Source organism: Myotis myotis, unplaced genomic scaffold (genome assembly GCF_014108235.1).
Source record: "Myotis myotis isolate mMyoMyo1 unplaced genomic scaffold, mMyoMyo1.p scaffold_m19_p_5, whole genome shotgun sequence".
Lineage (NCBI taxonomy): Eukaryota > Metazoa > Chordata > Mammalia > Chiroptera > Vespertilionidae > Myotis > Myotis myotis.
Window position 1 is genome coordinate 38,371,253 of NW_023416357.1, and position 121,896 is coordinate 38,493,148.

Consider the following 121,896-nt stretch of genomic DNA (forward strand, 5'->3'; position numbering starts at 1 on the left):
GTGCCCAAGCTGAAAACAGGCCACCTGCTGCAAATGCTCAAGTGTCACAATTTGTCAAGACACAGCTTGACTGGAGAGTCACAGATTAAGATCCAGAAGTTTGAGAAGAAGGAGGTATGAGAAACTTGTTCCCCTTACTAGTTCTTTGATATTTTTTTAATATATTTTTATTGATTTCAGAGAGGAAGGGAGAGGGAGAGAGGGACAGAAACATCTATGATGACAGAAAATCACTGGCCTCCTGCACACCCCCAACTGGGGATCAAACCCGCAACCTAGGCATATACCCTGACAGGAATTGAACCATGACCTCCACCACTGAGTCATGCCGACTTAGCCAGTGTCTTTAGCTACACTCTGCCTCACTTTCCTCATCTGCAAATGTCACTAGGTTTTATAAGAATTAATTTACATAATGTTTGTCAAATCAGGAACAGAACTTGATATATACAACAAAGTCATATATCATCATTTCTAAAATACACATTCATTTTCACTTTTAACATCTCTGAAATTAGAATGAATCTTATATTGTGTCACAGTTTAATCAATAGGGGCTTTTTTCCTTTCTTCATAGCACACAAAAAGTAACTGTACATCTTACAGTCTATGGCATCTTAAGTGCAATGAAATGCAGTAATATCTTTCTCCTACCAAAGTATCCAAGAACACATTTCATTCCCTTCCAAACCTGACAGGTCACACAGCAAAAGTAAAGGCAGAACTATGATGGATGGTGCCCTTTAGCCATTTAGATCAACTGAGAACCATTTTTCCCCATCTCACCCAACAGTTCCAATTTTAGGGCTATGAAAGAAGCAACTGAGATTTTTGCGAAATAACAGAATCTTTAAAGGGGGCTCTTTTTTTTTTTTTTTTTTTTTCCTTTTTCACAGACAGGACCTGTTTTTCCAAAAATAAATAATTGTTAGCAACTAGAGATACTGCAACTCTAGGAGGAAAAATACGTTCTCTTTGCTTCAAAATGTTCTACGTAGAACATACTGTTTGGTTCTGCCAAATCATTAAACATTTCTAAACATGTTAAGTTGTTTTGGTCCAAGTCGAAATCCTGGTTTTAAAACTGATTCACATGAGAAAAGCCATGAACAAACGAGTCCCACAGTCACACCTACACTCTCACTGGTCACCTGTCCCTTTCTTTCTGGGATTGCCCTTTTTCCTTGCCTCTCCATCTATTGAATTTTTACCCAAGAGCCATCTAATGAAACAAGAAACCATAGAGCTTTAGAGCTGGACTGAAACATTCATGATATCCCTAACTCAAAACCAACTTTTCTTCAACCCTTTTTCTTCTTCTTTTTTTTCAAGGTCTTAGGCATACAAAAGTATGATATCTACCTGGCCACAGCTGCTGGGCAAGGACCTAGGCCAGTTATGGCGAACCTATAACATTTTTTGGTTGATTTTTCTTTGTTAAATGGCATTCAAATATATAAAATAAATATCAAAAATATAAATCTTTGTTTTACTATGGTTGCAAATATCAAAAAATTTCTATATATGACACGGCACCAGAGTTAAGTTAGGGTTTTTCAAAATGCTGACACGCCGAGCTCAAAAGGTTCGCCATCACTGACCTAGGCCCACAATGGCAGCAGTGATGGCAACAGCAGTGCAAAAGCAGCAGCCACTGCAGCAGTGGCCACCACCGTAAGAGAAAGGAGGGCTTCTGTGGGTGGCACCACTGGGGCCCACGGTGGGGGCCCAATCAGAACTTGGAGCCTGACTGTGGCATCTGCATAAATACTAACTCTGGCCAGGCCGGCACAGAAAGTGCCAGGACACGGGGAGTAAAGGCTGTCAGTGAGTTATTACAAAGTAAAAGTGTACACATGGACACTGCAAAAAGCGTTTCAGGGAGTGCGCATAAACCCTTAAAGAGTTTAGAAACTCAGGTTTTGAAAACTGCTTCAACATTGCAAAGCAGCCAAACCGGTTTGGCTCAGTGGATAGAGCGTCTGCCTGCAGACTGAAGGGTCCCAGGTTCGATTCTGGTCAAGGGCACGTACCTTGGTTGCGGGCACATCCCCAGTAGGAGGTGTGCAGGAGGCGGCTGGTCGATGTTTCTCTCTCATCGATGTTTCTAACTCTCTATCCCTCTCCCTTCCTCTCTGTAAAAAAATCAATAAAATATATTAAACATTGCAAAGCACATATCCACAGACTTAGAAATAAAACATAAATTTAAAGATCATGAAATTTACAGAAAATTACACTATTTCCATATGACGCTTTCTTTTTTTTTTTCTCCTTAATCACAAAAACAATCTGTAATTATATATGTGTTTTCCGATGGTCTCAAGCGACCCCTGTGAAAGGGTCGTTCGACCCCCAAAGGGGTCGCGACCCACAGGTTGAGAACCGCTGCCCTATGGTCTGCCCAGTGCCCACCACGTCCTTTTGGGTCCACTGGACTCAGGGGAGAAGGGGGAGCTGGGGAGCAGGTGTCGCCTGCCTTCCACCACCTGCCTGCAGCCAGCAGCAGTCGCTCAGGAATGAGGCTGCCTCCTGCAGCACAGTCCTCAGGGGAGGAGCTCCACAGCCCGGGCAGGCTGCAGCCTGAGGTGCCCCTCTCAGCTTCTGGAGGCCATGGCGGTAAATCACCTTTCCAAAGGAAAGTAAACCTTATTCTCGTTACCTCTATAGCAACAGAACTCCCTAATTCCAAACTAACAGAATAAAACGGGAACAACAAAACAGGCAACCTAGAAACAACAGGAATCGAAAACTCACTCCAGCCCTAGGTGGTTTGGCTCAGTGGAAAGAGCGTCAGCCTGGGGACTGAAGGGCCCCGGGTTCAATTCTGGTCAAGGGCATGTACTTCGGTCACCCGCTCAATCCCCTGCCCAGGTTGGGGTGTGTGCGAAGGCAACCAATCGATGTGTCTCTCTCGCATTGATGATTCTCTCCGTCTCTCCCTCCCCCCTCTCTAAAAATCAATGGAAAAATATCCTCAGGTGAAGATTAACAAACAAACAGAAAAGGAAACTCACTCCAAACGTTCAGCTTGTATTTGGCTTTGGCACAAGTTACGTCATGCCTGGGTAGGAAACATTTTTGTAGCTGTGGTTCAGACCAGACCAGACCAGACCTGTCTCCAGCTCAAGCATCTCAGTGGCCCCGCAGCATGCACACGTCCTCGGCGAAAGGTCACCACGCTGCTGCGCGACAACAAGGGTCCACAAACCTGTTCTGTAAAAGGCCAGACAGTAAACATCTTAACCCACGGGTCCTCACCAGGGACAGCCTTTTCTCCCAGGAGACGTGCCAATGTCCGGACCCACTTCTGGTTGTCACAAATGAGAGATGCCACTGGCATCTAGAGAGTAAAGGCCGGGGATGCTGCTACATAGTCTACAGTGCTCAGCAGAGCCCTCCTGGAACAAAGAACGATCTTACCCACAAGACCGGCAGCGCCGACACGGAGACCCTGCACACGGCAGGCACGTTTGCTTTCTGTCAAATGTTCTTCTGTTTTCACGCCCCTTTAAGGATTAGTACAAAGACGGGCCTCAGGCCGTAACCTGCTGACCCTCTCTACAGTGTCAGCCAGGTCCACAAAGACCACACATTGGCAGGATGCCAAGGCTCTGATGCCACAAACTACTCACTAGGATCTCAACACGGGCCTACCCCATGTCTTCATGCGGCTCCCAAGGCAGGAAGTAGGAATTCTCTGAGGGAAACGCGCCCCCACCCCACCCCCCCATGAAGCTCCAGCAGGTCCCAGCCCTCCTACAACCTCAGCACACAGGAGGAGGCGTCTTGGCGCTCATTCGATTTCACTCCCAATGGGTCAGGCCACCACTGCGTTTCAGCAAAACATTCTATTTTATTTTTATCTCAGCAAAGGTCCTCATGTGGCACCTGACTGGTACCAAACCAAAGACCTCAGGCCAACAAATGGGAGCTGAGACCACTTGCAAGCTTCCCGCTGGCGGGTCTCAACGCCTCTGAGCCTCGGAGCACCTCTTCCCCTCGCAGGTGCGCTGACAGTGCTGGCCACCAGGAGGCCAGAAAAGTGGTGACACTGCAACCTACTGGGACAGGAGCCAAGCAGAGCCTTTACAGCAAAGTTCTTTTCTCAGGTGACAGACCTCCAGACCCGTCCCAATCATGCTTGTTTGACACCTTCCTGGGTGCCTTGGCTGGAAAGAAGACAGGGCCATCCTTTCCCCAGTGGCAAGGGGCGGAGATACAAGCTGCTTTACACTCGGAGCTCAAACGTCGAAGGAGGTCTTGTCTGGGTGAACGGGACAGTGAGCTCTGAGGTCAGTGATGCTGGCCGGCCTTGCAGCCTTGGCACACGGGCTACTTTCCCAGGATCCAGGACAACACTGAGCCCACGAGGACATTTTGCTTACATGCAGTTTCCAGCTGCCACAGGAGTGCAGGCCTGTCATGCTTGGGTCCTTCTCAAGGTCTCCGTTCAGATGCGCTATTCAACGCATGAAATAACAGGAAATAGATTTGAAGGACCACGGTTGCTCTTTTCCTCCCTGCTGAGCAGTTTCAGACATGACTGGCATAGAGAAAGCTGAGCACTCAGCGGGGTACAAGCTGGAGTTCCTTTCACACCCAGACTTCTCCGGGTGCGGCGGGAGACCGGGTCCTCACCCTTCCGGGGTGGCCCTCAGCTTTGGGCCCAGCCTTCTGGCTGCGGAGAGCCCCCTTCCCGGCCCCTCTGCGAGGCTAGTTGACCCGGCAGGCGCGGATCATGAGCAGCTGCAGGAGAATGAAGACGGGAGACGTGATCAGGCCGAACCAGAGCTCCCGAGTCTGCTCCACCAGCTTCTGGCACAGCAACATCTCGAACACGAACGAGGCTGAGAACCGTGAGGATCCAGAAGAGGCGGAGCACGGCCAGCCGCTTCTCCCCGTCCTGGAAGAGACGCACCGACACGATGGTGGTGAAGTAGGTGCTGAGCCCATCGGCGGCGAAGAAGGGCACGAACACGTTCCACCAGGAGAGGCCGGGGGCCAGGCCGTCCACACGCAGCGCCAGCAGCACGGAGAAGGCCAGCAGGGCCAGCAGGTGCACGAAGATCTCGAAGGTGGCGAAGCCCAGCCACTGCACCAGCTCCCGGAGCGAGAAGAGCATCGCGCCGGCGGGGCGCGGGCCCGGGCCCGGGCCCAGCTGAGCGTCTCACCCGCCGGGCCGCGCCTCCTCTCCCCGGGGGCCTCGCCAGAGCCCGCGGCTGCGAACCGGAGGCCACGAGCGGCCGCCTGCCCCGTTCCTCGGCCCCGGCGCGCCGCCGACACCCCCCCCCCCCCCAACCCACCCCAGTCCGGGACCCAGCACCGGCCGCCATGCCCCGCTGCCCATATGACGCTTTCAATAAACCAATTATTGAGGAAGATAATTTAAAATTATTAATTTTTAAATTATTATTTGTCTTTGTAGTTAAAGATGCATTGACAGAATGCATAAACCAGTTTTTTGAATTTTATACAAATCATGAAGCCACATTTGGTCTCTTGTACAACCTCCATAAGTAACAGGAAATGTCAGAGAAAGCATTAAAATGCCATTGTATAAATTTACATTTAAAATTAAATTTTGACTTACACAAAACTGATCTGTATGAAGAATGTTCCATGAGAACCATCAGCTCTATGTGTACTAAAATTTTTAGTTCAGAACAACTTATCAGAAATGTATCCCAAATGTTGTCACAGCCTATAAAGTACTTTTAACTGCTTCATAACAATTGCATCAGCAGAATGATTCTGGTCACAATTTAAAATTATAAAAAATTATGTGCAATCTTTCATTTTCCAAGAGCAACTATTGTCTCTCTCAATTGTATCAATTGAAAATATGATTGCTAAAATTATATATTCATTTTAATGGTCTAGTAAATAAATTTTCAGAAAAGCAAGCCATGAAATTATGATTAATCAAGATATCACATTAATAAGTACTGTATTATATAAAATGATAACCCCAAAATATTTTTTGCACTTTGTAAGTTATATTATTACTCACATCGCTATTACCTCAGTTATATTTTATAAGTGACAAAATATTTTAAAGGAAAAATTTTGTTTGCAATATTTTTAATGGCACTTTTTTCCTGCATTTTCAACAAGGGCCCTGCATTTGCATTTTGCACTGAGCCCCTCAAATTATGTAGCTTGCTCCGATGATAGAAAAGGGTGTTTTCCTGTTTCATCGGGTTAAGAGAACAGCTATATACAAGCCTTTATGTAATGTAATCAAGGATTTTAAAGCATTTTCTTAACACTGTTATATGGGAGAAGGGAAAACTGATACCTATTATAAATGTTCAACCAATTCTTCCAAGCCCAGTGTTATAGAAGGTTCTAGTTGGGGGGAGAGGGAAAACCTTAAAGGTCTTACAATCCCATTAAGTAGACAGGAAAACTGAGGCACCACACTGTGATTGTTTCCAGTTCACAAGTGATTTAGAAGCAGGCTTGGAACTACATCTCAAGTCCCTCAAGTCTGTCTGGTACAATTTCTACCACTGGTTCTTCATGAATGTATCAGTAAGGGTCCAGGAAATCAGAAAGTGCTCTAGGTATTTCAAACAGGATAATAAAAGTGATGACCACCAAGAAGGAAGGCATGTTCAAAGGGGCTGGAATAAGGGAAGGAAACGTAACTATGGCCAGAGCCATCCCCAGAAGCAGGAAGGGGAAAGATACCTGCCTTCTCCCTCCCTGCCTGCCTTTCATCTTTCACTACTAATTTGCACTAGCAGAAATGAGCTGGAAGCCAGCTGACCGTAGAGCCTACAGTTTGTAGGAGTCAGCCCCCCTGTGATACTGAGTGGATCAGGAAAAGGGTGAGACGTGGATTTGAAAGCAAACAAGCAAATAACTGGCACACTGTTAAGCCAGGGCTAATAACTTCTTCAGGTCTGAGTGCTACCTGAAAAATCTAAAAAGTCCTGGTAGCCATATATTACTGACAGTCCTCAATTATTGAGATAATGCATTTAAAGCCCTTAGCACAGTGCATAGTATGGTAAATGGAGATTAAAACTATCATTATCATAATTACAATCACTATTAACACTATTAAACAAGAAGAGGTGAAAAAATAATAAAATAATTAGAGGAGTTTGTCAAAGGATGATTAAACTACCACTCAGTGACATAGCTGAATTTTCTGCTTACTATAGTGGGAGAGTGTGGGCGTGCGGTGGGAAGACTATGCTAGTCAGACACAGCTCTCCAAGCAGAACAAACTGTTGAGCTAATATAGGGTCTTTGGGGGAAGCATGGAGTGCCAGGAGTTGACAAATTTTCAGGGGTGTAAATAGGTTGGCACATTTGTAGTCCATGGTTACTCAGGTGAAACTGTTGTTGGTTAGCTGGTACTCAGAGGTGTGTAAATTGGAGTGAGTCTGCCCCAGTTGGCTGACTTTCATGAGGGGCTTTCTGGGGCCAGTTATTCTTTATCAATTGAATGGGTTTAAAACTGGTTCTTGTGGTTACTTGTTAACTTTGCTAAGCAAAAATCAGTCTTTTCCTAAGATTCCATGGATGTAGGCAGGTTGATTAGAACAGAGCTCTTAAAAGTCTTCCTGAATTATATAAACTTTTCTTTTTGTGTGTGCAAACATGAGAAAGTTAGGCTATGTTGGAAAGGTCTTAATTCATCAACATGGCACACAGTTAAGACCTATAGCTTATTAAAGCTAATCCTTTTAGTCAGTAGCCAAAGCTTAGCTTTGTTGCCTCAGAACAATTATGTGCCTTTGGAGCTCCAGTGGCGCAATCGGTTAGCGCGCGGTACTTATAAGACAATTATGTGCCTTAACTAAATAAGTTGAAACATCTTCAGATCTTATACTATAAGATCTTTACACTAAATAATCACCTTTAAATCTGATCTTATCAAATACAGTAACTACTTATTGTTAATGAAAAATACTCAGCACATTTTTACTAGTCATTTAAGTAATCACAAAGTACTGATATTTTCTGCTCATATATATCATCATCCATTGGTGCAACACGTTTATTCCAGCAACTCTATTACCCTTAGCCAATAGAGGAGACTATCTTGAATTACAATTTTTTTGAGGCCTTAGCATATCAATTACATCAGGTGATAGATAGCTGAAATATCAATTAAAGAAGCTGTCAGGCTGGTGTGGTTCAGTGGTTGAGCATCAACCTATGAAAAAGGAGGTCAAGGTTCCATTCCTGGTCAGGGTGCATGCCCCAGGTTGTGGGCTCAATCTCCAGTGGGGTGAGGGGTGTGTGTGTGCAGGGGGCAGACGATCAATGATTCTCTCTCATCATTGATGTTTCTGTCTCTCTCTCCCTCTCCCTTCCTTTCTGAAATCAATAAAACATATATATATATATATATATATATATATATATATATATATATAAAAGCATAATATGCAAATCAACCGGACAGCAGAACGACCGGTCGCTATGATGCGCACTGACCACCAGGAGGCAGATGCTCAATGCAGGGGCTGCCCCCAGCCTGCAAGCCCCGATCACCCGATGGGGAATGGGGAACCGGGGGTGGGTGGTGGTAGGGGGTGGGGCCGGCTGCTGGCAGCCAGGGAAGATGGTCCTGATCTCAGGCCAGGCCTAGGGACTGTACCCATGCACGAATTTTGTGTGCCAGGCTGCTAGTATAAATATAATAAAAGAAGCTGACTGTTCATTATTTGGTATTTTGTCTCCTGATATTTTTAGAGTTCCTCTAATGATAGTATTAAAGATTTGGACATTTCAAACATGACATTATTATTTTAAGTGAAAAAAATTATTTTGCCATTGACCACAAAAAGTGCAAAAGTTAAAATGATGGTGCTACTAAAGGAAATGGAAGCTGTTCTAGGAGGAAGAGGAGACATAGACAAACCCATAACATACAAGAATGAGAGGCTACTACAGTCAGTCTGTATACGGGATTTTGAAGGCATCTCTGTGTTCCCCAACCAAGCAGAGACAAGAAAGGGGCCATACAGTCAACAACCTAGCAGTCCTTGACACCTGAGTATAGACAAAAAACAAAGTGAGTTTTGTTTCTTTTGTTTTTTCACAAGAAATTTTTTATTCTTAAGTTTAAAAATAATATTAGAAAGGACAAAAATATTAAGAGAAATAGTGGAAGCTACTCACGGTATCAAAAAATGTTAAATTTGCCATTCCAGAACGAGTGCCAGCCTTTGAGTTAATGGCAACGTCTTTAGTAGGACATCCTTCGAGGGGTCCCAGATGGAAAGGGTGCAGGCGGGGCTGAGGAACACCCCCCCTCCCCTGTGCATGAATTTCGTGCACTGGGCCACTACTATATTTATAAAACATATATAGATTTGTGGCGAGGGTTTTCCAAATTCCACTTTTACACTCCTTACTTGGTTTTTCTTCCTTATTTCATCAACAGAACAAGACTTTTTTTCAAAGAACTTCATAACTTGACCTTTTCTCTTAGCCAATAGTGTAAGCCCTTTCTAGTTTTAAGATACTCTCTTCATTTCCAAGACAATTAGTCATAATGTTATTTGTAACTGCAGAGTTAGAACTTCATCATAGAACTAAACATTAGAGAAAGTAACTCTAAATGTATTTTTGGAAAAGATAGTATCAGTATGATTAGTAGCTTGATCTCTGGATTCAGACAAATCTGAGTTTAAGTCCTGACTCCTCCATTTATGAATTGTGTGACCTGAGGCAATTTACTCAACTTCTCCAAGCTTCTGTACTCTCATCTGTGAAATGGTAATAATAAATAATACCTATTTTACATGGCTACTGAGATGATTAAAAGCAATAAATTATGCAGAGAGCTTAGCCTATGTTCCTGGCACATAGTAAACATCTAATAAATTGGAATATATTTTTGTAATTAATAAAAGAATATATAAAAAGAAAAATAATATCACTCACTCTTTGCAATCCAGTATGCTTTCTTGAGTGATAGAAAAGGAGGGAGTTATTGGTAGTTCATTGGAAATGGTTCATAATTCTGACTTAACCATGAAACTTTGACTTATAAGTGTATCCAACAGTCATGTGTGATACATAGGGGAGGATCTCTTTTTTAGACATTAAATTCAATAAATTTTCATAGACTGTGGAAAGAAGTAAAAAGTCTTCTTGTAAAAAAATAAAAATAAAAGAATATATGAAGAAACATGCTAAAATATATAATTTGTTTTTCTTATTTCAACTTGTTTATGCATAAATAAATATTTCTTTTTTAAAATATATTTTTTCATTGATTAGAGAAGGGAGAGGGAGAGAGAGATAGAAACATCAATGATGAGAGAGAATCACTGATTGGCTGCCTCCTGTGTGCCCCACACTGGGACCAAACCCACAACCTGGGCATGTGTCCTGACCAGGAATCAAACCTTGACCTCCTGGTTCATAGGTTGACGCAGCTCAACCACTGAGCCACGCCGGCCAGGCAATATTGCTTTTTAATATTTTGAAATTCTGTTCCTGACATTTACAACACAAAACTCTACTTAGATCTTAACAACTATTTAAAATAAGAAATATGTTGAAAACTATATTAACATACTTTTGATAAGAAACAGCTGTCCTTGGGTAAGATAATAACAGTGAGAATATGAGGTCAGAGAAATGCATGAGTTCATTAAATGTGGCTAAAGTATCCAGGAAAGGTAGTAATTTTACTAAAGAACTTTCACTCCAGCTCTACTCACTCCACTTAATGACAAAATATATGTATCTAGACTACCGCAGCAGAAAATAATGACGTGCCCAATTGGAACAGGGTGCTCTGATCCTTACAAGTGACTCAAAAGGAGAGAAGGCTTGCAAAAGGACAAGACTTTTGTGAAGTTAGTGGCCCATACCATTGCACCCTGGGAAGACAAAAGTTCTGAACAACTCTGGTTGAATAATTATTTATTGAATAAATGTACTATATTTAATCATTCCCTTTGTAGAACATGTAATTCCCTCCACCCCCCCTCCCCAGTTTTTTATGTTATGAGTGATGCTACTACAAGCCTAATTGTATAATTGTTTTTCTTCCCTTGAAGCAGCATGATGCAGTAATTATGAATCCAGACCCAGGAACTTCAAATCTCAGCTCTGCCATTAGCCAACTATGTGATCTTAAGCAATTTATTTAACCTTGGTGTCCCTCAGTTTCCTCATCTGTAAAATGGGGATAATAACAGTACCTACTTCATATAGCTGCTGTGAAGATTAAGTGAGGTAATTGTATGTAAAGTGCTTAGAAAAATGCCTGGCATGAGGTAGGTATTCTAGGTGGTAATTACTATTAATAGTGAAATATTGTCTTAGGATGAATCTTCAATTGTAAAAGGCATATATATACATATATATATAATATATATATATATTATATATATTATATAATACACTTATAAGTGTATTATATTAATACAATTAATACAAGTGTATTATATTAATACACTTATAAGTGTATTAAGTGATGGATACACTTATAAGTCAATATATATATATAATATATATAATTTATTTAACCTTGGTGTCCCTCAGTTTCCTCATCTGTAAAATGGGGATAATAACAGTACCTACTTCATATAGCTGCTGTGAAGATTAAGTGAGGTAATTGTATGTAAAGTGCTTAGAAAAATGCCTGGCATGAGGTAGGTATTCTAGGTGGTAATTACTATTAATAGTGAAATATTGTCTTAGGATGAATCTTCAATTGTAAAAGGCATATATATACATATATATATAATATATATATATGTATATGTATATATATTATATATATATACATATATAATATATATAATATATATGTATATATATTATATATATACATATATATTATATATATATATAGTTTAAAGTATTACATATATCTCCTTTTTCCCCAATTGACCCCCACTCCCCAGGACATACCCCCAACACCACAGTGTCCATGTCCATTGGTTATGCTAATATGCATGCATACAAGTCCTTTGGTTGATCTCTTATCCCCCTCTGCCTTCTCTCTCAGGTTGGATGGTCTGATCAGTGTTTCTTAGTCTCTGGATCTATTTTTGTTCATCAGTTTATGTTGTTCATTATATCCCACATATGAATGAGATCATGTGATATTTATCTTTCTGTGATTGGCTTATTTTGCTTAGCATAATGCTCTCCAGGTCCATCCATGCTGTTGCAAATGGTAAAAGTTCCTTCTTTTTTTATAGCAGTGTAGTATTCCATTGTGTAGATGTACCACAGTTTTTAATCACTCATCTGCTGATGGGCACTTAGGCTGTTTCCAAATCTTTGCTATTATAAATTGTGCTCCTATGAACATAGGGGTGCATATGTCCTTTCTGATTGGTGTTGCTGGTTTCCTGGGATATATTCCCAGAAGTGGGATTACTGGGGCGAATGGGAGTTCCATTTTTAATTTTTTGAGGAATCTCCATACTGTTTTCCACAGTGGTTGCACCAATCTGCATTCCCACCAGCAGTGCACGAGGGTTCCTTTTTCTCCACATCTTCTCCAGCACTTGTCATTTGTTGATTTGTTGATGATAGCCATTCTGACAGGTGTGAGATGGTACCTCATTGTTGTTTTGATTTGCATCTCTCGGATGATTAGTGACTTTCATATTCATATGTCTCTTTGGTCTTCTGTATGTCCTCTTTCAAAAAGTGTCTACTTACGTCCTTTACCCATTTTTTGATTGGATTATCTTCCTTTTGTTAACTTGTATGAGTTCCCTGTAAATCTGGACATTAAACCCTTATCTGAGATAGCATTGGCAAATATGTTCTCCCATGCAGTGGGCTTTCTTGTTGTTTTGTTGATGGTTTCTTTTGCTGTGCAGAAGCTTTTTATTTCGATGTAGTCCCATTTGCTTATTTTCTCCTTAGTTTCCATTGCCTTACAGCAGTTCTCAAACTGTGGGTCACGAACAATGAAAATACATCCTGCATATCAGATATTTACATTACGATTCATACCAGTAGCAAAATTACAGTTATGAAGTAGCAACGAAAATAATTTTATGTTTGGGGGTCACCACAACATGAGGAACTGTATTAAAGGTTCGCGGCATTAGGAAGGTTGAGAACCACTGCAGCTTAGGATGTGTATCGGTAAAGCTATTACTACAATATGTCTGATATTTTGCTGCCTATGGAGTATTCTAAGATTTTTATGGTTTCCCATCTTACGTTTAAGTCCTTTAACCATTTTGAGTTTATTTTTATGAATGGTGTAAGTTGGTGATCTAGTTTCATTTTTTTTTGCACGTATCTGACCAGTGTTCCCAGCACCATTTATTGAAGAGACTGTCTTGACTCCATTGTATGCTGTTGCCTCCTTTGTCAAATATTAATTGAGCATAATGGATTAGGTCAATATCTGGGTTCTCTGTTCTGTTCCATTGGTCTATATGTCTGTTCTTGTGCCAATACTAGACAGTTTTGAGAACAGTGGCTTTGTAATATAGCTTGATATCTGGTATTATGATCCCTCCAACTTTGTTCTTCTTTCTCAGGATTGCTGTAGCTATTTTCAGTCTTTTTTTAATTCCATATGAATTTTTGGAGAATTTGTTCTAGGTCTGTGAAATATGCCATTGGTATGTTAATGGGGATTGCATTGAATATATAAATTGCTTTGGGTAGTATGGACATTTTAATGATGTTGATTCTACCAATCCATGAACATGGTATGTTTATGTCTTCCTCTATCTCTTTTTTCAATGTCTTGTAATTTTCTGAGTGGCATTTATATTTTTATGTTCTCAATAGTAAATGCTAAGTCACTTTTTAAAAGAATTATTCTATTCCATCGATTTATACTAACAAGAGTAACACTTATTTTTCAACAGCCTTGTTTATAGTTTTATGATTTTTCTTATGCTTTTAAATTTATTAAGTGGAGAAGTTTACCTTATTGTTGTTTTTGTTTGTTTGTTTTTTCTTAAATATATATTTTTATTGATTTCAGAGAGGGAGAGGGAAAGAAACATCAATAATGAGAGAGAATCATTGATTGGCTGCCTCCTGCACGCCCCACACTGGGGATTGAGCCCACAACCCAGGCATGTGCCCGTGACCAGAATCAAACCTGGGACCCCTCAGTCCACAGGCCGATGCTCTATCCACTGAGCCAAACCAGCTAGGGCTACCTTATTGTTTTAATGCAAATTTATTTGCTATTGAAAGGATATATTTAAGTTTCTTCTTGTTTGAATGCTGTTAGTGTCCTTTTGTTCTTTGTGGGTTTGGTGTTAGGCTTTAACTTTGACTAAAGGCTGATGTTTTATAATTTCATTAGCTCATCTGTCATATATAGTACAGGTAAGTCCCTCAGTCTGTTTTCTTTTTTAGCTTTGTTTATTGATTTTCATTTTATAGACATATAAAATTTTATAGTCATATATATCCATCTTCTTTTTTTTCATTTCTGTTTCCTATTTTTCTTTTCTTACAATTTGATTTGTTGATATTTAACTTACCAGAATTCTCTCCTAAAAGGCAGAGACTCTGTTAGTCATCATTGTATCTACATGCCTAGCCCAGTCCCAGTACATAGTGGTCAACCAAAAATAGTTGTGGAATACATGAATAAATGAAGAAACAAGTGAATTGGCCTCAGTAGTATACAGACCACGCAAACATAGAATTACATAATAAGGTCCCATTTCCTTTAGTAGCCAAATTAAGAAAACCATGAACCTGCATCCCACAGGCTGTAAGAAACCCATTCTTCCTCAAAATTTCCCTCCAACAGACCTATTACACACTCCTCTAAATCATTCCTAATGATCATATACCACCACTGTCGGAGTCCAGCTGGTCACTCCCACTATCTGATAAACAGCTTCTCCAGAATACTACTCTACCCAACCAATTTCTTTCCAGCATAGACAATGATTTCTCCCTTAATTCTCCAAGGCACAGAGAAGACAAAAATAAAAGAGTTAACAAAAATGTACTGCAATTTTGAAGATGAAATAATACAGAGTAGGTTACAACTACTGCTAGAAGGATACCCAATCTGGCAGTGGCCAGCTTACCCCCACCAACAGAAAAATCTGCAGGCATCTCCACACTCTGGAATACTGGCCCTAAGAACACCTAGGAGCCCCCGTGGTAGGAGTGGGAGTGGAAATGCGTATGTGCTCGTGTGTGTGTGTGTGTGTGTGTGTGTGTGTGTGTGTGTTCAGAGAAAGATCTATCCTCTCCAAGTCCATGCCCTGTCTCATATGGCTGTTGTGAAGATTGAGTTAAACAAATTAAACAAACAACTGACAATGGGAATACCTACTTACACGGAATGTAACTAGCTCCCATGGCTCAATCAAGTCAATGATAAAGGTACATTTACCAGGTCTGAGTTATTCTGTGTTAAATAGCACCATGTGAAAGGCACCAACGGTTCCATCCAGGTATTACGATACCAAGTCCAGTCCTACCGATTCCTTTCATAATTTTTATCTCCAGCATAAAGACATCAGGCATATACAATCCTCTTGGCATGGTTCAGTATGACAATCTCCCGTAAGCAATTAATTGGATAAAAACACAGTCTCTCCCCCCGCCCCCACCAAAAAAAAATATATAAATAAGCATGACTTTGCAAGGACAGTTCAGCCTAACTCATATGTTCTGGCATGCCCTTGAAATTCCTATGTTGAAATCCTGATGCCCAATGTGATAGTATGAGGAAGTGGGGCCTTTGAGAAGGTGCTTAAACTATGAAGGTGAAGTCCTCATGAATGGGATTAGTGCCTTATAAAAGAGGCTCTAAAGATATCCCTAGCCCCTTCCACCTTGTGAAGATACAGTGAGAAGTCTGGCACCCAGAACAGGGTCTTCACTGGGTCATGTTGGCACCCTGATCTTGGACTTCCAGCTCTCAGAACTGTGAGGAATTTTTGTTTATAAGCTATGCAGTCTGGTTGTTGTTTGTTATAAGAACCTGAACAAACCAAGACACAAGGTATATTTTTCCTCTCTTATTCCAAAAGGACATATGCTAGACAATAAACCCAATTTATACATCTAGACCAAACTTGTCAGCTTTCTGGAGACTTCCATTTCCTCTAAAAGCAACAAGTGCAATTAAAGAGATCTATTCTGGTGATTTTCCCAAAACAAAAGGAAGTCTCCAAAGATGAATTGATGACTCCACCTCTATGAAAAAAAATAAACAGCTGGCAACTTTTAACTGATTTAATGCCAGCTTTCAAAAATAGTAAGTTTTGATGGGCAGCCTCTTGCAGAGGGATAACAATGTACTAGTGATGTGAGGTGAAATTCAAAGCTGATTTTTCTTCATATTAATATCTGGTTTTCTTATTAGTTCTTATATCATGACTCTTTTCTCCATCATTTGGGTGAATTGAGTTCATATATTAAACTTACATGTTAACTACGTTTTCTATTCCTTTATCTTCATTTTTGAACTAAGGCCAGGTCATTTCTATTCACTTTCTCTTTTTTATTATTCTTTATGATTAAGGTATTACATAGGTCTCCTTTGCCCCCATTGCCCCCCCCCAGCACATGCCCTCACCCCCCCCCTTGTATCTGTGTCCATTGGTTATGCTTATATGCATGCATATAAGTCCTTTGGTTGATCTCTACCCCCTCCCACCACCGTCCCTGCCTTCCCTCTGAGATTTGACAGTCTGTTCGAAGCTTCTCTGTCTCTAGATCTATTTTTGTTCATCAGTTTATGTTGTTCATTATATTCCATAAATGAGTGAGATCATGTGATATTTATCTTTCCCTGACAGGCTTATTTTGCTTAGCATAATGCTCTCCAAGTCCATCCATGCTGTTGCAAATGGTAGGCGTTCCTTCTTTTCTACAGCAGCGTAGTATTCCATTGTGTAGATGTACCACAGCTTTTAATCCACTCATCTGCTGATGGGCACTTAGGCTGTTTCCAAATCTTAGCTATTGTAAATTGTACTGCTATGAACATAGGGGTGTGATGTTCCTAGAAGTGGGATGATTGGGTCAAATGGGAGTTCCATTTTTAATTTTTTGAGGAATCTCCATACTGTTCTCCACAGTGGCTACACCAGTCTGCATTCCCACCAGCAGTGCACGAGGGTTCCTTTTTCTCCACATCCTAGTCAGCACTTGTCATTTCTTGATTTATTCACGATAGCCATTCTGACAGATGTGAGATGATACCTCAATGTTGCTTTGATTTGCATCTCTCAGACATTTAGTGACTTTGAGCATGTTTTCATATGTCTCTTAAAGGCCCTGAATAGCCACAGCAATCCTGAGAAAGAACAAAGTAGGAGGGATCTCAATACCAGATATCAAGCTGTATTACAAAGCCACTGTTCTCAAAACAGCCTAGTACTGGCACAAGAACAGACATATTGACCAATGGAACAGAACAGAGAACCCAGAAATCGACCAAAGCCACTATGCTCAATTAATATTTGACAAAGGAGGCAAGAGCATACAATAGAGTCAAGAGAGTCTCTTCAATAAGTGGTATTGGGAAAATTGGACAGATACATGCAAAAAAAAAAATGAAACTAGACCCCCAATTTACACATACACAAAAATAAACTCAAAATGGATAAAGGACTTAAATGTAAGACGGAAAACCATAAAAATCTTAGAGGAATCCACAGGCAGCAAAATATCAGACATATGTCGTAGCAATAGCTTTACCGATACAGCTCCTAGGGCAATGGAGACTAAGGAGAAAATAAACAAATGGGACTACATCGAAATAAAAAGCTCCTGCACAGCAAAAAAAACCATCAACAAAACAACAAGAAAGCCCACTGCATCGGAAAACATATTTGCCAATGTTATCTCTGGTAAAGGTATAATCTCCAAAATTTACAGGGAACTCATACAAGTTAACAAAAGGAAGATAAACAATCCAATAAAAAAATGGGCAACGGACCTAAACACTTTCAAAAGAGGACATACAGAAGGCCAAAAGACATATGAAAACATGCTCTATTCATTTCTTTAAAATTCTAGTATCTAGCAAAGATAGTTCCTCCTCACTGTTCTTTTTCTTTTCCATTGAATACAATTTTATAATTGTGCCAGAACAGTTTTTGAAACATTATTTTGAGCTCTATAAAGAATTCTCTGGTTTTCTATGGGAATATGCTAAAATTATATATTCATTTGGGAAATATCTTTACTATTCATAATCATGCTACATCTCTGCATTCATTTTACTAATTCTTTCATTACAATTTCTTATAGTTTACTTTATGTGCCTTGAACATTCCAAATTTCTATATATTTTATAATTTACTGACATTGTGAATAAGATCTTTTTAGCTAACTTTTCTAGCTGGTTTTTACTGATATTTAGGAAAGCTATGTATGTTCACAGATTTATCTTGTATTTGCTCATTTCACTGAATGCTTTTAACATCTCAAATATGTTTGTTAAGAGTAGAAATTACTTAATTTTGGTCTTCTATTTCTCCAAATGACTTCAGGTTTTCTCACTACGCAGAATATGCTCAAACATTGCTACAGTTAAATATTTTACCCTTTGTTCTCCCTGCATGATCTACAATAATAATCTGCTTTGTGTTGATATTTATTGCGGTGTTGCTAACAATTACCTGAAAGAGAAGTTGGGGTGCTTCACTGGGCTGGAAAAAGTTTAGCTAAATCAGAAAGCTGATGGAATCCAAAGTTGCATCCTAAATCCTGGCTTTTCCTGCAGATCTATTTGCAATTCATCTCTGTTGCAGAAAGGGCCTTTCACTAAGGAGAGTGCACTGTGTGGAACTGACATTTCTCAATTTCTGAGCTAAAGTTCTGGCCTGCTGTTAAGTCTTGCCACTGGACACAGTGAGATCAGGGATTAACATAGACTTGTATTAAGATACTGTACAAATAAAAACCCATCATCCTTAAACTGTTTTAGCAAAATATAAACTATTTCTAAGAAAATAATAAAATCAAGATATTAGCACTAGCTAAGAAGTAACACTTGGCTTCCAGCCCAGATGTGTTTCACTTATTTATACCATGTGACTTTGGTTAAAGTTATTTACCCTCTTATGTTCCTCCTCAGTAAAATGAGGAAACTGCATTAGATTTATCAATGCTTTCTAGCTGCAATTCAAAATGAATAATTTATTAGAAAAAAATTATAAAATTTATATTAATAAAGGACTCTTTTTATATCTAAGTAGTTAGAATAAACCTAGGTAAACATTCAGGTATGGCTATCATATGAGAATATAAGGGTAGCTTATGGGATTTTGCACTTGAACATCAAATCATCTCTTCTAATTAAATCCCAAGAATCAAATGAGTGGGAGATGAAGAGTGGGAATCTCTGAGGTAGTCACTCTAGCCTTCTGCTTATTCTAGAAATTGCTCCCCCCCCCCTTTCTTCCTCCCAATACCATGCAGCCAAAGCAGGGCAGTCCTATTCAAATGTGACCCTTCCTTCCTGCCACAGCTAGCCACTTGTGTTCCAAGTTGGGCACCTCACTCAAGCAGGGCCAGTAACATCCATTTGCAGGAATTGGGTCTTAGATAGGAAAGAAGATGGAGAGTTGGTCTTGAATGTTTGAAGGCATAAAATGTAAACCTTGGGTATACCAGATAGCCGTGTTCTCTATGGGAAAGATGGTCTATAGATACAAGAGGCAAGCAGATAATCTGACATTGCTGGTCTATAGATATATTGTTCTTTGAAAAATATGCCAGACTACCTTCAATAAATTATTATTATTTTTGCCTTAGCTGGTCAAGATCTGGTTTTCTTCCCTTCTCCTCCACCCCCCACCACCCCCCACCCCTGACTCTGTAACCCCTCGCCCCTGCTGCAAAATTTAAAGTAACACAACTTTTGCCCAACTGGTGTGGCTCAGTGGTTGAGCGCCAATCTATGAACTGGTAGGTCACAGTTCGATTCCCCATCAGGGCACATGCCCAGGTTACAGGCTTGATCCCCAGTGTGGGGCATGCAGGAGGCAGCTGATCAATGATTCTCTCTCAACATTGATGTTTCTGTCTCTCTAATCCTCTCCCTTCATCTCTGAAATCAATAAAAATATATATTAAAAATAAATAAAATAAAGTAACACAACTTTTATTCAAATAAATTTAAATCTCTCATTTCTCTAGCCCTGTCCATCTGTATGGTTTCAATAATACAGCCTTGAGTTATCTGCTCACTTACTCCTTTGTTTTAAATTGAAAATTTTCCATTAACTTAACTAGTAAAATATGTAGTTTCCTTAGCTAAAATTGACCTGTAAGACTTAGAGATAGTTTCACCTTGTTTCTTTCACCCTTATGCCTTTCTATTTTAAAGTCTGTTGCAAAGAGTATTATAGTTTCCTATAAAAGAAAATTGTATGGACACAGATCAGTAAACTATATATCTATATCTATATCTATATCTATATCTATATCTATATCTATTTCTGTTGCACTTGTAATATGGGCCTTTATTTCATCTACTCAAATCTTGAGGTGAGAGAAAAAATAAAAGATGTATGATACTTTATAAGAACTAATCCTTTGGAAGCGAAACTAAGATGGCGGCATAGATAAACACCGGGAAATTGCCGCTCCCACAACAATTGAAAAATACCGCAAAGGACAGAGTGGACATCACCCAGAACAACAGGAAGGCTGGCTGAGTGTAAATTCTACAACTAGAAGGAAAGAAAAGCACGCTGAGAGCCAGAGGCGCTGCGGAGGTGAAGTGCAGAGGTACGGCGGCTCGCGCGCGCAGGCGGAAAGGGGGTGGCACCTGAGGACGCGGCTGTTTTTTTGAATCACAAACTCCCGACTGCTCTGAACTCCGGTTCCGGGAAGTCTCTGGGGACCCAGGACTCATACAGGGACTGTCGGGCAGCGGGCGAACTTGAGTGCGGCTTTCCCTCAGAGGTGCTTGCAGCCGTTACCGGGACACTGAGACGCGCGACTCCGGATGGAGAATCGGCCATAGCTGCTTTCTCCGCCCTTTGACTCCCTGAGACCCCGCCCCACCCAGGCTGCGGCAGAGGCTTTTGCATGTGAATGTACCTAACTGCAGCCCAGGCAGACGCTCCTTGATCCGCCCTTTGATTCCCTGAGACCCCGCCCCACCCAGGCTGCGGCAGAGGCTTTTGCATGTGAATGTACCTAACTGCAGCCGAACCAGGCAGACCCGGAACTTCCAAGAGAAAGCCCAAGGCCCCGCAGCAGCTTGCATTGCTTCACAGCTGAGCCTCTTCGTGGCTCCTGCTGTGTGGCCTCAGGCAGAGGCTGAATTAGCACCTCCTTAGATCCAGGAGCCACTGTACCCAGTGGTCAGAGGGGGACCATCCAGATTGCAATTCCTCAGATCCATAAGGGACACACTCAGGGAGCAGACTCAGTGAGCACCAAAGCCCCACTGAAGCAAGTCTTGCCCCAGAAGGGTGTCTTCAGCACAGAAGCTCTCCCACTTCAGACACAGCTGATTCTCACAGCCAATTGGCCTGGAGGTCAATTCCTCCCAGTGATCCTACAACAACCAAGGCACCAAGAGTGCACCAAGAGTGTCCACCCCAGGTAACTGGGGAGGCTGAGCCACTGGGCCCTACAGGACACCTGGCGTGCAGGGCCACTCTATCAACACAGGGAAGCAGCCAAAATGCGGAGACAAAGAAACAGGTCACAAATGGCAGAAATGGAGGAAAGCAAACGACTGGATATAGAGTTCAAGGCCACGTTTATAAGGTTTTTCAAGAATTTTATGGAAACCGCCGATAAATTTAATGAATCCCTCAATAAGTATAGTGAGACCATGGAGGACATGAAAAAGGACCAACTAGAAATTAAGCATACACTGACTGAAATAAAGAATAATTTACAGAGATCCAACAGCAAACAAGAGGATCCCAAGAATCAAGTCAAAGATTTGAAATACAAAGAAACAAAAAATACCCAACCGAAAAAGAAAAAAGAAAAGAGATTCCAAAAATATGAAGATAGTGTAAGGAACCTCTGGGACAACTTCAAGCGTACCAACATCAGAATTATAGGGGTACCAGAAGGAGAGAGAGGGCAAGATATTGAAAACCTTTTTGAAGAAATAATGACAGAAAACTTCCCCTACCTGGTGAAAGAAATGGACTTACAAGTCCAGGAAGCGCAGAGAACCCCAAACAAAAGGAATCCAAAGAGGACCACACCAAGACACATCATAATTAAAATGCCAAGAGCAAAAGACAAAGAGAGAATCTTAAAAGCAGCAAGAGAAAGACAGTCAGTTACCTACAAGGGAGTACCCATACGACTGTCAGCTGATTTCTCAACAGAAACCATGCAGGCCAGAAGAGACTGGCAAGAAATATTCAAAGTGATGAATAGCAAGAACCTGCAACCAAGATTACTTTATCCAGCAAAGCTATCATTCAGAATAGAAGGTCAGATAAAGAGCTTCACGGATAAGAAAAAGCTAAAGGAGTTCATCACCACCAAACCAGCATTATATGAAATGCTGAAAGGTATTCTTTAAGAAGAGGAAGAAGAAAAAGGAACTCTTACCATTTGCCACAGCATGGATGGAACTGGAGAGCGGATAAATACCACAGGATCTCACTCATTTGTGGAATATAATGAACAACATAAACTGATGAACAAGGACTGATCCAGAGACGGAGAGGCATTGATTGGACTGTTGGGCCTTGGAGGGAAGGTAGGGGAGGGGAGGGGTAAGGGGGAAAGATCAACCAAAGGACTTATATGCAAGCATATAGGCCTAACCAATGGACACGGACAACGGGGGGGTGAGGGCATGAGCGGGGGGGGGGGGGGGGGGCGGGGAGAGGGTAACGTGAGGACAAGGACACATATGTAATATCTTAATCAATAAAAAAATATATTATAAAAATTAAAAAAAAAAAGAACTAATCCTTTGAACCAAAACAACTTAAGATATACTAAAATCAGGGTAAATTATCAGTATAGTAATGTGATGGCATCCTGTCCCTCAGCAATCCAAATTCCAGTATTATACCCATCTGTAATAATGTAATTATGCACTCCATATACTGCAACATATTTCTAAGGAGGAAACACAAATTATTTGAGCAAAAATATTAACAACCAGCAGAAGACAAATGGGTTAGTGATGAAATAGTAAAGGTGTTAAGGGATAAAAATTAATAGTTCATCTACAGCTATTGCTGAAATTTTCCTTTGTATTGATTTTTTAGCTGTTGTATCAACTTACATGTTCTTCATAATAAAATTACCTAATGTGTTTTTTTTCTAATTTATATGAATATGCATCCCCTCAGAAAAATCTGATTCCCAGATTAGAAAGCTTCCCTTCTGTTTAGTCCTTAGGGACCATGTGATGGTTTCCCCCACAAGCAACAAGTCCTGTGAAATGGACACAGAGCTTTCATGCCTTAAAGTTCATTTCTCTGACTGTACAAACATTACCAGTCTAGGAAAAGTAAACCCAAATTACCACTTCCACTTCAGCCCAACTAGAGGAGAGACAGCCCTCATTTTAGAATTCTTTCAATCTTCCCTGACAGGAGTGCTAGGAAAGACAACATACAAAATCACAAATTGGTCTTTTGACAAACTGCCAACCTAGTGGCCCTTAAAGGAAGAACAACAATGAACACAAAGGACAAAATAAAGTAACAGCTGAGAAACACAGCTGAAAATGGAACTAAAAATGCAAAGGAAGGGAGGGAAAAAAGGAGGCAGTCCAGCATACACGTAACTTCAGAGCCCCAAGGGAAAACTCCATAAGGAACTCTTTTATTGCTTTAAAATTTATGGGTAAATAGCTTTATAGCAGAAAGCCCTATTGATTAAGTGGGATGCATTGGATACTTAGATATTATAATCCGAGAATTTCTGGTGCAGATATTAAAAGTTAGAAAAACCTTTTGTACTTTCTGTCTCCAGGGATGATTTATATTAAAAGATACATGTATATATTTAATCTGTAAGTTTTGCTGTTACAGACTGTGTTTAAAATATAAATCTTTCTGAACACAATGTCTTTGTTCCATAAAAGCTGTGGATTCATTTGTAAATTAATTTTCTAAAGAATTTTTATGACATACAAAACATGAAAAATTATATGAAAGTTTACTTGAATCAATTTCATGTAATTCCCCATGGGTTACAATAATACCCGAACACTGACTCCTAAGAGGTAAGTGGAATGAAACTTAAATTTAATTTTTATTATTTTTCATTTTTATCAAAGGTATTGTGGTGACATTGGTTAGTAAAATTATATAGTTTTGAGGCATACAATTATATAAATCATCTGTATATTGTATTGTGTGTTCACCACCCCAAGTCAAATCTTCCATCACCATTTATCCCCTCTATACCTTCTTTTACCTCCCCTTCCCTTTCGTTAATCGCCAAACTGTTGTCTGTGTCTATGAATTGTTGTTTGCTTGTGTTGTTTTTTCTGCTTAATCCCTTCACCGTTTTTTCCCAGTCCAGCAAACCCCTCCCCTCTGACAGCTGCCTGCCTGCTCTCTTTTTTATGACTCTATTTTGTTTGTTAGTTTATTTTATTCAGTAAATTGAACATATCAATGAAATCATATGGTACTTGTCTTTCTCTGACTGGCTTATTTCACATAGCATAATGCTTTTTAGGTCCATACATGCTGTGTCAAAGGGTAAGATTTCCTTCCTTTTTATGGCTGAGTAGTATTCCATTGTGTAAATGCACAACTGCTTTTTTATCCACTCACCTATTGATGGACATATGGGCTGCTGCCAAATCTTGGCTATTGTAAATAACACTGCAATGAACACAGAGGTGCATATGTCCTTTCAAATTAGTGTTTCTAGTTTCTTCGGATATATTCCCAGAAGTGTAATCACTGGGTCATAAGGCAGTTCCATTTTTAATTTTTTAAGATAACTCCATACTGCTTTCCAACGTGGCTGCAACAGTCTGCATTTCCACTAGCAGTGCAAGAGGGTTCCCTTTTCTCCACCTCTTCATCAGTACTTATTGTTTGCTGTTTTATTGATGATAGCCATTCTGATAGGTGTGAAGTGACATCTCATTGTGGTTTTAATCTGCATTTCTCTGGTGATTAGTGATGTTGAGCATGCTTTCATACATCTATTGGCCATCTGTATGTCCTTTTTGAAGAAGTGTCTATTAAGGTCCTTTGCCCATTTTTTAATCTGATTTATTTTGGTGTTGAGTTTTATAAGTTCTTTATAAATTTGGGGTATTAACAACTTATCAGATGTATCATTTGAGAATATATTCTCCCATTCAGCATGTTGTCTTTTCACTTTGTTGATGGTTTCCTTTTATGTGCAAAGACTTTTTAGTTTGATATAGACCCATTAGTTTATTTTTTCTTTTGTTTCCCTTGCCCCAGAAAAAAAAGTTCTATGAGAAATGTGCAAGATTTTACTGCCTATGTTTTCTTCTAGGACTTTTAAGGTTTTAAGTCTAACATTTAAGTCTTTAATCCATTTTGAGTTTATTCTTGTGTATGGTGTCAAAAGATGTTCTAGTTTCACTATTTTCCATGTTATCTGTTCAATTTTCCCAAAAACCATTTATTAAATACACTATCTTTACCCCATTGTATATTTTTGCCTCCTTTGTCAAATACTAATTGACCAAATGTTTTTTTCCTTGATGCCAATCTGAAGATGTTTGATGGAAGGCTATTCCTTAAACTGTCTAATGTTAAAGAATATAACAAGAATTCCCACATTTTCCAGGAGCATAAATGGAAACACTTCTCAGAAATATTCTATTTGAGAAGTTTGCCTATACCTAAAAGATTGCTTCACTCCTCTTACTGAATTTCTATGTACTCATCAATTGCCTTGAAAGATATTTAACAATTTTTGGATTTCCAGACCTATTATTTTTTAAAATAATCATTCCTCCTCAAACATTTGTTCTTTTATTTATTAATATATAATAATACTTTCATTGCCCTCTAACTATCTGCCAGGTGCTCTCCTAATGAGCTTTTGATATACTTTATCATACTTAATCCTGTTTAAAATAAGGAAAATGTTCATAAGTAGGAAAGACAGCATCTGCATATAAGTCCTCTGTCCTCTAACTCCATACTTGTTTTGACAATGTTACATCTGACAGAGCAGGCATCTTTTCCTTCCAAGGTGAAAACTTATATGTATGTTTTCTCCCTTAATGGTATTTTGTAATTTCTACCTTTCTTTAATTTGTATATTGGTCAATTTTTTCACCTAAGAAAAAATATTTAATACAGAAACTCAAAATATAAGATATCCGTAATAAGTTTTGAGATGAAAATCAAAGTGTTTTTACTATTTTTAATTTCAGTATATGTCATTTAAAAATACCAGCAACTCTTCAAAGTTTTATCATATGAGCATTAGTGTATTATATGTGGGTATAAAGGGGAAACTTTCTTGGGTGGCTGCTATTTTATGTGCAAACTGTGCAAAGAGAAAACAAATAACAGGAAAAGTATAAGTAAAAAGCTGCTGTGTTAATAAATCCTTATTATTGGTAAGAAGATTTACTGTTTAAAATATGTATTTTTAATTTAACTGAGAGTATGAAGACAAACAGGCTACATGTCTACGCATCTCTTTATTTAATGCGTGACTATTTTATATTAAAATTTCAATTCACTTTTATTTAAGTTTTATAAAAGAATGGAATTTGATTTGACTAATATCAATTTCACATCTGATAATTAATATTCTTTTATTTCAAAAGATTTTGGCCAATAAATCTTCTTACATATTAAAAATAATACTTCTCTTGCTTTCAATTCGTTTCAATTATTTCCAAACTATTAATCAGGTAAATTCCTTATCAATATGCTTAGTCAATAGTCCCTTATATTTGTCATTATTTGATAATCCTTTACATTTGGAAAGTATTCCTATTATTTTTCTTTAGCAAAGTAGAATGCAGACACCATACATCCTCTGATTTATATAGATCAAGGCTCGATATTCCAAGATGGAACTTTTCAAATGTAGAAATAAGTACAGTTGCTATCTGGATAGATATAAATTCCCAGCAGTTATACTAACCTACAGTTTAGGAAGGTTTATATTGTTATTTTTCTTAGTAATCTATTCCTATTGGGGGGTGTGGAGGGCTCTTTTTGCCATACACTGCTGTATCTACCTGCTATCAAATTAAAATTAGAAAATGTTGAATTCATGAGTATTTTAGTTATTTGAAATACTTTTTCTTGCTATGTTCAGTTTCCTTATGATAAAAATGATCCTTTTATACTTAAATTTTACACTGAATAAGTTACCTTTTTTTAAATCTTTATATTCAAGGTACCATGACTCGGATGTGAGCCCTAAATTAATTGTATTTTAAAATAACTGCTGTTGCAAATGAAAATTAACAACTTTATTAACAAATAGGCTATCTCAGTATAAATTTTTTAAAAAAGTTTCTAGTATCGGTACTATAATTTTATCTAAAATTTGCTTGGAAGGCAACAACAGCTACACAGTTTCATAACACATATACAGCACTTGCAAGTAGGACAGTCAAAACTACTGGGAAGAAAATTATCACAGGCATCATCACCTTAGGAAATAATTATTATCTATGCAAATTAAAAATGTTCATATATAGTAAATTTATCTATGAGTAACGTGGGGGGGGGGGAGGAAACTGATATTTATTCATTTCCATTATCTCCTATCTAATAATAGACAAACATGGTAATTAACCGTACCTCCGACACACTTCCCATTGGCTAATCAGGGTGATATGCAAATTAACTGCCAACCAAGATGGCAGCCGGCAGCCAGGCAGCTGAAGCAAACAGGAGGCTTGCTTGCTCCAGTGATGGAGGAAGCCAAGGTTCCCCACCTGTCGCTGCTGGCCGCTGAGCTGCACTCTAAGAAACAATGTTACAATTATAGAAGCTAAACAAACCCAGAAACCTGCTTTCAGCCAGCCAGGCCTCAGAGCTGGAGCTGCAACAGTGTTTCAATTATAGAAGCCAAACAAACCTAGATACCTGCTTTCAGCAGCCAAGGTCTCAGAGCTGGAGCTGAGCCTCAGAGCTAAAGCCGGCTCTCAGTTCCAGTGACAGCCATAGAAGGTAAATAAATCCCAGAATAAAAAAAAAAGAAAGAAAGGAGAGGTTGGGAGCTTCAGTCACCCGCCAGCCTGAAAACAGTCCTCAGCCCCTCACCGAGACTGGCCAGGAACCCCAGTGGGGACCCCCACCCTGTGACCAGCTGCAAACAGCCATCATCCCCTCATCCAGGCTGGCCAGGCACCCCAGTGGGGATGCCCACCCTGAAGGGGGTGTGACCAGCTGCAAACAGCCCTCAGCCTCTCATCCAGGCTGGCCAGGCACCCAAGCGGGACCCCCACCCTGATCCGGGACACCCTTCAGGGCAAACCAGCCGGCCCCCACCCGTGCACCAGGCCTCTATCCTATATAGTAAAAGGGTAATATGCAAACTGACCCTAACAGCAGAAGGACTGGTAGTGACTGGTCACTATGACACACACTGACCACCAGGGGGCAGACACTCAATGCAGGAGCTGCCCCCTGGTGGTCAGGGGGCTCTCACATGGGAGGAGCTCTGCTCAGCCACAAGCCAGGCTGATGGCTGCCAGTACAGTGGTGGTGGTGGGAGCCTCTCCTGCCTCCTCATCAGCGTTAAGGATGTCCAACTGCAGTTTAGGCCTGCTCCCCGCTGGCAAGTGGACATCCCCGAGGGCTGCCGGGATGCCAGATTGCCATCTTAGGCCCAATCCCCCGGGGAGCCGGCCTAAGCCAGCAGGTGGTCATCCCCTGAGGGGGTCCCAGACTGCGAGAGGGCACAGGCCAGGCTGAGGGACTTCCTCTCCCCCCCCACCCCCCCCCACCCCCCCACCCCCCCCACCCACCCCGCACAAATTTTTGTACACCAGGCCTCTAGTTATGATTATAGAAAGTCTACCACTCCCTTTTTGAATTATTTTCTGGAGACATTTTCATTTCTCATGGTGATTGGTTACGGGAAAAGGGCTTGTTATTTCTAAGACCAAGAAACTACAGTTTTATATGACTACACACCTGGAGCCGTAAAACTTGCTTTTGGAAATCCTCCCGTGTCACTCACACAGCCGGGGGTGTACTGGCTACAGCGCACTGCAAAGCCCGCCATGCAGTGTTAGCGGGCAGGGCCGCCCACCCAGGAGGCCGGTTCTGCTCGTCACCCTGAGGCTGGGACTGTGGCTGCGGCCCGCGCGGCGTGTGCCGTGTGACTCGGCTCCGGGGCAGCCGTCACGCTGGAGGTTGTGCGGGGGGCACAAGTGAGGGAGGACGAGAGTCAGGGCGCGAAGAGGGCCCTGGGCAGCCCTCGTCCACCACGCTCACCGGGCCTTTAGGTCGCAGCCCCTCGGAGCACAGCAGGGTCCGCGGGGCCGAAGCCGGAGACGGCGGCGCGGGTTCAGAAACCGCAGCCGCGCACCACCGGGAGCACGTCGCCGGCCGCCAGGCCCGGGCCGCGGCTCCCGGCCCCGCCGCCGTTGCCTAGGCGACCGCCGCCGAAAGTTCCCGCGGCGGCCCCGCCCCTCGGCCAATCGGACGGCGCTCGCCGGAGCCAGGCTCCCTTTGTTCCGCAGCCATTTCAGGCCCCGGGCGGGAGCTGCGCCGCTGCGCTGAGGGCCCGAGCGCCGGAGGCCTCTGGGATGGTGTGGGACCGGGTAGGTGACGCGGTGCGCGGCGGACGGAGGGCGGGAGCGGAGGCTGCAGTTCCGAGGCTGGCGGACGGCCGCGGGGAGAGGGCCGGCTCGCCGCCCCCCGCCCCCGCCCGCCCGGGCCGTTTGGAGCCGGCAGCGGCGGCTGCGCGGTTCCACGCCCAACAGCTGCCGCCCGGGCGTCCTGCGGGACCAGGCGGGGCGGCGGCGGCGGCGGCTCCTCAGGTGTCCGAGGTCACGGCCGGGGCCCCTGGGGCTGGTGGGCTGGAGAGGGGCTGCACCGGGGAGCGTTGCCGCCGCCAGTGGAAGGGCGGCGTCGGAGGACCCCGAGCGCCGCAGGCGCTGCCCCGGGACCGCACCTCCCGCCGGTGCTGGACTCTGTCCAGCGCTGCCCTGCGGCCGGTCTTTGTCCCCGCCCGGCCCTCTGCCCGGGAGTGCGGCCCGCAGACACCGGCGCCTCCACACGCAGCCAGCTGGTGGCTTTCTGCAGGCGGGCCTCCCCCGGGGCCCCCTGGCTTCGCGACCTGTGCACGTCGTGTTACTGTTTGTAACCGTGGGTTTTGCGCCGGTTTGTTGTTTGCCCGTCTGCCCTTTCACTTCTCCCACGCGAACACGCCACAGCGCACAGCTGCCCGGGAGCAGACCGGCCACCGCCGCCAACCAGTTTGGGGCATCGCTTTTCTTGTTTTAAACTTGAGCGCCTGTTATTTGTTTTCAGATTTTAAAAATCGACTGGTTATTGCAAGGATTGCTTATATTTTGTCCGTTGTCTTAATTACTAATCATTTGCCCCATCAGCAGATATAAATGTAAAAATTTAAAGTGGGAGGCTACCCACAAATTGATGTTGACAGTTGTATTAAGAAGCTTAATACCAATCCTGCTTTGAAACAGTGATGACTTCAACGGTGAATGCATAAATGGTACTTTTTTTTTTTTCACCCTAGAGGAAAGATGTTTTTAACATGCAAGTTGTATCGTGTAATAGGTATTCCGAAATGTAAGGTTGCAAAATGGCTGGCCCGATGGGCTCATTTTTAGGATAAGCTCCTTTTGGATTTTAAGTTTGCCTATTATTATATCAAAGCTTTCATATCAGAATGGTAAATAAGTTATACTTAGTGAAGCAGGGGAGATACTTTGGGAATCGATTCTCTTTTCCACTTTTACTCTGCCCTGCACCCCATTCTTCTGAGAGAATGACTCCACCAAGTTGAAAACTTGCAAATGCAAAAGGGAAATAATAGTTTGAAGATGCAGATTTTCTTTTTAGCTCCTTGGCATATGTAATGCACAAATACCTAACAGTTTGGCAGTATGGTTTTTACTTCATCTCATTTGATGTGAGCCTAATGAACTATTAGTGCTCCATTTGCTTTTTCCTAAAAGTCGTCCCCCCCGCTCCCCCATTAGGCGGATCAGGCTTGATGTGTTTTCATCACATCTTCCTTCTAGGTATTCAGAGAATTACTAAATTCTGCCCACTGACATTTCAAACTATAAAAATCTTTTAAATTAATCAAACTTACTACCATTATATATTGTGAACAGAATAAGATTTTGGTAAAAACACATGACATTACAGTTGTAAATATTCCCATTGTAAGACTTGTTATTGTATTCATTGTTTTATGACATATATATACACACACACACACATATATATACATATATATAATGTTAAAGCCAATACATGAACTTAATTTTTCTAAATACTGTTAATGAACTGCATTGAAATTAAACATACTATATTTAGAAGAATTGCTTGTATTTAACCATGCTGGATTCTGCAAATACTACTTTTAAGAAAGGAAATGTGGTTGTAAAGGCAGCTGAACCAAATGACATATGTATTGAGAAAAAATTATCAAATGTAAACTGCAGAGGAGCACAGCCGTGAGAGTTATTTTTATTGCCCAGAATATAAATTATGAATATTTCTTCCTGGAATTGATATTTGAATATATATTGTTGCCAAAAAGATCTTGTACCCTCCCTCCCTCCAAATTTTGGTTTATCAGCAAAAGGGTAAGAAAGCTGAGAAAATCAAAGGTAATTTAATAATTGGCTTAAAATAATTTGAGGAGCACAGCATTTATTGTTCTTATTGCTTGAGATGGGAGGGAAGAGGGAGTGAATTAACATTTTTTCCATGTAATATACTGGGCATTATTTGTAGGCATTTAGCATACATGTATTATGCTTATATCATAGCCCTGTGTTACCCTATGGGAATTACTTCCATTTTACTGATGATGGAATAACTGAAGTATAGATAGGTAAGTACTCTGCCCAAGGTTTTAGAGTGTTCAAGGCTGGATCTGAATCTAGACATGCCTAATTACAAAGCTTATACTCTTTTATTTATAAAATTTTATGTAAATATGTAATTAAATATTCAGATTCTTATAATGAATACATATACATTGAATGAATACAGAATCTTACAATGAATATTATAATTCATTATAACAGTGATCTAACTGGAGATCATAGACCACATTACTAAAATAGTGAAAATGAGCTGAAGTAATGAATGAGTAAATTAGTTAAACCAGACAGGACTTAATTATCCATATACATTTTAGAAAAGGAAAGAAAAGATCTACCTGGATGAGATGTAATTGGTAACAAATATATAAAGCTGGTTTTTAAAATGCATGCAGCAAGCATTTGTGGATGAAACACTCAGTAATGACCTTAATACAAATAAGGGAGAAAAAAAATCCATCAAGTTTGGAAGTTAAGAGGAATGACAAAGATCCATTAAATAACTAAACTGAAAAATACACGTAGTAAGACCCCCGACAAGGTACACTAAAATCTTTATAATAGAGATAAGCAAACAAAAAAAAAATATAGAGAGATGTCCCAGATAAGGAGAATAAGACTACCAACAAGGTGTGGGAGATTAATTTTATACTGAAAACTAAAGCAAAAAACATGTGAGTTGCATTTTTATAATTGGCTTTGAAGTACTCTGAACCCTTTAGTAAAATAAGTATCAGTGGAGCCCCTTAAACCGCAGGTGCAGAAGTTACTGCCATAGATGAAAAGGTTGATCCCAGAAGGGCCAAGATTCCATTGCTTTTTGTCTTTACTAAAGAAAGAATTAGGGAGGAAAATATTTCAGCAAATCTTGAATGTATTAAATAGATGCATATAAATTATTAGGAATAGGTCATTTATGCTGCCATTAGTAATAATGTTTTTGAAAAATAATTAATTTAAAATATATAAAGCTGGAAAACAGAGTTTATTTAGGTAGGATAACAGGAAAATAATGAGAAAGCAAATTATGAAGGACTTTGTGTGCCATTTATTCATTCATTAACCATTTATTAGTGCTGGGATTGTCCCTTGTCCTCAAGAGAGTTCAATACTAGCGGAGAGAATGAAATGTAAACAAAAAAGTATAGTTACAGCTTTTATTATATAAATCTGTGGGGGCATCCAGGAGGGCTAGTGATAGATTTCATGCAAAGTAGGAGCAATGGTGCAGGCATTTCAGGGGCTAGGGTAGCACTTCAGAGTTTGTCAGTAAAGCTAAGGACCTATTGTGTTCTTGAACCTCAAAGCAGTTGAGAGGCCCTGAAAGGTATAGAGAAGTCTGCAAACTTCTTCTGTAAAGGACCAAACAGTGTTTTCTGTTTTGTGGACCCTACTGGCTCTGCCATTTTAGTGCAAAAGCAGTCCGGTCATAGACCTTATTGAAACTAATGGAATGACCAGATTTGTCTTGTGTTGCCCTAGTACAGTGATGGTGAACCTTTTGAGTTCGGCGTGTCAGCACTTTGAAAAACCCTAACTTAACTCTGGTGCCGTGTCACATATAGAAATTTTTTGATATTTGCAACCATAGTAAAACAAAGACTTATATTTTTGATATTTATTTTATATATTTAAATGCCATTTAACAAAGAAAAATCAACCAAAAAATGAGTTCACGTGTCACCTCTGACACGTGTGTCATAGGTTCGCCATCACTGCCTTAGTACAAGCCATTGAAAGATTTGAAAGGAATTTACGACATTGATTTGTGTGAATCAGTAAGAGCAGAATAAAAATAGAAAATAGATTATTTTTAAGCACTGTAAAGCAATAAGAAAATGCAATTCAGTTTTATAAATGGGCAAATTCACAGAAGAGGAAATAGCCAATAAACATGAAATATTGTTCTACACCATTAATAGGGAAATACAAAATTGTAGGGAAATTCATACATTGATCAGTACAGCCTTTTCAATTTTAAAGTAAAAACATTTTGACCCTGAAATTTCCATTTCTTAGAAAAACAAGGATATATCAGGAGTCAGCTGTGTTCAATATGTCTTTGTCAGTAGCAACAGAACTTCCAGACTTCCAGGTCACCTTTCATCTCCTGCACTCCAGTTCATGAATGGGTCTATATTTGTCTGCATTTTTTGTTGTTGTTGTTGTTGTCCCTTGTCCCTTCCCAACTCTTCATAATTCTTTTACTGGAATGTACAGTCCATCGTCTGCAAAATCCAGTCCCAACCTATGCTTAAACATTCCCTTCACTTTCTTGCTCTTATAGGAACCTGATGTTTTGCACTGTGCAGTTTGGCTGTTGTATTTATTTTTTCCATAGCTCTCCTTGTCAGTGTTCCTACAGATGGAAAAGGTGTCTGTCATGCTTCTCTGCTGCTTTCAGATTTTTTCCTCCCTTCTCCCTAAAAATCTTTTCCCCTAACAATCCTCAGTTTTGTGTTATGTCAGCAGATTACCGCTCAGGATTGCTACTATTAACCTCATTTCTCAAAATTGTTTTAGCTCCAGGCTCATTGCACCTCTTTCCAATACCACCTCAATCTTTAAATTACAATTGAAAGGAGTATACAGAATGTATTTCCAGTATCCTGATCTCTCATTTCCTAGACCTTTTCTTCAGTGTTCTTCCCATCTACCTCTCTCTTCCCATCACTCCCGTAGTGATACCATCTTGCATTGCCAATAACTACAGTCCCTCCATAGTTACCACTTCATGAGTTCTACTTTGTGACCCTACTTCCTATTTTTGTGGTTCACTCCTTCTAGTCAGTATCTCAGCCCCAACCATCTTTTTACCCCAATGGAATCTCCAGTCTATTCAGCCTATTACTATTTCCCTGGTACTCACCTCTTGATGTGTTCAGTCCCTTTCTTGCTCCTCTTAAATTCCACGATTAATCACATTTATCTCTTCTTTGGATCCACTCCTATGTTCTTTGCTTCTTTAATAAGATCCACAGCCCTGGTTAAACCAATTCTGCCTTCTTTGCACTTGCCCCTCTGTACCTCAATGTGGCAGGAAGCAAGCACACACCACACATGACCACATACCTCAAGTGGGTCCTTAATGCTGCTCTTGGTTGTACTTTATTTTCCTAGTCTGTTCACTCTCCTGACTATTTTATATCTTCTTCAAATATCCAGGATCGCTTTTCCCATCCTCACCTTCAGCTCATGACATTGGTTCCTACTTTGCTAAGAAAATTGAAGCAATCAGAAAATTTCCACAAACTCCCATTACCCTGTGCACTACCAGAATCTGGTCAATGCAGGCTATCTTCCTGCTTGTTACCTTAGATTAACTGTTCATATCCCTGAGTCTGCTTTTGTACTAGATCCCATCCTTTCTCATTTACTTAAGAACATTTTTTCAGCTTCTGCCCTTCCACATAATTTTTTTTTAATTTATTGGCTTTCTGGGAGCAACAGACATGCTATTATTTTTACCACCCTTTTAAAAAAAATCAAAAAATACTCGATTCACTTTTTACCATCAGTTTCCCAATATTTTGTTTGTTTCCTTTTCCAGCATTGTTCCTCAAAAGAGATGTCTATACTTCTTATTGCCAAATTTTCTCTTTCCATGTTTTATTGAATCCACTTCCAATCAGGCCTTTGCACCATTTCCACTGAAACAGGTCCTCAGGTTCTCCAGTAACTGCTATGTTGCCAAATACCATATACCATTGATTCTGTTCATCTTACTTGATCTATCCACAACATTTGACACCTATTTGTTCCCTTATCTTTGCAACACTTTCTTCTTTGCTTTCCAGGTTAACACATAACTGGTTATCTCCTACTTCACTGCTGGTTCCTTATAGTTCTCTTTTGCCTTCCTTCTCACAACCTCTTAATGTTGGAGAGCCCCAGGGTCAGTCCTTGTTTGTTTAATCCTTACCTGAGGTCCTGATTTTTAGAGAGAGGAAGGGGGAAAGAGAGAGAGAGAGAGCGAGAGAGAGAAAGAGAGAGAGAGAAACATAAATGTGAGAGTGAAACATTGATCGGTTGCTTCCCGCATGCGCTCCAATCAGGGATCAAACTGACAACCTAGATAGGTGCCCTGACCAGGAATCAAACCTGCCACCTTTCGGTGAACTGGACCACGCTCCAACCAACTGAGCCACATGGACCAGGACTGTTTGTATTTTATTTTCCTATCTATAATCACTCCATTGGTAATCTCACTTAGCCACATGGCTTTTAATTCCAGTTGGTTGGAGCATTGTCCAGTCCCTTACACTGAAAAGTGGTGGGTTCCATTCCTGGTCTGGACACATACCCTGGTTGTGGGTTCAGTCCCTTGTCGGGGTTTGTGTAGGTGGCAGCCAATCGATGTTTCTCTCTCACATTGATATTTCTTTCTTCCTCTATGTAAAATCAATAATAATTTTTTAAAAATTTAAATATCAGCAATGCCCAATTTCGATTTTTAGCCCCCTCTCCCTAACATCAGTCTCATATGTTTAACTGCCTATTCAACATCTCTACCATATATATATATATATAAAAGCCTAATATGCAAAGTGTCCCCTTAAGGAGTTCAACAGATCAGCAGTTTGATCGCTCACTATGATGAGCGCTGACCACCAGGGGGCAGTGTGGAATGAAGGAAGGCCCTGGCCGGCAGCCACTAGAGACCCTACCCATGCACAAATTTCAGGCCTCTAGGGTGTAATAATTGACATCAAACTCAGCATGTCCAAAACTCAACCCCTAAACTTCCTGCCCATAGATTTCCCCATTTCTGTATGTTAGTGGCAACTCTATCCTCCCAATAGCTCAGGCTAAAATCTTAGAGTTATTCTTGATTTTGCTTTTTCTTTGACTCTTCAAATCCATTCTTTCAGGACAACATGTGTTTTTTTATATATCATCATAATCCAGAATTTTACTATGTCCCACTTCACTACTGCCACCCAGGTTCAAACCACTACTGTTATCTCCTTGGATTACTTAAATAGGTTACTACTTGGTATCTCCATGCTACCCTAGCCCCTCCCGACAGTCTTTTCTCAATATAGTAGCCAGACCAAGTCTTTTGCAAGTAAGACAATCTCTGTCATAACAGACATGCTATTATTTTTAATAACAGACATGCTATTATTTTTCTCACCCTTTAAAAAAACAACAGTCTTTTCTCAATATTATTTGCCTTTCTCTATTCCAAGTCCTGCAATGACTCCCCCTTTCAGAGAAAATCTGGTCCTTACAGTGGCCTTACAAGGCTCTCCATAATGTGCCCAACACACTCCCCTTTCACCTTACCTCCCTGATCTCATTTTCTGCTATTACTTTCCCTCCTTGCCCACTGGCCTCCTTGTTAGATCATTAACATATCAGTCATGCTCCTACTTTAGGGCCTTTGCTTTAGGTGGTTCAACTGTCGGGAATATACTTCTCCCAAATATCTACTTGGCTCACTGGTTTTTGCTGAGATTTCACCTTCTCTAAATACCCAATCTAGCCGAAACCGGTTTGGCTCAGTGGATAGAGCGTCAGCCTGCGAACTGAAAGGTCCCAGGTTCGATTCCGGTCAGGGGCAAGTACCTGGGTTGCAGGCACACCCCCAGTAGGGGGTGTGCAGGAGGCAGCTGATTGATGTTTCTCTCTCATCGATGTTTCTAACTCTCTCTCTCCCTTCCTCTCTGTAAGAAATCAATAAAATATATATTATAAATAAATAAATAAATAAATAAATAAATACCCAATCTAATATTGCATCTTACCCTCTCCCATCCTCCTTATTCTGGATTCTTTATTTTGACATAGCACATACTGCCTTCTAACATACTTACATTCAAGTCATCAGTCTAGTGCTCCTTTGCCCTGTGACCTGTTTTGAGCTAAGAATGGTTTTTACATTTTTAAAGGGTTATAAAACAAAAACAGAATATATGCCACATCTGCAAAGCCTAGAATATTTATTGTCTGGCACTTTGCAGAACAGTCTGCCCTCTATGTTCTGTTTATTGTCTTTCTCCACGAATGTGTGCTCCCAAGAGGGCAAAGATCTTTGTTTCATTTATTGCTGTGTAGCTTCAGCAACTAGAACAGTGCCTAGAATATAGTGCTTGTAAATATTTGTTATATGAATGAATTACTTGCAATGTTGCAAAACTGTAAAAAGGGTAAGTGTTCATCAATAACCTGTACTGCAGTTAGTAATGAAATAGAGTTGTATATAATGAATAGGAAAGCTAAGACATATTTTGAATGAGTTTTTATAGAATAGAAAGAAAACGTTTTATTTCTACAGAAACATGTATTTAAATACACACACAAAAACAGCTCTATATGGCTATTCATCAAGTGGATATTGGAATACCTCCAGGGAGGAGTCTAGGATTAGGAGAGGCACTTGAAGGGAACTTGAATTTCACCTGCATGTATATATATTTAAAGCCATCATAACTTGGGTTTCTATCCAAAAGAAGTCATGACATTGTAACTTCATAGGGTTTTAGGACAAATAGGTTCTAACTAAAGCAATGAGAAGTAGAGAGTAATGGGGGCGGGGGCAGGGGCTGGGGAGCGAGAGAGAAGAGAACCATTGCCTTTCTGAAATATTATTATTTGGCCAGCAAACGGAAGAGGAGTGAACAGTATGAATATCTGAAGAGTATGCAAAAGTAAGGACTCTTAGGTGGGAACAAGCATAACATTACAAGAGAACTACCAGGGAAGGAGGGAGGGGGAAGGAAGGAAAGGAAGGGAGGGAGGGAGGGAGGGAGGGAAGGAGAGAGAGAGAGAGAGAGAGAGAGAGAGAGAGAGAGAGAGAGAGAGAGAGAGAGAGAGAAGGAGAGAGAGAAGGAGAGAAGTAAGGAGAACATAGTGAAAAGGAGGCCAGAGACTGCTAGGAGATTTGTTTGGAGATAGGCAGAAGCCCAGATTATGGGCAACTTTGTAGGCTGTGATTTAAGTGTAATGAGAAACCATTGGAAGGTTTTGATAGAAGATGTAATTTAATTGAAGCTTTAACAGGATTATCTCAGAAATTGGGCTGAAGGATTTAAAAAAAAAAAAAGGCGGGAAAACCTATTGTAGACCATGCTCTTGTAGAACATGGTGTCTGGACTAGGGTGGACAAGTGGAGGGAGGGAGAAGTGGTCAGAAGGTATATTTTGACAATACTGACTGATGGTTTTGATGTGGGATATGAGGAAAATCATGGATGATCCCTTGGTGTTTTGGCTTGAACAACTGAATGAACACTAGTAGCATTTAGTGATATTAGGCTACTAGAGGAGGAACAGGTTTGAATGGGGTTAGAGAAGAGAATCAAGAGTTCCTTTAGCCAGCAAAGATTGAGATGCCCATTTAACAAACAAGTGAATATGTCTTATAAGATGTTGGATACTTGAGTCTGGAATCCAGAGCGCTATTTAATGGCACAGACTGGATGAGATTATGTAGATAAAAGAAAGGGGTTTAGGATATTTAGAGGTGGGGAGCCAGCAAAAGAGACTGACCAAGAGCAGCCAGTGAAATGAAAGGAAAAACAGGGAGATGTGATGCCACAGGCAAAGGAGTGGAAGAGAGGTTGCCTGTGTTCAGCACTGCGGAGAAATTAAGATGAGACCAAGAAGAAATCATTGGGTTTATCAGCAAGAAAATCTCATCTCAGTGGAGTGGGGTAAAGAAAGGGAGATGGTGACTGTCCACAACTTTCAACATGTTTCTGTAAATGGAACTAAGTGGAGAAATTAAGTAGTAGTGGATGGTGAATGGAGTCAAAGCTGTTTTTTTTAAAGATATCTTAAATAATTTTTGTTTTTAGATCCTTATCAAAGTATATGTTTATTGATTGGGGGGGCGGGGGGGGGGAGACATCGATGTGAGAGAGTATTATCAATCAGCTGCCTCCCACACTAGCCCCAACTGGGAATCATACCCGCAACCTTTCAGGACGATGCTCGGCCAATTGAGCCACACCAACCAGGGCAATATATCCTAAATAATTTTAAACTTAGAAAAAAGTTCTGAGTAATTCAGAGAACTCTAATTTACAGTTTACATGGATTCACCAACTTTTAACATTTTGCCACATTCTCTTCCCTCCCCCCCCCCCACACACAATTTTTAAAATATATATATTTTATTGATTTTTTACAGAGAGGAAGGGAGAGGGATAGAGAGTTAGGAACATCAATGAGAGAGAAACATCGATCAGCTGCCTCCTGAACACTCCCTACTGGGGATGTGCCCGCAACCAAGGTACATGCCCTTGACCGGAATCGAACCTGGGACCTTTCAGTCTGCAGGCCGACGCTCTATCCACTGAGCCAAACCGGTTACGGCCACACACACACAATTTTTTGATCATTTGATAGTAGGTTGCATATATTTTGCCCCTTTTCTCCTTAATACTTTAATGTGTGTATCTTAAGAGCCAGGATATTCTTTTCTAAAATCATATGTAGTTGTCAAATTCAGGAAATACAGTTTTTCACAATTTATATTACAGTTTTGTCACTTGTCCCAGTTTCATTATTTTTAACATTTTTTCCTCCAGTGCAGGATTTTATATTAAATTTAGTTGTCTTTTTTGACAGAGAAAGTAGTTTTTTATTAGTGGAATCTTTGCCATTTTAGCCTCAGAACAACCCCATGAGATAGAGATACCATTTATCTCATTTTATAGATCATAGGTTATTCTTTCCATGACTAATAAATGGCAGAGCAAGAACTCAAAGTCAAGCACAGTAACTCCACAGTTTGCACTCTTAAGCTCTATACTATAGTGCCACCCATGTAATGCATGGGAAAATCAGAAATTCCTTGTTTGAAGACAAGTCAAATTTATAGATCAGAGACAATGATACTTATATCAAAAAGATGGCTTTAAATGTCTAGAGCTGGATTATAGCTTTTTGTAATGATGAATCAGGGTTTAATATGTCACCTGATGAGCATCAGGACAGAAGGAAGAGCAAAAAAGTGAAAATACTTAAACTTTATATGTAGAATTTACTAGACTTTGGCTTAAATGATACGTGTTCAGAGTTATTGGTGCTAATTATTTAGAAAGGTAAATACTTGGATTAATTCTCTTGTAGTAGAATTTAGTTGGCAGTATATAGATGGTAATCTAAAGAATCCTGTTCTGTTTCAAAAAGAGTTTGTTTCATAAAATGCTGCTTGTTAAACCTTTATCGTGAAATATCAGAAATAAACTTAATTTAGGAAAAGAATATTAAGCAGCGAATCATTGAAACCACAAGTGCTGCAGAGCAAGAATTAGAATTTTTAGTGCAATGATATTTTACAGTTTTCTGTTAAACACAGTTTTAAGGGGGTAATGGGTAAAGACTTCTTTGGGATAGAAACCCAAGGTATGATGAAAATGTTTCTATCATTTTCAATTAAAGATTGTTCTTAATATTGAATGTGACTTCTGTAAGAGGTGACCTAAGCCTGGCACAGTGCTATGCCTTTTAACAGGAGCCCAAGTATTTGCTGAAAGAGTCAAGTGACATGTAGCTTTCACTTAGGTAACTTAGTAGTCCCAGAACTACACTTGAACAATGGTATTGGATACAAGCTTCCCTGAGGCTTGGAGAATTTCAGTAGCAAGTGTGAAGGGGAAAAAAGTAAGGCTGGCTTTTATGGAATATGACCAGATTCATTATTTACAGTTAAGTAAATGTTTTATTTCTAGAAGCTGAAAGGACCATGGTCTTTAATTGCTGGGTAGATGAGGAAATGAACCAAATGAGTATAAGTGATTTGTACAGATTGCCCAGCTAGCTATTATTTCGTGCAGAGAACTAAGAAAAAAGAGTCCCAGATCTCTGACACTTCTTTTATACTGATTTTATTTTGGCTCTTCCTGGCACAGAAGACTTAAATATTTGTGGTCAGAGGCATTTTGTCCTAAAACCCTATGAAGTTACAATGCCATGTCTTCAAGAGTCTGCATTACCTCCCCAGATAACATCCTTCCCCTGGCCCTCCACCCCACCCCTCCCCAATTAATCAAAAATGAAACTGTAAAGGTAAGAGGTTTTTCTGGAGTCTTGTAAGCTCAGAATCGACAGTGGTATAATTGTTTAAGATTTAATGTAGGAATTTGATGGGGAAGCTTAAGTAAACAGTTGAAGCATATAAAGGAAAAGACTAAAAAACAGCTTTATTTTAATCTTCTATCTTAGTGGGTTAAAGGCTTTTGATGTTGGTACTTGCTGATCAGGTGCACAGAAAACAATTTTTATTTATAAAACAGAATCTACACAGTCACAAACCAGTTAGATTCTAGTAGAGCTTAAAAATTGCTCAGCAGCCCTGGCCGGTGTGACTCAGTGGCTAGAGTGTGGGCCCAGTCAGCGAGTTTGGGAGACAACCAATCAATGTGTCTCTCTCACATTGATGTTTCTCTCTCTCCTCTCTCTATCTCTCTCTTCCTCCCCCCTCCCTTCCACTCTCTCTGAAAATCAATGGAAAAAATATCCTCAGGTGAGGATTAACCAAAAAAAAAATTTGCTCAGCAGCTAGGGCAAAATTGCGATTTCAGGTAAAATTATCATTATACATCTCAAATGCTTTTGAGTCAGATTTATCAAATGCCTAACTGCATATTGAATTATTGAATTTAATACATAAAGAGAACTTAGAAATTTCCTAGTTCATCCCTCTCATTCCAGACTTTTATTGTATTTGTAGTTTTGCAGCTTTAAAATTCTGCATATACAAGTGCCTAAAAAATGTTTGCTTATTGATTTAATTTCTGGAGTTTCTTCCTTCTAGAATATGCATGCTACTCTTTTAAGAATGTATGATGACAAGTTGACTAGAAACTGTATTTTATTAACTGCCTATAATATGAATTAGTTACTGTATGAAAATTTTTAATTGAAATATCATTTCATGTGACTTTAGACAAAGATTTGCTTTCTGGGTCTCCAACTCTACTCCAGAAAAATGTTTAGAAAAATTTACTTTATAATGAATGAATTTATTTTTCTTTCTAAGAATCAATTCAGTGTCATGGAAATAGTGTGCACTTTTGAGGCGGTTCATTAGACTACGGTGGCGGGGGCCGAGGCAGAGGCAGTTAGGGGCAATCAGGCAGGCAGGGGAGCAGTCAGGGTGTGATCAGGCCGGAAGGAGAGCAGTTAGGGGGCGATCAGGCTGGTAAGGGAGCAGTTAGGGGCAATCAGGCCAGTGGGGGAGAGCCGTTAGGGAGATCAGGCCAGCGCGGCAGAGCAGTTAGGGATGATGAGGCCAGCGGGGCAGAGCAGTTAGGGGCAATCAGGCTGGCGGGAGAGAGCCGTTAGGGGGATCAGGCCAGCGGGGCAGAGCAGTTAGGGGTGATCAGGCCAGCGGGGCAGAGCAGTTAGGGGCAATCAGGCTGGCGGGAGAGAGCAGTCAGGGCGATCAGGCTGGCAGGGAAGCAGTTAGGGGCATCAGACAGACAGGCAAAGGCGGTTAGGGGCTACCAGGCAGGCAGGTGAGCGGTTAGGGGCTATCAGGAAGGCAGAGGGGTTAGAGGTGAACAGGCAGGCAGGCAGGCAGAGTGGTTAGGGGCAACCAGGAAAGCAGGCAGAGGGGTTAGGGGCGGTCAGGCAGGCAGGCAGAGGGTTAGGGGTGATTAGGCAAGCAGGCAGGTGAGCGGTTAGGTCAGCAGTCCTGGATTGCAAGTGGGAGTCCGACTGCTGGTTTCAGGCCTAAACTGACGGTCAGACATCCCCTAAGGGGTCCCGGATTGGAGAGGGTACAGGCTTGGCTGAGGGGGACACACACACACACACACACACACACACACACACACACTGTGCATAAAATCGTGCACCGGCTGTAGTAATTGTATAATCATAGATGGTATCTACCTCATAGACGGAATAGGCACACAAAGTATACCACTTGTTTCAAGTTAAGATAATTTGTAAGGATATATTGTCTTTCCACTCTTCTTAGTTATTATATTAGCTTCCTTAGTGAGAAAAATATATTTAGAAGAACCCAATGATAATGCTAACAGAATTTTTTTTATCTTACAAAGTTTTCATTTACTGTTTTATAAAAGTCTTAATGTTAAATTAAATGATTTATGAAGTATTTTCTTAAAATAAAAGGTAAAATAGTATATGATACAAATGATTGGTTAACAAAACAAAAAGTTCTAGAACTCTAACCTTTTTAGTTTAATATATGCTAAATAATAAATTATTTACAGTATGTGCATTTATTTTTACAGTCAGCATTTTCTTATACATTAATAATTTTTGCTTTAAATATTTATAGTTATGATTATTGAATCTATATAACTTCTTACTACAGAAGAACCATTGTAGAATTATTGTAGACCCTCTTTTCTAAGCTAAAATTTATTTTAATTTGCTGTTGGCTGTTACATTTTTCTGGGATTTTTTTTTCTAGTTCAACATATAATTTAACTGAGCTATTTAATGATTTTTTTCTTAAATGATATTTCTGGACTTAGGCATCCATGTTTTGAAAAATTAGGAAGTTAATAGGAGATGCTTGAAAAAATTTCAAGGTTATATGTTTAGTTATATAATAGATGTTTCCAAACAATTTTTCAAAATAGTTGTACTAATTTAGAAATCTTTTTTATATTAAAGAAAATTGTGATATTATTTTAAATTTTGTAGTGGTCTTACTGTGTCTGTATGTCTCTACTTGGTATTTTGTTTAAACATTTAAATGTCTTAGCAGTAATTTGTTATGATAACATTATTAAAAATTATTTTCAATGTGTGTCTTTGTCTCTCTCTCTCCCTCCCTCCCTCCCTCTCTCTCTCTTTCTCCTGCATGACCTCACCTTTCCCTACTCCTTCCCCTAGGCATGGTTTCCTTGCTTTTCTCTTTCTCAAGCTCCAAGGGCCCTTCTTTTGCTTCTGTAACTTGTTTCCTGAGCCCATTTCTTCTGTGGCTCACTTCTTCTACCTCTATGACTTTCTAAATAAACTTTCTTGTTTTTGAAAAAAAAATTATTTTCATACTTAACAGAGTATTAAAATCATAATGAAGAACATTAATCACAAGTGTAGAACCTAATAATTCCCATTATCTGAGCAAAAGTGAAACTTCTATTCTTTAATTTTTAGGACCGCCTTTCTCGTGACACTAGGTCTTTGGGATTATAAAATAACTTCTCTAATATAGTTCTGCTGCTTTGAGTCATTTTTTTTTCATTACTATAAAGATTTTTCTTTATTTTCAAAATTATCTTCATATCATTGTTCACTCATTTTAATAGTATAATCTGGGCAGAAGTTGCTACAAGTACATCAATTTTCTATAACTAAAACTTAAACCTTTAAGTATATAACCTGTAAGCACTTTGACCAAAAAAAACAACCCCAAAGTTAACTATATTTCATATCTTCTTATTGTCTGTAAAAGTACAGTAAAAAGGTGTAATTTAAACTATTTGATGATTCTGTCATTATTATGAATAGCAAGCATTGTACCATCCTATCTAATAATAGACAAACATGGTAATTGACCGTACCTTTGCTACACCTCCCATTGGCTAATCAGCATGATATGCAAATTAACCACCACCAAAGATGGTGGCTAATTTGCATACTGCAGGCAGGGCGGGACAGCACAAGCTGCCAGTGCGCCGCCATCCAGAGCAGGCCTGCTCCAGAAGCCCCAGAAGCCGGCCTGCCTTGCCGTCCCAGGAGCCCCAGAAGCCGCCTGATATGGTAGTAACTCTATCAGTAAGCACTCTGAAAGTCAGTGGCATAAATGCACCAATTAAAAGACAGATTATGAGGGTGAATCAAAAACAAAACCCACTTTAAATATAAAGACACATATAGATTAAAAGTACATGAATTAAGCTGCAGCCTGTTTTGCTCAGTGGATAGAGCATTAGCCCATGGACTGAAGGGTCCCAGGTTCGATTCCAGTCAAGGGCATGTACCTCAGTTGCTGGCTTGATCCCCAGTCCCTATCAAAGCATGTGCAGGTGGCAACCAATCAATGTGTCTCTCCCTTTCCCTTCACTCTCTCTAAAATTCAATGGAAAAATATCCTTGGATGAAGATTAACAAAAACAAAGTAAATGGATTAAGTAACATTAAAGAGATTATAAGAAAAATATATTCCAAATTTTGTTAGTTGTATAATGGTTATGTTTAAATTATTAACACCTAAGAAATTGGGTGAAGGGTACATATAATATGCTGTAGTATTTTATAGTTTTTTTTACATGTATGAGATTATTTCAAATTAAAATATTAAAAAATTAAAAATTAATAAAATATTAATTGAAATGTGTATGCATTACATGAAAAATCTCCTAATTGCTTCTAGCAGAATTTATTAAATTGTGCTAAAATTTACAAGGGTTCAATTAAAAAATATCTTAATTCTAAATGATATAATAGAAAATATATAATAGTGCAGTTATAAGCACTTATCTGAAAATAAAACTTTAAAGAAGTGAATTTAAAGAAGGGATTAGCCAAAGAAAATATATGCACATCCCATGGACACAGACAACAGTATGGTGATGGCCAGAGAGAAGTGGGGGGCAAGAGCTGGGTAGAGGGGCCAAAAGGGGGGAAATGGGGACATCCTATATAATAATAATAAAAGGCTAATATGCACATTGACTGAACGACAGAATGACCGGTTGCTATGATGAGCACTGGCCACCAGGGGGCAGACTCTCAATGCAGGAGCTGCCCCCTGGTGGTCAGTGCACTTCCATATGGGGAGTGCCACTCAGCCAGAAGCTGGCTCATGGCTGGCCAGCGCAGTGGTGGTGGCAGGAGCCTCTCCCACCTCCATGGCAGCACTAAGAATGTCCAACTAATGTTTTAGACCCGATCCCTTGGGGGCCTAAGCCTTTAGTTGGACATCCCCCAAGGGCTCCCTGGCTGCCAGAAGGATGTCTGACTGAAAGCTTAGGCCTGATCCCCCAGGGAGTGGGCCTAAGTTGACAGGTGGACATCCCCCAAGGGGTCCTGGACTGTGAATGAGCACAGGCCGGGCTGAGGGACCCCCCTACCCCCGAGTGCACAAATTTTTGTGCACCGGGCCTCTAGTCCTATATAATCAAAGTCTAATATGGTAAGTGACCAGTTGTCCATTCAGCCAATCAAAGCGTAATATGCTAATCATATGTTAAGGCCACTCAACCACTTGTTGTGATGTCCACTGACCACCAGGGGGCAGACACTCCGACTGGGTTGGTTAGCTTGCTGCTGGGGTCCAGCTGATCAGTACTGAGCAAGATGGACCGGACACACCCTGGAGCCCTCCTGCGGTCCCTCCCAGCTGAGAAACTTCCCATGTTCCTCCCTGGCCCTGATTGTGAGTGGTGGGTTCCCTCAGCCTGGCCTGTACCCTCTCGCAATCTGGGACCCCTTGGGAGATGTCAGAGAACCTGTTTTGGCCTAATCCCACAGGCCAGGCCAAGGGACCCCCCCCCCCACACACACACCGGTGCACGAATTCATGCACTGGGCCTCTAGTGATATAATAAATTCTCTACCCTACTTATGACTTCCCATGATTATACTATTGAAGATGTTTATCATTTCTTTTTCTTACAAAGGTAACATATCTACAATATTAAAGACAAAAGGACCCATAATCCCAACACTCTAATACACTGCTAGCTTTTTATTAATTTCAGTCTTTTTCATTTAATAATTCTGTCTTTATCTTATACGTAATTTTTACGTGTAGTTATCTTACATATAACTTTTTAAATAATTTTTTTCACTTTCTAATCATAAACATTTTCTAGTCATTATAAATTAATCGTTTTGTTTTTTTGAATGACTGCATGATAGCCCAACAGTTGAATGTTGTGTTATTTACACTTATGTTCATTGTTGTATTAGAAATAATCTTGGGATAAAATCTTTGAGATAATGCTTTTTTTTCTTAGGACTCTTAGGATACAGTTTAAGAAGTGTAATCATGAGAATAAAGGATATAGAAATGCATATGTCAATATAGATTGCTGAGTTGATTTCCAATAGGTTGTATTAGTTTATACTTCCATCAGTAATTTGTTAAAGTTGATTCATCATATCTTTAGCAGTGTAGTATATTATTGTTATAAAATTATCTTTGCTGATTGGTCTAACAACATTTCTTCGTTATTACATTTATTACTAGTAAGTTTCAGCATTTTTTTATGTTTGTTTACTGTTGTATTTCCTCTTGTGAATTTTTTTCATGTGTAATCTACTGGTTCTAAAATAGTTTTCCAGATAAAGTTATTAATGTATTATATTTTGTTATATTATCTAACTTTGTATTGTTATAATATGCTAGGAGCTCCCTTTTATATTTCTTCAAATAAAGAATATGTTTGTCCACCATACACATAAATAGTGGTGCCACCTGCATATGGATGATATGAGATGTTGTAGGTCTTTTGAGATGTGCTGTCTGAGTCTTGGGGAAACAATATTACCTGAAAGCTGGCACCATAGTGAAGATAAATTGCCACTGTTCCTACCTCTCCCACTGTTATAAAGGATTAATAAAATAATTATTGTATTTTCTCCCTTGGTGGCAGCAGGGGCAGTGATTGCAAATGCTTAGAACCAAAATAGTAAAGTTTGGAAAGGGGAAGGGAGAGGAGCAGTAAATGAGTAAAGAATTCTGTTGTCTATAAAGAGGGTGCCACTGAACTGGCAACTGGCTTTATTCTTGGTTTTCTCTATTCTTCCTACTCAGTTTATTCTCTACTCATCTGGGTATATTCATTATATACTCAGTATCTCTCAGAGACTTCTACATCAGCTCTCAAATTTACTCTGCTGTTCAATTTAAGGAAATTGATTTCCACGATATTCATCAGCACCCATTGTACCAACCCCATAGTTTCTAGAGAACTCCCTAAAATGTTCTGTTCCTTTCACTTAAAGTAAATACATTTTGGGAATTTTGTTATATATAATCACGTGATTATATATTTGAATAGTTTTAATATTTCTATTCCGATTTAGCTTTTTTGGTACCAAGGAACAGCAACTCATTCAGATTGTCTTAAAAGAAATAAGTAGGTTTATTGTAAGCCGTTTGTGGAAATAGCTATCAGGAAGCAAGGCAGCACCCAGGAGCAGTTACTCTAAATTCTGGTGGACCATGTAATCTTAGAGCTTCTTTGCTTTTCTCTGAGCTGATCCATTCTCCTCTCTGTTTGCTTACAATTTCTGCCTTTTTACTAATATACTTTTGTCTTGTACGTGGAATCTAATGATGGCCACCTACCTACTCCATCATGACTTTTTAGCTTCTGCTTTGAGGACTGGTAAGTGGTAAATGATCCTAGTACATCCTGTTCATATTTCCTAGAAAGGAAATCTAATTGGTTTAGCTAATCGTTTTGTGCCAGGATTCATCATATGGAGGGATTCATCATATCAGTGTATAATCCTGGTTTAATCAGTTGTGTTTAGGAAATGTGGTCCTGAGCACTACCTTGCCTTTAGACCCATCACTTAGACATGAGCTGTAGGCTACCCAGTTCCTTTTAGAAAAGGCATTTGTGTTTACTGCTAGATACCCATCAGAAAATCAGTGCACTATACAAAGAAAAGGGGGGGGGGGCCTCATAATATATAGTAGAACTGGATGTTCTATGTTTTTAAACAGGTAAATCAGATTCTTCTCCTTAGTTATTTTGTAATGTTGATTTCTAGGTCTTAATTTCCCCATTGATTTTACTTTTAATTTTTTTTTTTTTTTTTTTTTTTTTTTTTTTTTACTGAATTTATGGCATGGTACCTGGTATAAAAACAGATATATAGATCAATGGAACAGAATAGAGAGCTCAGAAATAAACCCACACCTTTATAGTCAATTAATATTTGACAAAGGAGGCAAAAACATACAATAGGATAAAGGTAGTCTGTTTAATAAATAGTGTTGGGAAAATTGGGTAGGTACACACACAAAATAAAATGACCACCCTCTTACACAACACACAAAAATAGACTCGAAATGGATTAAAGATTTAAATGTTAGAATCAAAACCATAAAAATCCTAGAAGAAAACATAGGAAGTAAAATCTTAGACATTTCTTGCAGTAATTTTTTTCCTGATATATCTTCTCGGGCAAGGAAAACAAAGGAAAAAATAAACAAATAGGACTACATCAAGCTAAAAAGCTTTTGTACAGCAAAGGAAACTATCAACAAAATGAAAAGATGACCCACTGAATGGGAGCACGTATTCACCAATACATCTGATAAGGGCTCAATATCCAAAATTTATAAGGAGCTTATAAAACTCAGCACTAAAAAAACAATCCAATTAAAAAATGGACAAAGGACCTGAATAGACACTTTTCCAAAGAAGACATACAGATAACCATAGACAGATGAAAGGATGCTCAACATCACTAATCATCAAAGAAATACAAATTAACACCACAATGAGCTATCACCTCATACCTGTTAGAATGGCTATCAATAAATCAACAAACAAGTGTTGGTGAGGTTGTGGAGAAAAGGAAACCTTCATGCACTGTTGTGGGCGTGCAGATTGGTACAGCCACTGTAGAAATCAGTATAGAGCTACCTTAAAAAATTAAACATAGAACTGCTTTATGACCCAGCAGCTCCACTTATGGGAATACTAGAAGCCCAGTGCACAAAATTACATGGCCCCGCCCACCCACTCTGGTCTTTGGCCATTACCACCTTAGGGCCACAGGCCTTTTATAATATAGATATCCAAAGAAACCCGAAACTAATTGGAAAGTATATATGCATTTGCAGTGTTATTTACAATAGCCACAATCTGGAAACAGTCCAAGTGCCCATCAGGTGACTGGATAAAAAAAGCTGTGGTACAGCTGGCCAGTGTGGCCCAGCGGTTGAGCATCGACCTGTGAACCAAGAGATCACCATTCAGTTTGATTCTTGATCAGGGAATCCCAGGCTGTGGGCTCAATCTCCAATGTGAGGCGTGCAGGAGGCAGCCAATCCATGATTCTCTCTCATCATTGATGTTTCTCTCCTTCTCCCTTCCCCTTCCTCTCTAAAATCAATAAAAATATACATTAAAAAAAATAGCTGTGGTACATTTACACAATGGAATGCTACTTAGCTGTAAAAAAAAGATGGAAATCCCCATTTACTTTAAGAGGATTGGATTGATGTTGTCCGATTCTATTTTCATTTTGAAGGTGGAGTATTATGATTGCTATTTTCTAAGTGCAGTTATAGTTTAAATTGATAAATTCCAACTTTATAGGATGGGGGGATGAATGGTGATTAGAACATGATATTCAGTTGGCTGGTAACTCAGTATCTTTGTGTTTTTAAAGGATATTTTATTGATTTTTAGAGAGAGAGGCAGGGAGAGAGAGAGAAACATTGATGTGAGAGCAGAACATTCATCAGCTGCCTCCTGCACTCCCCCACGGGGGATGGTGCCCGCAACCTGGGCATGTGCCCTGACCAGGAATCAAACCCTGACCTCCTGGTTCATAGATTGATGCTCAACCACTGAAACACACTTGCCGGTAAGGAGATGTTTTCTTATAAATTGAACACTTTCTTTGTATGCTAGATTAGTGTTATCCTTCAGGTCCAGCATAATCTCAGATTTCATTACCATCTCACATTTCATTTTAGGTTTTTGTTAATTTTTTTATGTCTCGATCTTGGTTGAGTCTCATTGTTTCTTTGTCATAGTAATAGAAAAACAGACTTGAACCTGGACAGAATATATGCTGTTTTTATACTAAACTGTTAGTTGTATAATATCTGTCAAAGAACATTATTTTCTGCTTTTTCCCATTTGTGGACTATAGAGAATTTACTTTATGGTATTCTTTTCCTATCTTTTTGTACATTATAAGGACTACACTTAGTCAAATACTTAGTTTTCACACTTGTAAAATGTTTACAGATTGTTACATTCATATCTGAATTAATATTTACCACTTGATTTCTGATTCTTTTCTTTGTTCCTCCTATTTGTTCCTCTTTTAATCTATTCCTTTAGAATAATCACCTTATTTAAATGACAGATCAAACAGCCCATTTTGTTGCATATTCTTTGATTATACAGCAACTAGAGGCTCAATAAACGGATTTGTGCACCAGTGGGTTCTCTCAGCCTAGCCTACGGGGATCAGGCTGAAACCAGCTTTCTGACATCCCCCAAGGGGTCCTGGATTGCAAGAGGGCACAGGCCAGGCCAAGGGACCCCACCGGTGCACGAATCTGTGCACTGGGCCTCTAGTATGCATATATAAGATCTTTGGTTAATCTTTTCTGCCCTCCCTCCTCCCCCCCTTCCCTCTGAGATTCATTAGTCTGTTCCTTGTTTCCATGCCTGTGGTTTCCACTCCTGCATTGAGCATCTGCCCCCTGGTAGTCATTGTGCATCATAGCTACCGGACAGTTGGCCAGTCACTTAGGCTTTTATATATATCTATATATCTATAGACATATCTATAGATATATATATATGTAGATATCTATAGATATGTCTATAGATATATAGATAGATAATTTATTCTTCATCTTAACTCTATCTGATTGTATAAACTGTTATCAGTAAATCTTGGTTTTAATGATAATTTCAGTTGTGGAGAGTGAAGTGTGAAGGGAATAAACATTAAGTACCTGATGAACAAAAATGGATCCAGAGACAAGGGGCAGGGGAGGAGGGGCAGTTAGAGATCAACCAAAGGACTTGTATGCATGCATATTAGCATAACCAATGGACACAGACACTGGGGTGGTGGAGGCATGCCCTCAGGGGTGGGAGTGGCTTGTGGGGGAGTCAATCGGGGGGAAAAGGAGACATATGTAATACTTTAAACAAGAAAAAAAGAGATAGGGGTCCAGTTTCATTCTTTTGCATGTGAAGATCCAGTTTTCCCAGCACCATTTATTGAAGAGACTGTTTTTTCCCCATTGAGTATTCTTGGCTCCTTTGTAAAATACTAGTTGACTGTATATGCAGAGGTTTATTTCTGGGCTTTCAATTCTGTTCCATTGTTTATGTGTCTTTTTTTTTAATGCCAGTACCATACTGTTTTTATTGCTATAGTTTAATAATATAGTTTGAAAACAGGAAGTGTTTTCTGCCTTTGTTCTTTTTCAGGATTGCTTATGTATTCATGGTCTTTTGCGTCCTATATGAATTGTAGAATTTTTTTTTCTATTTTTGTAAAAAAATGCGATTGGAATCTTCATAGGGGTTACATGGATGGCTTTGGGTAATATAGATATTTTAATATTCTTCGAATCCATTTTTCTATTTGTGTCTTCTTTAATTTCTTCCATCAATGTCTTATAGCTTTTAGTTTTCAGATCTTTCAACTCCATGGTTAAATTTATTCCTATGTATTGTATTCTTTTTTATGCTATTGTAAATATGATTGTGTTATTTATTTCTTTTTCAGGTAGTTTGTTGTTAGTGTATAGAAACACAACTGGTTTTTGTATCCTGCAACTTTACTAAATTCATTTATTAGTATTATAGAAGAGTATTTACGATTTTCTAAGTATGAGATCATGTCATCTGCAAATACAGACAATTTTACCTCTTCATTTCTGAGGTGGATGCCTTTTATTTATTTTTTCTTGTTTTAATGCTTTAGTTAGGAGTTGTAGTGCTTGAGTAGGAGTGGTGAGAATGGGCACCCTTATCTTGTTCTTGATTTAGAGAAAAAGGTTTCAATCTTTCTCTATTGAGTATGATACTACTTGGGGGTTTGTCATATATAGCCTTTATTGTGTTTCTTCTATACCAATTTGTTGAGAGGTTTTATCATGAATGAATAGAGTTTTGTCAAATACTTTTTCCGCATCTATTAAGATGATTTGTATCTTTCATTCTACTAATGTGATACGTCACATTGATTGATTTATAGATGAATCAATCTGGCATCCCAGAGATTAATCCCACTTGGTCATGGTGTGTGATCTTTATAATGTGCTGTTGAATTTGGTTTTCTAGTAATTTGTTGAGAAATTTTGCATCTATATCAAGGATACTAGTCTGTGGTGTTCTTCTAGCGTCCATTGTACCAGGGAAATGCTGGCCTCACAAATGAATTTGGAAGTGTTCCTTCCTCTTCAATTTTTTGTAAGAGTTTGAAAAAAATGATGTTTCCTGGCTGGTGTGGCTCAGTTGCTTGAACATCAGTCCGAGTGCAGAAGGGTTGCCTGTGTGATTCCTGGTCAGAGACATGCCCAGGTTCTCCCATATTTTTACTTTTTCCAAGTTTCCATTTGTAATAATTTAAGTGAAACTCCTTACTCAGCCTCTGTAAATTACAAAGTAAATGAACATTGCACTTAATAGCTCCTAATACATGCAGCCCTTACCGAGGTAGTACAAATTATGATGTGACTTTAAACAGTATGTCCTAATGTTTTGGTTTTCATCAAAGACATTTTTCTAGTGTTTTCATATAAATCAGTACAATCTGCATTGTATTCCTCTTTCTCCTATTTTCTGTCATTTCTAATGCAGCTAGAACACTGCTGCTCTTTAGAGTAAGGAACTAGTGAAAATTTCTTGGACCAGATTTATTAAGTCAATATAATGGATCTCGGGCTGGCTTTTAGAACTATGTGGAAGTTGTTTAAAGCTACCCATGCCTAGGTGCATAGGCCCCACTCCTATATTGAATCAGTGGGGGACATAGGGAACAGGCATCCTTTTTCTTCCCAGTAAGTATAATGTTCAGTCAGGGTTGAGAACCAGTGTTTCAAGTAGCTTGACATATGTGGAGAGTAAAATCAATTCTGATAGTTTAAAATGTCATAGAAATCAACAGAATTGATGTTTTGATGATTAAAATGATGTGATCAAAAGTTAAATATAGGAAGAATTGCTCTATGAGTCTTGTACTTTAGTTAAAAATGAAAAGCTTAGCCCGGCTGGCCTGGCTTATTGGTTGAGCATTGACCTGTGAACCAGGAGGTCACAGGTTTGATTCCTGGTCAGGGAACATGCCTGGGTTGCAGGCTTGATTCCCAGTAGGGGGTGTGCAGTAGGCAGCTAATCAGTGATTCTCTCTCATCAATGATGTTTCTCTCTCTCTCTCTCCCTCCCTCTCTCTTTCTCTCTGAAATCAATAAAAATATATATTTTAAAAAATGAAAAGCTTAAACTCTGAAAGGTACATTTTCATACTTGAACTTAAGATAACAGACACCAAGAGAGCTGTTGAATCTTGATGATGCATGGAATAGAAAGGAAAAGAAAAGTATACCCTGCACCAAAAATAGGAAAGTCTACCCAAGAAGTCTACCCAAGAGTTCTGTTACGGGCTAATCATGTGGAGATAACAGAATGAGAATAATGACAGCGCAGGTGCATCTGGAGTCAGGTGCATCATAACTTGAGTCCTGCCTTTGTCCATTACTATCTTGTGACCTTGGACACATTACTTAACTTTTTTTAAGCCTGTTCTTTTCTGTAAAATGGAGATAATAATAGTTTCTACTCATGGAATTAAATGATTTTGTGCATTTAGAGCAATTGGTATAATAATGCACATAGAAGCATTTCATAAATGATAACAGGGTTGCTGTTACTACCAGGCTCAGTCCAGACTTTGGAATCACACAGATTTGGTTTTGAATGCCCAATCTGCCATAAACTGGCTAAGCAAGCTACTTACCTCTCTGAACCTCAGTTAATATAAAATAGAGTTAATATCTACCCCCTAGTGCTGTTGTAAATATTAAATGAGCTGAAGTGTTTAGGAAGTACCTGGTTGTAGATTGGGTTGACCTTTGAGATTAACTTTTCCTTATCACCTGCTTTTCCTTATCACAAGTCTCTTTTTTTAATGTTTGTTTGTAAATTTTAGCATTTGAGTCACATGTTTAGTCATCATCATCTTCAACAGTCTTCCTGAAAGGGCATTCTGAGAATACATTTATTTAAATTTTCCTTAGTGCCGACATTCCTTTTTTTCTTTCTGTTAATCTCTCAGCTCTTAGATTACAATAAATTGTAATGCATAGAGGATTATAATTTTACCTCTTAGTGGTGATCTAGATAATCCGCCCTAATAAGTCAATCAAGGACAATTTAAAAACTCCTTTGTTCCCAGCATCTTATAACATCAGAGGGTCTGTATATTGTAGTCCCTGCCCCTTAATATAGTAAAGCTCATTTTCTCAAGTAGCCTGGGCTCAACAGTTGGTTTTGCTTTTTTCACTTTTCTTTTTGATTCTTTTCCTCTGATTACTTCATAGAATATCTTAAAGGACTTTCTAGTTCCACAGATAGCTATAATTTAACAAGCCTGTCAACATTTTGATTCTTTGACATTAAAAACCTCATATTTTAAAAGTAAGTAATCATCTGCCTTTAGACTGTCCCTTCTTTCCTAAACTTTGGTTTAAATTCTCATAAATCTTTTCTAAATAATTTTTAAATATATATATGTATATATGTATATATAATATATAAATATATATGTATGTTAATATATATACATATATATATATTTTATTGATTCCAGAGGGAGGATGGGAGAGGGAGAGATAGAAACAATCAGTGATGAGGATCATTGATTAGCTGCCTCCTGCACACCCCCTACTGGGGATTGAGCCCAAAACCGAGGCATGTGCCCTGACCAGGAATCAAACTGTTACCTGGTTCATGGGTCGATGCTCAACCATTGAACCACACCAGCTGGGCTACTAAATAATTTTAAATATATATCATATTCTTTTTAGCTCTTTGGATATCTCTAATTTTTTTTTCTTCCTTGTTTATTATAGCATCTTTTTGTACTTTGGAAGTCTACAGATCTGATTTATAGTCAACAAATGATTCAGCAAATCACTTAGGCTGTATTTTGATTTGTCTGCTTGTCAAATGAAGATAATACTTGCCTGTATTTACAACAAAGGGATGCTGTGAAGATTAGGTTTAGAATATTTGAACTCATTTACTCAGTGCTCTTGAAATATCTCATTATATTTTAACTTTATATACATACTGCTTTTAAGATCTATTATAATTTTTACAACAGTGAAATGTGATTTTTTTTTTTTTACTTTTCTCTTTTACCTCACTACAAAGGTGTCAAATATTTGTTATTTATTTAGCATACAAATGGTTTTATTTATTATTAGTTTCCCAGTTTACAGAAATTGAAAGGCAATATATATATCAGGAGCTTAGAGACTGGACTCTAGAGCCAGATTAGTTGGATTTTTGAATCATGACTGTCACTTACTATCTGCGTAACACTGAGCAAGTAATTTCTCTGTGCCTCAATTTACTTATCTGTAAAATGTAGTTAATATTAATTAGTTAACTTGTAACTAAATAAATTACTTAAATTACTAATTTAAGGAATAGTTAACATATCTAAGTACTTAGGATATTGCCTAGTACTCAAAAATATTAGCTATCATTATAATTGACAAAATAGTAGATCTATTTAAGTCCCTAATATTTAAATATCTAAACTTTTGGTTGTATTTTGGCTGTGGAACATGATAGCCTTTTCCCTCCCTAACAAACTAAAATTCTATTTTAAATGTATATTGGACAGTTAGATCTTCCTGTGGCTCTTCCTGCCCCTCCAGTGATTTCCTACATTGCAGCCTGATGGGTTTTTTTTAAACCATTTTTATTATTAAAAAATTTTGCTCATTATGAAAATTAATACACTATAGACGAGAATTAGATGAACCTCCTCTTTTTGGAAAACAATTTTTATCATAAAAATATTTTTCTCATTATGAAAATTAACATAACGCAGAACAAAATTAGATGAACCTCTTCTTCCCATGTCTACTTCCTAGGAGGAATAAGTATTTTCCTTATTTTTTTTAACCCTCGCCTTATTGATTTGAGACAAAGAGAAACATCGATGTAAGAGATAAACATTGATTGGTTGCCTCCCATATGTACCCCAACTGGGAATAGCACCTGAAACCTTTTTCATGTACAAATGTTGCTCCAACCAACTGAGCAGCTGGTTGGGGCTTCTTTTCCTTATTTTTATTTGATTATATATTTTATCAGTTTATAGTTATAACCCCCTTCACAACTTTTTTGTTAGCCTTAGGATAAAGCCTAATCCTCCTAGCATGGCCTATACAGCCGTGGGCAAACTACTGCCCGCGGGCCGGATATGGCCCGTTTGAAATGAATAAAACTCTTGAAAAAAAAGACTGTACCCTTTTATGTAATGATGTTTACTTTGAATTTATATTAGTTCACACAAACACTCCATCCATGCTTTTGTTCCGGCCCTCCGGTCCAGTTTAAGAACCCATTGTGGCCCTCAAGTCAAAAAGTTTGCCCACCCCTGGAGGTCTTCCTGGCCCCTGCCTTCCTCTCACTTTCACATTTTGGTAATTCCTGTTAGATCCCAGGTAAAAAGTCGCTTTCTTGAGAAATTCCTTCCTGACCTCCTCACTGGATTAGCATAATGTCCCCACAGCCTCTTGTGCTTTCCCTACCCTACTCCTTCTGCACTGAGGCAGTCTTTCTCTCTGGGTGTTGTCCTATTAATTAGAGGTGCTATTGTCATTTAGTGTGTGGGGCTGAAGGGTGTTAGATGTTCACCAGTAATAATTGTCTTAAGCACTGCATGACTTTTCAATGTCCCACTAGATCAGCGGTTCTCAACCTGTGGGTTGCCACCCCTTTGGGGGTCGAACGACCCTTTCACAGGGGTCGCCTAAGACCATTGGAAAACACATATATAATTACATATTGTTTTTGTGATTAATCACCATGTTTTAATTATGTTCAATTTGTAATAATGAAAATACGGTACATCCTGCATAGCAGATATTTACATTACAATTCATAACAGTAGCAAAATTACAGTTATGAGGTAGCAACAAAAATAATTTTATGGTTGGGGGTCACCACAACATGAGGAACTGTATTAAAGGGTCGCGACATTAGGAAGGTTGAGAGCCACTGCACTAGATGGTCACATGGATGAAAAAAAAACCCTATTTATAGCTATAGTCAGAACCTAGAGCCTAACACAATTTTACATTTGCACATGGAATGTTTTTTAGGATTTTTAATTAAATGCTGAGTTTTCCAGGCACAAAATTATTGAAGGAAGACTGTATCTTATTTTGTTTGGAACCCTACCAAGAGTTGTTCACCATTATGGAAAATCACATCACTGATGGCAACATTTATCACATTCATAGTGATTCACCATATAGGTGAAAACATCTGACTTCTCAGTAAATAGTTGTTTGAATTTGATTGAAATTAGGAAAAAAAAAAAAAAAAAAGCTCTGAACCAGATGAGGGAAAAGCACTTTTCTTTCCTGGCCAAATATATTTGCTTTCTTCTCTCTTCCTAGTGTACTTTATTCACATACTTCATTCATAGACAGCACATCTGTCTCTCTCACTAAAATGAGAACTTAGTGAGGGCAAAAATGGTATTTTACAGATCTTAGAATCTTCAGTGCTCACTAAGCAGATGGTAGTTGCTCAGCTTAATATTTACTTAGTTGAATTCATGGCAGTAACAATAGTATTTATTCAACAACTATTTATTGAGTCAGCCTGCCAGGCAAAGAAGGCAAAAGGACACTGTCGCTGCTTTCAAGGAACCCATTGCTAAAACTAAACCAATATGGCAGTTTCTAAGATGGAAAAAGCTATAAAGTATAGATCTGCAATGAAAAAAAACACTTTAGTCTTCTGGGGAGGTCCTGGAATAATGTCAGAGAAGATAAGTAGTATCTAGTATCAATCATAGTGCCAAGGAAGACTCCTAATAAATAGTTGGAAATTGAATAGATGAACATAACTATGAACAGCAAGAAGGAGTTTGCCAACTGGTCAAATTTAAAGAGGACATTCCAGATCAGCAATTCCTATTCAGATGCTCAGAGGTATAAAGGGTGCAGTTGATCTTGCTGCTGGAGCATAAAGTTGGAGGTTGACTGGTAAGAGACTAAAGTTGTCCCTGAAGGTGATGCACCAGATCATAAAAAGCCTCTTCCATGAATAGAAGTTAGATTTTATCTTGTAGGCATTAGAAACCATTGATGTAACAATTGAAACTGCTGTATTTGAAATCATACTGTATGCCAAGCAGGTACCTATAATCCTATTACAGAGTTGGTATGTTCTCATTTTATAGTTGGGGGACTGAGGCTCAGAGGGATTAACTGTCTAGGTTTTCACAGCTACTAAGTGGAAGAACTAGGATTTAAATTTTGTGGGTTGAATTCAGACCACCTGCCTGCTTTTTAAACTATATTTTACCACCCCTCAACAGGGAAGAAACTAGATGTTTTTACTTTTATAAACAAGTCTGGCATTGTTACCTCATATCATTCTCAACTCTAGATAATTTAGGGTTTTTTTATGTACATTTAAATTCTTCAATAGTTTGGGACTCTTAAGTTTTAGTCTTCTGAAAGCCCAAAATGATATCTTACAATAACTTACCTCTTCCAGGATACTTTTTATTCTGGTACCATCTTCTATCTAGATAGTTCAAAAACTGTCTTGGCTTATTGAATATATTTATTTGAGGGGGGGGGGGTGTCACCATTGAATGTTATGTACCTATCAGCATAATTTAAATACTCTAAAAGAGAAAAATTTGAAGTACTACTCCCCTGTTTTGAAACATTTAGACCTGTCTTCAACATGCAGAAAGAATAATTATTTTAAGAAAATCTAGTATTAATCTTGATATTCTATTAATTAATATATAGTTTACTATTTAAATTATTTCTGCCTCATAGTTCTGGTGTGCTTAGTTAGCTTAAAGTACTTCAGATATTATTTAAATAACCCTGTGATCTCCTAATTTTAAAGGTTATTAAAATGTGATAAGTTCCAGAGATAGAGGAGATAATAGTTGCACAACAATGAGAATGTACTGAATACCACTGAACTGTATAATTAAAATGGTTAAAATGCCAACTTTTATAATTAAGTATATTTTACCACAATAAAAAAAAGTATGGAAGTACAAAGTGGCCTGAGATCTCTTGTCAAGATATTACCAATCACATATTTTTGAGAGCCTTTATTCCAGATAACTTGGGTAAGGTGTGAGGGAACAGTTTATCTCAGTTCTCCTTATCCCATCATCATAGGCTGGTCATATTAAATGTTCTTAATACTAAGTTGTTTAAAAAGAAAAAGACTTCTATTTATTTGAGTGCAGGGATAAAGAAGGCAGGGTGGCAATGATATTGTGGGCAGTTATCCTCAGGATGGATATGGTGAAGATGCCTTTCGGGCTTGGTTGGTATTGACCCCTCGCTTTAGTTTATGGTTCAAACGGGAAACTAAGGAGTTAAGTAAGCTATCCAGATGTCACCTCCACAGGTTGATGTGCATACAGCAGCTCCAACTCATAACTGTGGCTCAGACTTTTAGGTTCCCCATCCACCCCCATTCCAGTATCAGGAGAAATTAAATTTTTAGCCATTAGATTCACACACAAAATTAGAAGAATGTGCTGGTGGATATATAGGAAACATTTATTATATTACTGATGAGTGTGAATTGCATAACTGTTTTTAGAAAGTAATCTGGTAATAACTTGGAAATTTTTAAGTACACATACTTTCGGCCTAATACTTCCACTGAGTTACCACTACTTTGTAGGGACATTAGTACAAGAATGTTTTTTGCTGTGTTCTTCATAGTGGCAAAAAAGTAGAAGCAACCCGGAAGCCAATCAACAAACGATTGAACAGATTATTTTCTATCAATTCCAAAGACCTATGTGATCTATTAAAATGTGAGTTAAATCTGTATGCATTGGCTTGTAATGATGGCCTTGCTATATTATTTGTTAAAAAAAAATTAGAGTTAATAGTGTAGTACAGCGATGGTGAACCTATGACACGCGTGTCAGAGGTGACACGCGAATCACTTTTTTGGTTGATTTTTCTTTGTTAAATGGCATTTAAATATAAAAAATAAATATCAAAAATATAAATCATTGTTTTACTATGGTTGCAAATATCAAAAAATTTCTATATGTGACACGGCACCAGAATTAAGTTAGGGTTTTTCAAAATGCTGATACGCCGAGCTCAAAAGGTTTGCCATCACCGGTGTAGTATGTAATATGATCTTTAAAAAAAACTACAACTATATGTATGTTTGAAATTAGAGAAAGGTGTGAAAATATTTTAAAAGTTTCTGAAGTAAAGAAAAGAGAAAGGGGAAAGCTCTATAATGATAGAAATTATAGAGATTACTTTGGGGTGAGTTGAGGACAGAATGAGTACAAAGAGAAACCTTGATACAGATAATATATATATATATATATATATATATATATATATATATATATCTTGATGTGGACATTGGTTACACGGGTGTGTTCACTTTATAAAAATCCACCTAGAATGCTTAAGATACAGGTTTATATACATATTATTCCAATCAAAAGTTTATTAAAAAATGGCAACAATACAATGGAATACTATTATTTTTTATAATACTTTAAATAATATATAAAGTTGGGCAAGAAACAGGACAATCTCATTCTAAAATATAACGAACATATAAACATACAAAATGAAGAATGGAATAAAAACACTACAATATTATTAATAGATATTATGTTCCGATGATCCCTTTTTGTTTTAGATACGGATAGTTTTGGGGGGTTGGGTTGTTTGGGAAGTCTGTAGAAGGTGTGAGCAAAGCTGGATTACAGGATATTAAACAGAAAATAAGGGTGAATAAGGAGAGAGGAAAAGGTTACTGGTAAAAGAAAAGAAAATAATGCTAGTGAGAGATGTAGTAATATCTTTTTTAACCCCTACTAGCAAGGTACTCCTAGGAAGGCACTAATTTCAGCTGTCAAACCATCACGGAGTAGTAGAGCCAAATAAAAAATCTTCTCCTTCAGCAGACTCAATTTGTTTTTTACAAATAATTTATGCTTTATACTTAAGTCTTGTTTTTGTTTAAGCATTTACTTTTAATGAAACTTTCATTGATATAGTAGTTTCAATTGATTATAACAGATGCAACTTGTATAAGAAACCTGTATTCTCCTCCTAATCTTTTGGTTAATTTGCTAAGATCTTCTTGTCCCATGGTTGCCACATGAGGCAAATAATACCTCCCCAATGAGAGAATCAAATAAGAATATATATGAAAATACTTTAATAAAATTAAACACTATCAATTGTAAATTTCAGTGTTTTTCTTGTTTTTCCTTCAGCCCAAAACCCTTAGTTGTGAAAAGTGGTTATTTCAGATGGAATTTATTTCACTTAATAAGACTTCAAAACTTGAACTTTATTTTAGGAAATAATGCATTTTGAAAATCAAGTTCTGCAGATGTAAATGCAACATTTAGTGTTTATTGAGGTGTGAGTTGTGATTGCAGTGCATTTTTAATATTTTAGACTATTAGTATTTGGTTTTGTATATCACATTGAAACGTAAACATTTTTATTTCTTCTCAGTACTGTTGAGCTGTCAGGGGAATTAGCCGTTTTTGTTTTTTTTCCTGTTTCAGTCAAACATTTTGCACCATGTTAACTTAAAGTGACTAATAACCAAATTTAGATCTCTTCAGGTGTTTCGCGGCGTGGGGGAGGGGGGGGAGGTTGATAAGGATTTGACTTCTAAATCAATAATCTGACGGAACTCGAGTTGGAGAGGGTTGAAGAAAACTGCGTGGCATTAGGACCCAGGGGCTCCCGCGAGCGGATCTGGGGCCAGATTGCAAATTCGCGGTGACTCAGTCTGGTCGGCTCCTTGCGCTCGGCGGCCGCGGCGGCTGGAGCAGCAGATATTGGCGGCCGAACTGCCAGGATCAGTTCCCCCGGGTTTCGCGGTCGGAGACTTCCTTCAGGCGCTCGGACAGGTCCGAGGCGTCTGGGGAGCGCAGGGGTCGTTCGGGCGGGGAGGAAGGGGTTGCTCGGCGCGGGAAGCCCTCGGGCCTGTGCATGGGGAGTAGTAACATTTGCTCCGTCTCTTCCTGTCTCTGGCTTTATTTGCAGCAAACCAAAATGGAGTATGAGTGGAAACCTGACGAGCAAGGACTTCAGCAAATCCTGCAGCTGCTGAAGGAGTCCCAGTCCCCAGACACCACCATCCAGAGAACCGTGCAACAAGTATCCTTTCCGAGGCCTCGCCGCCGCCCGCGCAGCTGGCCCCGCCGGGCCCGCTCCGGCGCGGGGTGGCTCTCGCCGCCCCTCCCCCTCCTCCCGCTCCCCAGATCCCTCCGCCCTCCGCCCGCCTGCGGGAGGCGGCCCGCCCGCCACCGCCGCTGCCCGGCCCGAGCCCCGCGCACGCGGCCCTTGTGCTTCGGTCCGGGCCGCCGACTTCCGGGCCGCTCGAGGCAGGGGCTCTGGGCCGCCGCCCACGATCGCGACCGGTGCGCCTGTCGAGCCGCCACGTCCCGGCCCGCCCACCGCTGGCTTGCGGGGGGGGGGGGGGGGGTTGGGGAGCTGCGCGGGCGGCGTGGCCCGGTGCGGACCCCGGCGGCCCGGCCCATACCACGCGCCTGGCCCGGTTGGGCCTGCGGGCTGAGCGAGAGGCCAGGTGGCGGGCGCTGCTTGAGCGGCGGGACTCCCGCCGAGCGACCGGCCAGCCCTGGGGTGGAGCTGGCGCGGGGTTTGAACTGCCGCCGTTCGGGGCCTGGGGTTACTTCCCGGCTCTCGGCCGAGAGGGCTGGAGGCGTAGACGTGGGGGCTTTCAGACCTGCCCCTGGGCTGTTCGTGCTAGCACCTGTTGCTGGCTCCCAAATGAGATTTTCTTTTTAAATCTTTGGCTCAAGGATGCCTGTTCAATTATCCAAGCCTTTATGGAGTTAGCTGGTGTAGCGGTCCTATTGCTAGAGGCGGAAAGGATTAGAGAAGAAGCAAAACCTGCCATGTGTGCTCAGTAGTGCCCTAAACTGTGGACCACGGTGAATTCTAATTGGAGCCAATAAAGGAAACAAATTCACTCACCTGATCATAAGTAAACTTTTTATCTGTTATTTTAAGACCAAAGAAGTTAATTTAAAAAAAAACAACTTGTCTATTTTTGCAAAAAAGCCTCTTGATGTTTATTGTTAAGCAGCAAAATTTACTAAATATGGAGTTTGGTAAGTAAGCTCCTTTAGTGTAGTTTGGGCTTAATTAAACTTAAAACAGTAAAGGAAATGTGTGTGTATACAATTACATCAAAAGAAAGCACAAGTTTCAAGGAAGTACTGCATTGCTGTAACTTCAAATCTTAGCTTCTTGGTTAATGTGCTGCTCATTTAAAAATGGAAGTCTGCTTGAGTTTTGTTTTTTTAGGCCATTTTATTTGAATACTGTTAATACCAAGGGAAGAATAGTAGTTTTGGGGTTTGTTGGAGCTTGTATCCTAAACCTTATTATGGCTTAAGTTAGCCAAGCCCTAAACCACATTGTAATTTCTAATACTGTATAGCACTGAATATCATACTTTAATACATATTTATTAAATACCTTTTATATGCCTGGTATTGTACTTGGGCTAACAATCAAATTTAAAGTTTATTCTGTGTACCTGGAGCATTGTTTGCCATCTATCCATCTACATAAGGAAAAAGGTAAATTTCAGTAGATAGAGGCGACCAGTTTTAAATACCCACACTATGTATTTTCAAAGTGCCTAGTGATGAACTTGTTCTTTTGTGTCTCTAGGAAAGACTGTATCAATGTGTTTGTTCTTTATTTTTTTTTTGTATAAGCTTGAGAGCTTTTTGAAAGGTCATTGTAATAATAGTATGTATAGATAGTGGCAGTTGTAAAAAAGTAAACCTTGTCAGGAAATATTTATGAAAAATTACTAGCCTATCAATATGCTCTTAGTCCTGGCCATTCACTAAGAAACGAAGTCAATAGGTTTTTCTAGGACAAATAAAGTAGTCAGTCACACCTTGGAATTTTTCTAGATAGTGATTTTCTAGTTTTACATTTTGACCACTAAATATTGAGGGTATTCCACTATGTAATAAATAGATAATACAGTGTACCTTGAGTTTGTATCATGCATTTAATTTTTTAATAAAGTTAGGTCCATTGAGTAAAAACACGAATATTTCTGTCTATTAAAACACAATTAAGGATGTTAGTAAAAAGTATAATAGAGATTAAAAGGGCTTGAAGACAAAACAGTATTATGCCATTGTTGACTGCCAACAGAATAAAATACCTGCATATTTGTACCACTGAAAATGTTAGATCCTGGAGGTGGTAAACAATTATAGCACTATTGCAGTGTAGTAATTTCATAACACTGACTTTATTTTATGTAATAAAATTGGACTGTAGGCTTGTGCATAAATGACATTTAATCTTAATGTTTGAACTCTGAAGAACAAATGAGTAATAAAAGCACTTTTCAAGTTAAAAATATTCTTAGTTGGGATTTTTAAAGTTCAAAGAAATTCTGTTATGAAAAAATAATTTTGCGATTTTGAGCATGCCGAAGATGGAACTTGGTTTATGTTGTATTGGGTATAATTGATATAAAATATTAAGTTTATTTCAGCCAAGGCTAGAAATACCACAAAAAAGGAATTCTTGATTTTACATTAAAAATATTTAATTTTTTTTCTTAGATTACATTGAGAAGTTTCCTTAACTACTGTTTGTTCTAGAAACTGGAACAACTCAATCAATATCCAGATTTTAACAACTACCTGATTTTTGTTCTGACAAAATTAAAATCTGAAGGTAAGTAGGGTCTATGTTAAAACTACAAAAAATGTCTGTAGGGCTTCTTAAAATATACTGGGAATTATTCATTTCAAAGGATTTCCTTTTGTAGCAACCACCTGCTTTAGAGATGTGAAATAATCAAAGAGATTTGAGTTAGTATACTACTCTAAGCATTTAGATGCTTATTAGTAAGCATTCACTTGTTAATTGAATGGTTTTATGACAATTCCCTCATTCTTTGCAAATGAAAGGAGTGTTGCAAAGTCCACTTTGGGATTTTGCTTCAGTCCTTGTACAATAATGGCATAAAGATTTATTCTTTATTCCTTTTAACACACAGAATGAATACAGAATTTACTAATTAATTTAATATATGTGTGTTTATAGAAAACAGTTGAAAGTACATATAACCAAAATGAAAAATCACTTATAATCCCATCACCCAGAGATAAGTAATTAATCTCTTGATTAATTCTGCCCTCCCTACCCTCTTTTATTTATTTAAATAAATTTTATTGATTTTTTACAGAGAGGAAGGGAGAGGGATAGAGAGTTAGAAACAGCTATGAGAGAGAAACATCGATCAGCCGCCTCCTGCACACCCCTGGGGATGTGCCCGCAACCAAGGTACATGCCCTTGGCCGGAATTGAACCTGGGACCTTTCAGTCCGCAGGCCGACGCTCTATCCATTGAGCCAAACCGGTTAGGGCTCTCTACCCTCTTTTAGATGGTTATACACTATTTTAAAAGTTTAATGAAAAAAAATGGGAACGTATTACTTATAGACACTTGTAACTTTTTAAAACCTTATAACATTATACATTAAATTAGTTTACTAACTATTCTATAAATCTTAAATTTAAATTACTTCTGTGACAATTTAAAGCCTGAAAACCTGTAAGATTTTTAAATGACAGTCATTTGATTTTTTTTTTTTTTTAATATACTTATTTGCCAGGTATCTTGTAGGCTCCGAGGCAATGAAGTAAGCAAAATAAACAAGAGTATCTGCCCTTACAGAGATTACCTTGTAGTGAGAGGTGTTCATAGAGTTCTTTGAATTGTGTATTCCCTTCTTGGAACATTGTCAGATACAAAAGCACTCAGATATGTATTAACCTGTAAATGAAAGTACTGTAATATCCTGTTCAGTGATTAGTGTTTCAGAAGCCATAGTGCAGTAAGATACTGCATTTGGAGTTAGGAAATAAGTCTCAGACTCGGAGACACATTTACCTCTTTTTTCACCTATAAAATGCATGTTAGACTACCAGACCATCTGCAAGGTTTGAGCTCCAAGCTCTAGTCGGTTAATGGCCTTAGTGCGTAGTAAAATCTAACTAATAAATTGTATTCAGATTTTAATAATCCACATACAGTAGAGTGAATTATTTTGAATTATTTTTGAATAATCTAAATCAGGGGTCCTCAAACTACGGCCCGCGGGCCACATGCAAATACAAATATTGTATTTGTTCCCGTTTTGTTTTTTTACTTCAAAATAAGATATGTGCAGTGTGCATAGGAATTTGTTCATAGTTTGTTTTTAAACTATAGTCCGGCCCTCCAACAGTCTGAGGGACAGTGAACTGACCCCCTGATTAAAAAGTTTGAGGACCCCTGCTCTAAATTGTAAGGGTTTTAATTTGTGATTGAGGAATATAATAGAAGCTTCAAAACTTTCTAAACCTACATTTTAAGAAACTAGAAATTCCATCAGTATATCTTTAACGTAAATTAATATTCCTAGCTTGATAAGTGTACTTATGATATTTGGTGGGTGGCGGGGGGGTGTTAATCCTTACCCGAGGATATTTTTACCCCCGTTGATGTTTAGAGAAGAGTGGATGGAAAGGGGGGTATGGGGAGAAGGAGAGGGAGAGACATAGATGTGAGATACATCAGGCCTGCAACCCAGGTACATGCCTTTGACTGGGAATCAAACCCTGTTTGGTCTGCAAGCTAACGCTCTAACCACTGAGCAAACTGGCCAGGGTGATACTTTGTTTTGGTTTTTTAAAATTTCTGTATTGTTTAAAGTATTATATATGTCTCTCCCCCCCCCACCCCATTGAATACATTGTTTCTTAATAAAGTATATTTTCTCTGTATACTATAGTAGTTGGTAATTAAATCAATGCTATTTCTTTTTGTTTTGTTTTATTTTTTCCTAAGCCTTTATATCGGGCATTTTCTTTTCTTTTTTATTGATTTCAGAGAAGAGAGGGAGAGATAGAAACATCAATAATGAGAGAGAATCATTGATCAGCTGCCTCCTGCATGCCCCCACTGGGGATCGAGCCAGCCGCAACCCAGGCATATGCCTTTACCGGAAGCTAACCCAGGACCCTTCGGTCCTCAGGCCAACACTCTTATCCATTGAGACAAACCAGCTAGGGCAATGCTATTTGTTTTTAAAAGAACTTAGTAAGTGAATATTTCTAAACTGTGATTCACTTGGAAATTTTTAAGCTTATTTCACCAAGCTTTCTACACTGTCATGTCCTCATCCTAAATTCCAAATATTTAAATGGTTAAAATATTATACTCTTTCTCAAAGCTTTCTTGGTGTATAAAGGTACATCAGAAGTATTTGAAAAAGCAGACAAACATTCAAGTAGCAGGAGAAGTTGGTGTAACTGCCTTCAAAAAGACCTATTAGTTACAAAACCACAAAATGTTGGAAAGGGATTTTATTCAGGTTTTCCAGACACTAACTAAAATGTATTTCTTGCCCTGGCCGTGTAGTTCAGTTGGTTAGAGCATCATCCCAATACGCCAAGGTTGCAGGTTTGATCCCCGGTCAGGGCACATACAAAGAATCAACCAATGAATGCATGGATAAGTGGAACAACAAATTGATATAGTTGATGTTTCTGTGTGTATGTATGTATTTGTTTACACGGAATTGTGGAGTAAAAGTTTAAATCTGGAAGAGACCTCAGAAATGAGCTCATCTAAATCCCTCATTTTACAGATGAGCAAAATGGGGCCCAGTGAAGTCAAGTCTTCTTTTTTTAATAAAAGGCAATGGTGGCTTTATTAAGTGGGTTTTGGACAGAGGATATTTTTCATTTTAATTAAAAATATTTTAAATCATTTCACTTTATATTTATTGAAACCCTTCATCTTGTAAACTTTATTGTAAAAAAATATAGTGGTCCTAGTCGGTTTGGCTCAGTGGGCAAAGCATCGGCCTATGGATTGAAGGGTCCCAGGTTCAATTGCGGTCAAGAGCACCTACCTCAGCTGCAGGCTTGAAGCCCCAGCCTTGGTTAGGGCGTGTCCAGGAGGCAACCAATCATTGTCTCTCTCACGCTGATGTTTCTCTCTCCCCCTCCCTTCCACCCTTTCTGAAAACCAATAGAAAAATATCCGTGGGTGAGGATTAACACACAAAAAACCAAAACAACATGGTGTATTTCTTGTAAATAAATACACATGCCATTTAAAATAAAATTATATTACTGAACTAATGGGCTAACTTAAGACAAAAAAGTTTGTTGCTTGAGGAAGTTAAATATTTGGCTATTACTTTATGACGGTTTTAAATTTTGAAAAGAAGTTAGAAGTGTTTTTCTTTTTAAAAAAATGTTTTTATCGATTTTTTTTGGCCTGGTGAGGGGTGGGGGGTAAGGGAAGGGAAAAGGCATGGGTGTGCTGGAGGGGGGGAGCCTATCAATTTTTTGTTGTTTTAAGGGAGAAAGGAAGGGGTGGGGGGGAGAGAGAGAGAGAGAGAGAGATAAATACATCGGTGAGAGAGAAACATCATCAGTTGGCTTCTTCTTCATGCCCCCTACTGGGGATAGAGCCTGCAACCCCGACAGTGTTCTGACCAAACCAGTGACCTCTTGGTTTATGGGTCAACGCTCAACCAATGAGCCACCCTGGATGGGCTTTTTCTTTCATTTTAATCTACTTATTGGAATGAGTTGTAATTGAAACTAGAAAGAAGATTTTATTTATTTTTCTCTCATTTTTTGAATTTATTTTTCACAAAGTAAAGTACAAGTTTAAAAATCAAATAGCACAGACTTTAACAGAAAAAGGAAAGTTTCCTGTCCAACTTCTGATTTTTGCTTCCCATAGTCAAAATTTTCAATTCATTTTTAAATCTTATAACTGTTTCTATCTGTATTGACCTCCACATTGACTTTATAAAAAATGTTTATTCTACTCTCAAGACTTTTTCATTTTAAACACTATACATTGACCACCTTACTATGGATGATGAGACTACAGCTCTTTTCTCATCCTACCTTCAACCCTATCCTCCCAGTATAATTACATCACAACTTTGGGTTAAATATTGGAAAGAAGATTTTAAATGGTGATATAAAATCTCTGGCTATATGGCTTGGTGGCCTGAGTGGGGTTTATGTGCAAAGAAACTTTGCCATCTTTTTGCCTCTCTATGTGTTTTACCCTTGACGATTTCAGTGCCAGTCAGATTTTAGGAGCGTACTACTAATTAAAACAAGCTCAGGTATTTATTTTTTAATAAGGTATGTGAAATAGTAGTGCTGTAAAAGCATATTCTGTTCAACATAGCAGCTCTTCATGTCTTCTAGCCCTTCGAGGAGAGTGAAAGTACACAGTGCATCAAGTGTAGGCTCTGGAGGCAGACCCCTGAGGTTGATATTTTGGCTTCCCCACCTAGCTCTGTGACTTTGGCAAAGGCCTCAGTTTCTTCAGTTGTGCAGTGGGAATAATTACCATCTCATGAGGTTGTGAGGATTAAATGCAAACTACTTGCAAAGCACTTAGTGGTGTTTAGTCCCTGATACACACTCAGAAGATGTTAACTATTGCTGATATTGTTGATGCTGGTGCCAATTGGTAACATCAGTTATAGTCTGCAGGTATTAAATTGCTTCTTGAACATTTAACACCACCTATGGATTAAATGTTTTTTTAAAAGTAAATTCTGCCCTAACCGGTTTGGCTCAGTGGATAGACGTCGGCCTGCGGACTAAAGGGTCCCAGGTTCGATTCCAGTCAAGGCCATGTACCTTGGTTGCAGGCACATCCTCAGTAGGGGGTGTGCAAGAGGCAGCTGATCGATGTTTCTCTCTCATCAATGTTCCTAACTCTCTATCCCTCTCCCTTCCTCTCTGTAAAAAATCAATAAAATATATTCTAAAAAAAATAAAGTATTAAAAGAAAAAGTAAATTCTGTTTTTAAGAAAACTTACAGAAATTTTAAACTTGTTTTACTCCCCCCTCCACCCCCCTTTTTTTTTTTAGCTCAGAGGCAAGTGAAAAACATGGTATAAATGAACGACAATTATTTGTATGTGAAGGTGACCCTATATATTCTTTGTCCACTTGATTTTTAATGAGATATTTTTAGTAACTAACACTTTCAGATCTGTAATTTGATGTTTATATCAGGTTTCAATAAAGCTTGAATACAGTGGTCATATATAAACTAAATTAACTCTTAAACTAAATTAATGGTTCTCAACCCAGTGCAATTCCTCTCCCTCAATTTCTCCCAGAATTTGACATTAACTGGAAACATTTTTGGTTGTCACAACTTGGAGAATTGATACTGGCATCTGTGGCCAGTGATACTGCTGACCATCTTATAGTGCACAGAACAGCACCCCACAACAAAGAATTATTTGGCTCAAAATGTCAATAGTGCCAAGGTTGAGAAACCCTGAACTATAAAATCATGGAGCTAATCTTTTGAAATCATTTATGATATTTTTTCCTGGTTATAGCAAAATTATTGAAATATAATCAGTTTTTGAATGTAAATATTTTTAAAGTTACTGTTCTTGATAACATTTTAAAATGAAAATGACTTTAAAACTCAGTACTGTTGTTATTTTACTACAGATGAACCCACACGATCATTGAGTGGTCTCATTTTGAAGAATAATGTGAAAGCTCATTTTCAGAACTTCCCAAATGGTGTAACAGACTTTATTAAAAGCGAATGTCTAAACAATATTGGTGACTCCTCTCCTCTGATTAGAGCCACCGTCGGTAAGTTATGTTGTTAAAATTTTGCTTATCTTGTTTGTAACGGTTGTTTTTTGATATGATACACCATTTTCATAGGCATTTCATCTGTTTCAAGTTAAATTATGATGGGGAAATTTTTCATTGCTACTCTTAAATGCTTTGGATATATTTATGGTTGCAATAAAAGCTCTCTTGTCCAGTGAGACCCAAGGGTCCCTGGTAGTTGATTAATCAAAGTTGGTGAAAATGGGGCATTAATAAGTGATAATTTAGGACCACTGTCTTTTCTTGGAGTTGGTTTGTGATTTTATTATTTCAGTCAACATCCTTTAATGTGTTTATACACTTGTGGGAAATTTTCTGTAGAATTAGTGCATAGAAGTGGCATTACTGGGTCAAAGTGTGCTGTTTAAACAGTTAAAATTTAATAGGTATTGCTGAGCACACCAAATTTTATTCCCATCTTTTTGTACACAGAAAATTAAAATGTTTCACTTTTTGCAACTGTGTTAGGCATTTGAAGACTCTTCAGTAGTGGATGAGATTATATGGAGCCAGATAAATTTGAATTTCAAATTTCAACATTCTTCAATCTCTCCTAGCAGAAGTAATGGATGTTAGCGGTCTATTAGTGCCAGGGTGTTACTTATGTTTATTTTTTATCATTGCTTTTTTTAAGGCAGCTTGGTTTCATTTAGGCAGATCTAGAGCTTTCTCTTTTTCTCAGTTCTTCTATATTTTTAACTTTGGGAAAGAATAATTGGCAGAAGGTACAGACCTACTATTAGTCTTGCTGCTTTTTTGTCTTACTACAAACTTATTTTATAGTAAGCCTGATATCTTTAAAATGCTATCCATGTATTAACCCTTACCACATACTTTCAAAATTTTAGCTAAGAATAAATATTGACTAACTTTACATTTTGTAGCTCTTTACCATTAGGAGCAGCCTTCTCAAGACTAATGGTAGAAAATTCAGAAAGAATTCAAACACACAAACAATGGGATTTGCTATTTCGTAGTAATCATTAAGCATTTACTGTATGCCAAGCATTTTGTGTGCATATCTCACTGAATTCTCAAAATAACTATTAAAAAGAACACTTCTAAAAAAATTTTATAAATTCGTATTTTGAAGCTTAGAGTACCTATAATTTGCCTATCAGAGTTTATGCTCATTAAATAAAAGGATCTATAATTGGCAAGTATATAACTTTGTTACTAATATAAGATTTACTAAGGCAGAGGAAAAGATTAACACAAACTTTTTGTTACATATATGTGTAACTATCACAACTAAGCTGCACTACACAGTTGAAATAATCCAGTCAGAGTGGCATTGTCAGTATGTGCCACTCAGTTCTCCCAGATCAGCTTCCCAGTGATTCATCCTTGATCCAGTAAGTGGGAAACTTTCTATTTTCTCTCTCCATATCTACGTCCCTCCATGGCTGTGATCCTAGGTTAAGCTAGGGAGTTATTAGCTTCTTGATGTATTTTTATTTGAATGTAACAGATTCATACTCCTCACCCAGTAATACATGATACTAACATTTTTGTACATATTTTATTCTTTTGTAAATTCTATAAAATAGGAGTAATTTTAATTAGTGGAACTATTCTTGGAGAAGAGCAAGTTGTAGTCTTCTGTACAGATGCTTGTTAAAAATAAAAAAGAGGGTAAAGTGTTAAAAAAAAAAACAGGTTAGAAACAGATCTGATTTATGCTGTGGTGATGTGGGGATTCTTGATGAATGTTATTTAGATGGTTTGGAAGTCTTAGGCTGATTTGGGGCATTTAGTAAGTGGAGGAGGGGGGATTGCACATGTTTGTGTGCTGTTGTTCACATGATAATATCTAACATAATGCAGTCAGATTTCCTAAAAGTGTGTGTTTTCTTTCAAGGTATTTTGATTACAACCATAGCCTCCAAGGGAGAATTGCAGAATTGGCCTGACCTCTTACCAAAACTCTGTAGTTTACTGGATTCTGAAGATTACAACACTTGTGAGGTAAAAATACTTGCTTCATCATATAATTTTTCTTGTGCTATTGTATACTAAGAAACCTTTGAAATTTTTTCTCTGGAAATATTTCAAAACTTAAAAACCTAAAATTACCTTTGTGTTTTACATTAGTGATCATTTCTTACTCTTTTCTATAAAGACTAAGTTTTAAAACATCTTTACTATATTTCCTACAAAGAAATATCTCCCATTTTTGTATTTAAAAACTTTCCTTGGATATATGTATATCTCTATAATAATAGCCATTGTCAAGCTTAATCAGTTCGGGTGGTATTTTTTGAAGATAGACTTAAAATTGACCAAATTCCCAGACCATGAGTATTTTTTCAGCTTCTCTAAATTGTTTTTGTGCCTCTTACTGTATGACATGTCTAATTTTAATCATGCATTGATTGTAGTATCTCATTGTTCGCCACTGATCAGATCAGTAGCAACCTTTTCATTTGGGAAGGTGAGGGAGTCTGGATTTCCTCTACAATTTCTCACTGTTAATGAGTACTTTAAGACTCTCTCATTAACTGGGCTCCAGTTTAGGTAGAAATCTGTTTTAAATGGAAACCATTATAGGTGTTTTGCGTAAGGCAGTGACCCATCTTCCTCTCAAACAAGAGCATGGCTTGGCAGGGCAGGCACAGGAATAACCTAACATTAAAAATCAGGAGGTCACCCTAACCGGTTTGGCTCAGGGGATAGAGCGTCGGCCTGTGGACTGAAGGGTCCCGGGTTCGATTCTGGTCAAGGGCATGTACCTTGGTTGTGGGCACATCCCCAGTGGGGGGTGTGGAGGAGGCAGCTAATCCATGTTTCTCTCTATCCCTCTCCCTTCCTCTCTGTAAAAAATCAATAAAATGTATTTAAAAAAAAAATTAGGAGGTCTTGTGATGGGGCACTTTGTTGTCAGATCTGACTTGGGGAAGGGAGAGAAGGATAGTTAGCAAAACAGTCTTTAGAAAAGACTATAAGAAAAAAAACTTGCATTCTCATATATATATGTATTTTCAAGTAATGCCTTAGAAAAACACTGATAACATTACAGGAAAACTGAATAATATTTAGCCATCAGGTAACGGTTTATTAAAAGTTAAATAGTACACCCGGCTGGTGGCTCAGTTGGTTGAGTGTTGTCCCATAAGCCAAAAGGTGGGTTAAATTCCGAGTCAGAGCATGTACAGAAGGCAACTGATCTCTCTCTCTCTCCCCCCCCCCCCCCCACCTCCCTCTCTCCCTCTCTCCCTTCCTCCCTTTCTCCCTTTCTCCCTTTCTCCCTTTTACCCTTTCTCTCTCCCCCTTCCCCTCTCTCTCTCAAATCATTAAAAAATATATCCTCAGGTGAGGATTAAAAAAAAGGCAATTATATTTTTAAACAAGTTTAATAGTGCTTTGGTATAACAGTAATATAAAAAGAGATCAAAATTTTAAGCACTTTCCAAGAATAAAAAAAAATTGTAGCTGCAATAGTCTTGAAATTGTGGAGTAGCTACTACATAAGTCATTCTTTAAAGAGACAGTATTCATAAATTAATTGTACTGTGGAGAATAAGTTCCTGGGAGTTGCTAATGGAATTAAAAGCAGTAAAGCATGTAAGTGGATGAACTAATAGGTTACATATTGTGTGCAAGAGCTCTAAGTTAGCCCATTTGGTGTAAAAATGACTGTAGAGAAATAGTTGCCAATTTGAATTGCCTGCCCTTTTAACAGATTTTGTCACCATTACCCAATAAATGGCTTACATGTATGTAACTTTTTAACAATTTTTTACCGATATTAAGACCTCCTTTATGCTTCAAAGAAGAGAAGTGGTACAATGGTTAGATATATGTAAGTATAGTTTTTTACAAACTGATAGTACTTAAAAGAGAAAAAGTATTGTTGACTTAAATTGGTAAGAATATTTCAGAAATTAGGGTTTTGAATTAGATATTACAGTCTCTGCCAACCAAAATAGCTTCTCATTCTAAGTTATTTAATGGTAAAATAAAAATGTATCATTATATATAAAACTGAGATTAATAATTTGTCATAAAATTGGTTAATCTTAGAGATTTTTTTGAGGAAGCATTTTATGTGAACTGAAAACAATTCATACAAATTAGGTAATATTCCTCAATTTACTTTTAAAATGACTTCAATTTTTAATTAATTCTAATTAAATGTCTTTTATAGGGAGCATTTGGTGCCCTTCAGAAGATATGTGAAGATTCTGCTGAGATTTTAGATAGTGATGTTTTAGATCGTCCTCTTAACATCATGATTCCAAAATTTTTACAGTTCTTCAAGCACAGTAGTCCAAAAATAAGGTATCTATATAACTAATATTAAATTTAATTTATAAACTCTGATATAATTCTTACCACTTTATTTTTACATTATTTATTATTTTTGTAACTAGCAAAATCTATTAGATATTCCACAAAGGTGAGTTTTGATAACTTACGTTTATTCCTTTAAAAACACAGCCGGTAAAATACTGACTTTTGCTGCTGAAATTGTCATTGAATATGTCAGTTCTACATGTTTAATTACATTTGTAATGGTTAACAGTATGCTTTTAAGGTTCCTTGTGAAAGGTTAAAACTCAGTGTGTTGGGGGGTGTTTGTTTGGTTTTTTGTATTTTTTAATTTATGAATCTTGGCAAGTACAGGTACTTTTATTGGCAGCTATGTAATAAAAGTTCCTCAAGTATGACATCTAAATTATTAAGTAACTAGAGGCCTAGTACACGAAATTCGTGCATGGGTAAGGTCCCTAGCAGCTGCCAGCTGCCAGCCAGGGCCTTCCTTCGTTCCACGCCACCCCCTGGTGGTCAGCGAGTGATCAAACTCCTGGTCAGTCGAACTCCCGAGGGGACACTTTGCATATTAGGCATATATACATATACGTACACATACACATATACCTATTTATTTATTTACTTACTTATTTTAGTTTAAGGGGCTTACAACCTACTTATTAAAAAAACACAGTACATTTTAATCCTGACGGTGGAAAGATTTTTTAGTGCACTCTGAAATCACATAGTGGACATGGTTGGCTGGTCCTGAAGTTAACGTAGTCTGTTTTGGTTTTTTCTCTATATCTGTAATTCCTTGAAACTGCCTAGCATCTAGTTTTGAAATATCATTATATTTAGAATATTAAATAAGCCTTTGATTAATTTTGTTATCAGTTGTCCTATCCTATATAATAAAAGGGTAATATGCAAATTGACCCTAACAGCAGAACGACTGGGAATGACTGGTCACACTGACACACACTGACCACCAGGGGGCAGACACTCAATGCAGGAGCTGCCCTCTGGTGGTCAGGGCGCTCCCATAGTGGGAGCTCTGCTCAGCCACAAGCCAGGCTGATGGCTGCTAGCACAGCAGTGGTGGCGGGAGCCTCTCCTGCCTCCTCAGCAGTGCTAAGGATGTCTAACTGCTCCCCACTGGCAAGTGGACATACCTGAGGGCTCCCGGGCTGCCAGAGGGATGTCTGACTGCCAGTTTAGGCCTGTCTCAGACTGCAAGAGGGCACAGGCCGTGCTGAGGGACCCCCCCGAGTGCACAAATTTTTGTACACTGGGCCTCTAGTCACGCTATAATTATCATGATGCCTTTATTACATTGAAGTGTGTAAGACTTTGTAATTTCACCAAAAGTTCTCCAGCCTGCTATACTTTTTTCCCCTTCAATTATGTATGCTTTTTGTAACTTGAACTTTGCTTATTGTTTCTGTGGAAAAGTCATTGCTCTTCTGGTTGTCATTTGATTTTTGTTTTTTTTATGATTGTCAGTACATCATGCTTTTATGTAGAATAATCAAATATATTACTATGTATAGTAGAAATTACGTAGTTTCTAGAGGATTCAGGGATATACAACTGAATGAACATTAGTGTATATGCTTTAACTTTTGGTTCAGATGTCCATTGGGGCTTACTTCAGGATTCCAAACTGTGTTTCGAAGGATTGTGGTTTCAACAGTGTAACCAGAGGGTAAATTGGGAATCTTTTAGTTCTTACGTTTTTACCTCGATTTAATTTTACTTGTCCTCTTATGCAGTACTTAATCTAGTGTTAAACTCACAGTAGGAACTTAATAGATGCTTATTTGTGGGTGATGTCATGCAAATAAATATTTTCAAAATAAAATTTTACTCCTCCTGGCAGAGGAAATTAGATAGAGGAGTTCATATTCCCTTGGAAAGTATTCCCCATTGAACATTTCCACTGAGGTGTGAAAGTGTGGTGATTTGCATACTTCTAAGAAATTTACTTTTTTGTGACCAGTTCTCAGCAATTAAAACAGAAAAACCAAAAAAATATTCCTGATAATAGGTACACCATTACTGGATATAAAAATTTATTTTGTAATTATAATACGTGTACTTAAAACTTAACAAGGTACACGTAGTTTAGCAATACAGAAATGTTTCCATTTAGTGAATGTTCATTACTGCCCATTTGAGATTCTGTTGAATATAGTGTTAAAATATTTTTATTTTAATGTATATTTGAGTAAATGATACCTGTTGTGTGTTTTATCTGTGCACTAAACGTATTTTACATCTTTATGTAGTTTTATTCCACAAAATTATTTAATAATTTATCAATACAGTTTAACTGGTATTTACTGTGAGTGTATTTCCCTCTCACAGTAACTATTAGACTTTGAGAATATAGAATGAGGCAAACAAATACAGTTTTATCCATCACATGACTAAGCAATTTAAAAATCGGAGGCATTTTATTTTTTTAATCACAGTAGAGGTGCACAAATTGGGTTATGTTTCGTAACATTCTCATCATTTCCCACTTCCATTCAATCCGTAGTTATTTATTATTTTTAATAATCGCTCAAACCCACCAAATATAATAAAAGCAAAGGCCTTGAAAATAACCTATATCTAATCCCAACTTGATCCTTTTCTTGGAATTTTTAGAAAATAATTTTATTGATCTTGGTTTTCAATTTTATAAAAGTTATATGAATTTAATCTTTGGCACCTTAAATTTAATATGTTGCTAAGATTCATCCATGTTGTGTCACTATAGGTCATTTGTTTTGACTACTGTATATTATTCCTTTGTGTGACAGTTAAATAGTTTATTCATGTATACGCACGCCCAGTGGCCTTTGGGTGCTTCCAGGTTCTTGCTTTTGTGGGTAGTGCTACTGAAACATCTATATGCTTGTCTCCTTTTGTCTATTTTCACGAGTTTCTCTTAGGGAAGTTATAAAATCTTGGGAAGGAATTTCTGAGACACAGGGATTTCCTGGGTATACATATTCAGCTTTTGGTGGTGTCACACATTTTAATTTTTGCCAATCAAACAGATATAAAATGGTTTTTCAAAATGGCTTACTTTTCTGTCACTAATCATGTTGAACATCTTAATGTTTTTTGGCTGTATGTGGTGATTTTTTCTTCTGTCTTCTTTTTTCTATTGGGTTATTAGAAGAGGAGGCCTACAGCAGGGGACCTCAAACTTTTTAAACAGGGGGCCAGTTCACTGTCCCTCAGACCGTTGGAGGGCCGGACTATAGTTTAAAAAAAAAACTATGAACAAATTCCTATGCACACTGCACATATCTTATTTTGAAGTAAAAAAACAAAACGGGAACAAATACAATATTTGTATTTGCATGTGGCCCGCGGGCCGTAGTTTGAGGACCCCTGGCCTACAGGATGGTAATAATTGATAAATAATACAATTTCTTGTTAAATACTATGAAAAGTGAGAAAAAGGGGTTAGACAGTGACTCAGAAGTATTTTGTATAGAAGGTTTTCTGAAAAGGTAACATTTGTATAGACCTTGCACCAAGTAAAGTAGTAAATTTTTGCAAGATCAAGGGAGAGATTGGGGGAATAGCAAGTACAAAGGCTCTGGAGTTACGAAGAGGCCTTTTAGAGTGACAGGAGAAAAAAAAATGTGTAGCATAGTAGGAAATGAAGTTAGGGGTAGGGAGTAGCCACATTATAGAGTAATATCTAGGCCAGCGAAATCCAACCATGACCATGACCTGTGAGCTAAGAATGATTTTAAGTAGTGCCATTAAGAATTGCTGTGGAATTGAATTGGTTATGTCAGAACAAATAGACTGTAGACTGTTGCAAGTTATTCGTTTCAAAGGAATGCTTATTTTTAAGTCTGTAGGTAAATAAAATAAATTACCGTTATGTACCCATCCAGCCTTCCATTTTTCAGTTATCTACTATTAAAAATGTGCACATGTTCTTTCAGACACTTCACTTTTATAGAAGCAATAATATATTGCTCTGCAACTTGCATTTTTCACTTAATATATTATTCCTATTCTTTCTGTGTTAATAACAGAGAAATTTTACTCATTTTTTTTAGAGTGTGTGTATGTGTATTGCTGTACATACATAGTAATATTTTTATAGAGGAATGTTTAAGATTTTTGCAAATAGAAAAACGATGCAATGAGCATATGCTAAATCTTAAATTTTGTTTCTAGGTCTCACGCTGTTGCATGTGTCAATCAGTTTATCATCAGTAGAACTCAAGCTCTGATGTTGCACATTGATTCTTTTATTGAGGTAAGATTTATCCTCTCCTTTGTTTTTGAGAAGGTTAGATAATGTTCATTGCATATAGTTTTTATAACTATAAACTTTTCCTCTGTCACTGATTTTTCCACTTGTATCATGATGTACATACTGATTATGGTAGGTTTAATATCTTCAGCATAAAAATTTCTGCTTCAATATACTGTTCAGTTGCATATGGAAATTAAATTTCCCAAGTCATTTGCAATATGGTGAGGTTGAATAAACTTAACTTGATAAAGAATCTGAAGGCACAAGCTAAAAGAACACTACACTAAGTCTTCACTTTACATCATCAGTATGTTCTGTAGCTTTAAGCCAAGCAAGTATTATGAAACCAATTTCACCATAGGACTGATTGATATAAACAAGAGTTAAATTCCTACCACATCTCATCAATCTATATATATAAAAGTCTAAGCAGCTGTTACAACCAGACAACCAGGTGACCAACTGGTAGCTATGACTCACACTGACCACCAGGGGGCAGATGCTCAGTGCAGGAGCTGGCCCCTGATGGTCAGTGTGCTCCCACAGCCAGTCTCCCATGGCCAGCCAACCTCTCGTGGTCTCCCCCGCCACCCCCGGCCGACTGGCCCTGATCAGCTCCTATCTGCCCCGATTGCCCGCCAGGCCGAGGTACCCCACCCATGCATGAATTCATGCACCGGGCCTCTAGTGTTATAGGACCTGCTGTACTTCCGTTTTCTATTGGTTTCCATTGTGAAAGGATTGTTTAAGTTCCCTACCCACTTAACTTTTATTTTCACCAAATAAATTAGTTTATTTTTTCTGAGCTTTTTATCTTAAAAAAAAATCCTTCAAAGGCCACATTTATGTTGGAAAATTATTGGAGGGGGGGGATCTTGTTTTGTTTTTCTCATTTGCTTAGTACTTACTATGAATCAGGCACTGTACTTGGTGCTAGGGATATATAAATAAATTTATGCCTCAAGGTATTTTCAGTCTAGTTTGATACAGAGGTTAGTGCATAATATTAGAAGTTTGGAGTAAGACTACCTGGGTTCAACTTCCAGCTCTACAGTTTAGTAGTGGTTAACCTTGGGCACCTTAATGAATTGGTGTTTTCCATTTCATCATCTGTAAAATGAGGCTAATAATAGACCTACCTTGTTGGGTTATTATATATATGCTGTAAATAGGAACAGTGCCTGCCACAGAGTAAGCCCTCTACTTGTTAACTACTGCTATTATTATTTTTAGAAATTGTAGTTATAATGGTATTTCCTCTTAGTACTCTTCAACAGTTCAAGGGAACTGTAATGGACATACCAGCATCTTATACAGAAATATAATTTATAATAAACGGAATTAAATTCTCTCTAAAAATAAAAATTTAAGAACATTTCCCAACATTTTAAATATTTTCCATTTGTGTTTATGCCATATTAACACTTCTCTGCTACTTGAAAGCTGTAGAAGAGTCAACCGGTTTTCCATCCTCCATGAGCAGTAACCCTCCAGTGGAGGTGCCTGACACACAGTAGAGTCCCTCAGTAACTATTTACTAAATGAATAAATGCATTGTTTTCTTCCATTACTAGTATTTTCATTAGGGGCTAAAGTCATGTCTGCTAAGTTTGACATTATTGATGGAAAGTGTATTGGTTACTGATATACGGCTATAACCTACCTTGGCAAAGCTGTGTATTCATATTAAGTAAGACAACATCAAATTTAATGAAGGATGTAATCTAACATACAAAGGAGCACCTGATGGAAAAACATTATTCTTCTCTGACCTTATAAAATATATTCGATTAAAAAAGGAACTAAAGAGTTTTGAAAGCATCAGGGTGTTGGGGAAATCAAAGTTTTTTAAATGCTAGAAACAGTACTTCACATACTGCCATATTTGATATTTGAACTTCTCCATTGTCTTACCCCTTTCTTGAAATGAGGTTTTAGGTTTATCTATTTGGAGACGTTTTTGTGATTTCATGGGAAAAGACAATGGGGCACATTGGATTTTTATTTATTTATTTTAATGATCTTTTTAGTGCTTTTAAAGTATATGTGTGTTTGTATATAAAGTAGAATTTCAGAAGTGAGATAGGAAAAGTTTATTATTTTTTCTTTTCACATCCCTGCTTGCAGCCTCACCAGGAGACAACTTGTTCTTCTAGTGGAGGCTGTTGGTGTAGTATAATGAATGTAGACTTAACCCATGATTTCATGAAAAACAAATTCATATCCCCCCACTGGCTAGCAAGTGACTTAACATCTAAACTTCTGTATCTTTATCTGTAAAGTTAAATAAACATCCTGGAGTTGCGATGACTGAACATTCTCTTCATTCAGACTCTTTGTTGTTGTTTTTTAACCTTGTAGAGAAACTTCTTAAGAACAGTATGAGATTGATTACTTTTATTATTTTTTCAGTAGTTGACCTGGTGAACAATGGCAGTTTAGGATTAATTTTCAGAAACTCAGTGTGTGTGTGTGTGTGTGTGTGTGTGTGTATTTATAATTTCCCAATTACTGATGCTTTTATAGAATCTGCACCTGTTACCACCTTAAGAATCAGAGTTGGTAGGACTAAATCTCTTGACAGACAGTAATTGTCAAGGGTAAATCAAATTCTATTTTAATGCTATTTCTGGATCAACTGGATGAGTGCCCCTGTGTCCCAATGACATGGTTTTATTCTCACAAACTAAAAGTTACCTCAAAACACAACCAATCATACTCTCTCAGAAAGAATGGTTTTAAGATTATTTACTAAAACTATGATTTTTGGCAATTATCATTCTACATTTGTCTTATTTTATAATCTAATAGAGGCTCGGTGCATGAAATTTGTGCACGGGTAGTGTCCCTATGCCTGGCCTGTGATCTGGGCCAGTCTTCCCCGGCTGCCAGGGAAAATCAGCCTCTGTGTATGGGGCAACCAGTGGGGCGATCGGGGCCCAACTTGCACCCACCTTGGCCTAGTGCAGGGGTGGGCAAACTTTTTGACTCGAGGGCCACGATGGGTTCTTAAACTGGACCGGAGGGCCAGAACAAAAGCATGGATGGAGTGTTTGTGTGAACTAATATAAATTCAAAGTAAACATTACATAAAAGGGTACGGTCTTTTTTTTTTTAAGTTTTATTCATTTCAAACGGGCCGGATCCGGCCTGCAGGCCATAGTTTGCCCACGGCTGGCCTAGTGCCACCCATGTTTGCTGCCACCCATCCCCAGTTCCCTGTTCCCCATTGGGCGATCAGAGCCTTCTGGCCAAGGGGAGGGACTGAGAGGTTGGCCAGCAGGCCCCAATCAGGCAATCGGGGGTAGCGGGCTGGGGGTAGCTTCTGCCTTGAGTGTCTGCCCCTCTGGTGGTCAGTGCACGTCATAGTGACCGGTCATTCTACAGTCCGGTCGATTTGCATATTACACTTATCTTACCTAATAATAGACAAACATGTAAATTAACCATACCTTTGCTACACTAACCAGCCAATCAGGAGAGTATGCAAATTAACCTAACAAAGATGGCGGTTAAATTGCATACATAGGCTCCAAGTGGTGGAGCGAAGCCTGATGGCCTGGGGGCCAGAGCAGCGAAGCCTCACGGCCCCGGGGCCGCAGAGCAGCAAAAGCCTCACGGCCCTGGGGCTGGTGGAGCAGGCTTTGACTTCGGGGCCGGCTCCGGCTGTAGCCCAGCCAGAGCGAAGGCCTGGGTGCCGGGTGCCAGGGCAAAGGAAGTCCTATTGCATGAATCTCTTCGTGCAGCAGGCCTCTAGTTATATAGAATATTATAGGCCTGTGGTCGGCAAACTGCGGCTCGCGAGCCACATGCATCTCTTTGGCCCCTTGAGTGTGGCTCTTCCTAAGCCTTAGGAGTACCCTAATTAAGTTAATAACAATATACCTACCTATATAGGTTAAGTTTAAAAAATTTGGCTCTCAAAAGAAATTTCAATCGTTGTACTGTTGATATTTGGCTCTGTTGACTAATGAGTTTGCCGACCACTGTTGTAGGCCAATTAATTCAGTCTTTATTAGTACTATATTTTCTTAGGGTTTTTAAATGTTACCAACTTGCAGATTACTGGTTATTATTATAAACTTTTCTAATGTATTGGAGTACTTAATTAGGAAAAAATATTTCTTGTGTAATAGAACCTCTTTGCATTGGCTGGGGATGAAGAACCAGAGGTACGAAAAAATGTGTGCCGGGCACTTGTGATGCTGCTTGAAGTTCGAATGGATCGCCTGCTTCCTCACATGCATAATATAGTTGAGGTAACACAGGCAATTTAAACGTTCTTTCATCATCTTTCTTTCACAAAAAATCTTGGGCACAAAATGTATAATATGCATCCACTGTTTTCTAATATATATTATTTAACACATTTTAGGGAGAGACTATAAAAATAGTAAATGATTTTCTTAAAATTATAAGTTATCTTTATGGTGATTTTTCTTTCATGAGACTTAAGATGTTTTAAGATTGATTGCTTTTACTGATTGCTTTTATTAAGATGTTTCAAAGAGGAAACATTATTTATAGTAGTAAATAGCTTTTAACCAGGATAACTAGGAAATATTTCGATTATTTGTGTTTACTAGGTATGAGTTAGGCTAAATGCTCAATAAGAGATTCTGTGGTATATTCTTGTGTCATTAAGAGTTTTCTACCCATTACTGGTAAAGTTGATCTGATCAACTTGTGATTTATGTTAACAAAGAGATTTCTGAGTAGAAAATACATCACCACTATAGTTCTGGCAAACTATTTAGATTTTAAAATGTGATTAAAATAATTTTACTAGGAAATTTATTGATCATAGTTGAGCCATATTTAAAGGAAGGAATAAATAATAAGATGTAATTATTTCTAGAACAAAATAATTTGCAAATGTATTAAATATTGTGCATCTAGTTCCTCCCTTTTCACTTTCAGAGGTGCATGTGGTACAGAGAGAGATCTCTTTTTAATGGATGGGGTCTAAGATTTGTTAAAAGGCTAGCACTCATGATGTGCAGCAACGCCTTTTGTAAAACATTAGGAAAGATAATTGTAGAGATAAGCATATGTAGCAGTATAACATGGGAATAAATGACAGTTTCTCTGAGGAGCCTGTTCCTCCATAAAGTGTTTAGAAGAATCAGGTGGAGTTAGTTGAAAACTTAAGGAGTTTGGAGTTAACCAGAAAGTTAAGAAAGACATTTTATCATTTGCTAGGACCATATCAGGGATGGGAGTCTAATTTATAATGCTACAATTGTTTCTTCAGCAACTAGAGGCCCGGTGCATGAAATTCATACACGGGCAGGGGGGTCCCTCAGCTCAGCCTGCACCCTCTCCAATCTGGGACCCCTTGAGGAATGTCCGACTGCCAGTTTAGGCCCGATCTTACAGGGACCACTGGCTCCTAACTGCTCACCTGCCTGCCTGATCACCCCTAACCCCTCTGCCTGCCTGTCTGCCTGATGCCCCTGCCTCTGCCTGCCTGCCTGATTGCTCCTAACCGCCTCTGCCTGACTGACTGCCCCTAACCGCCTCTGCCTGCCTGCCTGATCACCCCTAACCCCTCTGCCTGATGCCCCTAACTGCCTTTGCCTGCCCGCCTGATTGCCCCTAACCGCCTCTGCCTGCCTGCCTGATCACACCTAACCGCCTATGCCTCGGCCCCGCCCACCATTGTGCCTTTATCTGGAAGATGTCCGATCTAATTAATCAGCATTTACCCTTTTATTAGTATAGATACTCTGCATAGTAGTAGGATATGATATGGAATGTAATAGGGGTTGGCTTGCCACACACTGTTGTATTGCCATATTTTTCCATGTGAGATGTTTCAATCAGGCAGAGGATGTGTATGAAGAATTCATCACTTAACCCCAATTCCAAGTCCCAGGTACATTGGGAATAATGTGTGACTCTTATGTTTATTTTGATTTTGCATATAAGGATTTTTTAAAGAGATTTAGACAATATGCCTTTAGATTTGGGAGCAGTGTTCCTCCAACTAAGAGTGAATTTGGCCTGGTATATTCAAAGCACATGATAAACTTATTTTGTTGGAAACTACAAATTATAATTGCACTAAGAAATGTCACTTTCTAAATTTAAAAAGACTTTTGTAATTGTATTATATATACATATATATCTTTAAATACATGAAATATATACTTACAAGAGACACCTTGAATAGATCTATATAAATAAAGAGGTAATATGCAAATTAGGCTGGGATGCTGTAACCGTCATGACCAGCTCAGAAGGAGGGGCCTGGCGTGAGCCCAGAGCCTGAGAGAACAACAGACAGGGCAGCCTGTGCCCAGCCCTGGAGCTGGAGACACAAACCCTCAAGGGGGGCCAGCCCCCAGCCCCAGCCCCACAGCCATGGCACTGGGCTGCTAGGGCCGGAGTAGAGACACAAACCTGCAGGGGGGCCGGGTTCAATTCTGATCAAGGCCATGTACCTAGGTTGCAGGCTCCTCCCTGGCCGGGGCCCAGGTCATGGCTCATGCAGGAGGCAACCAATCGAAGTGTGCCTCTCACATTGATGTTTCTCTCTGGCTTTCCCACTCTCTTCCATGCTCTCTAAAAATCAATGGGAAAATATCCTGTGAAGATAAAAAAGGAAGGAGGGAGGAAGGAAGAAAGAAAGAAATGTCATATCCTATGAAAGAGACATCTTGAAAATGCCTAAAGAAAGTTCTTTTTTTCATGGTGAAGGGACTGGAGTCTGTGTTGATGAAAACACCTTGGCAGCTGTGGTGGCCGGCAGTGGCAGCAGCAGTGGGGTGATGGGGGTGGCACCTTCCCCTGATCAGCCAGTTGCCTCCTGCAGAGGGAGGCTAGACTGCATCCCCTGAGGGCTCCCGGACTATGAGGGGGGCAGGCTGGGTTGAGAGACAACCACACACCACCACCACCTCCCCCCCTCTCCCCCCAGTGCACGAATTTCATGCACCGGGCCTCTAGTATGTTATAAAAAGATTCTTCATTTTAAGAAAGATTTAATGGAGGGTTTTATTTTGCTGTTTCTACAAAGACTTAATGTTTTATTATTAATACTCATATTTTTAAAAATCTCAGTGGTTTCATAAAACAAAATACATCCATACGGAACAGCTAAATAATAATGCATTGAATACTTTTCATTAGGCAACATTCAAGAGCAGCAGTTCTTAAGTTTGGTTGCATTTTAAAATTAACTAGGAAGCTTTTTTTAAAGATTGAAACGGGCCATAGCAAAGAACTATTAACTTGCTGTAATAGAGGTTTATTTTAATTGCATGATTTTAACTGATTAATATTGAGGCTCCTTTTTTTTACAGTACATGCTACTGAGGACCCAAGATCAAGATGAAAATGTGGCTTTAGAAGCCTGTGAATTTTGGCTAACTTTGGCTGAGCAACCAATATGCAAAGATGTACTTGTAAGACACCTTCCTAAGTAAGTGTTCCTTCTTAATGAATTCTACCTTGTTCTTAAATTTAACAGTGATTCCTCACTTTTGTATTTTTGGTGGAATTCTTCTATCATCAGGGAGTTAAGTTCTAAACAAGTCAAAATTAATTTTTTTTTTTTTTTAGAAACATCAATTTTTTTTTTTAATATATTTTATTGATTTTTTACAGAGAGGAAGGGAGAGAGATAGAGAGTCAGAAACATCGATCAGCTGCCTCCTGCACATCTCCCACTGGGGATATGCGCGCAACCCAGGTACATGCCCTTGACCGGAATCGAACCCGGGACCCTTCAGTCTGCAGGCCGACGCTCCATCCACTGAGCCAAACCGGTTTCGGCCAAAATTAATTTTATTGTTGGTATTAGTAGAGATTTTTCAAGAAGCGACTAAATTTCTTTAAAATCGTGAGCATGGTTTATTCTAAGTCATACTTAATTTTGGATAATTTGTGGCACAGTTGTCATTTTTTTATATAATTCTTGTAATTTGACCATGGATTCTGGTGGGATTTTTACCAAAGAAAATGATTTCCCACTAGTTGTGATGTTATGAAATTTTTGGTTAACCTATTGTTAAGGCTGTTTTAACTCAATGAATGCTGTTGGATCAGGGTTTGTTTGTATGTTTTTTCCAGTTTTATTGAGATACTAGAAGCCCGTTGCAAGATTCGCGCAATAGGCTTTCCTTCCCCTGGCTGCCAGCACCTGGGCACCGGCCTTTGGTCCGGCTGCAACGAGACTTGGCTTCTCAGCTGTGGCCGCAGCGTAGAAGCCAGCCTCTTCAGTCTTCAGTCTTCATTCCAGCCGGAGCCTTCAGTCTTCGCTCCGTGCCTGTGTATGCAAATTAACCTCCATATTTGTTGGGTTAATTTGCATAGTTGCTCTGATTGGCTGGTGGGCGTAGCGGAGTGACACCAATTTGCATGTTTCTCTTTTATTAGTGTAGATAGTTAACAAAACGTATTGGTTATAGATGTACAATGCAATGACTTAATTTGCATTAAAATCAGATATTTAAAAGTAATGCTTGCTAACGTTTGAAAAGTAAGCAATACAGTCTCATGGAAGAAAATTAAAATGCAGAAAACTTAAAATGTTTTGGATTTTCACCACCCTGAGTAATCACTATTAGTATTTTTTATGTATTGTTGCCATATACCAAAAACCATATATTCAGGCTATTTCAGGACAAATTACATTTGATAATTTATAAAACACTTAATGTAGCATCTAGCTATAGTTAGTGCTTAAAATTCTGATAATACTGTTTTGTGGTTTGCTCTTTTCAGTTCTTGAATGTTGTATACTTTTCCTCCAGGTCATTAGTCTTTAAACTTTGAGAACTATTCCATCATAGTGTGCGTACCACATATATATGATTAACTTTTCTTCAGTTGTTGACTATTTAAGTTGTTTGCTCCTTTCTTTTTTTTAACCAAATAATCCTGTAGTAAGCATCTTTTTCTGTTCATAAGTGGTTATTTCTCTCACATAGAATTCCTAGAAATGATTTGTGCCAGGATCAAAGGACTGAACATTTTGGGATTCTTCATAAATATTCCAAATTGTTCTCTAGTGAAGTCATGCGGATTTACACCCCACTTAGAGTGTCCCATCGTGTCACAACTTTTATCAGCCATTAATTATAATTTCTCCAATCTTAACCATCTGGATGAGCAAAGAAAAAAATCATTTGTTTTAATTTGTGGTAGTATTATCAGAGTTATCTATTTTTAGTATTTACAGTATTTGTTCTCATTTTCATATAGTCAGTAAACTTCCTTTTCCAATAAATTCTTTCCCCACCAAAAAAGCAATAATTTCACCTATATTTTATTCTAGTGTCTGTCTGGAATTTATTTGGAAATAGAGTACACCACATGCTAAGCGGATTTTTTTTTTCTTTAGGAAATCCATTTATTACTTTTCTCCCTAATGTGTGGTACCACTTTTATGATTTGCTTGTTTCTTAACATAGGATCATCTAATTCTAAGAGTTATATAAATCAATATTACTTTTTACAAAAACTGAAGAGCTAGCGAAATTCTTCTGTCTGTAGGGAACGTTCTGTGTAGGTTCTGTGCCTAGGTTCTGTCTCTCCTGGTTCCGTATTCTAAGTTCTGTGTCTTGCTGTCTTACTACATCTGTATTTATACCAGTTGATTCAATCCTACCAATCTCTATTACAAAGGTTAGGGCGTTTCTTATCTCCATTCCAGGGGGTAAAGATTATGTAGCTTAAGCATGATTGTTCGTAGTTAAAGTGATTAATTACCCACCTGGCACTAGTTAAGAGGTTTTATTCCCTCCCTAACTTCAGGGGAAAATCCCTCCCTGGGGAAACAACCTTTCTCAGAGACCTTGGTTAAAACACATAGTGCCAAGAAGGTGAGCAAACATATTAAGAACAGTATGCCATATATGCCAGGTCCTTTGAAACAGCAAGGATGGACCGGCTCCCGGCAACTTAGGTGAAGTTTTTTTTTTTTTTTTAAGCAAATGTTTGTTGGTATATTTGGGATAAATTCTTAGAGAAGAAATTGCTGTTCTTTTTATTTTTATTTCTAAGCACTATTAATCTTATTTCCTCTAAGATTCTATCTAGCGCAGTGGTTCTCAACCTTCTGGCCCTTTAAATACAGTTCCTCATGTTGTGACCCAACCATAAAATTATTTTGGTTGCTACTTCATAACTGTAATGTTGCTACTGTTATGAATCGTAATGTAAATATCAGATATGCAGGATGGTCTTAGGCGACCCCAGTGAAAGGGTCATTCGACCGCCAAAGGGGTCGTGACCCACAGGTTGAGAACCTCTGAGGCGGATCTTGTACATGAGTTGTAAAAGGACTACAACATATATTACGAATACTCATCATTTGAGAAGGTCAGACAGCACAAAATATGCTCTAAGACATTGTTAGTGGTGGTTGTCTCCTTGGTTTGTTTTTATTATTTATTAATTTTAGGGGGAAAGAGGCATGGATTTATTGTTCCGCTTATGCATTCTTTGGTTGCTCCTTATATGTGCCCTGACCAGGGATTGAACTTGATACCTTGGCATATCGGGATGACACACTAACCAACTGGGCTATACCAGCCAGGGCTTATCATTGGTATTATTGGTATACAAAAATTTGTTAAGACTCCTTCATAATTTTATTCATCTTTAGTTCCTTGTTTCATGAATTTATTTTCTTATAGGTTGATTCCTGTGTTAGTGAATGGCATGAAGTACTCAGATATAGATATTATCCTACTTAAGGTAAGAAAACTTGTTTTCTGGTGAATGGGGAATATTATTTTTATTGACTTAGTAAATCTTTGAATTCAACTAATAAAACATTTAGAATAAATCCTATGTAAATAGGCTTCTGTTTTATATATATATTATGCTGCAGAGTTCAAAGGCAGAAGCATAAAAATGCCTTAAATATTATCTGCATGGGATTTAGGTACTCTAGGTTGTACCAGCTTGGTGGGAGGCAATACAATGTGGTTGAAAGTACCTGATACCTAACAAGTGTCATGTCATAGTCTATTCCTCCCTTCACAAGGAAGGGGTGCACTTCAGAATCCTATGCATGACCCATCTCTAGGTATTCTGGTTCTTTCACTCATGTGCATATTATTAACCTATAATGATTATCACCAAAATTTTCCCTTTAAAAAAACAACACAGGGTGATGTTGAAGAAGATGAAACGATTCCTGACAGTGAACAGGATATAAGGCCACGTTTTCATCGATCAAGGACCGTGGCCCAGCAGCATGATGAAGATGGCATTGAAGAGGAAGACGATGATGACGATGAAATTGATGACGACGATACAATTTCTGACTGGAATCTAAGTAAGTTGGAGAGGGAAAAGCACAGTTGCCTGCTTTGGTAACAACTTTATTGAGGAATAATTTACATACCATACAATTCACCCATTAAACAGTGCAATTCAGTAGTTTTTAATGTATTCATAGTTGTGCAACCATCACCACAGTAAATTTTGGGACATTTTCATCACCCCAGAAAGAAACTCCATTCTCATTAGCAGTCATTTCCATTTTCTCCGAGTCCCTCAGCTCTAAGTAACTACTAGTCTATATTCTGTATATATGAATTTGCCTGTTCTAGACTTTTCTATAAATGGAATCATACAATATGAGGTGTTGTATGATTCACCCATGTTGTAGCATGTGGAAAAATAGCTCATTGTATGGATTTATTACATCTTATTTATCCGTTTCTCAGCTGATGGACATTTGGTTGTTTCCCCCTTTTGGCTGTTGTGAGTAATGATGCTGTGAACGCTTCTGTAAAGTGTATGTGTAGATGTATGTTTTCAGTTCTCTTAAATATACGTATACTCAGGAGTGGGATTACTAGGTCATTTGTTAACTGCTTAACCTTTTGAGAAGCTACAAGGCTGTTTTCCAAAATGGCTCCACCACTAACTTTCCCACCATCAGTGTCTTAAGATTGCAGTTTCTTGCTTGCCAACAGTTGTTAACTTTTATCATAGCTGTCCTGGTATATGTGAAGTAGATATAGTTTTGGTTTGTGTTTTTCTGATGGACCTGTTCTTATATTTATTTATTCTTTTTTTTTTTTTAATATATTTTATTGATTTTTCATAGAGAGGAAGGGAGAGAGATAGAGAGAGCCAGAAACATCGATGAGAGAGAAACATCGATCAGCTGCCTCTTGCACATCCCCCACCGGGGATGTGCCCGCAACCCAGGTACATGCCCTTGACTGGAATCGAACCCAGGACCTCTCAGTCCGCAGGCTGACGCTCTATCCACTGAGCCAACCGGTTTCGGCTATTATTTATTTATTCTTTAAATATAATTCAAACTATCATTTCTCGATTTGTTTGATATTATAAAATAGGGCCCAGCCATTGTGGCTCAGTGGTTGAGCTTCGACCTATGAACCAGTAGTTCACAGTTCGATTCCCGGTCAGTGCACGTGCCTGGGATGCGGGTTTAATCCTCATTGTGGGTTGTGCAGGAGGCAGCCAATCAGTGATTCTCTCATCATTGATCTTTCTATTTCTCTCTTCCTCTCCCTTCTTCTAAATATATTTTTTAAAAAAATAGGAACCATAAACTTTGGCCATAAACTTTCTGTTTATCTTACATAAACTTATTTTTGTACTAATTTGCATGAGGATTGGCTGATTATCGTGGATAATTCTAAAATATAAATTGCTTTGTCATAGTCAGACTACAAAATATTTTTTTTAAATCTCTGTTCATTTTCATCCTTAGCTGCAAATCCACATCATTTGTGGGCATTCTAGACCACACTCTAATTAAAAACTGTTGGGAAGAACCTTGATACCTGTGGTTTGCTTGCTTACGTACTGGTTTTTAAAACTCCACTGCTTTAGTTCAGGATTACTCAACCTCAGCACTAATGACATTTTGGGTCACATGACTTTGTTGTAGGGGCTATCCTGCATGTTATAGGATGTTTACCAGCATCCCTGACCTCTACCCAGTAGATGCCAGCAGCCCGCACGCACGCATACACACACACACACACACACACACACAATTGTGATAACCAACAAATGTCTCCAGGCGTTGCCATGTTTCCTCTGGGAAATAAAACTACCCCCAGTGAGAACTACTGCTGTAATTCAGAGTGCTTGGATTTCTACTAACTATGAAGTGGTTAAGGACATGAATCATCAGCCTGGACTGTGTAATTCATTTGGTTAAATAACTACCAGTTAGAGTGCCTAACATACCTAGCACTAGGTCAAGGACTTAGCATGCATATCACATTTACTCTTTCTGGCAGCCTTCCGTAGGTAAGGAAACTGCAAAAAGAGAAACTTGCCCATGGGCAATATAGCTAGTAGTGCTGACACATCTAGTATTAGAACCCAAATCTCACTTTCACAAGTTACCTCCCACTGTATCCTTGCTTTCATGTTGAGGGTGGGGTGGATTAACATTATAATACAGATGACTCTTCAAAAGTAATAATGTACACTTGATTGGGGGATACTTCCTCTTTACATCTCACCCATCTCTATATCCTTACAGAAGTTTTTCTGTGCACATACAGAAAAACATGTATATCTCTTTTAGGAGAAAAGGCTGAAAAAATGAAATCAGATTATGTGTACTCTGCTCATTCTTTTCCATATCTATATATATATAAGCCTGATATGCTAAGTGTCCCTCCTACTGTCCAACCAGTCGCTGTGACGCACACTGACCACCAAGGGGCAGATGCTCAACGCAGTAGCTGCCGAGCTGCAGTGACTTGGCAGCAGCAGTTCTCGGGTGACGCACCCGAAACCAGAGAGGAGGGAGCCCAATTCCTCGCAGGGCTACTGATTCCATCTTCAGCCATGGGTTATGTTGTTGTTGGAGCACTGTGGGCCCTGGAAATGGCTTACTGCACACTTGCATTTGTGTTTCCACACCCTGTACGACAGCAACTTTGCAAAGTGCCCTCTCGCACTCCAGGATCCCTCGGGGGATGTCGGAAGGCCAATTGCAGCCCGATCTTCGCAGGCTAGGCCTAGGGACCCTACTTACCGGAGGGACCCCGCTCACTCCACAGATGCCTTTTGAGTTACGGCACCAACCCAGGTGCAGCCGGCCTGGGAGGGACCACAGGAGGTTGGCTCCAGGGCATGTCTGGCTCATCTCACCCAGTCCCACCCTGGCAGTCACCTTCTAATTAATTTCCTTTCCATGTGCATGAATCCATGCATCAGGTCACTAATATGCTAAGTGTCTGACCTGTTGCTATGACACACACTGACAACCAGGGTGCAGACACTCAACACAGGAGCTGCCCTCTGGTGGTCAGTGCCGCTGCTCAGCCAGAAGCTGGGCTCACAGCTGGTGAGCGCACCAGCGGTGGTTAGAGCCTCTCCCGCCTCCGCGGCAGGCAGCACAAGAGTATCCTACTGAGGGCTTAAGTCATCAGTCAGACATCCCCCAAGGGCTCCTGGACTGCAAAAGGGCGCAGGCCAGGCTAAGGGACCCCTGAGTGCACGAATGTCGTGTACTGGGCCTCTGGTATCGTATAACATTCTATATCTAGATTTCATCTGTTTCATGGCAGCATAATCATTTGCATGGATCTACCATACAGTATAACTTAAGACCCTTATTGATGAGTAAGTTATTACTTCTTGTCAATATAACAGCTTTTTTTAAAGAATGGATATTACCATTGTCTAATACTTTGTAATCATTTATTTTGCCTAGTTCACATTGGGGAAAATTTGGACACAATTATATTTTTGTTCTTTTCTAAATTATTGTGTTAAATGAAATCTGCGTTGTTATATCGTCTGATAGTCAATAGTTTCTTAGTCTATAAAGAATGTTTTCTAGCATATTTTATGCATCATGTACTGGCAACTTTTGTTCCAATTTATAGTTTGATTGCTGATTCTTGGTCATAAAAACATACTCTTGTTAATAGAACTTTTTTCATGTGACAGACAGCCTCCAATTTAACTGAATTCTTTGAAACTCTGTAAAGGTTAAGTGTATAGCAATACTCATTTTACATATGTATAACTAAACAATAATGGAGGTTAATGTAATATTTTTGAATTAAATATTTCCTTAGGAAAATGTTCTGCTGCTGCCTTAGATGTTCTTGCAAATGTGTATCGTGATGAGCTTTTGCCACATATTTTGCCCCTTTTGAAAGAATTACTTTTTCATCCTGAATGGGTTGTTAAAGAATCAGGCATCTTGGTTTTAGGAGCAATTGCTGAAGGTAAGTCTTAAGTCACATTTGAAATTTAGAATGCCAGTGCTACTAGGCTATTTTAAGAAATTGTTACTCTATAAGCAAAGACTATTTATTGACTCAAATTTATATGCTTTGCTCTTGTTTTCCTGATGTGGGGTAGAGAAAACTATGATCCACATTAACCTTGAATAGGATATTTGAATCCAAAAGCCATATTAGAAAGTGTTTGCTTTAGACTGGTTAACAATTATTAACTAAACAGCCATCGGCTTGCTTCTAACCCCAGCCAAATATTTTGCAAATGCTTTTGTTATGATAAAAGAAATAGAATGAGAGGACAAGGACTCCGTCAGAAGCATTACCATTGCTAGAAAAACAACTTTGTTCCATAAATAAGTATAAAAAATATTGTAAGTCAGTGATGGCGAACCTTTTGAGCTCGGCGTGTCAGCATTTTGAAAAACCCTAACTTAACTCTGGTGCCGTGTCACATATAGAAATTTTTTGATATTTGCAACCATAGTAAAACAAAGACTTATATATATATATTTTTTTTTAAGACTTATATTTTTGATATTTATTTTATATATTTAAATGCCATTTAACAAAGAAAAATCAACCAAAAAAATGAGTTCGCGTGTCACCTCTGACACGCGTGTCATAGGTTCGCCATCACTGATGTAAGTCAAGAGTGTCATTGTTCTCTGCTAGTATAAGGGTTAGTTATTATTCTGTCCTTAGTTGTAAACATCTATCTAGAAGAACTTGAAGCATTTTAAAGGCAGTTCTAAAAGTCATAATTTGTGTAGCAGAAGTAAAATGAGCTTTCTTTACCCTGTTGGAAGATACTTAAGAGCAGTTAGGTCTCGTTTCAGTTTTTAATAATTTTAGAACAGATTATTACAGTATATTTATTACAGTGGAGGTGATCTGAATATTTTTCATGGATGTGTGTGTCAGTTTAATATTTACTGAAAGGGCTTTTTAACCATATTTTAGCATTTTCTGAAAGTTTTTGGTGATTTTTTTCCCTAGGTTGTATGCAAGGCATGATTCCATACTTGCCTGAGCTCATTCCTCACCTTATTCAGTGCCTCTCTGATAAAAAGGCTCTTGTACGTTCCATAACGTGCTGGACTCTGAGCCGCTATGCACATTGGGTAGTCAGCCAGCCCCCAGACACGTACCTGAAGCCATTAATGACAGAATTGCTAAAGCGTATCCTGGATAGCAACAAGAGAGTACAAGAAGCTGCCTGCAGGTAGGACAGATTCATAACAAAATGTTCATTGTGTGGGAAAGGAGTGGGTATGTCGATGAGAAACTAATTTTCAGCCTTGTATGAAATGTTGGTATTAAACCATTAATGCGGTTTTTATTATTATCTGTAGCTTACACCTTATGATTTTGTAAATACAAATGTGATTAACTAGACATCAGCCTTTGTGTTTCTTAAACTTTTTTTCCCTCTCACTGGCTATGACAACAGTATAATTATCTTGCAGCCTAATTTCCATGGGTGTCTGGAGTTGTGCTGGCAAGGGCTGTACCAGCCGTGGGCAAACTACGGCCCGCGGGCCGGATCCGACCCTTTTGAAATGAATAAAACTAAAAAAAAAAAAAAGACCGTACCCTTTTATGTAATGATGTTTACTTTGAATTTATATTAGTTCACACATACACTCCCTCCATGCTTTTGTTCCGGCCCTCCAGCCCAGTTTAAGAACCTATTGTGGCCCTCGAGTCACAAAGTTTGCCCACCCCTGGGCTATACTCTTGAAGCAATAACAAAGAGCCGATTCACATTAGCCTGTAGGTCAACTACTGTAACTCCACAGAAAGTCCCTCAGTGACCTGTCATCTGTCACTTAGTGTACCTACTTGAGTAGCTGTTAAACTGTTCCTTTTCCCAACACTAATACTCTCTTTCTCTCTAATTACAGTGCCTTTGCTACCCTAGAAGAGGAGGCTTGCACAGAACTTGTTCCTTACCTTGCTTATATACTTGATACCTTGGTCTTTGCATTTAGCAAATACCAGCATAAGAACTTGCTTATTCTTTATGATGCCATAGGAACATTAGCAGATTCAGTAGGACATCATTTAAACAAACCAGTAAGTGTCTGTGATTAACTATTATGAAAATAAATATGTGCTTGGTTTGGAAATTAACAGCAGCATCTCTCATGAATGTAAAACACTTTGTAGACTGACTAAAGGAAAAGGAATAAAGTTTTTATACCCTGTAAAATTTAAAATATTGTATCTACCACTTTATAAATACTGTAGCTTTAGAGCAGGGGTCCTCAAACTACGGCCCGCGGGCCACATGCAAATACAAATATTGTATTTGTTCCCGTTTTGTTTTTTTACTTCAAAATAAGATATGTGCAGTGTGCACAGGAATTTGTTCATAGTTTTTTTTTAAACTATAGTCCGGCCCTCCAACAGTCTGAGGGACAGTGAACTAGCCCCCTGTTTAAAAAGTTTGAGGACCCCTGCTTTAGAGTATCACATCTAGACATTTTTGTTTTCTCACCAGAATTTTCAAGTATGGGGAATACACTAGATAAAACAAATAGAAATTGGGGTAATAGGTTAAAAATGCTAATAGTGATTGATACAGAAGAAATATGGCGAGGGAGCCAAACTGTCTCTAGTAGTGTTCAGAGTAGAAGAAGAGTACGGGATTGGATTTGTAGTATTAGAATTTTAATATAGCTCAAAATTTCCTGCTAAGGAATGGATTTTGTTTATGATTGCTACATGGCAATTCTTAAGAAATTGTCTGTGTTTATAAGTTATACTTAAAACTTGATGCAAGACACTTGGTTTGTGGGTTTACTTTGATATTGGTTGGTTGGTTGGTTGGTTTGGAGGGGTGTTCTTCTGAATGTCTTAAATCAGAACCTTTAGAATCGAGGCCCCTTGTTTATATTATTACTACATTTATTTACTTGGTTTTATGGATTCTTCAGTTTAAATAAAGATACTTAAATGATTACGAATCTTTTTCTACAAATGCCCCAATAAGGTAAACCTGTCCTTTCTAACATACTGTGCAACTAGAGCCATATTACATGTCACAAGTGCCAGAATTAAAAAATTCAGTCACTAAAGAGTAAAACTTACATGAATCATTCTTGATTGTGATCAAGTAATTTTTATGTATGGTATATTTGTATATATTTTGTTTCAAAAAGGATAAAAGATGACTTAAAACTAGAACAAAGTCATATAAATTAAAAAGATAGGCAAAATAAAAATTTTAAAGGTGCAAAGAGTCTTAAAATACATTCTGTAATTATTTTACACAATTACTCTAAATGGGTTTTAATTTTCATAGACTCAAAATGGACTTGTTAACGTATGACAGTGGAGCTTTATGTGTTTTTTATTATTGTAAATAGGAATATATTCAGATGCTAATGCCTCCACTGATCCAGAAATGGAACATGTTAAAGGATGAAGATAAAGATCTCTTCCCTTTACTTGAGGTATGCTAAACTGGTAACATTTATTTTATCTGTGTTTTATCAAAAAAACATGTCCAAATCTAAATGGTGTTTAAAAATTTTACAACCTGAGCTATTTCTGTTAAAATGCTGGATAAATACATAACCTCATTACTTTAATTATGGTGCACCTATACTAAGAAATATTGTTAAATTATATGTTTTCTAACCTGTTCTTTGGTTGTTGTTAATTCTCACCCACGGATATTTTTTCCATTGATTTTAAGAGAGTAGAAGGAAGGGAGAGGGAGAGAGAAATATCAATGTGACATTGATTGGTTGCCTCCTGCATGTGCCCCAACTGGGGCTAGGGATCGAACCTGCAACCCAGGTACGTGCCCTTGACTGGGAATCAAACCCGCAACCCTTTGGTTTCCAGGTGATGCTCTAACCACTGATCCAAGCTGGCCAGGGCTCTAATCTGCTCTTCCTAATTGATAATAAATTATCATGGAGATCTTCCCATATCATATACATCTATCTCTAATCATTTCTTGATATAGATACATAGCTATACTATAATTAATACACAGATGATACTTGGGTAGTGCCAGTTTGAACTGCAAAGGTCTGGTTATATGCATATTTTTCCCCATAAAAGCCTGTACTGTTTTTTATCCCCTTTTGGGAGTCCATGGATGTGGAGGGCTGACTAGATGCCTTTGACGTAGCATTAGGACTTGATGCTAATAAAGAGAGACTTCACTTTGTACCCTTTCTGTCTAGTTTGAAATTTTCTTCCATGTATACTAAATACTTTTTAATTAAAAAGAAATGTTATATATTTAAATAACTCAGCACACTATCAAATGTAGTAACTTAAACCTAAATGACTTGATATTGGTAGAGCCAATTCAGTCATTGTCATTCTTGTTCCCCCTATCATTTTACGGGTCACACTTCTGCCATGGATTGTCCCTAGCCAAGAAGTATAAACTTCTGGGACCAAGAGCAATAACTAATTCTGGGTCCAGCAACACAAGAAGAGTTGTTATGGCTAAATAAGCAGGGGCTCAGAATGTGCTCAGTAAAGTCTACCTACATCATTTACCAGAATGAGAGGATAAATAAATAGATCTCTAATATTTGAGAAAAAAATAGGAATATATAAACTTAATCTGTTCTTGACAGGTGACATTCATTATAGAAACTTTTATAATTGATTTTGAGAGAGAGAGCAAAGGGGAGAGAGAAACATTTATGTGAGATTGTAACATTGATCTGCTGCCACCTGCATGCCCACATGTGCCCTGACCAGAATCGAAGGTGCACAGGATAACACCCAACCAACTGAGCCACAAAAGCCAGGGCTAGAAACTACTTTTTTACATTTTTTTTTTTTCTGAGGAAACCTCCGGCTGGCAAACTTAACAGCAATGAGTGGCATCCAGGTGAGAGGTTTAAAAAGACTAGTAGAGCAAGCTCAGAAATAACCTGGATCTGAATTAGTGTACTTTCAAGCATTTATCATAATGTTAACAATACCCATAAATTTTACACTCATGCTTTATTCTTTCTAGTGCCTATCTTCAGTTGCCACAGCCCTGCAGTCTGGCTTCCTTCCATACTGTGAACCTGTGTATCAGCGTTGTGTAAACCTAGTACAGAAGACTCTTGCACAAGCCATGGTATTTAAAAAAAAATTGTATCTCTTTGTTGGCATCATCAGCATTTTTCTAAGGAGACGCATAATGTATACAAATGAAATTTTTCAACAATTGATTCAAAATAATTTTTCAAAAAATTGTGTCTAATTTCAGTTGAACAATGCTCAACCAGATCAATATGAGGCTCCAGATAAAGATTTTATGATAGTGGCTCTTGATTTACTCAGTGGCCTGGCTGAAGGACTTGGAGGCAACATTGAACAGCTAGTAGCCCGAAGTAACATTCTAACACTAATGTATCAGTGCATGCAGGTGAGATCTGTTAAAGTAAAGTGAATTGAAACCTGGTTCTCTGTATCACATTTGGGTTAATTTCTGCTTATTTCTTATAGGATAAAATGCCAGAAGTTCGACAGAGTTCCTTCGCCCTGTTAGGTGATCTGACAAAAGCTTGCTTTCAGCATGTTAAGCCTTGTATAGGTAGGAATATTTTCTACTGCTATGATGTGATTTTAATGTCAGCTATGTTTTTTATTATTAAAATGTAATTTCATGGAATCCCAACATTTATAAATGTACATTTGACTGGTTAAAGCTTCTTTGATTGAAGCAGGAAGGACAGGAACTCCTGTTCTTTGCCCCTTGAACTCACCATTACTCAGCAGCCTTTTGTTAGGTTTTCTCATGATAAAGCAGCATACTTTTTCAGATATCATAGGATACTTTTCAAGCAATTTACTTAAGAAGTAAATAATGATTTGCTTCTGTTTTAATACCATAGCATTTGTCTTAGTCTTCTGTGAAGATAACAAGGGATTTATTGAATAATGTAACCTGAATTGCTGTCAAATCCATGGGTTAAATGGAATTTTGGTTACTTTTTTTTCTTCTTCATTTCTTTTTTTTTTTTTTTAAATATATTTTATTGATTTTTTACAGAGAGGAAGGGAGAGAGATAGAGAGTTAGAAACATCGATGAGAGAGAAACATCGATCAGCTGCCTCCTGCACATCTCCCACTGGGGATATGCCTGCAACCCAGGTACATGCCCTTGACCGGAATCGAACCTGGGACCCTTCAGTCCACAGGCCGACGCTCTATCCATTGAGCCAAACCGGTTTCGGCTTCTTCTTCATTTCTATATCCCATCTTTTTTGGATGAGTTATTTATGCATTATTTAATAAACCTTGGTTTAAAACATTGACCTAAAAGGTTTTTTCATTTCATACAGTTGTGCTTTGGGGTATTTTTCTTTTCCAGTTTTTTTGCGATACAGTTGATACATAACATTCTATAGTTTACGGTATACAGCATGATTTGATATGTTGTACACCTTATGTATATATTATGAAGTGATTACCACAACAAGTTTAATTAAAATCCATCACCTCAAAAAGTTAAAAAGATTGTTTTTCCTTGTGGTAAGACTTTTAAGATCTGCTCTTTTAGCAACTTTAAAATATACACTACAGAATTGTTCACTATAGTTATCATGTCATACATTACATTCCCAGAACTTATTTCTTATAGACTGGAAGTTTCTTCACCCAATTCCCAGTTTACTTCTGTAAAAAATAATTGTATTCTGAACTTTGAGTAATAACATTAATTACGATATATTTTTAAAAATCATGAATTTCCAGCCTAACTACTCTAAATGAAAGTGTATTGAATTCTTGTCTTGTGTGAAGCTTGTTCTTACAAATATTAAGCATCTAACTGAGTTTTTATGAGTTTAAACTTGTATGAAAGGATTTCATTCCTTTGTAAGACTTTTATAGATCATGTGTCCCTTTTTTAGGGGGTGCACAATGTCTAGTTCTCTCTTTTTTTATGTTACCAATAATAATGATTATTTTCTAGATTACTGATTCTCAACCAGGGAAATTCTGTGTGCTGCCCCCCTCCTGCAGAACATTTTTTTTCTTGTAAAAATATTTTTTTATTGATCTCAAAAGAGGATGGTAAAGGGAGAGAGAAATAGAAACATCAATGATGAGAGAGAATCATTGATTGGCTGCCTCCTGCATGCCCCCTACTGGGAATTGAGCCTGCAACCCAGGCATGTGTCCTTGACCAGAATTGAACCTGGGATCCTTCATTCCTCAGGCTAGGGCTCCTGCAGAACATTTAGTTTAACCCTAGGGGTGTGTTGCTGGTATATAGGGCATTGAGACAAAAGAAGTTGGCCTAAGTCCTACAAGGCACGCAACAGCCCCACACACAACAGAATAATCTGGCCCAAATGATCAGTGTTGCTAAAATTGAGAAACCCTGGTTTTTACATCCACTGATTTTTAAAAATTATATTCTAATTCTTCATTTAATAGTGAGAATACATATGCAGAGACATTTTCCATATCAATAAATTATTTCCCTGAAGTACACATTCTATAGGAGAGGCAGGATCATTGCTTGATTCTCTTTATTTGCTAGTTTTCAAAATAATGAATTGATTCCCAGTATCTATATTATGTTTCAGAGTTTAGTTTGTGTTTGTTTTTTGAGTGTACCCAAATTGTCCTACCTGTAAGCATCGGTAGCTTAAGTTGGCTCCTCCGTTCTTTGTGGTATAATAAACTAGTACAGGTTTGTTGGGTACATTTCCTGCCCTTAACCTGCAGTGAAACATTTCTGAGACCTTCATTCCTTTTAAGTGCAAAATGATATTGAGAGACCACAATCTGAGCACTAGGGTAAAAGTTACTTTAAAAACCAAAATCACTGCTTTTTTTAAAAAATTGTGCATGTGATATACACTAGCTTTGAAAAAAAGTTGTAATGTATCATGCTTCCCTTACCTTTGAGTTTTCTCAGTCTGATGACAAGAGTACTATGCCAACTCTTTTTAGTGAAACCTGAAATATTCCAAATCTTACGTTTCCTGATCTACTTCATATGAAAGTTCTGATATTGCCTCTCTCAGTTTCTTAAGATAAATACTTACCAACACCTTTAAAATATTGCTATTTCTTTCCTGCTTTTCAGTTTCCACCTAGTAGGTTTTCTTTAAAGCATAATACACTGCTGTTGATAAGTATACATTTTAAAACATTTTTTTTCTAGCTGATTTCATGCCAATATTGGGAACCAACCTAAACCCAGAGTTCATATCAGTCTGTAATAATGCCACATGGGCAATTGGAGAAATCTCCATTCAAATGGGTAAGATTTTTTCTTCTTTAAAAGTGTAAGTTTTTAAATGCCTTAATATTTTTGTAATTGCCTTTTTCATGTTTTGTTTTTAAATTTAAATTAATTTTACATATTAATAATAGCATATATCGCAGTTAAAAAAGGAACCAAAGTTGGTATTTTAACATTGAAATTTTTTTTTTGTTTTTCTCTTTTGGGGATGATCTAGGTATAGAGATGCAGCCTTATATTCCTATGGTGTTGCACCAGCTTGTAGAAATCATTAACAGACCCAACACACCAAAGACGTTGTTAGAGAATACAGGTACCATATGACTGAACTGTTTTGGTGAAGAGAAAATTACTTGCCTTTTAATTTTAAATTAAGATGCATAGAGAAACCAAAGTTAGCTTTAGAAACCCAGCTTATTATTAACAGCTATTTTGGATTCTCGGTAAATGGAATGTACTGTTTTTAGCTGCATTCCATAACCAATCTTCAGAAACTTTTTTTTTTAAATCACCTTTTCCCCCTATTCTAGTGTCTTAATACTTCCTAAAATGGACCCCAGCTAAAATAAGGATGGAGAAATATAAATTTTACTTTTATATTAATTCAGAGAGCAACTGGGAGCTGAAAGTAATGATTTTTTTTTAATCTGTAAAAATATAGCCAAAGATAGATTGCAATGTAGTGGCTAATTGGTTTATAATGGTTTATATACGTATGTATTTTCTATTTTGTGTATACTTTTCCTTCAAATTGAAGACTTAGGCAGTACTTTGTGGGATTTTTATTCAGGAGGCTTGTTTCTCTTTTGCATTTAGAGAGCATGTTTATATTAAAGAGTACCTTCCATACCATACTATGGAACACATTTCAGGGTGATTTCCTTCCACCTTCTTAGATTTTTGCTGATAATGATACAAGATATAAATTTTGCTTTCAATCAGGCACTTCTCTTTATATACTAAGATAATTCCAGTAATATATTCATAGTCAATGAAGGTCTTACCAAAATATTGGACAAAGATTAAAATAAGGTTTTCTAAATAAAAATTGTTTTCAAGGGCATTTTAATTTTATGTTTCTTAATTATAGAAAGCTTATTTTGGCCTAATGTGATTAAAATTGTTACGTTTATTGTTATGTTTATTGGTATGGAAGGAAATCTTTTAATTATGAAACAGTTATATGGCTGTTTGGCTGTATGGGTACTGTTTATATCATAAAGCGAATCAGATTTTCTTGCTAAAAAGTAAAAAAGTCTTTGTGTAGGATGGTTATGAAATCCTGTCTGGTTTTTATCTCTTTAGAATGCAGTACCTATACATGACATTCAGATTTGGAACACTTGCCATTATAAAATTACTATTAAGTCTAAAGAAACTTTCTATTTATTTTTAAATGTGAATGCGTAACTGCAAATAAATGTTGAGTGTAATGTATGTTAAAGTTTCTTGTGGGATATCAGCTGGTGAATTCCTTTAACAAATTGGCTTTATCTATAAGATTATATTCTAAATATGATTCTACCCTAAGTAAATCAAAAGGTAGTTGGTAATACTTTGCAATTTGATATGATTAAGAAACACACTTGGCATTCACTGAATTACTCTTAATACAAGTGGCTACAGAAAATGTTTTATTTCCTCACCCAAAAAAGGAAGTAATTATTAAATAAAATCATTGTCAATGTCTAATGTCTATAGATTTTAGCAACTTAATTATCATTATCTTAATATTTTATAAAGCCAATTCCTTAGTGTATGCAGTTATTTGCTTTTTTTCCAAATCAGTATATCCTACACTGAACTTTCTCAATGGACCATCATCTGCTTTATCGCATGTTTCATTGGATTGTTCATACTTGCCTGTTTAATGAGAATGTTGCCTAGTTTGTGTCTTTTGAACATAGGTTTTCTTTCTCTTGCTTCATATGAATCTGCTGGATTTTAGTATTATCTGTGTAGTTTGCTTCAAGTAATCCTTAAACATTTTTCTTTACCCCTCACCCTTTTTTTATGAAAGGTTAACTTGTAAGTTTTTGAGAGAACACCATTAAAGCACTTCATGGTTTGTTTTCTGTTCGTGTTTTTCTTTTTTTTCACGTTGTGTATAAATGTATTTATATGTATGTATCTTTGAATTGCAGAATACAGTTCTGAGTTGCACTTGTTTTAGCCCTTTTAAGTATAAGGACTTCCTGATTTTGATGGTGAATATATGTTTGATTAATTCCCATTTTGCATAGAATCTTAGCATGTAATCAGTACAATGTTTATCTACTTTGTGCTATGCCTTTTATAGCAAAGACAGAATATTTGTTCCTTTGGTCCACATATCACATGTCATTACAGTGGACTGTCTGAATTTCCTTTATGTCAATGTGGTATGAAATTAGTGGACTATTACCTGAGTTGTTAATCACCATTAGAGAGTTTTCAGAATGGGATTTGACATAGCACAGCAATTTTTCAATCCATTCAGTGTGTACCATAATACCTAAAACTTGACAGTTGATTTTGACAGCAGGCAACCAATGGTCCACTGGTTTGTTTTGGAAATGTTAAAAAAACTTTACCAAAGTTTGGATTAAATTCCTAGATAATTTTCAAAAATGGAAATCACTAATAAAAAGAGATGTGGAAAAGTGAGAAGGAAATTTTAACTGCTTTAACTGAAAAGTGTGTTTGAGTAGACAATTCAGAAATGTAGTCATTTGCATTTACTAATTATTGGGGAAAAACATAGATTTCATTATTAAATTCTGAAATTTCAACTGGCTTTAACTGAAGAATTTCTAAATTTAATAATCGCTCATCTTTTTATTAACAGAAAGTATGATAAATTGACACTTCATTGAGCGAGAAAAGCAATTCATCATGGTTTTTGGTGTTCTCTCAATCTTTAAAGTTTTTTTAATTCCTTTTGTTTTTCCTTTTTCAAGAGTATGCCATATATGTTGCTGCCCCTTATTTTAGGGGGTGGTAGTAAACAGCACTGGTGAAATCTTATGTTTATTATCATACACAAATTCTGTTGGTTTCTGTTTCTGAGTTATTTGTTGTTTTTTCTTTATTTTTTCTCCTTCCCCCTCATTTGCTCATGTCTTGGTTGGCGTTTGGTGGTGTATAACCGTGATTGCGTTACCTTAGCAATAACAATTGGTCGTCTTGGTTACGTTTGTCCTCAAGAGGTGGCCCCCATGCTACAGCAGTTTATAAGACCCTGGTGTGTATTATTCAATCTTTTTTTTTTAATTCATTTTTCTTCACTCTTTCTTTCTCTTTCTATCTCACTTTAGATATATTTTCAGTTGGTTACAAAAATCACAGTCCTTAATCATTGCCAACCATGTGACTAATCTTGTCCTATCAGGTTTGTGAGGTTTTCAGCAGCATCGTCATGTATATTTATTTTATGTTGTGGCTAACGACTAATTGATGCATGGGATAAGATTGTCACATGCTTGCTGTGTTAAGAAGCTTGATTACACATAAAAAGCATTTAAATATCCACCAGTAAAATAAAGATGCATGCAAATTCTATAAATTTAGGTTTTTGCATTATGTTTCCTTTTTATAATTAATTTGAAAACTTGAATTGCATTAAGAAATACATGTTTAAATTTATGTATAAAAATCTTATTTGCTTATTAATGTAAAAGTTAAACATCTACACCATAAGATAATAGTTTATATTGTGGCAGTATATCCTATGTTCTGCTTCTTTTAATTGATAATCTTTCAATTCAGTCATTTTAGTGTTTAATGGAATACAAGTCATAATGCAGTCTTTTTTAAATTGGTAATTTACTCATGGCTCAAGCTCATTAATAGTTTAAATGAGAGATTAAAATCAATTGTCCATTTTATAGATGCAATCTATTAATAAGAAAATTTGAATTTTATGGTTTTTATTATTTGAAATTAGATGGGCCCTCATTCAGGAAGTGTGAGAAAGTTAAGCTTTATGAAAATTCTTTTAATATAAACATTATACGGTGTTGCTTATTCCATTAAATACTGTTCATTAGTATTGTAATTGAAGCTGCTTCTTACTTAAATGCTAAACTCAATTCTATAATTTAATAGGTGCACCTCTCTGAGAAACATAAGGGACAATGAGGAAAAGGATTCAGCATTTCGTGGAATTTGTACCATGATCAGTGTGAATCCCAGTGGAGTAATTCAAGTAAGACGTTCCCAAGAATTTGTTCGTAACTTTTAATATTCTGAATATTTTGTCATGAAATGTAGTAGCAGATTGGGCGAATACATTTTCATTCTTGTACTGAATAAAGCCAAAGCTTTGTTCATTCACATTTAGGCCTCATTTATTTACTTTGTATATGTCTCCCATCCCTGAATATCAATTTGTTGAGTTTGAGGATATTTATACTTAAGAGAGTGACCTAATAGTAGAATACTCTTTCTGTTACTTAAAATCAAACTGCCAAACTCAGTAGTGAGTAAAATAGAATAGTGAATCAGCCATTGAAACTAATTTTGAGAGCTTATGGTTTATTTGTCCTTATTTTGTTTCCTGTCTTAATTCTTACTATGTTTAGACAGTTTCAGCATTAAAAAAAAATTATTTGGCAATAGTATCAAGCATGAGTCTGACCAGATCTCTGAATCCAACTGCAAATTTGCAAGACACACAAAATAGAAACGTGTTGATTGACACCATATATATGAAATCAATAAAATGCAAGCCATCGCACTCCCAAATAAAAGTCCCAGGTTCCTCAACAGAAATTATAAAGGGTAAAAGTGTAAGCAGGGTTTTCAAGAAAGTGACCATTCTCTTCCAAGAGATGGGTGTTTTACACATTTTTTAATTGAAACCTTTTAATATTTTCTATCTTGTATTAAGTACTCTGTTGTTTAATTTAGGTTTATAAACATACATTACATTACCAGCTTATAAAATTCAGATTAATGTGGGTGACAGGCATTAAAAACTTACAAATTAGAACTGGAAAAAATCTTGACTAATTTCACATTTGTAAAACAGTAACTTACTATCTTTAGAGATGGTCCCTACTTGGACAATAACCTTCTGGCAGTAAGTTAGGGTGGTTTTTTTGTTGTTGTTCATTATTTAAGAACTTTTGTATCACACCTTAAATGTGTTTTAGAGGTATCATATGATGTCTACTATGTATGTTTAAAAGGAACATTTTCCCATTAGAATTTTAGCTCCTTTTTTTTTTAATTTATACATGAAGTAACACATGTATATGGTCATGAATCATTACCAACTTAAGAATTGGTAGAAATTTCTACTTTTTACATATGTATTTGGATATAGTTAAAAGAAAAATCTTAAGTTTTCTTATGTTTAAATTTGTAATCACAAATTTTACATGTTTGTACATATATTTAAGCTTTTAACATCACACTTTGATAATTAAAGTAGTGAACATGTCAGGACATCAGGTACATCTTGAATGTTGTATCTTGAGTGTTTTCAGTGTGATAATCTATATTTAAAAAAACTTTATTGAAATATTTAAAGGCCTTGCTTGTTGTCACCTTGTTTTTATAGTCAGAATAATCCAATTATCTTTTAAATTGTCTAAGCATTGGGGAGGGGGTTGTTTGTTTTGGATTGGGATGGGATGGGTTGGGTTGGGTTAGGTGTTATTCGTAGCTACATAATTAGTTTTTTCTAACTTTTGGTCATTTCAGTTTCTATATGAAGATTGGTCTTAAAATTTAGATCTATTCATTTCTATGCTTCAAATTCAGCTTATTTGTTGTATGCTTTTAACTATCTTAAATTATTTTTAGGCTACTTAGAATTGTATTACTTTATGTAATCCAATAATAGAAAGTTTTTAATTGGTGTTCATTTGGTACTTTCAGTTCATTGCTGATACTAAACATTTACTAGATGGGTTTTGTTTTGTGGTGTAAAATAAAACATAAAGGGGCATTAAATTGCAATATAAACTGAATGAGGAGAGGTTCGTTCATGGTAGAGGAATAAGGACAATCATTAAGCAATTCACTTACAATTTTTATAATCATAGTTGATTTTCCTTTTTATTTTGGCTAGGATTATATCATACATATTCTGAAGTTTATATATCTTTTTTCATGTATAGTTTGACAAATATAATATCAATCTAAAATGTATTTCTTGCTTGTTACAGGATTTTATATTTTTTTGTGATGCCGTTGCATCATGGATTAACCCAAAAGATGATCTGAGAGACATGTTCTGTAAGGTAACTAAAAAGACTTTATGACACGCATCTTGGAATTATTACAGTCCTAGATGGAAAGTTTGAATTATTTTTACATTTCATATAAAACTAGACTCTTCAAATCAATATTGGTAGACTATACAACTTAGGACCTTTGTTCTCAATAAAAAAGTTGTTTTCAAGCAGTACCACTGATACCTGTGGTTCAATTATCCCACCTGTGCAAATTAACATATTTTCAAAGATGGCTGACTGAGATTTAGAATATAATACAGACTTGAATGAAGTAAATCTAAGTGGTCTCCATAGGGATTAAACCTACATAGTTCTTTGTTTTAGTAGTGCCCCCCTTTTGATTAACTCTAGTCAGCATTCAACCATAACAAAAAAAAGAAGTAAAATGCTGTTACACGTTTGAATTACCTAATAATAAAATTAGTGAACTATATATACTTAAGCCAGGAACCCAAAGCTTTTTATATTTCCAACTTGACAAAACTTAGTATAGCATAGCAATTTTATTCCTTTGAGTGAATTCTTCTTTTTTTCTTTGAGTGAATTCTATGCTTTTTGTTTTTCATAAGTATTATACCAGAGATTTCTTAGCATCTATTACTATGACACTTGCTAAGTTCTAAACTTTTCAAAAAAAGCTTAGCATGTTCAGTGAGGTGGTTTTAGGCAAGACATAGAATGTTGTAGAATCCAACAAAGTTTGAGAATTATTACTTTAAAATGGATAAAATTTTAAAATAATAAAATCAGTAGTTTTTTATTTCTGAAGCTATGCAGATCTGAGTTTTATCTTTTGTTATTGATAAATTAATGATTTTTCCTTCACTCTTTGCAGATCCTTCATGGATTTAAAAATCAAGTTGGAGATGAAAATTGGAGGCGTTTCTCTGACCAGTTTCCGCCTCCCTTAAAAGAGCGTCTTGCAGCTTTTTATGGTGTTTAACCTCATGCACTTGAGCTGCAGTCCCATAATTAGGGGTAAGTTGTAAATAGCTTAGAATTTTTCAGGATGAAGAAATTTAGGACTGTAATCTAAAACTACTGAATAGAATAGGGCTATTTGTTTTCTACAGAGGTTGGATAAAACAATCTCATGCTATATTAAACTTTAAATTTTAAATTACTTAAGTAGAATTAGAGAACCATCAAGCAAGATAAAATGCATGGTTCCACTTTGAGTCCTAGATAGAAAGAAATCCAAGCTGGCATGCTAGTTAGAATACTTAACATTGCTTTCACTGTTGCCTTTTTTGCCCTATAAGAGATCACCAGAATAGAAGTGGTTTAGTTTTAAAGCATGAGTTTATAGTTTCTGATATATCAAGGACTTACTATGTAGTGAGCTTTAGGGAAAACCCAAGTAGACTGGAAATGGGTTTTGTCTCAGTAGCTAAGAATATTTATTATTCAATCTTTAATACACATTTTTTAAAATATGTTTTTATTGATTTTTGAGAGAAAGGGAGAGGGATAGAGAGATAGAAACATTGATGAGAGAAATACCATCGATCAGCTGCCTCCTGCACCCCCCCTACTAGGAGCAAGTCCGCAACTCAGGCATGTGCCCTGACCAGGAATGGAGCTGGTGACCTCTTGGTTCCTGGGTCAACACTTAACTGTTGAGCCACACCGGCTGAGCTCAATGTACATTTTTATTGAACGCCTACCAATGGACCTAGCACTTTTTTTTCTAAATGGGCAATGGAAGATGGTTTTGATTTGGGGTGGTAGAGAGGAAGTTCACTTGGACTCTTGTTTCTTGAGATTTTCCATACTAAGTTGAACTAACAATTCTGGTTTCTTGGCCTCAGTTCCTTCATTGAGTTCTTTTGAGGATTAAATGCTGTTATAATATCTGATGCCAAAATTGGGTATGTTGCCTCACACACTGAGTTGGTTCAACAAATGTTAGGAACATGGGCCAGTGCAGGGACAGTGAACTAGGGTTTATACCTTAGGTTTTAGATATAAAGCGAGACATATTTTACTGAAGGCCAGAGAATGTATTCAGGGTGTGTCCAGCAGTTGTGTAGCAAATTGAATTACCTTTTTATGTTGGAGTTTTATTTGCTTACTTGCTTGCTTATTTACTCTGAGCTAGGTTTTAAACCTGGAAAGATTCCAATTAACCTAGATGACAGTAGAAATACACTTGCACCCTCTGGAATGTCTCAGAATCCTTTGTGTGTGTTGTCCCAGGAGGTCTTGAGTCCTAATAGCTGTTTTATGGCCTTAGCATTTTGGAAAAGTGCTTGATTCACTTAATGTTAAATCATGAGAATGCATCAAGGGCCAAAGATTCAACCGTGAGCTAAGTCTCAAGCACTTTCAGATTTATTACCTTCTGTTGTCCCTGTCATATCACCAATTACAAGTTAACTGTGGTGACCATGTTCTAAGACAAGGTATGTAGTAATTCTTAGTTTTCTAATTAGAAATAAAAGTCAATCAGTATATTTTCCTGCCTTTTTTTGTATTCTACCCATTTTTCATAGGCAGAGAAAAGGGGTTGCTTGTACTTCTCCACAGATGGGCTAGTCACCTTTGTGAATTCACATGAACTTTCATAAATATCCAAGGTTTGGCATGAGTGGTTCGTAGAGTTTTGTTGTGAAAGTTCCACTGTCAGATACTAGTTACAATCTCCCAGTAATCTATCTATAGTTCTTGGTGTCACTTTCATCATTAAAAATGCTACCATTGAAAAAGTCCTTACCAGGAAAATCAAGTGTTCTGAGAGTATAGAAAATGACTGAGTGAAATAGGGTCAGAAGAATTATTAATTAGCATCAAGAAGTCAAGGTTGCCTTACCGGTGTGGCTTAGTGGTTGGGCGTGGACCTATGAACCAGAAGGTTGAGGTTCAGTTCCCAGTTGAGGCACATGCCCAAGTGGCAGGCTTGATCCCTAGTGGAAACGTGAGGGTGGCATCCAATCAGTGATTCTCTCTCATCATTGATGTTTCTGTCTCTCCCTCTCTGAAATCGATGAAAATATATTTTAAAAGAGGGGGGAAAAAAGTGTTAAAATTTACTTTTTTATATTTGCTGAGTGTAGTGGACACCTTTAATACCTCATATGCGAAAACATCAGACAACCAAAAATAAGTAATGCTCTTTGAGTTTTGGGTTTTGTTTTTTTTTAAATATAGATTGGATTTTTGTTTGCTTTATATTGGTAATACTGGCAAAAAGGGATGTTTTGTCTATATAAAATGCTACACACCTCTCTATGGTTGTCCCCAGCTTGGCGTCCCTTTTTTGTATCTGATGCAGGTGATAGTTGAGACTATAGGAGAAGGAAGCAACATGGTTATCATTAGGCAATTTGTCCAATTTCTCGTTTTCTTTAGGTAGAGATAGCATAATTACTTGATTAATTTTGTGGTCCACTCACTTCAAAAGAGAAACAATTGTTAAACTATAAAACTGTTTTCTTACAGGTCCTTCAGTCTTGGAGACTATGAGGGAGCCTCTGCACCCAGGGAAAATGTTACCCTTTACAGGGGGGAAGGGTAAACCAGTAGGGAATACAGTACAATCCCAACCCTACTGGGAGGGGCGGGAGGGAGGTGTTGCCGTCACTGTATTGTCGATGTTGGGAAACGTTTTAACATCTGGAGCCTTTGTGGGTGGAAATCTGTCTTCAATTACAACTCCGCACTGGATGTGAAGAAGCAAAAAAAAAACCTATTCAGTCAACTCACAAAACAGTACATTCTGGAATATTATGGGGAATTGTACCAAAACAAGAACCATATAAATGATGCATAGGGATAAAAGAGGAAAATTTATATAACGCACAATAAAGGAAACCTAAGAATGGGGGTTACAAACAGTAAAGAAGCTTTTTTATTATTATTATTTAAAGGTTTTTATAAATTTTCCCATGCAATGGGGCCTTGTTTTTGCATGCTGATAAAGAACTACACAAATGAAGCTAATAGAATTAAAATCAGCTTGCTGACCCATACTAGAAGCAGGTTCTTGGCAGTTACAATTTAAGGTACCCCCTCAAAAAAAGTCAGAAATAAAAAATCTAATTTAAACAATGAAGCACCCTGTGAAATGCCAAATGAGTCACTCCTTTTACCTTTGTGGGGTGGGCAGGGAGGGAGGAATAAGTGGGGTTGGACATATCAAAAAAAAGATAGAACTCTTGATTTTGCATTAAAACATTAATGTAGTGGATATAATTTGATGGTTGTACTTCATTAGATTTAATTTCTAGGCCAAGACGTTAATTTTAAAGTGCAGTTTAAGGTTCAGGCATGCATTCTGGCTCATAGTGATTGAAAGTAAATTAGTGGGAAAGTAAGTAGCATGCTTGCATCACATAGAGTGAGATTGGTATTCATTTACCTCTGTTGCGCCAGTTTGTGTTGCAGTTTACCAATTCAATATAGCCCTGCATTTAAAATTCCTTTTTAAGATTTGTGGATTTTATTTTTATTAAGAATATAGGTATATAAAGTACTGTAGTTTACAGCTAGGCCTTGAAATACCTTTTTAGGATCTGTTAGGAATAAGATTGATATTGTATTGTGTGTAACCTGCACAATGTGGAAAGCTGATATACCTGTGCAAAATCTTTGCCTCTGTGCTGTCAGTGTGATGTGCTTTCTGCATGGTTATATACTACTAGTGATTTTATCAAATTTCTAAACTTCAATTACATGGTAAAAGATCTGTAAGAGGTTACATAAATGTTAGTTGGCACATAAAGACAATTGTAGAAGTTGAAGACATGATTGCTATATTTCAATGTTTATTCCCACTCAACATAATGCCTTCTAAGCTTTTTTTTGTTGTTCAAAGCATGATCTTAAGGATATGTTTAAGTTAATGGATGTAATGCAGGGTTCCTACACTGTATTGGCGCATGTTGGTGGCCCTCTGTGCCCTAGATATATGCACACAGGGTGCAAGTAAAAAGCTACAGAGTGAAAGTTGATTTGGATCCTCTTCATTTCATTTGTTTAGCTTTTCTGTTATTTTTCTCTACTTACATGTATTCCTGTGAATAAATCCTTGTTAAGTTAACCCTTTACTTTTCCTTCCATGTGTATTTTCTTATATACTGTGAATGTGAAATCCTAACTGGTACACTTGATCTTGTCTCCATATAAAGTTTCAAGTCTTTATTAATTTGGATTGCCTGAACAGTGTATCCCATGATGATGAAGGAAAATGGAGAGATTTTTCTTTTTAACTCTGCTGGTCAGAGATGAAGCCACACCTTTCCATTTTTCAATGCTGCATATTTAATCTGCAACAAAAATGTTAAGCCATAACAACCTTTTTATATTTTAGTTTGTCACCTTTGCATTTGCAGAATAAATACTGAATAACCATTTTTATAAGCAGTTGCTCCTCTTTGCATGGTTCTATTCTTCTAAAGGTGTTGAATGATACAGCCATTGCACTGAAGTTTGAGCTGTATGTGTGTGAATTTATAAATACCGTTTTAAAAAATTTCAAATGCATGGTAGCATGCAGAAAGGTTTTTGTTGTGTATGTGTGTGTGTGTGTATGTATTTTTTTTAACATGTTCTTTCACCTTCTTTCCTGTATTTTGGCTTTGCAAATTTCAGTCTGTAGAGCCTGAAATTAAATGCTGTTTTCATATCCAAAATTTTTTTTAGTTATAAGTTGGATCCAAGGGGGATGTAGCATTTTTCTCTTTTTACTACCATTACTTCGCTGGGAGCTCAAAATTTGCTTCCTAGTTAGTCTCTAAAACCTAATTGGGATAGCTGTTTTACCCTTAAATTCTAGTGATATTCTCTAGTTTGTTTTTTAAATACTTTTCAGAATTTAATATGGGAGATATTTTAATATTCTAGAATAGGTAATATTTTAAATTGAAAGAAAATGGCAAAATTCTTCTCTAAAAGCTTTTAAACAAAAACAACCTTCAATAAAATTATTTGGACCTGTAATTATATGTTGACTGAAAAAGTAATATTGTCACCTGGTTGATTAAAAATTGATTTTAGTTAGGCAGATATGTCACATAAGAATATGCTCATTTGATAATCACTTAACCTGTTTTTTAATTAAAAGGAAATTTAATTTAAACATAGAGAATAAATTAACTAAATATAATTGGCAACCTGAGATTGGGTTGGGGTTTTTTTTATTCCCCACTCCTCCCCATGAGGTATTGTTTTCCTAATTTATATTTCAGATACTTAGTATAGCATAAGAATTTGCAGAAGCCATTTAAGTTCTTTTGAGGTAAGCTCTGATTTAGCATTCTAATAATACATCATGGGATATATATGTATATATATATGTATAAGCAACTTAATTCTTGTGGCATAGTCTTAATAGTTTTGAATGTTGACTGAGTGTCTCTGAAATTGTGAGTTTGTCTTTGTTACATTCCAGTGTTTCTGCCTCTTGGCATGCTTAAAGCACGGCTTACTTCATCTGCTCCTTACACACTAAAGTGCTGTTGGTGTGCTCAACTACAGACATAGCCGCTGCTAAGTGATGTAGATTTTCTACTTGAATATTTTTATGTTGTAGGAACCTCAGGAGGTCAGTGTTTACTGTTTTATATATGCCTTCTTTTTCCTGTTTGAGCTTCTCTCTTTGAAGGATTCTAACAGAACAAAAGCTGCTGATCAACCTAAGTTGGAAACAGAAAGTGTATTTAATATAATTTAAATGCATGTTTGGCAGTTCATTTTTTAGTCCATTAGTAAATAAACTTAGTGCCACAGATACTCATTATTCAGGAAAGAATTTTGCTTTTTGTATTGTCTAATCTCTTTAATAACTTCATACTATGTAAAAAAAATCACTTTTTTATATTTTTTGGTTGATTATTTCCCAAATAATCAATATGTAAATAATCTTTAAGAGCCAGTTCTGATGCTTTACATTATTGCTACTTGATTTTGTGACGCAAGTTAGATTTCAGAAGAATAGATTTTAAAACACTTAACCAAGCCATTACATCTTTAAAAACAAAATAAGTAGCATACACTTTGTAATTAACATATTGATAAACACTGTGATTTTTTGTTAAGACTTTTTCATTGATCTGAATTGCTTAAATTGCATATATTGTAAAATAGTATCAGATGTATATTTTAAAATAATTTCTGCTGACTTTCCTCTATTGAAATGCTTTGTCTACTCAGTTACAAAATATTCAGATACAAGTTTTATCTCAGGTGAATACTCTTGTATCCTGTTTGCTTTGGTGACATATGCTTATAAAGGATCATTATACTTATAGTCTTTGTTTTTTAGTGTATTTCATGAAGAATCTTCCCATGTAGTCTGGTTTTCCCTTCCTTATTCTAGCAGACTAGGGTGGTATAAATTCCTCCTGTAGGTTTACCTTGAAAGTGAATTTAATTTGGTCCTCCTTTTCTTCAAACCCTCAAGATAGCAAAGTGGACATTTTTTTATTCTGTATTAAGTTACCCTGCATAACTGAAATGCCAGAATTTGTCTCAAACACTTGAGTTAAATTTAACAGAAATATTTTGCCATAAATAAAAAACAGTGGAGGTGTGTGTTTTTTTCTTTGTATAATTTATATTATTCATATTGAATGTATTAACAGATAACGGTGCAAAAACATTCTTCCCAAGAGAAGAGTGTATCATGCATAGCTGCAGTTTAAATCCTTCCTTCAGTAGTACCTTAAAGTACAGCTTTGCTTGAATTACTTTTTGCGAATAGTACAAGGAGGAAGCACTAACTTGCCAGTAGTATTGTTATTGAAGTGTAGGCATTAAAATCTTTCAGAAAACTGGTCTTCAGATTGTTAAAGGCCTGGGATAATCTAGATAAAAAATCAGATCAATAAAGAACTGTGTGACAATATTATCTAGTAGTAATACCATGCAAGAGCATTGTATATCTACTTAGTACCTTTCATACTGTATTAAATATTGTGGTATTTCTGATATCTCTTAAAAATTAAATTTTACATAAAAGTTTCATTCACTTGTACACCCTCCAGGTGACTTGTGACTAATTTTTCAGTCTTACGTAGATCTTTCCCCCATTGGTATTACATGTATAGAGTTCTTTATCTTTATTCCTAATTACTATACATATTAATTTTAAGGTATGCATTTAAATTATAGCAACTGTTTATTCTGATTTGTATCCCAGGACGTATTTTTCAATGTATGCATGATTTTGAGGGAAGTTAAATGATTTTTTTCACCTCTTGTACATTTTTAAATCAAACCAAATCAGTTTGCCAAGCATTATATCACTAATAAGGAAAATATTGTTTTCCCTTTTATTAGAATTTTTGTTTAGCATAGACTCCCCTTATACTATGGCTTGGAATTAAGCCAACTTTGCTATTTTGCAAGTCTAATTCTGTAACATGGTTAGCCTTCAAGGCAATGTTGGTCCCCTCCTGCTACCAGCCTCATAGAGGGGTTCCACTGTCCTTTCACCATTCACTTCATTACTCTTTTCCTCTGGATATATAACAAAGATTGGATGATTTTTTATGGAGATGATAATTAGACAATACTGTATAATTTTACTTAATAGAATATCTGTGAGAAGAGATGTTTAAACGTGGTTAATGACTTCACTTATAAAAACGTTTTACACTTAATATTCATGTTAATAATGGGTGCAATAATGTAGTAGTTTTAGCTTTAATTATAAATAACTGGATCTTTCTGCTGACAACTTAGGTTGTATGAGTTATGCTTAAAAGCTTTAAATCTGATGTTTCCTGTACCTGCCACACTATGTTAGAATGTGTCCTTCAAACATACCCTCCTGCAACTTCTCAAACTGTACTAAATTGATATTTCTTGAAGTCTAACTCTGTGCTAACAGATCTTCATTTTAAATAGAATACGGTTTTAATTTTTGATAAGCTGCTGAATTTTAAAGAGAGTTTTTTGGGGCCACCAAATATTTTGGATCATGCAGAGAATATATATTGTACTGTAGTAATTTTGTATTTACATTTGTATGATGTGACATAATAGATGTGAATGTTAATCACTGCTTGACTATGTTAATAAAGTTGTTTAACTATAGATGCTTCACTCTGATTTTTAATGAAGGAAATGAGCTTTCTCTCCCTCCCCCCATTTTGGATTCAGATAGGTCTTTTGTATTGTTTTCGTTGTTGGGGGGAGGGCTGTTTTGGTTTTTTTAGGGTTTTTTTTCCCTCTTAGTTTACACATTGGTGCACTCTTCTTTATTGAATATTTTCTTATCTGTGTAGTAATAGTTAAGAACTATTTTCCCCACATTTTAACTCCTATTGATGTATGTCTCAACAGTTGATTCTACGAGCATTTGGTGGGGGAGGAGGGAATGATAGTGCTCTGTAAAAAATAATTAAAAGGTAAAGTTTGAATAAAGCATTATAAGGATAGATTGCATGAATGTGTATGAATGTATCCTATAATTTTGGGAATTAACATTTATAAAGTACTAGTTTATTCTAAATGTGTTATGTTTCAGGGGAAATATGTGCATAGCTGAAGAGTAGTTTGGTTTTTTGAGATTTACATTTTCCAACAGGGAAGGGCCTGAGATTTGATTAGTTTAACCCACGAAATTTTAAGGGAAATGGGGTTTGGGGTTTTTTTCCCTTTATTACCTGCACATGAAAATATTTGAGAGAGCTCAGGTGTGTTGGAGATGGGCTGGGGCTGAAACTTGGGTATCATGTCCTAAAATACATCTTCAAGAAATACATCTTCAAGAAAGAGTTTAGCCATGGTCGGTTTGGCTCAGTGGTTAGAGTGTCAGCCCTCGGACTGAGTCATAATAGTTAAAGTACAAACTTTAAGTTGTTTTTACTTGATATTATATGTGTTTTTGACACCATTTTAATTTTGTAATGAGTTAATCAACCTGACTCCCAATAGTTTACATGTAACACTTTAGGAATGCTTGGAAAAGTAGCATATGAACTACACAGTTCTGAGTTTGGACTTTCTCATAACTGTACAGTTGGAATATAGAAACTGCTGAAGCTGTGACTATCATATTGTAATACTTAATCTCAGTCTTGTGTTAACTTGATATAAAACAATCTTCTGAGACATCGACATAGGTCAATGTTCAGTTCAACATAAATTAAAATTTAGAAACTAAACACAATTTCTAAACCATTGGTAAAAGTGATATGGTAAATACTGTTACACTAAGCTTTAGATTTTTGTGCCAGTCATGAATGAAATTCATTTCTATGCAAATAATAGCACTCTTGGTCTGACAATTTAAATTTTATTTTAAAGTATTCCATTTCAAGCTTATGTTGCTTTTTTAAGAACTTCATTAAACAATTTAAAATAAATGAACTATTGTTAGTGAATTTGTACATTTTTATTATCTAAACTTGCCTGTTAATAAATATACGTTGACTTGGTAGCTACACTATATTCTATGAACAATTTAGACAACCATCTTAACTATTGTTGGATATTCACAAGTTATTTCTCCAGAACATCCAATGATACAGCTGATAAGGGGTTAATATCCAAAATTTATAAAGAACTTATAAAAATCTCAACACACAATTAAAAAATGGGCAAAGAACCTGAATAGACACTTCTCCAAAGAGGACAATATAGATGGCCAAAAGAAATATGAAAAGATGTTCAACATCACTAATCAGAAAAATGCAAATTAAAACCATAATGAGATGTCACCTCACACCTGTCAGAATAGCTATCAATAAATCAACAAACAAGTGTTGGTGAGCATGTGGAGAAAAGGGAACCATTGTGCACTGTTGAAGGGAATACAGATTGATGCAGCCACCGTAGAAAGCAGTATGGAGTTACTTCAGTAAGTTAAAGATGAATTGCCTTATGACCCAGCGAGTCCACTTCTGTGAATATATCCAAAGAAACCTAAAAGAATTCAGAGGTGGGTAAAAGTACATTTACAGTTGTAATACAATAATAAGTAATACAAGAATAAACTTTTGTGTAGTCACAATTATAAACCTTCTTTAAAATCATTTTTTTTTTCATTTACACTTGACATACATTATTATGAGTTTCAAGTGTACACCCCAGTGATTAGACCATTGCATAACTTACTAAGTGAACATCCCAATAAATCCCACACCCATCGACACTACATATACTACC

General features: G+C 37.6%; 1 protein-coding gene and 1 pseudogene across 4 annotated transcripts; one reads left to right on the forward strand and one right to left on the reverse strand.

Annotated features, from left to right (window-relative positions):
- Nucleotides 1-4,489: 4,489 nt before the first annotated feature.
- Nucleotides 4,490-5,151, reverse strand: LOC118657045 (annotated as a pseudogene).
- A 24,394-nt stretch (nt 5,152-29,545) lies between these two features.
- TNPO1 (transportin 1) lies at nt 29,546-119,820 on the forward strand. Of its 4 annotated transcripts, none has more exons than XM_036310958.1 (25): nt 29,546-29,659; nt 63,878-63,991; nt 66,496-66,571; nt 72,405-72,554; nt 74,440-74,546; nt 76,726-76,859; nt 81,030-81,111; nt 85,248-85,370; nt 88,419-88,537; nt 91,758-91,818; nt 92,236-92,404; nt 96,159-96,311; nt 97,323-97,548; nt 98,231-98,402; nt 99,698-99,784; nt 101,323-101,430; nt 101,563-101,721; nt 101,802-101,889; nt 104,477-104,575; nt 104,775-104,870; nt 107,705-107,780; nt 108,644-108,743; nt 110,713-110,787; nt 111,617-111,759; nt 114,223-119,820. In XM_036310958.1, exons 1-24 carry the CDS (start codon nt 29,645-29,647, stop codon nt 111,722-111,724), a joined length of 2,697 nt encoding a protein of 898 aa, XP_036166851.1. In that variant the 5' UTR covers nt 29,546-29,644; the 3' UTR covers nt 111,725-111,759; nt 114,223-119,820. The 4 variants fall into 4 exon arrangements, with proteins under 4 accessions (XP_036166851.1, XP_036166853.1, XP_036166854.1 ...); XM_036310959.1 differs by lacking the exon at nt 29,546-29,659 and adding an exon at nt 63,589-63,741; XM_036310960.1 differs by lacking the exon at nt 85,248-85,370.
- The last annotated feature ends 2,076 nt before the right edge of the window (nt 119,821-121,896 follow it).

Coding starts and splice junctions, on each gene's coding strand:
- TNPO1 (XM_036310958.1), top strand. Junction 101,431..101,562: donor AGACTCTTGCACAAGCCATG/GTATTTAAAAAA, acceptor GTCTAATTTCAG/TTGAACAATGCTCAACCAGA. Junction 107,781..108,643: donor CAGCAGTTTATAAGACCCTG/GTGTGTATTATT, acceptor ATAATTTAATAG/GTGCACCTCTCTGAGAAACA.